The sequence below is a fragment of the Gobio gobio genome (assembly GCF_949357685.1).
Source record: "Gobio gobio genome assembly, chromosome: 17".
Lineage (NCBI taxonomy): Eukaryota > Metazoa > Chordata > Actinopteri > Cypriniformes > Gobionidae > Gobio > Gobio gobio.
In genome coordinates, this window is record NC_137110.1 from 47491542 (window position 1) to 47609136 (window position 117595).

A 117595-nucleotide genomic window follows, 5' to 3' on the forward strand; every position below is an offset into this window, starting at 1 on the left:
GGAATTGCCCTGGTGACAGCTTTTGTGCCTTGTTCTCTGAGAGTAGGGACAGTTTGTGTGTGTTCTCACATGTTGTGCTCTTCACGGCTCATAGTTCCTGAACTTCGCCCTGGTTCCGCCGCTGGTCCGCACAGCGTTCACCGGCTGCTGCGGGTTCATCTGGGCCACGTTCCTCTGCTTCTCCCACCAGAGCGGAGACGGGACCATGACCGCAGCTCTGGACTGGATCCGTGGCGTAGAGCCCGAACCAGAGCAACAGATCTCTGGAAAGAAGAAGGGCGAATGAAGCTCAGGGAGCAAAGAAGGATTTTGAGATGTTTTTGCAGTGTTTAAAACATCAGCAGAAACACTGTCACATTTGGAGATTATCTGTGACCTGTCCAAACTTGCTGCACATCCACTTTCCCTGTTTTTTGAAGTTGCCTTTAAAAAAAAAAAAGTTTTAATAGTAGTAGTTCTTAATATTAAATTCTTCCTGTTATGTTGATTCTGCCGTTCACACACGGTTCCTGGGACATACATTTAGTTATTGAACTAATATTTATTTGTATGTGTGTTTGACGGGGGTTTAATTCGTATTTTGCACAATTTTCTATGTGGAAATTTATTTATTTGAGGATTTATTGAAGGCCTGTTGGATCCGGTTGCAACAGTTATAAATGAATGATCACTGAGGTTTTGTGTTTTGTTGCAACCGGCTGCTGAAATCTGACCGCACAGCACACTTTCATTAGACGTTCTTGATGCTTTAAATATGCCTAAGGTACTGTACGAATATAATCTTTAATCTTATTTTAAAAATGCTTGTATGCCATCATTTCTGTAATAAGCAGCTACACTGTAAAAAATATTGTTGGTTTAACTTTAAAAAGTAAGTAACCTGGTTGCCTTAAAATTCAGTTCATTTAAATAAAAAATTTTAGTTAATACAATGAAGGAAATTGGTTTAATAAATAGAAACTCAAAATATTATTGTATCTGAACCACATAAATAAATAAAAAATGTTGTTATAAATCATGAAAATAGCACAATTTGGCTTGTTTCACTGCATTATTACAAATAAAATACACAATTACGCAATATGCTTACAAAATCTTTTAATAATATTTGAATAAAGGGTGATGTCGATTCTCAAATGTTCATTGTATTAACTCACATTTTTTATTTCAATGAACTCAATTTTAAGGCAACCAGGTAACTTACTTTTTTATTTTTTTATTTCAGTGTAATCCTTTTATTCAAACATACATTTTCTTTATGCTACTTTTAGTTTTTTGATTTCATTCTTTGATTGTTTTGCACACCAGTTGTCAGTCTACAGCAAGTTCAGTGGAAGGAAATTATTCAAATGTATTTTTACATATTGTTGTATGGGATGGGAAACTGTAAATGTCTTGAACATCTTCCTAATCTTATTTTTAATCTTATGAATGGAGAAGTATCACTGTGTGTTCTGTGATTAATGTAAATCATGTTAACAGAATAAAACAACGTGTTCAAAAAATTATGTTATACAATAGATAAATCATTATCATTATATGATTTTATGTTCAACACAATAGGTTGGGCATTTGGGTATAACTTGACAGTAAGGTTTTATATATTAACATTAGTCAAATATTAACAAACAGTAGCCTACCAGATAGCTTATTTATACTTGATTAATAAATGCTGTCCAGAAGTAATCTTTACTGTAATATTCATGATTGATATTCTCTGCATTAATGAATGCTGTCTCATAGAAATGTGGTGTTATCGAGATTTGCAATATTTCCAAATACTGAAGTGCTGAAATGAGTCATTTTCCCAACTTTATTACTATTACAAAATCCATAAACTTTTTCAGATTATGTAAAGGAGCCGTTCACACGTTCAAAGCAACTGCAGAACGGAACCCCAGCTAATGCAATTATTTTTATTATATTTATTTAATAATATCTTAAGAACGTTTTGCTAACATTCCTGTTAAGTTATGATAGCGCTATTTCTGCATGTTCTCTGAACGTTCAAATTGTTTTAAAAAGTTTTTCTTCTTGGTAAAACAAAGGAACATTCCATTTTGTAATTCTTCAAACATTACGGGAACGTTACTTTTGAATGTTCTCATAACGTTCTAAAACAAGTAAACGTTAGCCGAACATCCAACACATTTTTGAAGAAGAAAAAATTATGTTTTAAAAACTTTTTTGCTAAATTTACATGAATAAAAACGAGCTAACTTTGAACGAAAGTTCTAATTATGTTACTGGAAGAACGCTTGTTCAATGTTGCCAGAACGTTAGCTAAAGACAGCTGAGACAGAGTTTTAAAATGTAGCTAGAACTTCTTTTAAGCGCATGTTGAGAAAAAAAAAACAATCAAAACGTGTGGACCGATGAAAAACACCTATTTTAACACTCTTATATAGGCTAGTTTGATTATTTGTTTATAATGCCACTGGTATCGATCTTAATGCAGAGTAACGTTTTTGCAAATTACAAAATGAATCAACAGTGTGTTCAATGTCATCTGAACATACAGGAGGAAAAAAAGTTAACAGCGATTAGCTAAAAAAAGAACAAAGTAAAAATAGGAGAAAAAAAGACCACACTGTAAAAAAATCCCCGATAAAATTTACGGCAACCAAACGGCAGCTGTGGTTGCCAGAACTTTACCATTAAAAATACGGTAGCAACATTTTAGGTTTTACTGTCTTTCTAAGTCTAGTAACTTTGGTTTACTGTCTATTTTGCAGTTCAAAAAGCGTATAATTTAAAGGCTTATATTGTAATAATTATGTGTACACTGTAAAAAATGATGGTAAATTTAGAGTAAAAAAGACATAAATTATTTTGTTAACTAAAATAATGTTAAAATCCCAACCTATTGAAATTCTAATATCTGCAATGTACTTATGATGACAATCGCCAATCACAGTGGTGATGAGAGTCACATGATGAATCAAAGCTTACCACAAGCAGCTTTTAGAAGAACTATACTCATATATTGAAGGTTTCATTCACACAGACACTAAACAGCATCATGGTAACACACATGAAATTAAAAAAATGCGATAAACATTAATTTAACAGCATTAGATGTAACATAAAACCCTAACGTACTAACGTACAAAAAATAAGAAACATCGTTATTTCAATGAAAATGCATCTAATGTGAAGTGTCACGCAGGGAATTCTGGGAATGTCAATTTACGTTTTTTCACTGTAAATTACACGACTGGTGTAATTTAACTGTATTTTACTGTAATATTAATTAAATGTGAGGTTATATTACAGTTATTTACCGTATATAGTCTGGAAACTTTCTGATAATCCAATTCATTGTTTTTCGCTGTAGCCTTTTTACAGTCTTTTACTGTTAAAATCACGATAATTTTTTACAGTGCATGAGGGAAAGATATTATTTTACACATCAGTGAGGTTGATTTACTTACTTTCTTATTTAGTGAGGATGAAATACTGTTAAGGTAAATTTTAAATTCTTAAAAAAAAACAGAAAATTGGTTTATTGTTGGTGAATTTACATTTATGGATGTAAAATTTGCCAAAAAAATAAATAATATTATAATAGATAAATTTATTTTTTGTTTTTAGTGGCGTCAGAATCAAAGTATCCAAAAATAATGTCTTTAAAGGTCATGGATATAACTCGCTGCATAATATCTTCAATAAACGTGTCAATATTTTTCCATAGTTGTTCACTAACATGACCAAATTAAATGATAAACAGTTTATGTGTGAACTTGGCAAAATGAGCATCTTGTGTCAACATTAATTGTATGTATTTAACAGGGTAAAATGTATTTATTATTTTGAAAGACACTTCTTGTACTTTATTAGTGAGAAAATGTTGTTGTAATGGTCAAATCTTTTTCCTATTTAAACGATAAATTATTCCAGTAAAAAATTGCAGGAGATATAATATCTTCAAGAAAAAGAAAGGGATCTCAATTTATTGTTTCTTTCTTTTGTTCTGAAAAACATGTTTTACCTATTGGAGATCCATACGTACAGGTTTTGTGTCAGTCCGTCGTCCCTTGTGCGCATGCGCTCTGCATCCCTCATCAAGGTGACGTCACGGAGCTTCATTCTGTCAAGATGTTGTTCGGTTCCGCGGATGAGCGCAGATCAGCGTGATTACAGCGACGAGCGAGCGACGAAATCAAACGCATCCGAGATCTGTGACACCAACATTTACGATGGAATTAAAGAAAGCCATTTCTGAGAGCGACGGGACGATGAAAACATACGGCACGATGCACGAGACAAACCGGAGCAGAGACAAAGGTGACAGTCACTTCAGATTTACATCTTCTTATTATTATTATTATCAGACATCATATTACTGTCGGATAGGTTTCGCTGACATTACAAGACGTGACATTAGCGTTATGGTCATGTGATGGTAGTCTTATTATTTATTAGCCTATAGAAACATGATTTCAATATTATTATCAAAGATATGATTTCAGTCAGACATGATATCAGTGTTGTTGCCAATGCGATATTTGGTTTAATATCAGATATGATTTCATGTGTTGTTAACAGACGCGATATTGATGTTATCAGTAATAATTTTAGTGTTGAATATCAGTTTGAAAATCAGTTTTCAACATGACCTCTCGTGTTTTTAAGGGTCACCAGTTTGTTTGTCTATAATATGTGACCCTTTCATTTCATAGTCATATATTGTGCCAGTAAATTAAAACTAAATCCATAAAAAAATGTTTACATTAAATAAACGTTAACAAAATATAATATTAAAGACTTTTTTCAGCTAGTTGTCAAAGCAACGTTTTTCATTTTAATTTAGTTTAACTTGATGTATTCAAAAAACTGCAACTGAAATAAAAATAAATAAAAACTGTATGCATAATTATAGAATTCTGTATGGAAATTATATGATAAAAAACTCAATAAAAAATAAAATAACTAATACAAAAAAAAGTATACTTACAGTTGATAAAACATTTACTGGCAAAATTGTTCTCTATGGTGGCAATTTCATTATAGCGCGTTTATTTTGGCCTTCCATATTTTTCCCCCCGCTAAATTAATCATTTTATTTCCACTAACATTGTCATGAAAATAAAAACAATATTAGTTCTACTGTACTGATATTTTTTTGCCAAATTTCCAAATTTTGTTCCACCTCTATATATATATATACATTACATAATATCTGTACATGGATAAATTCAGTACATATGTCTCTGTTGAGCTCATAAAGAAATAAAGTAAAACATTTCATTTAATATTGCTGAATAAACCTAAATAATCTATACCAACAGAATGATTTATTATGGGTTAAAAGAGGGCCTTTTGCTTTCCTCCATGTTCATCTCTCTTTAGTGTGTGATGTTGCTGTCTGAGTGTAACCCCTCCTGTTCAAACCACCCGCTCTAAGCGGGATTCGAACCTGAGTCCGCCGGCATGAGAGTCAGATGCTCTAACAAGGAGACTAAAGGCTGCAAACTCTAGCATCAGTCGCTAGAGCGTCTCTTGAGATCAGAGGAGTGAGGTTTACTTGCACAGCGACTACTAGCTGGCCTCCGTTACACGAGCATGAAAAAGATCTGCAAAGTTTCAAACTCCGTCCAGCGGGAGTTCTTCTCTATATCAGAGTCACTGTTTCTGAACTCCCTGAAACGCCTTCATTGTAGTCTTGAGTTGTCTTCCGGAACGAACACGTCACAATATTCGCCAAGGCATACACAGAATAAAGGGGCGGGGCCTGGTTGAGATAGACAGAACACGGGTATTTTCAAAGCCACTGCTTTTTTTCTGCCGTTCGTCCACACACAAACGCAGTATCCCGACACTGAAACTGAACTTTTTTGAAAACTTCTGCCAGGGTGAACATTTTTAGAAACTCTGCAGTGTTGTCGTGTGGACAATGAAACCAGAGATTTTGGCTTGTTGCGTCAGAACCGGAACCGGTAATTTTTTTCTAGGCTTCTGATAGGCCAACATGGCTTTACGGTTAGGGTTATACAGCATTTCATAGCGTGTTTTGTATTTTCATGTGGACACAATTTTTTTTTTAAACGAAGGAGGAAAAAACTATACCCGTGTATGTGTGGACTAGACCTTACTTAGTCGCGGTTATGGTAAGGGGCGGGACATTTCCCAAACACGCTCAAAGCGCTTGACCAATCACAACACACTGCCCCTGCCGACCAATCAGAGCACATTGTGCTTTTCAGAAGAAGGGGCTTCATAGAGACAGGAACTAAACCGAGCGTTAAGCCAAAAGTATACTTCGTTTTTTTACGTGTATGTGAGTGTATGCACACAGTCGAACACACAACCTTGCAATACTTCTTTTGACTTGTACGTGTACACAGGTGTTCGACGCATGAGCAGTTTTGAGCAATCCTTTGCCACGAGTTACAACCCATGTCAATTCTACAAAAAAAGTAAATGCGCATATGCAACCTGCAAAAAGTATGCGCATACTCTTCTGATGACGAAATTCGCATCATGCGCTCTGTACGCTGACCCTCGAGTACACGTAAAAAGCGAAGTATACTTTGGCCTTACCTGACAGACTGGAAAGAGAGGAGCTGCAACAATGGAGAATATGAGAAAAATAATGAACATTCAAGCATGAAAACCTGTTCTAACAGAAGCCAAAAAAAAAACCCGGACTTTGTAAAAGGGCATAATAGGTTCTCTTTAAATCAAGGAAAAAACTGCTCTTTTTAAAGGGTTAGTTCACCCAAAAATGAAAATTCTGTCATTAATTACTCACCCTCATGTCGTTGGACACCTGTAAGACCTCCGTTCATATTCGGAACACAAATGAAGATATTTTAGTTGAAAGCTGATGGCTGAGAAAGGCTTCAGATAGGCCTCCATTGGCATTCAGTACATTGACACTTCCAAGATCCATGAAAGGCACTTAAAACGTCGTTACAAAGTCCATCTCACCACAGTGGCTCTACAATAATTTTACGATGCGACGACAATAGTTTTTGTGCGACAAAAAAAATCAAAATAACACCTTTATCCAACTTGTTCTCGACTTCCGTGTGTGCCTCCACGACGCATGCGCGAGAATATGACGTAGCGCCGGCGTTCGGGAATCCATGAAATGCACACTTAAGCCCCATTTTGAGCACTACGCCGAGACCTAAAGCACGATCAATGTAGAATCCAACAGCTTAGACACGCGCGTCTTCCTCTGCTCGTAAACAAATCGCTTCTGGGTCATGTGTCCGAATGCCGGATCTACGTCATATTCTCGCGCATGCGTCGTGGAGGCACACACGGAAGACAAGAACAAGTTGGATAAAGGTGTTATTTTGATTTTTTTTTGCGCACAAAAACTATTGTCGTTGCATCGTAAAATTATTGTAGAGTCACTGTGGTGAGATGGACTTTGTAACAACGTTTTAAGTGCCTTTTATTGGTCTTGGAAGTGTGAATGTACTGAATGCCAATGGAGGCCTATCTGAAGCCTTTCTCAGCCATCAGCTTTCAACTAAAATATCTTCATTTGTGTTCCGAAGATGAACGGAGGTCTTACGGGTGTCCAACGACATGAGGGTGAGGAATTAATGACAGAATTTTCATTTTTGGGTGAACTAACCCTTTAAGGTAACAATTGCAGGTTACAATTACAATTCATGAATGCTTTGAAATACAGACCTACAGTTGGGTCTCTTTTCGTCTCTGATTATTGCAGAAGTGAAAGCACTTTTAAAAAAAAGTATAAAAAAAGTTATAGTCGTTTATGTTTACTAGAACAAACCATTTATACAGATGATTTATTTTACAAAATAATTTGGAGTGTAAAATAGCTAGAAATTCAAAGACGTACATCTAACAAGATGTGTGCCACAAAGCAAATGCTTCAGGAATGGTTTGAGGAGCACAAAGAGTTTGAGGTGTTGACTTGGCCTCCAAATTCCCCAGATCTCAATCTAATCGAGCTTCTATGGGATGTGCTGAACAAACAAGTCTGATCCATGGAGGCCCCACCTCACAACTTACAGAACTTAAAGGATCTGCTGCTAACATCTTGGTGCCAGATACCACAGCACACCTTCAGGGGTCTAGTGGAGTCCATGCCTCGACGGGTCAGGGCTATTTTGGCAGCAAAAGGGGGACCGACACAATATTAGATCATAATGTAATGCCTGATCGGCGTGGAAACCCAGCAAATGAAACCCAGCTAACTGGGAAATCAAAAATCAAAGCCGTACATCTAACAAGCTGTGTTCCAAATATGAAGTTGATATCACAAAAATGGAGCTGCTAACATGGAATAGTATATTCATTGTAATGGAAACGGCTTTCACAGGATGAATTTTTGAGTTTAAAGCTTTTGAATGATGCCTAATTTATGATGATCATAAAAAAATGTGATAGGGAAACAGCCATTAAAAAGCCCTACAGGACACTGTGACAACTAACACTAAACACTACACTGTCACACAACGCTTTATAAAAGAAAGAAAGATCAACTGAATTGTGAAACATCTTGATTTTGAGCAGGACTGACTTCATACATCCACTAAAAATCACCAAAACACCAGATTCAAGAGTGAGAGCATGAAGAGGAGTGATGTTAGTGAAGAGAAAAGATTTGCGATATTTGATTGATATTTTGTGTTTAATGCAGTGACATTAAAGTGCCCATATTATGCTATTTTAAAGCTACACTGTAACTTTTTTAGTTTATTCTTAGCTAAAAACACTTAGTTCTTTCAAAAATATATGTGCTCATTAATGTATATTTACTTCTTTCAAGTAATAAAGTATTCTCGTAAATTTATAATATGCCGTTGAAAATACATACGGGTGAGGGGTTCGAATGCGGGTCGCCATGTTGCCCCTCCATCTTGAAAGTACATTAGCCAAAGAGGGACATACCCAAGCTTCGCCTTTTGCGTTTTAACACTCGATGGCACCGTGTCGAATGTGGACGAGGTCGAACTGGAAGCCATGTTAATCTTGAACTAAATCGGCCACCGTAGGAGTTAAAACGAAATCGGAATTGAGAGGAACAGAAACTATTATTCACTGGATGGTCATATACCTTTCCACCGCTAGATGGGGGAAAATATCACACAGTGTAGCTTTAAAGGTTTCTAGTTTTGTTTTGGAGTCTCACAATAGGTTTAAATGCATCAAAGGTAAAAAAAACACTTTAATTTTCTCATAATTCCCATTGCAGCATCAGCTCTTTTCTCTCAGTGTCTGAAACGGTTCAATCAAAGATTCAGTCTCTCTAAACCCCGCCTGTCTGAGAGCTGCTCTGCTCTGATTGGTCAGATGGACTAGTCTGTTGTGATTGGTCATATCTGATTCTCAGCTCTTGATACACAGTGATATGAAGAGTAACAATGGCGGCAGTTTTACCGTATCAACCTCATCAAAGTGGATTTGCAGAAAACAGCGTCTTCTCCACATGAACAACACGAACCAAACTCTTCCAGTCTCAGCTACAACTACAGTGTTTGAGGGCGGGGCAAAGCAGACGCTGTTAGACCATAGGCAGACATTATGCAAATTAGTTACATTATTACATTGGTACGTATGTAACAGGCAGTTTCGCCAGTTCAGAATCAATTCTTTCTATCATAGGAGACAATAACTCAGTTTATCTGCATTTTGATCTTTGAAACTTTGCAGAGCTTTGCACAAACAGCTCTATTACACACTACATGAAAGGGAATATTTGAAAAAGCTTACATAAGTTGTTTTTTGGGAACTACTGTGTAAACGGCACTATAGCAGTGATATATGGCAAAGATTTTTTAATGCAATGGTTCTGAGTGAGCTTGCACACAAACACACACACACACGCTTACTCGCCGTCTGTTTGCACCCAAGGCCAGATGGACGTGTCCATGGCAGAAAGCTCCATGTCTCCAGACGAGATCGAGGCGGAAATGGCTCGGGTTCAGCGCCTGCGGGAGGTGCTGGTGAGACGCGAGTCTGAACTGAGATTCATGTGAGTATCTGCTGCATTTACTGCACGAGTTCAGAACAAAACGCTGAGATTCTCCCCGACTTTCCTCTATGAAGTTCATAGTTCTGGAACGACGGAAACTGAGCAAATGGTTTTCTCTTGTGTTCTTCTCAGGATGGACGATATTCAGCTCTGCAAAGACATTATGAACCTGAAGCAGGAACTGAGGAAGATCGTGACAATGCCAGGTGACTGAAGAGAATGTTTCTGCCAACTACATTATACGAAATATACAGAAAATCCACCTCAGCATAAGCTGTTATGACAGTTTATTCTGATGATTTCTTGTGCACATTTCCATTTTGCAATTGTTAAAGGGTTAGTTCACCCAAAAATGAAAATTCTGTCATTAATTACTCACCCTCATGTCGTTGGACACCTGTAAGACCTCCGTTCATATTCGGAACACAAATGAAGATATTTTAGTTGAAAGCTGATGGCTGAGAAAGGCTTCAGACAGGCCTCCATTGGCATTCAGTACATTCACACTCACAAGACCCATAAAAGGCACTAAAAACGTCGTTACAAAGTCCATCTCACTACAGTGGCTCTACAATAATTTTACGAAGCGACGAGAATAGTTTTTGTGGGCAAAAAAAAATCTAAATAACGACTTTTTTCTCAGCCATCGGATTTCAAATAAAATATCTTCATTTGTGTTCCGAAGATGAACGGAGGTCAACGACATGAGGGTGACACGAACGACATCATTTTCATTTTTGGGTGAACTAACCCTTTAAGCACATATTAAAATTTTGCATATACAGTATATACATCGATCAGGCATTACATTATGACACAGATGAAGTAAATAACACTGATTATCTCTTCATCGCGGCACCTGTTAGTGGGTGGGATAAATTAGGCAGCAAGTGAACATTTTGTCCTTAAAGTTGATGTGCTAGAAGCAGGAAAAATGGGCAAGCGTAAGGATTTGAGCGAGTTTGACAAGGGCCAAATTGTGATGGCTAGATGACTGGGTCAGAGCATTTCCAAAACTGCAGCTCTTGTGGGCTGTTCCCGGTCTGCAGAGGTCAGAATCTATCAAAAGTGTCCAAGGAAGGAACAGTGTTGAACCGGCGACAGGGTCATGGCCAAGGCTCATTGATGCACGTGGGGAGTGAAGGCTGGCCCATGTGGTCCGATCAAACAGACGAGCTACTGGAGCTCAAATTGCTCAAAAAGTTAATGCTGGTTCTGATAGAAAGGTGTCAGAATACATAGAGCATCAGTTTGTTGTGTATGGGGCGGCATAGCCGCAGACCAGTCAGGGTGCCCATGCTGACCCCTGTCCACCGCCAAAAGTGCCAACAGTGGCACATGAACATCAGATCTGGATCACGGAGGTGGCCTGGTCTGATGAATCACAATTTCTTCTACATCACGTGGATGGCCGGGTGCGTTGCTTACCTGGAGAACACATGGCACCAGGATGCACTATGGGAAGAAGACAAGCTGGGAGAGGCAGTGATGCTTTGGGCAATGTTCTGCTGGGAAACCTTGGGTCCTGCCATCCATGTGGATGTTACTCTGACACATACCACCTACCTCAGCATTGTTGAGCCCATGTCCAGCCTTTCATGGAAACGGTATTCCCTGGTGGCTGTGGCTCTTTCAGCAGATAATGCTCCGCCACAAAGCAAAAATTATTCAGGAATGGTTTGAGGAGCACAAAGAGTTTGAGGTGTTGACTTGGCCTCTAAATTCCCCAGATCTCAATCCAATCGAGCATCTGTGGGATGTACTGAACAAACAAGTCCAATCCATGGAGGCCCCACCTCGCAACTTACAGGACTTAAAGGATCTGCTGCTAACATCTGGGTGCCAGATACCACAGCACACCTTCAGGGGTCTAGAGGAGTCCATGCCTCGACGGGTCAGGGCTATTTTGGCAGCAAATACTAGATCATAATGTTATGCCTGATCGGTATATATACTATCCCAGCAAAAACCCAGCAAATTAAACCCAGGTAACAGGGAACGTTCCCAGAACATTCCCATAATGTTTGCAGAATGATGGCATGGAATGTTCCCTTAACGTTTGTATAACCAAGAAAGTTATTTTTTAAATCTGGACTTTTTGAACTTTCAGAGAACATTAAGAAATTATTTATAACTTAAGCAAAACATTCTTAGAACATATTTTCCCTAGTGAAACAGTGAGCAGGTGAATGATGGAGCAGCTGCTATTCAGACACAAACCCGCTGCATCCTTATATTTTCATCTAACACACTCACTCAAACACACAGACGCAGAGAAGACTAAGAAACATCGTCAGAGAGAAGAGAAATTAATCCTGGAGATTCATCAGCTGGTGCAGAAGAGAGATTTCCTGGTGGAAGATGCTGAAGTCGAGCGTCTGAGGTGAGAAAAGTATAGAACCTTTTGAGGGTTCCATCATCGGATCATTTTATGGATTTAGTTTGAATTAATTCTGTTTTAAAGGCACAGTATGTACGTTTCGCCGCTCGAGGTCACTTATTGAAAACAAAGGCGTAGCTTGGTGACGCTGTGAATGAGTGTGGAATCATGTGAGTCTCGACTGTTCACCTCCACAGCCGATGGAAAAGAATCTGATGGACTCGGGCAGAAATCATGTTCATGAATGAGCGAATGTATTAAAGGAACACATCGACTTTTTGGGACTTTAGCTTATTCACTGTATCCCCCAGAGTTCCATACATACCATTCTCATACCATGGGTGCAGCGGCACAATGATATTACACAGCGCCTGAAAATAGTCCCCAGCACTCCCTGTGCAAGCAGGTTGTCACGTTGGTTATGTTGACAGAAGTTAGCCTATTTTCAGCTGCGCTGCACTCATGGCATGACACAAAGTTCCTTGATTACTACGCAGGAATGAGAGAATAGTTCCTAGACATATCGGTCTAGAAAATCACAACTTTTCATTTTCTGTTTGTCTTAGTCAGGGTTGCCAACTTTTAAGATCAGTTGGAGTGAGATTCGGGGGGGGCTGACGGTATACTACCGTATATCGATTTCGATTTCAGTATCAATTCATAGCCTACTGTACATATAAGGAAATAAGGATATGTTCATTATTAACATTTTAAAATTTCACATTTAAAGAAATCTAGTGTTTGATCATATCTAAATATTTATTACAATGCAAAACTGCAATACTTTTTTGAGCAACTAGATTAGATACATGTATATTGATTAAAGAGCCATAAAGGCACCAGTGGGTAATGGCATTACAAATGGAAATTATTATTTTTCGAGCCACAAAATGACTCTAATTTGCCTCTTTGAATAATAATTCTCTAATTTAACCTTATTACTATACTAATTGTAATATAAATAATGCAAATATTAGAAGAAAAATATTTTAAGTGGTCATTAATTGACAATAATTATTGCACAAATAGTATTTAGTACCAAAAGATCTCCTCAAAATATTCAATAAATATTATTGAACTAAAATATAGAACATTTATTTAATTGAAAAATAGTTAAAGGTCCTGTTCTTCGTGATCCCATTTTTCAAACTTTAGTTAGTGTGTAATGTTGCTGTTAGAGCATTTATAATACCTGTAAAATTATAAAGCTCAAAGTTCAATGCCAAGCGAGATATTTTATTTAACAGAAGTTCCCTTTCAAAGCCTACAGCGAACGGCCGGTTTGGACTACATCCTGGTATTTCCTGCTTTAATTACGTCAGTAGAGCAGTTTGTCGACTAAACTCCGCCCACAAGAACACGCGAAAAAGGGGGCGTGGTCTTGTTGCTCCCGCGTGGAGAAGAGGAAGTGTTGCGTTCGTATAGTTTGTTTGTTGCCATGTCGTCGAGACGCTGTTATTTTCATCCCGGAGTCAAGTCACCTTTGTTTGGCCTTCCCAGGGACGCTGTACTTAGAGATCATTGAGCGCATGCATCCCCGTTATGGTGAGAGGCGTGACCTTTCCGGTAACATGCGCTCTGCGTGCGCTAAGCTGCTGTCGAATCACAACACAGGAACCGCTGGCACAATCAGAACTCCTTACGTATTTCTGAAGGAGGGACTTCATAGAACAGGGAAATCTTTCAAGCCGTTTTGAGGACAGTGAAAACAGCAGTATACAGATAAGTAAATTGTGTGAAAAATACTGTGTTTTTTTACACGCGAAACATGAACACATGTTATATTGCACACTGTAAACACAATCACGAAAAACGGGACCTTTAAGGTGTATGGTCACATTTGACCATCAATGAGTATGAGTGTGACCAATTAGTATGGAATACCTGAGGGCTAAATACAATAAAAAACATTAACATTAATGTTAACATTGTTGCATCTCCATTACTCTCCATTATAAAAACGATCCTGTATGGTTGATGTAATAATCAATGCACACTATGCTGTACTGTTTACCAAAACTTGCTGCAAACACCTGTAAAGTGGAACTGTTGTGTATCAAGCCATTCAAATGTATTGGCACAGCGCTAGAAGTATTGAGAGCTCTGTGAAGCTCGTGAAGCTCGTGACCGCACGCCGCCGGGAGATGAGAGAGCATGTCGCAACTCCGTATGGTTTTTCAACACTCTGGCTTTAACTGTTATGCCATATTAGCGCCAAAACGCTATTTATTGTTTGAATTTCGCATTAAAACAAAAAAATTTTTTTAAAGCTTAGACATTTAATATCAAAAGCAGGTTTGGCAATTTGGCGTGAGATTAAGTTGGGCAGTGTGAGAGCGTGAGACTGAGCCTGAAAGCGTGAGAGTCACGCCAAATGCGTGAGAGTTGGCAACCCTGTCTTAGTACACGATGTAACTATACACATCACAACATGCAAATAGTAAAATGTTGGTGTTATTTTGTCACTTATTGAGCAGTAGGCTAGCTGGAGCCATTTACCTCCAGTCTTTGTGCTAAGCTAGGCTAGCGGTGTGTGTGTCAGACAGAGTTATGGCACGCACAGAGATGAGAATGGTATGTATGGACTTATCTAACTCTGGGGGATACGGTGAATAAGTCCCAAAATGTCACCGTGTTCCTTTAAAGTTTTATTAACGTGCTAAATGACATATAAAAATAAACTGTATGATGGAGAAAGCGTTGTCTCTGAGGGATGGTAAAAACGTTACTCGCGGTGAATGAAGAAAACAATCGATTCAAACAATAAGACTAACCGTGTTGCGCTGTATAAGAATGATTTGTTTTCTGTTGATACATGTATATCCAAACAGTTGCTCACCTGTCTAATAAAATACATATTTATTAAAGCGTCTTTGGTGTGTCCATGGTTTCTATAGAAATCAAGGGTAGCGCTGATATGACGTGATGGACAGGCGACGAAAGGTTCATAACGCTGGTTAAAATAGCAGATCTTTCTAGATTTTAACATCGTTGGAAATGTTTGGGATAATGCAAGTACACAGGTCAACAAAATATATAACATTGTACTAGTGGATTTTGGATATTTTAGTAAAAAAATCTTGTATATTGTGCCTTTAAAGGTGCACTATGTAAATTTTTTTCAGTAAAACATCCAAAAACCACTAGCCAAGTGTTATATATTTTGTTCAGTTGAGTACTTACAATATCCCAAATGTTTCCAACTATTTATAAATCATGACAAAATTGCTTTTTTAACCAAGGAACCGGGACGTGTGAGGGAGTCATATCTGCGTTAGCCTCGGTTTCTGGTTTTATTTTGCAGAAACGCTTTACTCTTATTGCAGTGTGAACAAGTGTCATAGCAGCCGCAGAGAGAATGCTCAGAGTAACGTCATAACATCACTAACACACTCAGATGTGTCTAATATGATAAACAGAGCTGCGTTACCTCATACTCATGACCGGATAAGCGGAAGTGGCGCAGATGACTGTGGCATAATAAAAGTCCCGCTGCTCGCGAGGCTTGCGTTGCGCTCTTATTATTATCAATTGCTCCCGCTTCTGCTTCATACTACAGTAACATTAATAATCGCATCCATGAACATGATTTCTGCCCGAGTCCTATCCCGATTCTTTTCCACCGGCTGTGAGGTGGAGACCACATGTCTCAAGATTCTGCGCTCAAACGTGGCGTCATCAAACTACGCCTTTGTATTGAACAGGCCACCTCTAGTGGACGGAAAAGTTACATAGTGCACCTTTAATGCATTTTTAATTTTTTGAATTACACATCTTGTAAACATACTTTAAATAATGTGTTAAATATGAAAGAATGATGCAATCATTAGGACATTTCTCCTTATATATAGAACCTTTTTGGCATAAAGGGTTCTTTAGAATTGAGTTCTACTGTATACAGAACTCCACTGAACCTTTTCTTTCTAAGAGTGTACAAGCGACTAGTGTACATCCAAAAAACTACAATATTTATTAATACATCACAGCTTTTATTGTGGTCAAATTGACTTTTTCCTGAAAGTTTCTGTGAGTTTTCCCCGATCTTTTCCCGGTTTGTCTCTGTCTAACAGGGAGCAGGAGGAAGATAAAGAGATGGCCGAGTTCCTCCGACAGAAGCTCAGCGTAATACAGAGTAAGAGTTCTTTCATGAGACGTGACGTTTTCACAGACACTTTCTTTTGCTTTCATTTCTCACATGAATGTTTATTTCTGTGACCTTTCCTAAAGCATTCCTGAAACCAAAGTCACGCTAGTCTTTTCTTCCCTATTGTATATCCGAGTGAAACACTTCTGGAACTAGAACAAATGTAGGGCGGGGCTTGATTTTGTTTGTGGGGAATTGATTGGATGGTTGTGGTTTGCTATTGGTGGATCTCATGTGAGTGACAGGTTGCCAGGATTATTACACAGATTGTTATACAGAATATTGATTGTTTCAAAGCGGCTTTACAGGGATAACAGGAGGGGGGAGTTATTTTGATTCAAGATCATGAGGAACCATGGTATATAATAAATACGTGTCCATTTTGACTTCATGGTGACAAGGGGCTTTCACATGACTCACACTGATCAACACACACACTGCTCAACTTTAACCATGACATGACAATGTTGCACATAGCGTGATGTAAGGTAGTTGCTAGGTAACATGAAATTATTTGGACAGTTTTCATGGCATCTGTTTGTATGCATTTCATCTGATTATTGATTTGTTCCTTAAATGTTTGAAGAAAAAAGGTCACTATTTTGTTACAATGCAGCAGCAGAGAATAATGGCACGTTCAAGTCATGTCAGAAAAATAGTTTTTGCGATATCAACATATGAATGCTTCCACAAAGTTGTAATTATGAGTTTCCGAGTCACCGTCATCTTGCTCCGACGAAAGTGACTTGAAAGCACCTGATGTCGTAATTACGACTTCCCAACTCGTAAATAGGAACTTCCCAGGAGGACATGAATGCACCACAATGTTCATGCTATGGGATGACAATACGTGACGTTTTACTCTGAGCTGAATCTGCAGCGGTCAGGTGAAACAAGTCAGAGCTCTCAGAAAATGATCAGTTTACAAGTTGTAATTATGAGTTTACGAGGACGTGAACGCTTTTTACAAGTCGTAATCTCGTAATTACGGTAAATCTAACATGGCACGAACACCTACATGCTGTAAAGATCAACACGTGAGTCATGTGACAGCTCTTAAAGGGATAGTTCACCCAAAAATTTTAATTCTGTCATTAAAGGGTCACTTCAGTGATTTAGCATAAAGCTTTGTATCAGTACACTCTAAAAAAAGGTGGTTCTATATGGCACCAAAAATGGTTCTTGGCTCGTAATCATAGGGGAACCTTTTTTAGTACTATAAACTGCTGAAGAACCACTGAAGCACCAAAATTGATGCTATATAGCACTAAAAAAGGTTCCCCTATGATTACGAGCCAAGAACCATATAGAACCTTTTTTTTTTTCGTGTAGAAACCCCATAGTATATTTGAGTTATGGTACTTTCCCCACTCATATGCCCCTCAGACGAGAGAATTAGGCATTTTATTTCTGGAAAAAATCCTTAGATGACGCAAATATCGTGACTCCTGTCCTGTGACTTTCGTTCGGCTCACTCACACTTTATTGAAAACACACGTTCAGTTTTTAAATGTAGTGTTTATTCTCTAACTGAACGAAATTATTGTATTATTATGAAGATCAAAACGACGTTGGGGGCGTTGTAGGGAGTGGCCTCGAAGCAAGTGCATTCTGGGAGTTGTTGTCTTTCATCCAAATGAGACATAAATGCATTTTCTGTCTTTTCTCAGTCTAGAAGGCACCAAATTCAAAAATAATATCACATTTCTACTACATAAATGACACAGTTTAAATACACATTCATCTTCCCAGCGCTGAAGCGCCCCTTTAATTACTCACCCTCATGTCATTCCAAACCCGCAAGACTTTCATTCAGCTCCTGCACACAAGAGCGTTCTGTCCCTGTATTGACAGCAACACAACTAACACTTTTAAGCTCCAGAAAGCTAGTAAACACATTATTAAAATAATCCAGTGAATCCAGTGGTCTAACCTCAATTTTAGGAAGCGACACATGCTTTGCGCAAAAAACCCCCCCTATAATTTACCACTTTATTTATAAAATATTAATATCCATCGCGCATTCACAAGAGCATTTACATCCATATCCAAAGCGAAATGAGGAATGCAGCAAGCGATTCATCGTAAAGAGGCAAATAAACACAAGTGCTCATAATACAACGTTTCAGACATTGCTTAGAGTAGCATAAACTAGAATACAGTACGGAGGCATTTAAGGAAAGTGAAAGCATAGAATAGTTTTTTTTAATGATGATGAGGTTAAGTGCTCACGGAAGAGATGAGGTTTCAGCCATTTTTTGAATATTGTCAATGATTCTGCATTCCGTATGAAAGCAGGGAGATGGTTCCACCAGCCAGGAACAGTGAAGGTATCACATACTCTCTTTGATGGTACCACGAGCCGTTGCTCAAGTATAGATCGTAGTAGGCTTCTGATAGGGATGTAGACTAAGGTGACCAGATTTCTGAAATGGAAACCAGGGACATTTCCTATTTGAGTGGTCAAAATATCACTGAAATATCACTTGATTTTAATCTTTTAATTAAAAACTAGGGACAAAACATTTTTGAATGTTTTTTGTTGTTGTTGCTGTTGTTGTCCTCCCTTTATTATTATTAACATAATGATTATGATTTAGTGTGATTATTGGGATTTTTGGTCTGAATTTAATACAATTCAGCTCACCTGCAAAAAACAACAACAACAACAAAAAAACTATGAAAACAGTTAACCATTGTAAATAAGCAGTTCAAAACAAAATTATAACATGAATCAACAAAAATAAAACAACATAAATATGATAAATAACACTTTAACAAATATAATTGTATTTTATATTCACAAGTTTATACAATATAAATTACTTTTTTATATACTTCAAATGTTTTGTTACGTTTGTGCTTGAAAATAACTCTTACTAGCCTTAATTGGTCTTGTTAATTTGCATTTTAGGCTTTTTTTAAACAGAAAGTATGTGTATTCTGCACATGTATTTGTTGCAAGTGTAACGTTAATTGTTTAGGTTTTTTTATAGTTAAAGCTGCACTATGTAACTTTTCCGTCCACTAGAGGTCGCCTATTCAAAACAAAGGCGTAGTTTGATGACGCCAAGTTTGATTGCAGAATCTTGGGACATGTGGTCTTCACCTCACAGCCGGTGGAAAACAATCGGGATAGGACTCGGGCAGAAATCCTTTTCATGGATGTGATTATTAACGTTACTGTAATATGAAGCTGAGCAGTTGCGAGTGTTGTGGAGCTGAGCAAGGCTGCTGATTGTTAATAAGATGAAGAAATACACACGCCTCGCGAGCAGAGGGACTTTTATTATGGCATAGTCACCGGCGGGACTTCTATTATGCCAGAGTCGCAGGCGCCATCTCCGCTTTTCCGGTCATGAGTATGAGGTAACGCAGCTCTGTTTATCATATTAGACACATCTGAGTGTGTTGATAATGATGTTATGACGTTACTCTGTGCGTTTGCTCGGCAGCTGCTATGACACTTGTTCACACTGCAGTGAGAGTAAGGACACCGAGGGTAACGCAGATCTGACACCATCGACATATAACACTGGCCTAATAATGATATTTGACGATAATGGCGCTTTGCTCTCGGTTACTTTCTTCACAGAGTAGAAGTGGCGCGCGCACGACCAAGTAGAGTCAGCGTATCTCACAGCGCCATCTGCTGGAGAAAATAATCAGTACATGATTGCTCCTATAACCAGCAGCTGCTGTATGTTGGTTGGGCGCTTTTTTTGCAATATATCTGCAGGTTGTTTTGAACGTGCTGTAAAATGGGGACATTTCTGGGGACAGAACACCAAAAACTGGGACTGTCCCCGGAAAACAGGGATGTCTGGTCACCCTAATGTAGACAAAGTGTGCGGCACAAGTCCTGAAAAGTGAAGCCAAAAATGTTTTGATCGCCCCCAGGTGGGTTGGTTCCAGTATAGCTCGTAAACCCCACCCCCTCCATGTAATCGCGTTACACTTCAAATACATTTCTTCCAAAGATAGTTACTGTCATTTTTATCTGTCGTTTTCATCACACTTAAGTATTTCCATGTGTTCGTTTTTAAATATGTTTTTTTTAAGGTTTTAGTTAGTTTTTTGAAGCAATAAAAACGGGGTGTGATGTGATCATAGACCGTAAAAAAATATGGACGACGCGACTCCATTGACTTCCGCTGACCAAAGTTGAAGCTTTCATAGGCCCGCTCACGGCGCTGACATCTTGGGACAGAGTCTGCGCAGTAGCGATCTCGGGACCGGAGTTGCGCAGTAGAGAACAGGAAGTAGAGGCGCGATTATCAAAAGCCCGCCCACACTCTCGCAGATGCAGAACAATTAATTATGTTGGTGTGAAATAAACAGTTATGGAAGTGTAGAAATTAAAGCTAAAGCTCCAATCTCCTCCCAAAAATCCAGAAAAAAGTCCGTTAGTGCCTCAGTGACAAGTTCACTCAGAGAAGCCGTCAATCTCAGCTGTCAATCATGACGTCACACCCCCCGTTTTTATAGCATCAAATAACTCACTAAAACTAAACTTATTTAAAAAACGAACACTTGAAATGAAATTATTGTAATAAAAACTGCCTAAAATGACAGAAACCATCTTTAGGAAACAATTATTTGAAGTGTAATTAAATTGTTTAGTGTGTCTCGCGCCCATTCAAATACATGGAGAGGCGGGGTTTAGGAGCTATACTGGGACCGGCCACCGGGGGGCGATCGAGGCGCGAAAGCTTCAATTTCTGACTGGAGCACTACAGGCTTGGATGTGATTGACAGCTTCTCTGAGTGGAGTAGTCACTGAGGAACAAACAGACTTTTTTCAGGGTTTGTTTCCGGAGGAGATTGGAGCGTTAAACTTTAATTTCGACATTTCATCTGTTTATTTCACACGACATGAGTTGTTCTGCATACCACGGCTCCACTTCACGCTCTCCACTGCGCAGACTCAGGTGCTGAATCAGCACAATATGTCAGCACCATACTGGGCCACTTTTCTACATTGGAAGAGAGTGAAGGTGTGTCATCCATCTTTTTTTTTTTTTTTTTTTACAGTCTATGTCTCATAAGAGCGAGTGGAAGAATGAGGGTGCTGAGCACCTGGTAGATCTGTAAGCAAGCATCAATGCCTTAACTTAAAGGAACACTCCACTTTTTTTGAAAATAGGCTCATTTTACAAGTCCCCTAGAGTTAAATAGTTGAGTTTTACCGTTTTTGAATCCATTCAGCCGATCTTTGTATCTGGCGGTAGCACTTTTAGCATAGCTTAGCATACATCCTTGATTCTGGTCTGTCCATTAGCATCTCATTCAAAAAATGACCAAAGACACTTTCTATATTTTTCCTATTTAAAACTTGACTCTTCTACAGTTAATTCGTGTGCTAAGACCAACTGAAAATAAAAAGTTGCGATTTTCTACACCTATATGGCTAGGAACTACTTTCTCATTCCTGCGTAATAGTCGCGGATCTTCGTGGCCGTACCATGGCTGCAGCGGCACAATGATATTACGCAGCGTCTGAAAGTAGCCCCTAGCTAGGTAACTTTCAATGTGACCGGGCCTAAGTTCATGTAGTTGCAGAGAAAGTTTCAGGCTTGGAGCCGACAAATTGTGTTGTGGATTTACCTGTGTGATTAGCCATGGTTCTGTGTGTTGTAAAGGGCTGTGATAGTAAGTCGAAGGTGTAACTACCACCATGTTTCACAGAATACCAACGAATCATTGCGCCGCTGCAGCCATGGTACGGCCGCGAAGAAAGTAGTTCCTAGCCATATAGGTGTAGAAAATCGCAACTTTTCATTTTCAGTTGGTCTTAGCACACGATGTAACTGTAGAAGAGTCAAGTTTTAAATAGGAAAAATATTGAAAGTGTCTTTAGTCATTTTTTGAATGAGATGCTAATGGACAGACCAGAATCAAGGATGTATGCTAAGCTATGCTAAAAGTGCTACCGCCAGATACAAAGATCGGCTGAATGGATTCAAAAACGGTAAAACTCAACTGTTTAACTCTAGGGGACTTGTAAAATGAGCCTATTTTAAAAAAAAGTGGAGTGTTCCTTTAATGCGAGCAGCGAGTGCACAGAGAGAGAGAGAAGGAGAGAGAGAGAGAGACAGAGAGAGAGATGTTGCACTTTCGTAGCTTCATAAAATTGAGGTTAAACCACTGGAGTCACATGGATTACTTTAATGATGGATTTACTACCTTTCTGGGGTTGCGTACGCTGGTAGTTGGTAAAATGGTAGTTGCCTAGCTGTCAATGGATTTCATCAACAATATATTAATTTGGGTTGAACGTTAGTCTTATGGGTTTGCAACAACATGAGGGTGAATAATTAATGACAGAATTTGTATTTTTGGGTGAACTAACCCTTTAACCCTGACCCATCTTAGGTCAGCTGATTCGCTCTTCTTTCCTCCACAGGAGCTCCAAAGCCAAGAACGACTGAACCTCCTCCCAACAAACCCTCCATCAGCAAGACCAGCGCGGCCATCATTAAAGACTGCTGCGGAGCCACCCAGTGCGTCGTCATGTGAAGATCTCGCACCTTAACTTTCGACAGCTAATTGAGATTTCCCAAAGCAAATCGTATTAAGTGAATTTGATATGTTAATGAGTTTGGATTTGTTCACTGGAGCAGTAAAAAGACTTTCAGTGTGATCCTGCAGCATGTAAAAGTCAACAGTAACTCCATCGCAAGCAGGAACAGAACAGAAGAGGAGCATGTGGATGTCCCATAAAGTCCACCTGAAACACAAAACTATAAAGGTCTGCTCACACCAACAACGAGAACTAGAACGATTACTATATTAGTGTCCACACCAATGCACAATATTGAATATATAAAACTGCGAAAATATGAAACTGTCAAGTTGACCGGAAACATGTTATAAATTCTCACAATGCGATGTGAGAACATGAGCGAAGCTCGGGAGTTAATGGGCCAGCACTGCATCGTCACGAAAGTTTAACCCTTGTCCATTTAAATATTCAAGCGCAAGTAGACACAAAAGGGAACTCAAATTGTTACACCGTGTGGGAAGTTTGGTGTGCTCGCACACATCCGAATCACACACTCAGAAAGCCACGTCGTAGACGGCACCGTTTCTTGCACTTGAACGGACATTAACACACAAATTTTCAAAATATGCCTGTCTCTGCGAGTATATGAGTGAACATACAGTCGAGAAAGACAACGCATGTGCACAGTATCAGTATATTAGATCCATGCTTTAGCTCTTAAAGTGACAGCAGCCTAATATTCCTGCCGCTGTGTGTGTTTTTAATGTTAATCAAATACTCACTGCTCGTGACTGAATAACTTTTAAAACTTTAATACGCATTAATCTACGTTTAATTTATACAATGAAGACTGTTTATTCATAGCCTGGATGCCAGTCGAATTTAGCCCCGCCCACAACATTTGACTTCAGGAAGTTCGGTCTGGACTTGATCAGTTGTGGAGCAAATATGCTCGAACCAGAGCTGTTCGGACCAATCAAATTGTCAGGACAGGCTTTATTAAACAGTAACGCAAACATTCACGTCACCAAAGAGCGCTTGGGTTGAATTAATTTGCTAAACGGAGAACTTGTTCGTATATGCATTCACCTTTACTATTTCTCTCAGAAATGATGATCGTGTTGGTAAGTACTCTGTGTATCCTTAAATTATTTTTTACAATACTGGCAAAAATCGTTTATACTCATCTTCTTCTTCTTCATCTTCCAGCGTGCGTGCAGCCGAGTTCTGTTTGCAACTATGCGTCGCTCCGTTGCTCTGATTGGCTGTAGGTCTATCCAATTGAGGTCTTCCCTGGTTCGGTTGAAACACGCCTCATAATCACAACTCTCTCTCAGTATTCAGTCTAGTCCAAGGGTGTCCAATCCTGATCCTGGAGGGCCACTGTCCTGCAGAGTTTAGCTTCAACCCCAATTAAACACACCTGTACTAGCTAACCAAGGTCTTATTAGGCATACAAGACCATAGATATACATAATAAAGGCTAGATGTCTCGTCCGCGCTGCTGGCCAATGGAGGTCGACGTCCGCACCTGGCGGCCATCTTGTCACAGTCAGCTCGCTCACTCGTAATATTGTGTTTTAATGGTGCATGTACTTTTTAAATAACCATAACTTGCTCAATTTTCTACCGATTTTCAAATTGTTTGGTTGGTTATAAACTTCAGACATGTAGTTATGACACTGTATACTTATGAATAATTATTCATAATTTGTTCAAGCATCCAGAATTATAGCCACGTTAATAACCAAACCATTTGTAAATCCGTCAAGATTTCAGCGAGATAAGAGTATTTGTGTTCGTGCAGATCACTCGCCTTACATCAGGAGCCTGCCAGAAAGCTTGCCTGTGACAAGATGGCCGCCGGTGATGACGTTAGAGACTCCGCCGTAAGACATCTAGCCTTTATTCTGTATATCTATGTACAAGACACTTCCAGACAGGTGTGTCGAGGTAGGTTGGAGCTAAATTCTCCAGGACCGACTTTGGACACCCCTGGTTTAGTCGGTATATTCTGACTAGAATTGAGTATGACAACGTCAGGCTAATTTATTCAGTCTGTACCTAAAAAAGTACTGTTACTTGTCTTTAATAATGTTTTAAATGTGTATTATTTAGGCTAGTAGTTTGAGCTGCTGTATCAAAATTGGGAAAGAGAATTGTGAATTTTCACTGGTATCAATTTTTTTTGCAAAAGCAAAAATATCTATGGCCGGTACATTTGCAGGTGTGGCAAAAAGTGAGTTTTAAGTCCTGATTTGGTTTATTACAAGTGCGCGCTGCAGTTTTGTCGCCGGTCTCTTTAAAAGCCCGAGCTGGTTAAAGCAGGATGGATTCTGATTGGATTCTTGATATTCTTTGATTCTGATCCCAAGAATAGAATTTCTCTGTCATTATCGTTATAGCTGTGGTGTGGACTAGGTATCGTCCTTGGTGTGAACAAACAAAGAGTTAGGAAGAAACGGTCACAAGCACAACAGAATCTCACCACAGCATCACTGTCAACCAATAAGAGAACCACACATGCGTCTTAGGCCAAAATGTATTAGAAAGTTTCCACTAACAGCAGATATTTCTTTTTAGACATTAGCAGCCCCTGTTAAAATCACAAGTGTGACTGAACTCATCATATCCCATTGACAGTTCTCCAAATACTTCCCTAAAAGTTTTGAAGTGAACATTGAACAGGAACACGTTTTCTTGCACACAGAACTGGATCAACACCACCACGTTAGATATGTGCACAAATATGTTTGGAGTTTTAGGCATTTTGTTGCCTTTTGACATGTGTTGAGAGTTAAGCTGAATTAAACAGACAAACTGAATCTGAATCAAGCAGGATATCAGCGGTTCTCTTGTGAATATTCTGCAAATAAAGTATCTGGTATCTTTCAGCAGTCTGTGTTGCTCCTTTATTCAATGCAGCTTCCAAGGGCTTCAGAGGCTCTGCGTGATCCCAGACGAGGAATAGGGTCTTATCTAGCGAAACCATCGGCCATTTAAAAAAATAAAATAAAAATGAATACACCTTTTAACCTAAATTGCTCATCTTGCACTGCTCTGCGACGTGCCAAGGATTGCGCAATCCCATGGAAAAGGTCACAGTAGATCGTGCAGAGCCTCTGAAGCCCTTCCTTTGAAACTGCATTGATTTGAACCTTCAACATTTTGGTTGCCATGGAAGTCTATGATGGGGAGAAAAATCCTGGAGTGTTTTCCTCAAAAAACTTCATTTCTTTTCCACTGAAGAAAAAAAGAAAGAAAGACATTAACATCTTGGATGAGATGGGGTGAGTAAAATATCAGGACATTTTCATTTTGAAGTGAACTAATCCTTTAATAAATTGTATACGTGACCCGAGCACAAAACCAGTTGCACGGGTACATTTGTGGCAATAGCCAACAATACATTCAAAATGATAGATTTTTCCTTTCATTCCAAAAATCATTAGGATATTAAAGTAAAGATCATTTTCCATGAAGATATTTTGTAAATTTCTTATCATGAATATATCAAACGCATTATTAGTAGTAATATGCGCTGCTAAGGACTTCATTTGGACAACTTTAAAAGCAGTTTTTCCTCAATATTTAGATTTTATTTGCACCCTCAGATTCCAGAGTTTCAAATAGCTGTATCTCAGCCACATGTCGTCCGATCCTAACAAACATCAAGAGAAAACTTATTTATTCAGCTTTCAGATGATGCATAAATCTCAATAAGTAAAAAAAAGAAATAAAAAAAAAAAGAGAGAAAAGTGACCCTTATGACTGGGCTTGTGCTCCAGGGTCACATATTGGTTGTAAATTGAAATTAGTTGCTTGTTACTTTAGAAAAAAAACGTAATCTGATTAAACAACTTGCATTACTTGTAATGCATGGACACCAACGCTGCTTATTAAAGGGATAGTTCACCCAAAAATGAAAATTAGCCCATGATTTACTCACCCTCAAGTCATCCTAAGTGTATATGACATTCTTCTTTCAGACGAATACTATCAGAGTTATATTTTAAAAAGTCCAGGCTAATCCAAGCATTATTATAGCAGTGATCATTGCTCTGTTTTTGAAGTCCATAATAAATGCATCTGACCGTCTATTAACGTGCTCCACGCGGCTCTGGGGTGTTGATAAAGGCCTTCTGAAGCAAATTTTTTATTTTATTTTATTGTTATTCTTACTTGTTCGGTCCATTAACCTTTTTGAGTTAATTAAATGTAATGATTTTGTTAAAAATAAAAATGTTACATGATCTCCTACTTCGTCTTTTCCTTATTGCATGGTCAGATTTGTCCAAGTATGTTTTGGCATTTTTGTATAGTCTAAAACAACACAGATGTTTTTTTTTTTAAATTTACAATTTTAACTTGTGATAAAATGTAAAACTTAAGAGGTTAAATTAGTTAAAACATTGGTTTATAGAGTTCAGCCTTTATGCAGCTATTGGGTACTATTGCTATCTAGTGGCTATTGATATTTTATCTTTATTTAAATTTTATACCAACATGAACATAGGTCACCAAAGTCTTCACATTTTAAGTTTTTGGCTGTCTGAACATACTGGAATAATTTTTTTTACTGAAGTTAAATTAATTTTAAATATACATAAATTAAATATATAAAATGGATATATTTTAAATAAAAATATGGTACTTTTAGTGGTAAATAAAAAAAAACATGCATAAATTGATCGTTTTTATATTATTGAAGATATTGATATAACATTTATTTAAAAAAATATTTGGGATCACATCTCAGACCCCCGTGCCCAAATGTGTCCACGAAGGTCCACATAAGGTCTGTAATATGAAGGTCCCTTGAGGGTTAAAGAAATATTCTCAATAAGAACTTGTTTTTCTTGTACAGTGATAGCGGCTCTTAATCCTAAAATATGTCTAGTGTATATTGCGTATTATGCGATTATGCATTCTAAGGGGACGTTTACACTACACCATTTTCAACTGAAAACTGCGTTTTGGGGGCCTGAAAGCCCAAACCTTTGAAAACTACTGTTATTGTCTCGGTGTAAACTACAAAAACATGAATTTGTGAAAACGGTGATGTCATGCGTATTATGTGTCCAGTCTATACGCACATAGCGTTTCTTTACAAAGTGACATCGCCAACTACTGACCTGGCAGCAGAATACAGCGTTTTAAATCGTTTTCATGGATCGCGCAAACAATGATTGTTTTGACAAATGTATTGTCTGTACGCAAAAAACGCAAAGAAAAACGTTTCTGTTTTTAGTACATGGTTGTTGTTTTAACATACCCTAACTAGCTTTTACTGTTGAATGCATCACATGCCAGTGTTATACATCAGGTTCCGCAGGTAATGACTAACCTGTCAAAAGTGTTTGAGGCAGTGATATAACTAAAATAATAGAATTTTCCTCAATTTATTTCCTCTAAATGAAAATGGGAAATGTTTCTTTGGCAAATAGTTTAACATTATGCACTAAAACCCCTAACAAAATTACTAAAACTAGAATTAAAATATTAATAAAAATGATCAATGATACCAAAAGAACACATTTTTGAAGCAAAAGATCTTCCTTACATGAGAAGCACAGTATGCGAGAAACCTCGACTGAAAGCAGGACACCAAATGATGCTTGTGATATTTATTACACATGACAGAAAATATTTGGTCATTACATAAAAATAAAAAAAACAAGACTTTCTGGTGGAGACTAAAATCATACAAGACCTCCAGCGTCTTGAGCCTGAACTTCCATGTTATTTCACACGAAGCGGACGCACGTTCAGCTGACGTCGCAACCTGAGAGGCTTCTGGATTCATTGTGGACGTCTGATGGACGCGAGAGGATAAACACAAATACTAAAACTGCACCTGACGAACGGAGACGTGTGCGCACACACACATATAGAGAGATCCACCGGGACGGACACACCACATTTCTGCTTAAACCAACTATCCATCTATCCAACAGCACGAGAGGCGAACGTTATGCAAACATGCATAAAAACACTTAGAGCTTCTCTTCTGAAGACACACGTCCTTCACTTCAGAGTTTCAGCTGCTGCCATTCAGAAAGGCTTCCGAAAGCATTCTCAATTGAAAGGAGAGACGTCAGGACCAAAGAGAGCCACCCTTTAAAGAAACGAAAAACAGGACGTGCCGTCGAACAGCAACAAACCGATGCATTCAACAGAACACTTGAGCGTTCGGACGTTGGTTTCTCCAGCCGAAAGCCTGCATGACAGTTACACAAATCAACCACACCGTGACCGAAGCGCCGCGCTGGCGTCTCTCACCCTTACAGCGCCATGGCTGATACAAACCATTGTAAAAGCCCGGCTCAGGCCACAGAGCATCCAGAGAGAGTCGGCGTCTCGAATCACGGAGGGCATCTGCAGAGAGCGAAGACACAAACTCAAGGTTCACGAAAACAACCTTGGCATTTGCAGAGGAACAGGTGATCAACATCATCTGATTAGCACGATTTTGCCAAAAACGCATAAAAGAGGAAACTGCAGCTACTCATCATAAACAAGGGTTTATGCACAATGTGCATATAACTTTCAAAGCAACTTCTGGACCAAAATAAACGACAAACTGCAGGATATGATGAGGGTGTTGCTCTTTGGCCCGCTGTAATTCACCTGGACGCCAGTGAAACCGCAAGACGAGTGTGAATATCCTCCGATAAGCAGCTGAGGCGGTTTAAACTAAACATTCCTTTAAGAATTTCAATAAACAGATTTCATTCACAATATGAACTTAAGCTATTCGGCTTCCGTGAGTCATGTGACGAGGGCAGCTTTGACTAATGAATGCGTTAAAAGAGAGGAAGGCCCTTTAATAACGGGCTCCTGCTCTGAAACGGACTTAACAAAAAAAGTGTTCTAGGCAAATCCAGCCTTCCATTTCATTCGACGGAGCCCATGTGCTTCAAACAACACAAATAACGTCTCAAACAAAGGCACGACTGCACGTCTCAGCAGAAGCACGCAGAGGACAGATTCACCGTAATGAAGGTTTGGACAGAAGCATCATGATTTCACAGTTCCAATCAGCCGCTGTTTCAGGCTCAACCGAGCCATTGATCACTAGCAATTGTAGTAAAGAAAAACCAATCCCGCAGGCAGGAGCGGCGTTGGTTGGTTTGGTGCTCATACTGAGAGAAACACGAATGTGGAACATGATGGCCTCCTGCGGTCCGGCCAAATCAAAGTTTCGAAAACAGAAATTCCCCACACAGAACGTCTGTTTCCTCTCACAGAATAACATCTGCGTCGCATGATGTTTCCGTACACACACACACAGTCAGAGGGAAGGACACGCTAACGAACGTTCATCATGACAACGTGTCATGGGACTCATTTAGCTTTAGACTGACAGGGCAGATGTGAAGGAGAAGTTAGCCGCTAGTTTAACCTTGTTACGTGCCGCCCGGCGGCCAGGGCTGTCCGTAATGCATGCTTTTGAGGGCTCACTCGCTTCGTGATCCGTGCCGTTATCTGAAGCTGCGAGGTGACCGTTGGCCGGCCGAGGTTGGCGGTCGAGAACCGGCTCTCGTTCAGATGGATCGAAGCGGATCAGATCTCCGGGCTGCAGCTGCACCGGGTCGGGCCGCAGCTGAGGAGACGGCAGGCAAGACGGGACGGGAGCGCACAAGAGATCCACGGGAGATCCCGAACCCAGACACAGCAGCTCCATCTCACCTGACGGACAGAGACACAGATTCATCAACTCACACGGACTGAGCGAAGCGCAGGTTAACGGGCGCATGTGTTCATCGGGGGCTTTACCGCTGGCGGGGCTGTCGGTGGCCCGGGGCTCTTCATCAGGACGAGGCCCGTCTGCAGTGAGCACAGGACTGCCTCGAGCTACAGAGACAAATACACACATTCAGCTTGACTTAACACCCACCATCCCAAACGGCTGTAATAGGGATGACATAAGACCTATTCGCACGGGATTAGTATTATCTGGGGACCTCTGGTGATTTGTAATAATTGCAGAGAATGTCTGTGATCTTAATCCCTTGCGAATCGGCCATGTCTGTAATTTGTAAAGTAAAAATTCCCCCACTAATAACCTACCATATTTCGCCGAACACGAGGTCCTGTAATAATATTAGTCCCGTGCGAATCGGCATCTCTGTGATTTGGCCGGGATTAGGCGGATCATATATCATTTTTGCAAGGTTGTGGTGTCCGGTGCGCATTTTTATCTTTATCTTTCACGAAGAATGGCGCTAGGCTGCACATAATGTGCACCGTTGTGAATTCTGGTGCGGCCACGCGGATTATATTTTCACTTTAGAATGAGCAATTTGGGAGTAAATTGCTTGAATGGTGTGTTTAATATTATTCTTAATGAAAAACAAAAACATTGTACAATGACAAACTCACTTAAATGGGCGCTTTTACATTTAGCTTTGAAACTGAATCTTCCGCCGTATATTGTTATTATATTGCTCAGTTAAGCTTTTAATTGTAGCGTCTGTTCTCCAACTGAACTAAATTATTTGTATTACTATAAAACAATCAAAATGATATCGATACGACTGTTTATAATTTCATACAGCTATATCTAAAAAACATTTACAAGTCTTGACATCATATCCGGGAGATAGTCAGTAAATTCAAGTAAAATCACAGGCTTGCTTATCCCGTGCGAATGCGCCACGCAAAATTCAGATGTGGTGGGAGTAATTTCTAAATCACACGAGGTCCCCAGATAATACTAATCCCGTGCAAACAGGGCTATAGAAAGAGATAAAGAGGGAGATGAAGCCGGTGTTTTAAATGATTTTAATGCACAACGTTAAGGCAATTCCGATTACTTATGTCAAATAAACTCTGCCTTCTAAATAAATGAGGCCAATCGCTGATTAGTAAAGTCATCGCGTTACTCCATTTGTCGTTAGAAGCTCCGGTTTAGGCCTGTCGTAATTGGTCGATACAATCGACTGCGTCGACACTGTTAATTAGTCGACATCAATATTTAGTCGACTGGGTAAGTTGGGTACGATATGAAATTGTATTAGTGCCGGTACTTTAAAAATGACAGCACTCTAATAAGAGCTACGTTAATTTACGTCGATGTGTGAAAGCAGGAGTGAGGACGTGTGTGTGAGCTCTGCTTCCACCGTTCACTAAACAATGGAAGCAGAACAGTCAAATATATACGTGCAGCTCAGGAAAAAGAAAGCAACAGAAAAGAGCTGCGCGGCCGGACTCTGACCTGAAGATCGCGACGCCAGTTTCACGGATTATTGGGTATGAATGGTAAAACATATGTGAAAATGCACGTCCTGGCGAGAGTCGGATATGTCTTTAGTGAACGTATACAGAGTTGAATGAGCTCTTAAAGGGCCGGACCTAATATTCTGTGTGAAGCAGGGGAGGAACATGCCAGCCAAGTGAGTTTTTAGGGTTTTTTTTTTTTTAACCCTAAAACAATCGATAGTAAGTTCTGTCATATTATTCAATTACTTTTACAGTTTTTTTGCCATGGTATCGATCGGTATTGAGGTATTTTAGTCTGGTATCGTAGTCATAATTTTGGTATTGTGACAACACTATTCTATATAAAACGTATTTGCTGATATTCGCTTTTTTTAATGTTGGTTTACAAATTTGTACCTTTTTAAATTTTTACTCTTTTAGTTTTACATTTTGTCAAGGGCTTGTTTACATTTTTTATAGTACACTACTGAAGGCCAACAAGTTAAATTAAATGTTTTTAAGTACTTTTTTTTTAAATTGTGATAAATTAGTCGATAGATTAATCGATATAAAAATAGTTGTTAGAGGCAGCCCTACTCCGGTTACTATAGAAACAGACAATGTTGTCCAGGCTGAAAAATAAAAAAATGTGTCAGATTTTGTTTCTAAACGCTCAAATCATAAGGCCACCAATAAAATCTGACAACAATGATTTCAAATGTGAAATTGAATCGCAAGCTTGGCCAACAGTTTTGGAAATTTGATGTTTCCCCATTCAAAGAGATAGGAGCTGCACCTTGCATGCCTGAGGCATTTCAAAGATGGCTGCCAAGTTAAATGACTCGTCTTAAAGGGACTTAGGTCAAACTCAGATCCTGCATCTACCAACATGGGAAATGGGAAAATAAAGGATTCTGATACCTCTCATATCGTTCTTCAGGACTATGATCTTTTTGTGACCGTGACCTTTAATCCAGACAACCTGTTGAAGATACAGAAAGGAGAATCGGTTCATCTCGAGGCATTTATTTGAGTATGTTGCATCAAAACAGACATTAATGAGCATTTAAGGAACCTGCGGTATGGCAGCCAGCAGGTCGTCCAGCGTCTTATAGCCGTAAGTCTGCGGCTGAAACTCTCGGCCGGTGTATTTGCCGAAGGCGCCGCAGAACTCAGACAGGAAGATCTGGTTATAATGATAAGTGTGCAGCAGGGCACGGACACTGCGGGCAAACTGGTAGAGTCTTGTCAAACTCACACGCTCCTCAGCATCACCATCATCTTCATCGTCAGAGAGCTGGAGAAAAAAAGATACACACGTCAGGATCACCACAGACTAATGTCGCAAAACTATCCGTCCTAAATTGTATTAGAAATTAGGATTAGTGTGTCCAAAATCAAGGTATGTTGAAATGAGTATCCCAGATGTTCGTCTATTTCCGGTTGCAGATCTGTGCACACATTCTAATGGCAACCCAATCCATGAAAGACCCACGATCCAACACCATAGGAAATTAAATGTTGAGGATATCAACTGTGACAAAACGATTGACAGGGCAGTTTAAATGGTGAAAGCATGTTTAAGTAATTATGGGGATGTAGTATGTCCCAAAGCTAGCCTACTCTTCTGCTACACACTCAAATGTATCTACACAAAAGGAGTACATACTTTTAGGGTCTAGTGCAAGTATGTGAATTCGGACGCAGACTAGGGCTGCACAATCAAATTTCTAAACATGATTATGAATGCCAAGATTAAATAATCGCGCGAGGCCGCGCTTCCAAGAAAAAAAATTACACAATTATTCTGCGTGCTTAAGAGGTGTGTTTAGAGCATTACGTACTTCAGAGAAGGGACTAACCCAGCACAATAGGAACTACCAGTCACACAAGTGTGTGCTGACTGGCAGGGGCGGATTTAGTGATTTGGGGGCCCCAAGCAAAATAGAGGAATGGGGCCCTATACAATTGCACATTTACAACCTTGAGGTTATTTTCACTGTTGTGATTATTGCTGCTGCACGACCCCTCCACCCCCACAAGTTTAAATTAGACTGAAGGAACTTACACACAAGAATTATTTCAACCAAAAATGAAGTGTGTCTATGTGGAAAGTAACTGTGCATGCGTCATCTACTTGGGTCCTTCACAGAAATGAATGAGTGCAATTTCAAACGATAAACATAATATGCACTGTTGCTCCGTATTTAATTATAACTTCAGATGCATATGTTATGTGCATTTGTACAGCCCTATGAAATTAGTTAAAATTTTTCCAAATTCCAGATTCCTTTTTTTTTTCATTCTGGATTCTACACAACAGAGGTTTATAGCCTATACTGTTAAAATTATTACATTAAGGCATAGGCTACGCTACACTGTCCAAACTTTAATTTTGATGGTTTGCCTTGAAGACATTTTTCTGTGTGTATGTGTTATGATGATAGTTTCTCTCAAATGAAATGGTACAATGCTCGTGAAGTGTAGGTCCCTATGATTTCCGTGATGCAGAAAACGCAGACTCGCGGAATCCAGTCATAAAAATTGAATTTACTGTTTAACACGGAATTTGTCAAATTTTGGATGAATAAATCCAATGCAAGTCAGCACATTTCAATCAAATCGCGATATGGACTACTAGTGTATGTGAATATTAAACGGCGAAAATAATATTTAAATATGAATCGCGCATGTTTTATGTCTCTGTGTGAATTAATTTGAAGGCGAGCGTAATGAACACCACAGCAACCGCTTGTGCATCCGCGCTGAACGCGTTTCGTATATAACAAGCATTTTAGGGGGCCCTTGGCTTTTGGGGGCCCCAGGCGGTCGCCTAATGGTAAGTCCGCCCCTGCTGACTGGTCTAATGCATGAGAAACACAAGCAGCCGCCATTTTGAAAAATCAAATATGGCAGTTTGCTTCAAACAAATGGTATAAAAGCTATTCAGAACGTCAATCAATGTAAACTGTGATCATTGTAATTAATAAAAACGCAATTACAATTTCAAGGGAATAAATCAATTATTATGACAATTATTTGTCATAATCGTGCAGCCCTAACGCAACCTTAAGCTCTTGACCCGTGCCGTAGTGGCGCTCATACCTGCAGCAGGTACGGCAGACTCTTGAGGAGCTCGGTGAGAGAGATGAAGCCGTACTCGCAGGGGTTGAGCGGCGCGGAGTAGGCGAGTTCATACTGCTTCCTCAGCTCTTCCACTGCGAGGTGATCACGATCCTCAGGAAGTGACATCATCAGCGCCAGCAGCTGAGATGTCAAGGCACGCAGAGACTTCCTGTTAATAAGCTGTACCTCCTTCCCTTCAGGAGCATCTACCACCTAGAGAGAAAAACAGAAAGATTATTTTCAAGAACTCTGTTAGTCGGTGCTGCTGCGTCTTCTACAAGAGGACATCCGGTTTAGAGCAGCTCATTTACAATCGATAACAGAACGAACGAGTGTGCTGTCATTTAAAATAAAATCAGGACAAACAAAAGAACGTTTCTTGAGTTCGAAACAGCTTGCCAAAGCAAACTTTCTGGAAACGCTTTCTCTGGCTGGTAAATGCCTTCAAACTGTGATGTAATAGGTGGATGTGGCTCTGAAACTCCAAGGGCAATTCACACATAACCGTCAGACGCAGACACCTCATCAGGTTTTGTCAGATCAGTGTGTTACCCTGTCAGTGTCTGACTGATGACGTTGATTGGTGCGGATAGTTTTCGCTGATTGAACATGTTGAATGAGCGTTTCTTAGCTTGTGGAATGTCGGAAGTAAAATACTGTCCGGTGATTGTCCGTTGGTTGGCATCTGTTGGTGTAGCGTAAATTGGTCTTGGAGAAGATTTCCATGTCAAGTCCGTCGAAATCAGATTAGAGGAAAAACTTACACACACTGGAGACGAGCCGCTTTATAGTAGAAACTGAAATTGTAATTCTATATGAGAGAGACATTGTTACCATTTATGTTGAATACTGTAAAGCTTCTGCTTTAAAGCAATTTATTGTATAAAGTGGAGTGGGGGGCTGAATCGCAGAGCTGCTACAAACAGACCCACATCGCTATGTTCAGAGGCTTTCTTAAAGGGTAACTAAACTAACTAAACTTTTAATTAATGACCTGCAAGACTGGGGCTTTATTGATGCTGGTCATTGATTCGAGTAAATGTTTTCACATTTGGGTATAAAGTGTTTTAATTCTATAATATATGGTGTAAAACCATCCAAGTGCTGCCCTCTTGAGGTTGAACGGTGGCTACTGCAGTTGAATTTTCCTATTGGAAGTTGTAGGTCATCGTGACGTGTGACGGTTCTTCCAACTGCTCACTATCCGCGCCCCTGGCACGAGCTCACCACGCCCTCAGAAATGTTTCCCCCAATCACATGATGAGAACGGCTTCACTCCAGTATGAACTCTCATGTTACATGAAGTAGAAACATAATGAATGAAACTGACTTGACACTTGCTTTAACATTGTAATGAAGAAAATACGGTTAAATAATGCAGTCGTCAGCACACGTCAGGCTTTTCTTGCGATATTATTGCTGCCAGTCATGTGTACAGAAGATCATTTTCATACATGAGACGCACTTTCAAACCCTGACACGCAAGTGGTTGCCGTGGTAACGACCAACAATACCGTAACGTGCTGGCATATAAAGTCTAACTTTTATTTGAGGAAATCTGTTTATAATAGGCTATTAGGTTTGAACTTTTGGTCCTGTGCTGCTTATCGATTCAGTTAATTTGAATGAAAATAAAATCGCATGTATCTGATCTATCAGTGGCATTCAGTGTAAGGATTTGACTGTTTATAGATTAGGTCAGTTCTCTTGCGCTGCTGCTTCGCTAGCATTGTCGGCATCGTGAGTTAACACAGTTTGAGCCAGCGGCTCGCATTGATAAGGCTCCGGGTCTGTGTCTACAGACAATTCACCCTCCTCCACTTCAGGTGAAGGTGAGGGAGAATGACCGCTCTGTTGCAAAGCTACTGGCGTCACTCCAGTCATTCTCCATCTTTGCGACTCGCGAGTCAGACAGCTGTCAATCAATCCGTCACTGCGGGTCTCAGGTGCACACCCTCCGCTCAGTCCCGCCCTCAGTTCATCCCCTCTGTCTCCGCTAGACTCTGCCCACTTTTCCAGCATTTTTCAAATATTGCCAGTGGGTGGAGTTAAGCGCTGAGCTGGGGTTTAGTTACCCTTTAACAGCCGTTTTCTCACCGCTGTCATTTATGTTGCATTTTTTTGTTATGGAGAGGAAAGCGTGTAGCACATTTACATACTCATCGAAACGTCGCTCTCATCAGTGTGGGTGCTGTCGGGATGTTCACTAACAGTATAACGCTGAAAAAATTCTTTCCAACTTTTATCTCTACACAAATAACTTCTGTGTGAGTATATAGAGGCCTTGCCATTATACCTTCACAACATGGCAGAGTTTGTTGAGCAGGGCGGGCAGTGTGCTGGCGTCATAGTCCTGCAGACGGAGACTGTAGCCAAATGTCTTGCTGTATTCGCCAAGCAGCTGACTGATAGGAAGTCCTGAATCTCTCTGGGCTCGAAGCAGCTTCACCAGCTGAGCCGCTAACGCTTTCACACGCTCCACCTCCGTCAGTGCCAGCAGCCTCTCCTCGCCACACTCCAACACCTGAGAGAAAGAGAGAAACAAAGCACGTCAAAGACTCCCACCGACTGTTCTGGCACCTTCACATCTGCGGCTGTATACCGACCAGAAGAACGTCTGGAATGGCCTCAAAAAGCTCCATGAGTTTGGTGAAGCCGTAGTAGGAGAGTTTGCACTGGCGTCCGAAGTGGTGGTGATACGTGGGGATGAATTTGCTAAAGGGCATCCGGAAGTGAGGCTGATGTCTTAGAAGGTCTACAACCTCCTTCCCAAACTGCCGAGTGCGTTCCATTTCCTCTGTCGTACGTTCTGAAGAGAGACCAGATGACACCACTACAGTTACATGCATTTAATTACATTAAAACAGTGTCCAGTAACACCTACTTTATGCGAGTTCATCATTTGTGAATAATTCTTAGAGAAATATCAGAATAATAGTTTGCTAGTGTCATGTAAACATCTTACAGCAATTAATTCCTCACTCTGATTAGTGGAAATAATCACATTATTGGTGCACATGCAAACAGTCATTGGTGTTGTTGTGCCGTCTAGTCCCTCCCACACTGAAGTCCCATTGGACCAAAGCAGTGAGTTGACAGATTTCACAGAAAATTGCATAGTGTATGATGGACACTTTTTTTAAGCTTCAGATTGTGATTCCAGCCGGTCGGATGATATTAGACGTTTGATATTTTGCGTCAATTTTATAACGCATTTTGTTTTCATTTGTCATGCGTCTGAAATTCTGACATGACAGTTTATGGTGTTTCGTCTGCTGCTCTAAGACACAACTCATTTATGACGGAGGGAAAAAAAGAGCCAGTTTCTTCCCCGATTGCAGCAACATCCATTTTTATTATCGATAATTTGTGCCATTTTCCCAGGAAGTGCCGCTTTTGTTCTCTTGAAAATAAGGGATGGAAACAGCGTTTTAGTCTCCAACTTTTTATGCGATATTTCAATTTTGTGCTCAAGTTAAATTTGCAACTTTGGAACGTTGGAAACATAGCTACTGTAGTCTTGCATGATTGAGCCAGTGGTTCAGCCATGGTGCAGTGGCTTTCACCTCTTTTGGGAACAGAGATGAGCGTGTCACAGTCCTGCTGAATGACTGTGATGGTTGTATCCGGAATCTCGGCCAACAGGTCCATCAGATCACACATCCCATAATCCACCACCTGCCAGTTCCTGGAGAAACACCTGACACACACACAGATCAGGAGGAAGAGGTTACACCTAACGCTTCAGAAGCAGAGACAGACGGATATACTGAGATTCTCACCAGTGATATGCCTGCGCGAAGTCCCTGATCACCACCTGTTTACTGGCCTGAAACTTCAGCAGCTTCAGCAGGTCTTGAGTGAAGCGTTTGATCTGAGCGCGATGAGTCAACGTCAGCAAACGCTTGGAGCCTAAACCCAGGATCTACACACAAAAAAAAAAAAAAACACCATTAAAATCGAAATGGACAATTTCTTTATGGAATATTGCTGTGCTTATTCTAAAGGATTTATCTGTGCACATCATTAGTTTTAAATGCATGCGTCTCGTAATCTTGCTGCAGGAGGGAGGGAAAGTTATTCTGATTCAGCTCTTCTCTGATGACAAGTCACTCGCATGAGATCCCCCAATAGCAAACAACCATCCAATCAATTCCCCACAGACAAAAATCAAGCTCCGCCCTACATTTGTTCTTGTTACCTATATCTGAATGAAACGCTTCTGGAACAACGAAGAAGAAAAGACTAGCGCAAGTTCAGTTTCATGCTGACAATTTGACATTCTCCATATTTCCTAGCAGTTTTAATGAAAATCTGAGCTTGTGTTCACAGGTGCATCCTGACCTGCAGCACATGAGGAACAGCCTCCAGCAGCTCCAGCAGTTTGGAGTATCCGTAGTCAGACACACGGCACTGCTTGGCAAAATGGTGGTGATACGCTGGAATGAACTTTGTGATGGGCATCAAACAGGACGGCTGGCTCTTCATGAGATCCACCATCTCTCGGCTGAACTGGATCAGCTGTGGGTTCCCAACTGGACTCTTACTGCGCTGCAGCCACGGATCTAAGCACAAACACAGAGAAAAAAGAAACAAGGGCTTTTTCACTTATGTACTTCATTAGCTGCAGAGGAGCATGTGACTAATGCTATGACAAGACATGAGCACTGTGCAATTAATTAGAATTGACCAGTAGGTGGATTGCCTCAACTAGCGGTTCTTAAAATCAAATCAAAATTGCAATCTTCCATTTAAAAAACAAGTGTCAATGTTTATTATAAATGTCTTAAATTCTGTGAGTGAGATCCCACCCCTATGGGCGGGTTGAAAACGTGCAGAACTTTGGCCGCTGGCCAAAAAAGCCTCAGATGACGCTTTTTTCCAGACATAAATACATAAATCACTCATCAGGGGGACATGAGGGGGGAAAGTACGATCATTTGAATATACTACCCGGTTTCTACTGATACAAAGCTTAATGCTAAATCGCTGAAGTAACTCTTTAAGGCTTTAAAAATAAAATTAAAAACCAACCATACAGCATACATATAAAAAACCAAACATAGCACCAATGTTCTACTGGCTTTTATGCAGGTTCTCTCACACATACACACCTGCATTGGGTGGTGGGGGTTTGTTATGAATCCACTTGATGATTTTGAAGCCATTCTGCGCCGTTACTATAGTGACTCCAGGGATGCAGGTGATGAGGTGCTCTAACGGGACACTTCCCTCCAGCTTCCCCTCCTCTGCAACAGTTAAAGGACTGAACTCTGCTGCATAGCATTCTGGGAAGCTGTACAGAAAGGAAACAGTCACGCATGCAATAGAGATCAACAGACCAATGACATAACAGCAAGAGTGTGTGTTACCTGAGCAGCGGTACCGTTCCCTCGTGAGTCTGCAGTAAACTGTGGACATGAGCAGCCAGAACTTTCAGAGACACCAGAACAAACGGGATCATGTAAGAATCCGGATCAAAGTCAGATTCACTGAAACCAGAAGAGAACCCGTGAAGTTCATCACTGCTTAAACTTGATGAATACGTGAGTACACGTCTGTCCACATTTACCTGAAGTCCTGCTGAGTGCAGTGCCGTTTGCAGACGGGCTCGTGGTACTCCAGCTCCTCGAACAGAACCGGACTGGCCGTATTGGAGCTGTCGTGAGAGTGTGCGGATCCTAATGGACTCTGCCGGGCCTGAGTGCTGGACAGCAGACACACGAGCCGCCCGCTGCCCTGTTCACGCACGCACACCACCTCCGGCAAGCGGTATAAGTCACTCACCACCAGCTTATGACCAAACCTGCAGTACAGACACGGCGATCAAGACACTAGTCAAACACACGGGAATGTGTCCGACTGTGCACGTCACTCACTTCCTCTCGTAGGTCTCGGTGAACTTGTAGAGAGGCAGGCAGTTGGCTGGTGCGTCCTGCAGGATGCTGATGATCTCAGAGCTGAGAAATCAAGATCACATCCACAACAAGAAGAGACTGAGCAGTGAGCACTGAGGCTAGACATGTGCCGATATAAGGCTGTACAATACATCATGATAATGAACATGCACGGAATTGTTATTGTGGGCACTTAAAATTTTTAATGCATTTTTAAAACACTTTTCCATTAAGCAGATAAAACTTCCAACACTGTGTCAAAGAGGCTTGCACACATTGCAACCCCAAAACAGATAAGCATGATGGAGCGAGTGAAAGATTTCTGACAGTAGACGGTGATAATAGAACGGCAGAAATGTAGCCGTTACCCCGTTAAACAAAGCAGGCGACACTACTTGTTTCTGAACAATATTTAAACGTTTCAAACACCATTTAAATGTCTGTATTCGCTATGGTTTTCACAAGAACGTCTTCGTTCTCCATGCGTTTGCGGGCACGCTCTGCTGCATTGGCACTGGTGAACCTGAGAATGCCAGCCATCAATGCAGCCGGTTTGCCACAGCACCAAATACTTAAAGGGTTACTTCAGTGATTTAGCATTAAGCTTTGTATTTAAACTGGGTCATTTATGCAGTAGAAATGTGAAATTATTTTTGAATTTGGTGCCTTCTAGACTGAGAAAAGACAGAAAATGTATTTGTCTCATGTGGATGAAAGACAACAACTCCCAGAATGCACTTGCTTCGCTGCCCTACGAGGCCACTCCGTACACCGTCATTTTGATCTTCATAGTAATACAATCATTTCGTTCAGTTAGAGAATAAACACTAAAATTAAAAACTGAACGTGTCTTTTCAATAAAGTGTGAGTGAGCCGAACGAAAGTCATGGCACAGACGCAGCAGGAGTCAGATTTCATTCATCACGAGAGCGAAGAGCTGAGCAGAGCTGAGATAACGTTAAGCGCCAGTCTGGCACGTATTCAGATCGCATATGGAAGCTAAACTATCACAGGAATTCATTGAAAAGTTGAAACACTCACTTTACTCTGCACCGCGCTCCGTTATATGTCTTACATTCTGTGTGAGATCTCTCCCCTATCGGGTTGATAACATGCGGAACAGCTTCATCTAGTGAATGTAGTCTTTTTGCATCATCAGAACATTTTTTGGCCAGATGCTAATGACGATATTTGCATCATCGGAGGATTTTTTCCAGAAATAAAATGCATAATTCTCTCGTCTCAGAGGGACATGGGGGGGGGGGGGGTGAATATACTACCGGGTTTCTACTGATACAAAGCCTAATGCCAAATCACTGAAGTTACCCTTTAAAAGGTTTTTTTTTTTATTGTTTTTACATTTGTTTATTCAAACATTTTTACATATTCTGGACTAAACATGTCCTAGATATTGATTCAATATTTTCACTTATCTGTTTGAAACACTTGTTTAATTAAATTATTTTTGTTTTAAGAAAAATGTTAAGTAAAGAGTCCCTATTATACCTTTTTACAAAGCCTTGATGTTGTTTCTGGGCTCTACTAGAACAGGTTATGCTTGAATGTTCATTATTTTTGAGCACTGTTGTGATTGGTCAAGCGTTTCGAGCGTGTTTGGGAAATGTCCCACCCCTTACCACAACGCGAGTTTCAACACACAACCAACCAACCAACTCAAGTGGCCCGCCCCTTTATTCTGCGTAAATAATTTAAATGAGGAATATTGTGACGTGTTTGTTCCCGGAAGAAAACTCAAGACTACAATGGAGGCGTTTCAGGGAGTTCAGAAACAGTGACACTGATATAGAGAATAACTCCCGCTGGAGGGACTTTGCAGAGCTTTTTCATGCTCAAACAGAAACACTCTAAAGAAAGATAAACATGAAAAAAAAAGAAAATGAAAAGCAGAATAGGACCCCTTTAAACCTGTTGAACTTTAAATTCAATGCCATGATAAAAGCTTCAGCAATTATCGTGATATGAAAATTTGATAGTCACATGCCTACCTGAGGCAGGTGAGAGATTTGTTATTGGCTCCAGTGACGAGCGACACGTGAATCCTCTTGCTGCCGATTTTATATCGATGCAGCAGACTGACGGCGCCGATGGCCTGCTGGAGTGAACTCATGTGTACCCGCGCCTTCAGCTGATAGTCAGTATGAGGACTCAGATCAACGCTCTTCACCTACACACACACACACACACACAATAATGAAGCACGCTTTCAACACACTCCGGTTTTGAATTTCTGAGAGATGCGACTCACTCTGCCGTGTTTAGCAAAAGCGTCTCGCAGTATTTGCTGCAGGTCCTTGCGTGACATTCTGTAGTCCAGATTAGTGACCTGGACGTCGGCTCCGTCAGAGAAGGGCTCGGACTGGCCTTCGGTGCAGATGCTGGGGGACGGTGCGCTCAGCGGAGACGAGCGGTTCGACAGGCAGGGGGACCCACTTCTGAAGAGACCAGAGACCAACCAACACGTGACGAGAACGCAAGAGTTTTATGAAGCCTTTAATGATCATGCAATTCACTTACCGTGACGACCATGAACTCTGGGAGAGCATCATGGGACTGAAGCTTCGCTGTAAACTTAGTTTACTGAATGCTGAAGGAGTGCTGACCTGAAACGGCTGCCCAGGAGAGTCTCGCCTACACACACACACACAAAAAATCAAATATCATCTTTCCAAACTCATAAGACTGGTTCAATCTTTGAAACATAAATAGAGCCTCCTTTTCGCACATGAGACAGAAGCATGTTTATACAGGAAAAGTAAGATACTTTGTTGCTTTTTTATTTTTCCTCTTTACTTTTTCTTTTAAAATGTTTTAACATGATTGTATTTTATTTTAAATATTCTTCTCTCATGTTCGAAATAAAGATATCAATCAATCAGATATTTTTAATGAAATTGAGAAATTTCGGCCCCTCCGGTGAAAGTTTATAAAGCCAAAACTCATAAAGAGATGGTAAAAGACATCCATATGAAGAGATTGGTTTAATCCAAGTCTTCTGAAACGCCATATATGATGAACCGATTTAATTTGCCCTTTTATTGACATAAACATTGATCAATGAACAGTGTTCACAGGATTCAAATTTGGTAAACTAAAGCTCAAGCATGAGAACCAACGAGGTTCATTCTCATGTAATGCGGCACGTTTGAGCTTCTGCAAGAACCAATGAGGTTTCGTCAATCAAGTATGGCTGAGCTTCTGTTTATATTCACAGACTTTCAATGGAGAGACAGAAATCGCTAAGAATTCAGTATGAGGGTGTGCGTGATAGTGAGTGTGTGTGTGTGTGTGTGCGTATGAGGGTATGTAAGAAAGTGAGTGTGTTCGGTACCTCCGGCTGCGCTGCTGCGGCAGCTCCGCAGGTTTTCCAACTGCAGGCAGGAGGGTGTGACTCTGAGGCGAGGCACTCACAGGTCGGGTTGCAACGCACACAGCCTGCAGAAAACAAACAAAGACACACAGCGATAACTTCACAACATACGAGCGCGCGGCCAATTCCCAATGAGGCGAAAGACAGGAATGTGACGGGGAGGACAGATGAAGACAGAGGAAGATGGAGTCTCAGCAGCGGCACGTAAAGCATCCCTGGGCACAGCCACACGTCACAGAGTGTCAGCGGGACACGAGCAGCGCAAGCAGGGTCAAGCGGCAGCACACAGGCACAATGAGAATGGCATTAGAAGAGGAAGCGTGCGATTGGAGGATGATGGGGAGGAGGCGGGCAGAGGCGGGTACACAGCTGACCTGGGGGAGGGGTTTCATCACAGGGCTGCACGAGGAGGCGTGGCCTGCTTTCCTGGGGCTATATGGGCGCTCGGGGGCGTGGCTCCCAGCCTGGCACGACCGAGATGCCCGGCGCAGGCGACGGGGTGAGCGTGGCTTCTCTAAGGGCAGGAAGACCGAAGAGGAGGCGGCGGGCAGCCGGCGCTCCTCTTCCTCCTCCGGGCCATCGGGAGAGAAGGACACCACGATGCGGTGGCCTAGGACGTCTTCGTTCTCCATGCGTTTGCGTGCGCGCTCGGCCGCATTGGCACTGGCGAACCGGAGCACGGCGCAGCCGCCGGATACACCCAACACTTTCCCTCCACAGTTATTGGAGAGGCGCTGCAGCCGGTTCGCCACAGCTTTGGCATCACGGTGCGTGGGAAGGTGGTGCACAAACAGAAGGTTGAAACTGGGCTGAGGAGCAGACACACAAACAGCACTCTGGGAGATCTGAGATGAGGCTGGAGTTCAGCTTCTGCCACTGGGAGCTTTAAATAACGGGACTAACTCTACGAATCTCAGAGCATGGAGTCACACACACTGAACAGCTTTATGATCACATGATTACAACAGCAGCCTGACTATGCAGCGTCTGTCTCGAAACAGAAACACCAGCCAGCCAGCCACTGCCAAATCAGTGCTCAAATGCAGAACCCAATGCAGTCAGGAATATAGAGAAGTGAGGTGTGGCGGCTGACCTGCGATTTGACCACCATCCCAGGCGGAAGGTCCGAGACGAACTCCTCGAAAGGGACGCGCAGGTGTGCGTGTTGCAGCAGAGCAGACGAGGCCTGGCTCTTGTGCACCAGAATCACCTGGAAACCGTGACGATGCCTCAGGTCACTCAGCTCACTGGCGAAGTTCACATCCGCTGTGGAAAGGACAGACAGAAATTCAAATTCGCTTTTGTATGTGACGGCCACTTATAGAGCTGCACGATTCATTGTTTAAAGATCGGAGTCTCGATTCAAACACCCACACAATCTTATTCCTGAATGACAATGATTTGGCTGTCTATTAAATGAAAGTATGATCACGGCAAACATTCAGATCTGCGTTCTGACCTCTCATTATTTGTCTTACAATAATTAATGGTAACAGAAGTACTGGGATAAAAGTTTATAGTTCAGAAATAAACACTGATGTCTACGGTACTGATCAAAATGGAGTAAATCACCTTTTGAAAGTAACTTGTCACTTCAAATAAACATTTGTATCGATTACATTGTTACGCCAGTAGGTGGTGACAAAACTTAAAATTGAATCATTCATTCAAGAGTTTCGTTTAAAAACTCTGATTCATCCAGTAATGAAACAAGTAAATTATTTCCCTGCATCCCAATGTGCATACCATCCACCCTACATAGTATTAAGTATTACTAATTTCACATACTATTTAGGATGGATAGTATGCACATTGAGGTGTAGGCATGTGCGAGTCATTGAATCGTTCATTCAAACTGATATTTTTTATAAAAATGAACGTTTTCAAATGGACTGCAGCAATTTACGTTTAACCACTAGTAAATTAAATATAATTTTGTTCAGTTGTACATTCAAAATCTCTATTTTAAACAAAATTGTGATTCAATTCATCCAGAATTACGCAGCTCTAGCCACAACTTGTGTCCAAAACTCTTTAATGCATATTAGATGGGCCATTTTGCTGCTCTGTGTCTTCTATGTGAATGCCTGTTCACATGCGAAGTGAGGGGTGTCTGATTTTTTTACAAATATTGGTAAGATTTTCTGTAATTTTGTCGATAACGAGAACTAGACGATATTTAGCGGAGCGTGTCATTTTGCTGGTACCATGGCAAGTTTAGGACTTCATGAATTTGTCATTGAATTCATAGCTAGCGATTCAATAACTTGTGCGCAAAATTCGCAAATAAAGCAGCATTTCCATCCCTTGTGTTCAAGAGAACAAAATCACCACTTCCAGGGATATTGGTCCAAATTATCTATAATAAATGGAAGTTGCTGCAATCAGGGAAGAAACCGTTTCTCTTTTTTTCATCCATCATAAATGAGTTGCATCTCAGAGCATCAGACGAAACAGAATAAGCGTTTTCATGTTCTCTTGCGTTCGGATGCTGGTGTTTGTGAACGCAATCGTGTGAGACGAAACCAAATCATTCTGATGACAGACTTTGACTCGGGTGTTTCATCTGAGATGCAGCATCTGCTGAGGCAAAGTCACACATGGGATTATTGTGCATTGAGGGATTTACTCAGTAAAATGTGTTTCCAACGTAGTTTACGTTAATGTCTTCATATTGGATAAAAAAAAAATAATTATATATGCCTCAATTGAGCGCATGTTTTATGCATATTTTTAGGATTTATTTGCATCTTGGTTTTTCCAGCCAGTGTTTATTAATGCAATAAACCAAAATTCACATTAAAATTGGTGGATGAAAGCAGTTACGGACTCACTCGAGTCGTTCCAAAAATAAAAAGATTCATTCAGTAACAAAACACTGCTGCGTGTTTTGCAGTGGATTGGAACTATTTTAGTAAGCGAAAAAGAAGAAAAACAGGCAATATTGTGTGTAAATTGTTACTCAACTTCTTGTTTGTTGAGCTGTTGTATAAAAATCAATACATTTGCAATTGTGCTGATATTCAGGAAAAATACCAATCTTGCTTATGTGATAATGTTTAACTATATCATACAATATAAATATAATAAATTCAAAATACAGGGGCATTTTTTGCCCTCAATTCAAGACATGGGGCAAAAACCCTGCATTTTAAACTACTACAAGCAGTGTATGCGTAGACTCTAGAGGAGTGTTTTTTTGTCAGATCACACATCGTTAAAACAACAATTACATATACAACACATATCGAACAATCCCTAGCATTCACCCATGTGTTTTCTGCCAGTTCAGGCTAGTTGACACTTTTCCACATTTATCGTTGGTTCTTGTGCCGTCTAGGAATAATAGTATGTGTTCTATTATATCAAGCACTTATCTAAAGAAATCAATCTGATTTGTCATGAATGTGAAATTTTGAACAGATGTGTGTGTGTTGGCACGTACAGGAAACAACGATGACCGTTGCGGGTGCAGCGTGCGTGTCTGCGAATCGCCGGAGGCTCTGACGCAGTTTGTCATCGGCTGCATTTTTGGCTGTAGCGTTAATGTGGGCCACCGTCACCTGAGCATGAAGAAATCAAGCCATCAATAAACAAATGCATATGTAACAATCTAATGGCAATGAAGAGCTCTGGATGAGCCGTGATGTTCGCACAACGCACCTGGCAGTTGTTGAGCTCCTGGATGACGGCTTTGTTCTCTTTGTTGATGTCACACACGCAGATGAACTCGGCTTCGCGATGTCCCTGAAAGAAGCGCTCTCTGAGTCTCTGCACCACCGTGGCAGCCGAGCGTCCGCTGGGAACCGCACAGTTCTCGATGTCCCAGAAAACCCCGATGGGGGGCAGAGTTTCCTCTGAAGAACCTGCAGACAGATGTAGTGAGTGACACTTGTCCACTTCCTCCAGGGTTGCACCAGCCATTTGTAAGTTTGCGCTACAAAGTCTGCCCTAGAGGCTTAGTAACTACTAGCTAGTTTGAAACTAACTCTGTACTTTATTCGGTTGTACTATTTGTTCAGAACGTAAGCGAGTGTAAATCTAACAGGACTAAGGCCTTTTTGAGCCCAAATAAAATAAATATTAGGAATAAATTGAAGGGAATGCAATTTCTAATTGTACATGTCTAGGGAGAAAATGTATTAGCAACCCTTTAGAGTTTTGAAACTTCAAAAGAAATCCAATACTTTATTCATTTTGTTCAATTTTTCAAGACTATTTTACATTTGAATCTCAAGTAAATGCATCAAAGAGGTTAGGATATTTGTATTGGAAAATAGAACAATAGAGAAGATGATTTTTTTTTTGCAATGCATGTAACATTTCAGTCTTTCAGTGGTCTTTCTGCTCTGATTTAAGACCTTAATTTGTGTAAAAGTGAATTAAGACATTTTAAGCCCCGCAGAACCATGTATAAAGGATTCAAGTCTGTTGGGTAAGATTGATGCAAATCAGTGAGTGCTATTTTATTCAAACCATCACTCCTGGATGGAGGCTTCTGAAAATATTGTTTACACAGAGTTGTTTCAACTAACTTCAATAATGCAACTAGGGATGAAACGGTAGGAAAATTTCATATCACGATAACAGTGACCCAAATTATCACGATTATCAATATTATCACGGTTTTGTTCAAATGAGACGAAAGTGTTCAAAAAGAACAGATGCACACACACTGAAAACATTTCAACAAGTTTTATATTTGAGAAGAGAGAAAAAAAAAAAAGCAAAAAAAAATTCAAGCAGCTCAATGCATTAAGCAATATTGTATTGTGGCATTTCCTTCCTTATAATGACCGTTGTCAATAGCAACGCATTATAAGAGCACACAGTCACATATCACAACGGACTCGCACGTCTCTGTTTTTAATTGCATTTAAATTGAAATCAGAGGACTTTACTATTAACACTACTATAATTATTACTATAACTCCTTGTGATCATCTGGACGATTGCTTTGTACACTGTACAAAATGGATTTATAAAGAGGTATTTTAGGGTGCGTTCACACTTGTCATGTTTAGTTCGATTAAAACGAACCCTGGTGCGATTGCTCGGTTAGTGCGGTTCATTTGAACATATGTGAACTAGGGATGGCGAAAACTAAACATTTTCTTGACCGACCACCGAGCCTCATTAGCCGGTTGAAACCGGTTAACCGATTAGTTTAAAATATGCTGCGCTATTTGAAATAACAGCAGCGAGCCGCGCCTGCAATTTCGCAACTCTGTCGCATCTCTCTGCCGCTCTGCCTCCCGCTCATACACACTGTCCCGGCGCCGGCGCCGCCGCCTCCCTTCCACTCACGTCACTTTTTTTAAATCCCCTACAGCGCGAAACATGTGTCCCGCAAACGCGCCGCCGAGGAGCTTGTTTGTATTCGGAGGACAAATGGCTCCTTAGTTTCAAAATGGTTTGGGTACAAGGTGATCGCGTTGAAAATAAAGGCATTTGTCTAGCGTTTGAAGCTCATTTGAAACATTGCCGCGGCTCATTTAAGAAAATGACAGCTCCGAAGAGACGCCGCTTTAGTTCGAGGTAGTGCTAACAATAATAAAGAAAGATGATGATCAACACCTTATGTGTTACCACTGAAATGTAGATGTAATATATTTCCAAATGTAAGCCCATCTTATGCGGAATGTTGTATACAATAACCTTGAGTGTTTTAGCCTGTTTACTTTTTGCAAACCTTGTGAGCGCGCAAACCCAAAACGCTGTGACCTCACGCCAAATATTTTTATTGGTTTATTAAGTACAAATAGGCGAGTTATGAAAAATTGTGTGAGGGATTTGTTCACTTCACACAAAAAGATTTTGGAATGAGATGGCTAACTGTAGTAGCGTTTAGTCCACTGTCTATAATAGCCTAATTTAGAGATCACTTTTTTTTGTTACCGACAACTTTGATCGGTTAACGTTGATACGGTCAAACATCGGTCAAACAGTCATCGTTAACATCCCTAATGTGAACGCTGCCATCCGAACCCTGGTGCGCACCAAACAAGCGGACAGAGACGCTAAAAAGAAGGGAAGACATGTTCCAAATGAACTCTGGAGCGGTTCCATTGGTATATCAACGCAACATGGACAAAGACATATAAACGAACCAAAAACAGGACGTGATGTCACAAGATGAGACGCTACAAGTCAGCTGATTTGACGACGCGGAAAGATTGGTGTATCCAAAATGAGTAGAGGGAAAACGTGGAGCAATGAGGCGGGTAAAGTGTCTCATCAATTTATCTGTTTTGGTGCTGTTTTGAACATTTTATGAGCTCTCCTTGAGTTCTCAGCTGGTAAAAATAAAACCATATTTACACGCATAAAATGATTGCGTTAAATCCAGCACACAGCATTGTTTTGAATGTTCGGTAAGCAGCTCCGTCGCAAAATATACGTCATAAAAGCCAACCAATCAGATTGTGACCGTATTCCTATGCCTTTGGTTCGGTAACTTTAAGTTTGCTGTTAAAAATGCCAGTGTGAACCCTAAGCGGACCAGGACTAGATGTTTTATTTTTTGGTCCGGACCAAACGAACTACAAGTGTAAACGCACCCTAAAACATTAATCTCAGTTCAATATGTCCCCGTAATTATTTATGTGGTAAAGAAAATCTGTGTAATAAGTGTCCCTTAAATGTCACCCTAGTCTTGTCTGAACGTGTTAATTCGTCTTTGGCTCAAGCTTCACGTTATTATTTCCCAGACGTAGTTTTAGTATTGGGGTCAAAGTCCACTTGTCTTGCAAGATTTGAAGCGTTTCCCCTATTACAGCGACTTTCTTCTTGCAGACAGGGGGACCATCACGATTAAGGGCGTTTTCACACCTGAAAGTCCGCACCAAGGTCCGAACCGAAGGTCATGTTTTGATACATTCGGTTAGTTTTGGTTTGGTTTCACATTGCAATTATGCGAGCGGACTAAAGAACTTTACATGACACACTTGCGTCCTCTCATCATCATCATCATCTATGTGGGCTGCATCTGGACATTGATTGGTTTGTAAACGGACGTGCGTCTGACATCAGCGTCTTTGACAAGAATGAATGAACGGACGTATATCGTTGCCACTATTGAACAGTGCGCATTGCTTGACTATTTTCTTTTCGTTACGTTTAAAAGTGGACATTTCAAGCTTTATATACACATATTTCTCTTGTCTGTGAGGAAGTAGCTGCTGAGTTTCGGTTTATTTGAGACGCGCTCCAGTACATGCAGAGCATGTGATCGCTCCCGCGATTGTTATCTGCTATAGACTATTTGCTTCTTATTTATTAAATTCAGGCAATTATCTGATTAAACGTTGATTAAAATTAAGATACAATTTATACAAACGAAATTCCCTTTAAAGAAAGGCTTTCTAAGCAAAATCATACAAAATTTCTTTCTAAATTATTTGACCTTCGGTCTTCTGACAGATTGCGCATCTTTTCACTTTTCATAATCAATGTAGTCTAGAAGAAATTTAAAAATAACATTATAATATTAAAAATAAACAGGAACTTCCTGTAAATGGTCTGAAAGTACGAACCATACAGAAAGTACTTTCACACTAGAAACGAACCAAACTTTTGACTACCCCTTTTCGTCTGACCAAATTTCGTCTGTTTGGTCCAGACCGTGGTACGGGGAGGTTTCACATCTGTAATTTTGATTAGGATCAAACTGAAAAGTCAGAAAATCCGGACCAAACAAGGTAGGTGTGAAAGCGCCCTAAGTTTCCCTCAGGACTTTTGTAAAAGCCAAAAATGACTACATCTCAGATTTGGTCCTTTTTTGGTCCCCTCACTGCCTTCTGCTATCTCTTCTCATTCAAAAAAACAGCGTTGCCTGTGCCAGACTGACACTGGCTGGACAGGATTTTCAAAATTTGTTTTCAAATTTTTCTTTGTAAAATTACATTTTAAACGATATTACTAACCGTCAGTACATTTTATCATGAAACCGGTAATCGTTCCATCCCTAGGTGCAACGCAAAAAATAAAATCGCATGTTGTAACTTAGTGTCGTCAAAACTAGGTTGTAACTTAATCACTAGCACCAAGTAAAACAATGTGTGTTTGGTGTGTGTACAGACCATATTTCTGTGGGGTTTTGTTGAGGTGGACACCCAGCAGACCTTCGGACGAAACCCCCGTCACGCCGCAGCCGTTGCACACAGGGACGGGTGGAGGAATGTTCGGCCAAACCTTCTCCGAGTCGACATGTAAACTCTGAAAGCAGAAGAGACTGATGTCAGACTTCACCGCAGACTCCACACGAGTTCCGCTCACCACATTCCTGCCTCGCCTTCTCGCCTATATTCTTCTCTAGAATATAGGATGTGCTCGGATCAACGGTGAGAGTGCAATCCACCAACCTTTCTCCAGCAGTCCTGCAAACAGTGAGCGCCCTTCACACACAGCGGCGTGTGCTCGACACTGAGGTGGAGTGAGTTAGAGCAGAGGTGAGGGGGTGATGACGGGTCACCGTGTGAAAGAGGGTGCGACTGCACCTTACGACATTGACAGAGTTTACACAGAGAGGAACAGGCGTGCAGCTGCCTCAGACTAGCGCAGCAGGACGCGTGGCAGTGGCTCGCCGCGGCAGAGGCCGTCCCGAAGCCTCCAGGGGTCTGCGGCGGCGCTCCAGGGCCACCGTGAGTGAGTGTGGAGGGGTGAGGTGGAGTGCGAGTGTGTGTCTGTGAGCGAGAGAGATACAGAGGAAAGCCTCCACCGGTGACGCCGCTGGCCTCACTAGAGCTCTGCTGCAGGCGGACGCTCGCTTCACAGCAGGAACACACGCTTACGTTGAGGCCGCCCGGCTGCGTCGGGCCGTGGCACGCATGCGCCTGCAGGCTGGAGCTGTGGAGGGGAGGTGGCGGCACATCTTTCAGCTCCAGGACCGGCTTACGGACCTCCATAGAATCGCTCTGGAGAAACACAGGAGCCTTGTGAACTTCACTAGAAGATAAATACTCAAATATAATCCGGCAATGAGAACATTAAAGGGATAGTTCACCCAAAAATGAAGATTATTTCATCAATTGCTCATCCTCATGTCTTTCCAAACCCATTCAACTTCAGAACACAAATTAAGATTTTTTTTATGAAATCTGCTACACAACTGACACTTCAAAAACTGAAAACTAATCCATATGAGTGGTTTAGTCCAAAATTTCTGAAGAGACATGATCCCTTTATATGAAAAAAAGATTAGGCTTTAGGCTTTTAATCACATAAACATTCATCAACTCACATTTGTTGTGGTAAACAGAAGCTCAAGCATGTTCGCTTTGACATGTGAGAACCAATGAGGTTCATTCTCGCGTTACGCAGCATGGTTGAGCTTCCGCAAGAACCAATGAGGTTCACTCTCGCGTTTGTAAGATTACAAATGTATACATTGTTATATCTAGGTTCCAATGTAATAGAATATAACTGAAAACAGAAAACATTATATTTTAAAGTAAACTTGAGGACGTCAGGCCGTGTAAGTGTTTGAGACATTAACCCCCGGTTTCACAGACAATGCTTAAGCTAATCCTAGACTAAAATGCATGTTTGAGCTATTTTAACTGAAAGAATCTTGCACTGACAAATCTTAAAATATGTCAGTGGCATTGTTTTGTCTCAAGATGCACACTAGTAATGTTTTTTTCTTGGGCACGTTTATAAAAGTTACTTAAATGTCCTAATTGAACTAAGGCCTAATCCTGGCTTAGTCTAAACCCTGTCTGTGAAACCGGGCCTAAATCTTTTGTCTTTATGCACTTCACGACTATTTACCATGACAAGTTTAGAGCAATACTGCTTGAGTGATTGGATTAGCATCTATGCATTTGAATGACATTGTTATGCTGATTGAATTACGGCTGATGAGACAGGAATGTAGGGTGTGTCCTTTTTACCTATACAACATTTGCATTGTATTGCTTAGAGTGTCTCCTCCCCTGCTGTATAATCTCTCCCCCTTTGGAATGTATATAACCCATCAGGTATGCTGTTTAAATTAGACTGTTTTCGGGCAACCTGCAGCACAGTTCTCGTTAAAGGGTTAGTTCACCCAAAAATGAAAATTCTGTCATTAATTACTTACCCTCATGTCGTTCGACACCCGTCAGACCTCCGTTCATCTTCGGAACAGAAATTAAGATATTTTAGTTGAAATCTGATGGCTCTTAAAGGCCTCCATTGGCTCTATGGCACGGTTCACTCTCAAGACCCTTAAAAGGTACTAAAGACGTCCTTACAAAGTCCATCTCACTACAGTGGTTCTAAAATAACTTTATGAATCGGCGACAAAAGTTTTTGTGCGGAAAAAAACCCTAAATAACGACTTACATAGTGATGACGATTTCAAAACACGGCCTCATGAAGCTTAGAAGCGTTATGAATCACATAAACACAGAGGAAATAAAAAAACGTAACTTCACTCAATGTGAAGTAGAAATTATCGTTGGCGAGGTTGAAAAGAGGAGAAATCTTGTTTTGGAGGGCACAGTGTAGACATTACTAATGCCAAAAAGGCACTTGAATGGGAAAAGGTGGCAGACGCCGTAAATGCTGTAGCCTCACAACCTCGGGCCGTGGCCGAAATAAAAAAGAAATGGTCGGACATCAAAGTCGAGGCAAAAAAGCGTCTAGCGCTCCATCGCCAGTGTGTGTCCTCGTTTGCCAGCAAGTCTTCTTGCTGTCTGAAGATGCGTTCACTCCGAATCCTTCCATTTGCCACATCTTCTAAGAGTGCAAGATCAGCTATTGTGCGTCATTACGCATTGTGATGGGGCATTTTATTTCCATCCATTTAATTGCATCTGACAAGCTATAGATGTCGATTATAATCTACATGGAAATGGGAAATAGTTCAGTGCAAATGTAATGTATTGCAGCTTTCTGAATGGTTGAGACATGTCATACGTTATTTTATCAAAAATAAAACTAAAAGGTATATGCATGAATACCATGATTCCGTAGCTGATGAAGAAATTTTACTATGAAAACAACTTTCCCCAGTGAACAATTAATACATCTATCTATCTATTTATCTATACATCTCCCTAATTATCTATCTATCTGTCTATCTATCTAATTGCATCTATATCTGCTCCGCCAGACGGACACATTGACGAGAATATCAGTTTTATACATGAGCTATTTCGTTCTGTATATCATATTTATGAGGATGAATTGCATAACATGCCAATATTATTGCAGAACATATTTCTCTTTTCTTTTTGCAAATATGTGTTAATTTGCATTTCTGTTGTAATTTTCGTTTGATTTTGTTTGTTTTATACTGCAGATCGATCAAACGGGTGTTCGTGTAGGCTGTTAATTGTAAGACTTGCTTTGTGAAGTCTTCATGTTATTTATGAGAGGCAGTATTGCCATTTCTTTTACACAACGGTCTACAGTTTCACACACTTTCACGTGTTTCTTCCATCTGCCGACGGTGTCGCCATTTCTCATTTCACCCGTTTTTGTGCGTACGCCTGGGTCAGAGCTTGCGTGAAGGACCGCACATTTTCCTGTCAAGTTTGCTTTTTATAAATACCAATTATTGCGTAGAGAGCGGTGTACGCCTTCTTTTGTGCGTACGCAACGTTTATAAATGAGGCCCCAGGTCTCTACTTTAAGAAACAACTGAAGTTCACAACACGCTGCACAGCACGTTTGAGCTTCCGCGAGAACCAATGAGGTTCATTCTCGTGTTACACAGCACGTTTGAGCTTCCGCAAGAACCAATGAGGTTCATTCTCGTGTTACACAGCACGTTTGAGCTTCCGCGAGAACCAATGAGGTTCATTCTCGTGTTACACAGCACGTTTGAGCTTCCGCAAGAACCAATGAGGTTCATTCTCGCGCTACACAGCACGTTTGAGCTTCCGCGAGAACCAATGAGGTTCATTCTCGCGTTACACAGCACGTTTGAGCTTCCGCGAGAACCAATGAGGTTCATTCTCGCGTTACACAGCACGTTTGAGCTTCCGCGAGAACCAATGAGGTTCATTCTCGCGTTACACAGCACGTTTGAGCTTCCGCGAGAACCAATGAGGTTCATTCTCGCGTTACACAGCACGTTTGAGCTTCCGCGAGAACCAATGAGGTTCATTCTCGCGTTACACAGCACGTTTGAGCTTCCGCGAGAACCAATGAGGTTCATTCTCGCGTTACACAGCACTTTTGAGCTTCCGCGAGAACCAATGAGGTTCATTCTCGCGTTACACAGCACGTTTGAGCTTCAGCGAGAACCAATGAGGTTCATTCTCGCGTTACGCAGCACTTTTGAGCTTCCGCGAGAACCAATGAGGTTCATTCTCGCGTTACACAGCACGTTTGAGCTTCCGCGAGAACCAATGAGGTTCATTCTCGTGCTACACAGCACGTTTGAGCTTCCGCGAGAACCAATGAGGTTCATTCTCGCGTTACACAGCACGTTTGAGCTTCCGCGAGAACCAATGAGGTTCATTCTCGTGCTACACAGCACGTTTGAGCTTCCGCAAGAACCAATGAGGTTCATTCTCGCGTTACACAGCACGTTTGAGCTTCCGCAAGAACCAATGAGGTTCATTCTCGCGCTACACAGCACGTTTGAGCTTCCGCGAGAACCAATGAGGTTCATTCTCGCGTTACACAGCACGTTTGAGCTTCCGCAAGAACCAATGAGGTTCATTCTCGTGTTACACAGCACGTTTGAGCTTCCGCGAGAACCAATGAGGTTCATTCTCGCGTTACACAGCACGTTTGAGCTTCCGCGAGAACCAATGAGGTTCATTCTCGCGTTACACAGCACGTTTGAGCTTCCGCAAGAACCAATGAGGTTCATTCTCGCGCTACACAGCACGTTTGAGCTTCCGCAAGAACCAATGAGGTTCATTCTCGCGCTACACAGCACGTTTGAGCTTCCGCAAGAACCAATGAGGTTCATTCTCGCGTTACACAGCACGTTTGAGCTTCCGCGAGAACCAATGAGGTTCATTCTCGCGCTACACAGCACGTTTGAGCTTCCGCGAGAACCAGTGAGGTTCATTCTCGCGTTACACAGCACGTTTGAGCTTCCGCAAGAACCAATGAGGTTCATTCTCGCGTTACACAGCACGTTTGAGCTTCCGCGAGAACCAATGAGGTTCATTCTCGCGCTACACAGCACGTTTGAGCTTCCGCAAGAACCAATGAGGTTCATTCTCGCGCTACACAGCACGTTTGAGCTTCCGCAAGAACCAATGAGGTTCATTCTCACGTTACACAGCACGTTTGAGCTTCCGCAAGAACCAATGAGGTTCATTCTCGCGCTACACAGCACGTTTGAGCTTCCGCGAGAACCAATGAGGTTCATTCTCGCGCTACACAGCACGTTTGAGCTTCCGCGAGAACCAATGAGGTTCATTCTCGCGCTACACAGCACGTTTGAGCTTCCGCGAGAACCAATGAGGTTCATTCTCGCGTTACACAGCACGTTTGAGCTTCCGCGAGAACCAATGAGGTTCATTCTCGCGTTACACAGCACGTTTGAGCTTCCGCAAGAACCAATGAGGTTCATTCTCGTGTTACACAGCACGTTTGAGCTTCCGCGAGAACCAATGAGGTTCATTCTCGCGTTACACAGCACGTTTGAGCTTCCGCAAGAACCAATGAGGTTCATTCTCGCGTTACACAGCACGTTTGAGCTTCCGCGAGAACCAATGAGGTTCATTCTCGCGCTACACAGCACGTTTGAGCTTCCGCAAGAACCAATGAGGTTCATTCTCGCGTTACACAGCACGTTTGAGCTTCCGCAAGAACCAATGAGGTTCATTCTCGCGCTACACAGCACGTTTGAGCTTCCGCGAGAACCAATGAGGTTCATTCTCGCGTTACACAGCACGTTTGAGCTTCCGCGAGAACCAATGAGGTTCATTCTCGTGTTACACAGCACGTTTGAGCTTCCGCAAGAACCAATGAGGTTCATTCTCGCGTTACACAGCACGTTTGAGCTTCCGCAAGAACCAATGAGGTTCATTCTCGCGCTACACAGCACGTTTGAGCTTCCGCGAGAACCAATGAGGTTCATTCTCGCGTTACACAGCACGTTTGAGCTTCCGCAAGAACCAATGAGGTTCATTCTCGTGTTACACAGCACGTTTGAGCTTCCGCGAGAACCAATGAGGTTCATTCTCGTGTTACACAGCACGTTTGAGCTTCCGCAAGAACCAATGAGGTTCATTCTCGCGTTACACAGCACGTTTGAGCTTCCGCGAGAACCAATGAGGTTCATTCTCGCGCTACACAGCACGTTTGAGCTTCCGCAAGAACCAATGAGGTTCATTCTCGTGTTACGCAGCACGTTTGAGCTTCCGCGAGAACCAATGAGGTTCATTCTCGTGTTACACAGCACGTTTGAGCTTCCGCGAGAACCAATGAGGTTCAGTCTCGTGTTACACAGCACGTTTGAGCTTCCGCAAGAACCAATGAGGTTCATTCTCTACGTCTCTAAAGAAAGTGTCAAAGTGGTAGTTGCACATACTGTCAACGGTAGGGTGACCATAATTTGATTACCGAAAACCGGTAATGAGATACTCAAATGATACTTGAAGTTTACTCAAAGATTCCTAATTAATTTCAATACATTTAAAGTATGCCCCCTCTGTATGGATAGAACATTGTTTTATCAGGGCCAGGACAGGACAAGTTCTAGGAAAACAGGACGTTTGGTCACCCTAGTCAACAGAGGAACAGAAAGCTCTCAGATTTAATCAAAAAGATTTTCATTTTTGTTACGAAGAACAAAAATTCATTAAGGTTTGGATCAACATGAGAGTGTATAATTCTAATTAAATGACAATTTTCATTTTGGGTGAACTGGCCATTTAAGGCTCTACACAAGGTGCTTGCAACTCAAGCCGAGGTTACAGGTCACTTTAGTGCTGCATCACAGCTCTGATGAGCGTTTCGAAACATCAACAGCGCGTAGAAACCCTTATAAACATCTCACCTGTGAGTGCAAGTGGTCGGTGAGTTTGCATAAGCGTCACAACAGCTGAACATCCCGCCTGTCTGGCATCACCACCTGCAGAAGAAAACAGCACACCTGACCTCTGATCAATGTTGAACTACAACAACAATCGCTAACTGACTAGAAAACATTAGTAAAAGCCTTTTAAATGAGCGAAAACAAACGCAACCGGCCGCCAATCAGTCAAATTAAAGCTAATGACGGTCACATGAGACTCGGATTCTTACACGCGCCGCTAGTTTTCACGAGTTTCTGTGTTTGTTTTGTTTGCACATCAATCGTGTTTCGCTCCTACCCTGTCAATTACTGTTTCCAGTTTCGTGGAAGCATTACAAGACACATTATATTATTCTTTCTAAATTATCAAACTGACTGTTTAATGCATTTAATGAGAGATTTTCGATTAATTGGAGCTCACCGTCTCGCGCTGACCGCAGTGCCGCCAGCCGTCTCCCTGGTTACCAGACTTCCGACTGCAGTAAAGCCAACGCAGATGTCGTAAAATGAACATCGCTTCCAGAAGAAAGCGGAAGTGATTTGCACTTTTGCAGTGTTTACTTATATGAAATCATTCAAATTAAACATTTCTAAAAAGGCTACGTGCGAATAATTTACTGACATAGATGAAAATATCGGTTCAGCACCATACAAACATTAAACAACCCCTAATCACTCGATTAATCTGAAATTATGAGTTTTTTTAATAAGTAGGTATATGTAAAATGTTACACAAGACCAATAAATGAATCTTCATGTGTGCGGGCGTTAGTACAGGTGAAGTGTTTATTAAGAGACGATGACACACATTATGAAGAAAACATTCATGCACATGAATAAGCAAAACAGTTATAACTATAATTCAACCCTCAACACAGCTCTCATTACTGTAAAAGCCTTTCTGATCGCATTGAAGCCTTCCAAACTGAACACACAGGCTACAAATGGTTAAATACAGACTTATAAAGTAAAAGTTAGCCAATTTGAAACAATAATGTTAATATCTCTTAAAGTAAAAAACTTAAACGCTAAATCTAATGTGATTTATAAGAAGATTGCTATACAATTCACCTGGTGCTCAAATCAAATTAGTCAGACCACATCTATACTTATAGACTTATTTCATGATTATAGATAGACTTATTTCATGATGATAGATGTGACAAAGTGTTATAGTTCACAAACAATAACTGTTGGGTGTAGCACACGTGATAAACAGCAGCTAGTAAAACACTGCCACCATTGAGAGACTGATACAAACCATACGGTCACATCAAAATGAGAGGATTCAGAGGCCTCATCTCATGTCGACGGTTTCTGCACTATGACAATAAAACAGTATTCATGTTTATATTTAAAAAAGAAAAAAAAATAGAGAGGAATTCATAAAATACAGGGAATGCAAGCATACACAATCATAATAATAATAATATCCTCCTGTACAATATACAGTTCTATTGAGTCACTTGACTATATATCTCGCAACAACATACAGACAGTGTGATGAACGACCACATGATCAGCGCCACGCTGAAGGGTGAAATCTGGGTGTGCAGAGGTAGCGGTTCATAACGGCAATGAACAACTGGTGCACGTGTTTATAACAATGCTAGAGTACAGCATATGCGGATTTCTAATGGAGAAATAGTGGAAAAGTCAGTGAGAATCAGTCCTCTACGGTATTACAGGTACAGTAGAGTCATGTGAACGGCCAACTCGGCCTTCACACACACACACCCTCTTCAACGAAGAGGCTCACGCTCGCTCCCCGTTGTGAATCCTCTGATGCCGCTTCAGTTCTCCGGAGCGGAAGAAATTCTTCCCGCACTGCGTGCAGTGGAACGGCCTCTCGCCCGTGTGGATGCTCTGGTGACCCTTCAGGCGCTCCAGCCTGGAGAAGCTCTTGTCGCACTGGTTGCAGTGGTACGGCTTCTCTCCGGTGTGGATCCTCCGGTGCTCCTTCAGGTGTCCCGACTCGGAGAAGCTCTTCCCGCACTGGAAGCACTGGTAGGGCCTCTCGCCTGTGTGGGTTCTGTGATGGCGCTTCAGGTCACCTGATCGGAAGAAGCTCTTCTCGCACAGGGTGCACCGGTGGGGCCGCTCTCCGGTGTGAATGCGCTGGTGGCCCCTCAAGTGTCCGGAGTCCGAGAAGGTCTTCCCGCACTGGAGGCATTTGTACGGCCGCTCGCCGCTGTGGATCCTCAGGTGGCGTTTAAGGTCTCCCGATCTGTAGAAGCGCTTGGCGCACTGCGAACACTGGTACGGCCTCTCGCCCGTGTGCATCCTTTCGTGCTGCTTAAGGTGCCCCGAATCGGAGAAATTCTTGCCGCACTGCAGACAGTGGTAGGGCCGCTCTCCCGTGTGGATCCTCTCGTGCCTCTTCAAGTCCCCGGACGTGGGGAAATTCTTCCCGCACTGGAAGCAGGGGAACGGCCGCTCCCCACTGTGTATTCTCTGATGCCTCTTGATGTCGTTAATTCTGAAGTACTTGCCGCAGTCCTGGCAGTGGTACGGCCGGTCCGCCGAGGGGCGATTGTTCGGCTTGGGTGAATCGGAGGGAGACAGGCTTTTAGAGTTGGTGCTGCCGCCACAACAAGCCGTGAGACACTCTCCGGTCTGCTGCTGCAGATGCTGAGCTGGTCAGGAAAGAACAACACGATTTCACACAATTACCCACAATTCGTTGCAATTTCAGACATGCATGTACATAATACGCAAAAGCATTTTCAATCTCAAAATATTGCATTCGTTCACCATGAAAAACCATCATCAGGTGTTTGTGTGTGGGTGTTTCGCAGCCCTGGCAGTGGAGTGTGTTCTTTATTCAATTAAAGGGATAGTTCACCCAAAAATTAAACACCCTCATGGCATTCCAAACCCGTAAGACTTTCGTTCATCGTTCATAAACATTGACCAGCGAACATAAAAGCTCAAACAGGGCATGTGAGCCACGAGAACAAACCTCATTGGTTCTCATGCTTGAGCTTTCATTTGCCAAAATTGAATGCTGTAAACATTGTCTGCTGATATTGTTTATGTGATGAAAGCGGTGGATTTTGAAATCCACTGGTGCTTATATATATACACACTAATTAAATTAATAATCAAGATTTTTCCTCATACATTATTAAACTGATTTTAATGATTCTTTCCAATTATGATTTCACTTAAACGGATAGTTCACCCGAAAATGAAAATTAGCCCATAATTTACTCACCCTCAAGTCATCCGAGGTGTATATGACATTCTTCTTTCAGACGAATAAAATCTGAGTTATATTACAAAAGTCCTGGCTAATCCAAGCATTAGAATTGGATTCATAGTTGCTCTGTTTCTGAAGTCCATAAAAAAATGCATATGTCCGTCTATTAATGTTCTCCACGTGGCTCTGGGGTGTTAATAAAGGCCTTCTGAAGCAAATCGATGCGTTTGTGTAAGAAAAATATCCATATTTAAAACTTTATCAAGTAAACTTTCGGCCTACGCCTTCCCTGTTCAATTTATGGAAAAATTGTTGAAAGTTCCTCTGCCGATTGGAAGACTAACGCGACCAGGTTCGCTCGTCGTGACGTCACATACGCATCTTGAGTTTCACTTTCAACATTCAACACTTTAAGGAAATCCATTGGCTGGAACTCTACTTGATAAAGTTTTAAATATATTTTTCTTACACAAACGCATCGATTCGCTCCAGAAGGCTTTTATTAACCCCCCCGGAGCCGCGTGGAGCAGTTATTTGACGGACAGATGCATTTTTTATGGACTTCAAAAACAGAGCAACTATGAATCAAAATCTAATGCTTGGATTAGCCTGGACTTTTGTAATATAACTTCGTTTTTTTTCGTCTGAAAGAAGAATGTCATATACACCTAGGATGACTTGAGGGTGAGTAAATTATGGGCTAATTTTAATTTTTGGGTGAACTATCCCTTTAAATCAATAGAACCACTGATTGTTTCTTTATATATGTTTTTTTAAAAGTTCGTATGCAGTAACAGTGCTTATTAATTTATACCCGTTCCTTTTTACTGAAACAAAGAATTAAATAAATATTGCCTGTTCTTCTCTCTGATGAGAAGAACATGTTATCTGTATGTTTTGGAGAACTATGTTGTTTTCAGTTGAAGCTTAACCAACTCTAACCTTGAGGAAGCCGTGTATCTGTGCCAGTTTTCTTTGCTACAGATCGGTATTGAAGGTGGACAACAGGCATCCTGGGGAGATTTGTTGTTCCGGACAAGCTGGCACCTATTCCAGACCTGGAAGGTCACAACGGGCCTAATTCCAGGGTGAAAGCGTCAACAGTTGATCTATGGAGACGTGTATCTGATTAACTGACCGTGTGTGAAAACTTTCTATGACTAACTATTTTCTCTAAGCCAATCAGAATCATTCAACCTGCAGTATTGACGTAGCTAGACCTTGAAAGGAGTATAATTGTGTTGAGAAACTGTATATGTGGGAAGCGCGGCCTACAAACTCAAACTTGTGAGACTTGAAGATGGCTTCTGTTGATGAAACTACATTTTTCTTTAACTGCACTCCTGACTCTTCTTCACAACTGGTCTTGGGTCTTAAACTGTTGTATCCCTAACAGTGAATACAAGACTAAAATAAATCTTTTAAGTCTCTTCAGAAGACATGATTACACTGCTTGGTAAAATATTAAATCTAGTGATGCACCGAAACGAAAATTCTGGGTCGAAACCAAAAATTTAGGATGCTCTTGGATGCTCCGAAACTGGCTTCTTTTAAAAACGACTTTGATGTCCTCATCTGAAACTTTAAAATACTTCCATACCGCTGACACGCTTAATCTTTGATAGGCAGACATGTGATAACAGCTCGACCGTGAGTGAAACCTAAGTGGGTGACATTCATTTTCGGTTTACATTTTCGGCTGTTTTTTTTATTTTGGCCGAAACCGATAATGTCATTTTTGACGGCCGAAATTTCGGTGCACCCCTAATTAAATCCATATGAATCATCTCTTTCTGAACGTTTTGGGGAATAGGCTTTCAATTGAGGGACAGAAATCTCTCAGATTTCATTAAAAATATCTTAATTTGTGTTTTAAAGATGAATGATAGTCTAATGGATTTGTAACGACATGAAAATGAGCAATTGATGACAAATTTTGGGTGAACTAACGCTTTAATAGTAAGTCTAAATAAATGCACCTGGGCTAGGAGCGACGAGATACAAGGAGATTATAACCACATTTTATAGATACATTTAAAGGGCTAGTTCACCTAAACAACATTGACTTAGTTTCACTGAAGAAAGACCACCAGTAAATGTTTACAGAATGATAATGTTTGGGTGAACAACATCTTTACCCATTCACTGCAGCTTATGTATTCTGGCCAATTATGACCTAATAAATAACATCCCCCCCCCCCCATTTTAATTAATAAACAACTGAAATGGTGCGTGTGTTAGTGAATAAAATGCATAATACATCTTTAACTCACACACACACACACACAATCAGGGTTGGTTTCATATCATGAGTGCGACATTCGCAACAAAAACAAGCTTTGAGATTGAAAATGACGCATTACCACAATTACTACGCATTAGTTCACATGTATTTACAATATACAATTTCATTCGCATTTACATATTCAGTATCTTCTAGAAAAGTTCAGAGAAATTACACACACACACACACACCTTTAGCTCTGCTGATATTAACGTGGAAATGACGTGAGCAGGGTCAAGAGAATAACACATTAATATGCGAACGTGAAGTGCGTGTGTAACGACACTCACCGAAATGAAAGAAATCTTCCACACTCTCGTCTTCCTCTTTGACTTTGACTCCCACCGGCCGCCCGTAGTGCTCAAACGGGCCTGAGGGCAGACATTTAGCGCTAGAGGAGAGAGACTGGGGCAGTTTAGTGTTTGTCGACAGAGCCTGGGGCAGTTTGTTCCCGAAGTCCTAAAACAGAGTGAATAACATCACACACACCGCGAGCCGCATCAACCGGGACTGACAAGAGGACAATAAGCCACACAATAAACATGTCTGAAGGCAAATCAATACGAATATACTCCGAGATCGAGACACGTTCTTCACATCAGATTAAATTCATTCTGCAAACGCAGCGGCGCGTGAGAGCGCTCGACACAAACAACACATCGAACAGCCTTTAGACCGTCTTTATTTCCCGTTAATCGAGCAGGATGTACTATTAGAACAACTGAACACTCACCAGATCCATCCTACTCGTCCATTTGTGTAAATTATCAACGAAATTCATCGGTGAGCAGAAACACTAGCAGAAATTCGATATTCACCGGAACTCGCTCCTGCATCTGATTATCATGAACGGTCAAACCGCAGCGCCTCCTAGAGGAGCGGAGGACAATCACTCGCGCACAGACACGCATACAACATACGCCGATCAGGCATAACATTATGACCTAATATTGTTTTGGTCCCCCTTTGGTTGCCAAAACAGCCCTGACCCGTCGAGGCATGGACTATACTAGACCCCTGAAGGTGTGGTATTTGGCACCAAGATGTTAGCAGCAGATCCTTTAAGTCCTGTAGGTTGCGAGGTGGGGCCTCCATGGATCGGACTTGTTTGTTCAGCACATCCCACAGATGCCATTTTGGAGGCCAAGTCAACACCTCAAATTCGTTGTTGTGCTCATCAAACCCTTCCTGAACCACTTTTGCTTTGTGGGCGGCACATTATCTGCTGAAAGAGCCACAGCCACCAGGGAATACCGTTTCGATTATAAGGGTGTACATGGTCTGCAACAATGCTTAGGTAGGTGGTATGTGTCAAAGTAACATCCACATGGAGGGCACATGATCCACACAATCAAGCCCCGCCCTACATTTGTCTTTCGAGAAGCCTTTCACTCCGATATAGGCCTACGTCACCAGGGGCATCAGTAAGCCCATTTTAGGAGGGCTTTAGACCCCCCCCCCCCCCCCCCCCAGATTTCCACATAGCACCACTAAAAAGTTGCAATTAACTCTGCAATATGTTGGTCAATGACAAATAAGAAAAATAATACTTTTTTTAAGATAAAAAAAAAAATTAAGAAAAAGAGTTTTAAAATGCATTTTTATGTCCAAAAAATGTATGGTGTTGATTCATATTGGTTTTACAGCTTTTAAGACAGCATTAATTCATTATTAAAAAAGATTTATGATTTTGCCTCCCAGAAAATGTCAGGTGGTGCGACCATATATTAATTTAAAATAATATACATATACAATATACATATGAATCATTGTAAAATGCATATCACATGGTAAAATTCCCTTTCCCTTTTCTATGTATTGCCCTTTTAGTCCAATTCATATAAACAAACACTATGTGTTCAGAACACAATTTTCCATAAGGAGTGTTTATGTTTGTTTGGTTTTATTTATTTATTATTATTTGTATACATTATATAATGGTTTACATTTATATTTCTTACTTCATTTGCAATTGCAGTAGGAATTGATACTTTTAAATGTAAATTTGCTGGTTGCACCACCTGACATTTTAGGTCTTTGAAACACCACTACTCAAAAAGTCAATTGAATTTCAAAAAAATTAAAAGAGTATCTTATAAGATAAATATTGTAGATCAATTTGATATGTGACATGTATTGTTTTGTTTGTTTTTTAGGAAAATAAATTCGGACACAAAAAAATATATGTCATGTTGACCCATGTACACTGTGGGTGGTGTATCACGGTTCGTACAGTGGGTGGTGTATCACGGTTCGTACAGTGGGTGGTGTATCACGGTTCGTACAGTGGGTGGTGTATCGCGGTTCGTACAGTGGGTGGTGTATCGCGGTTCGTACAGTGGGTGGTGTATCACGGTTCGTACAGTGGGTGGTGTATCGCGGTTCGTACAGTGGGTGGTGTATCACGGTTCGTACAGTGGGTGGTGTATCGCGGTTCGTACAGTGGGTGGTGTATCACGGTTCGTACAGTGGGTGGTGTATCGTGGCTCGTACAGTGGGTGGTGTATCGCGGTTCGTACAGTGGGTGGTGTATCGCAGTTCGTACAGTGGGTGGTGTATCGCGGTTCGTACAGTGGGTGGTGTATCACGGTTCGTACAGTGGGTGGTGTATCGCGGTTCGTACAGTGGGTGGTGTATCACGGTTCGTACAGTGGGTGGTGTATCGCGGCTCGTACAGTGGGTGGTATATCGCAGTTTGTACAGTGGGTGGTGTATCGCAGTTTTTACAGTGGGTGGTGTATCGCAGTTTGTACAGTGGGTGGTGTATCGCAGTTTGTACGGTGGGTGGTGTATCGCGGCTCGTACAGTGGGTGGTATATCGCAGTTTGTACGGTGGGTGGTGTATCGCTGTTCGTACAGTGGGTGGTATATCGCGGTTCGTACAGTGGGTGGTGTATCGCAGTTTGTACAGTGGGTGGTGTATCGCTGTTCGTACAGTGGGTGGTATATCGCGGTTCGTACAGTGGGTGGTGTATCGCAGTTTGTACAGTGGGTGGTGTATCACAGTTTGTACGGTGGGTGGTGTATCGCGGCTCGTACAGTGGGTGGTATATCGCAGTTTGTACAGTGGGTGGTGTATCGCAGTTTTTACAGTGGGTGGTGTATCGCTGTTCGTACAGTGGGTGGTATATCGCGGTTCGTACAGTGGGTGGTGTATCGCAGTTTGTACAGTGGGTGGTGTATCGCGGTTCGTACAGTGGGTGGTGTATCGCAGTTTGTACAGTGGGTGGTGTATTTGGTTCGTACAGTGGGTGGTATATCGCAGTTTGTACAGTGGGTGGTGTATAGCGGTTCGTACAGTGGGTGGTGTATCGCAGTTTGTACAGTGGGTGGTGTATCGCGGTTCGTACAGTGTGTGGTGTATCGCAGTTCGTACAGTGGGTGGTGTATCGCGGTTCGTACAGTGGGTGGTGTATCGAGGTTCGTACAGTGGGTGGTGTATCGAGGTTCGTACAGTGGGTGGTGTATCGCGGTTCGTACAGTGGGTGGTGTATCGCGGTTCGTACAGTGGGTGGTGTATCGTACAGTGGGTGGTGTATCGCGGTTCGTACAGTGGGTGGTGTATCGCGGTTCGTACAGTGGGTGGTGTATCGCGGTTCGTACAGTGGGTGGTGTATCGCAGTTCGTACAGTGGGTGGTGCATCGCAGTTCGTACAGTGGGTGGTGTATCGTGGTTCATACAGTGGGTGGTGTAACGCGGTTCGTACAGTGGGTGGTGTATCGCATTTCGAACCTTGGGTGGTGTATCGCGATTCGAACCTTGGGTGGTGTATCGCGGTTCGTACAGTAGGTGGTGCATCGCAGTTCGTACAGTGGGTGGTGCATCGCGGTTCGAACCTTGGGTGGTGTATCGCGGTTCGTACAGTAGGTGGTGCATCGCAGTTCGTACAGTGGGTGGTGCATCGCGGTTCGAACCTTGGGTGGTGTATCGCGGTTCGTACAGTAGGTGGTGCATCGCAGTTCGTACAGTGGGTGGTGCATCGCGGTTCGAACCTTGGGTGATGTATCGCGGTTCGTACAGTAGGTGGTGCATCGCAGTTCGTACAGTGGGTGGTGCATCGCAGTTCGTACAGTGGGTGGTGTATCGTGGTTCGTACAGTGGGTGGTGTATCGCTGTTCGTACAGTGGGTGGTGTATCGCTGTTTGTACAGTGGGTGGTGTATCTCTGTTCGTACAGTGGGTGATGTATCGCGGTTCGTACAGTGGGTGGTGTATCGCAGTTTGTACAGTGGGTGGTGTATCGCGGTTCGAACCTTGGGTGGTGTATCGCTGTTCGTACAGTGGGTGGTGTATCGCGGTTCGAACCTTGGGTGGTGTATCGCTGTTCGTACAGTGGGTGGTGTATCGCGGCTCGTACAGTGGGTGGTGTATCGTGGTTCGTACAGTGGGTGGTGTATCGCAGTTCGTACAGTGGGTGGTGTATCGTGGTTCGTACAGTGGATGGTGTATCGCGGTTCGTACAGTGGGTGGTGTATCGCGTTTCGAACCTTGGGTGGTGTATCGCGATTCGAACCTTGGGTGGTGTATCGCGGTTCGTACAGTAGGTGGTGCATCGCAGTTCGTACAGTGGGTGGTGCATCGCGGTTCGAACCTTGGGTGGTGTATCGCCGTTCGTACAGTAGGTGGTGCATCGCAGTTCGTACAGTGGGTGGTGTATCGCGGTTCGAACCTTGGGTGGTGTATCGCAGTTCGTACAGTGACTACTGAACTAGGGAAGGCTTCGGCTGTGAGTTAATGAGTGATCCTCTGCTGCCATCTGCCTGTTATAGTGACAATTTCATGTCATTTTCATGTTAAATGAGTTTGTTTTCCACCAGGTAACAGAAATTCTCCACTAAACCATGACACATTTTGTCATGTTATCTGCATGAATGAAAATTATAAATGTAAATATTCTTTAAAGTTAATTTTACTCCAAAAATGTAGTTAAAAAATATTTAAAACATTGCAGCATAGTATTTAAAACATTACATGTATGTTGAAAAAAATATATACAAAAATATTTTACACACGTATTGTCAATCTAGACAATTACAGTAATACAAAGTTTGTCTTATTCTTATATCCTTAATGAATATTAGCTGGTTATTTAAAATGATTAGAAATTAATTCAATATTCTGGGACTGACTTGATAGTGTAGAAAGTTACTGTATTGTTCATGCCTACCCTATACAATAGTTTACACCGGTCAGGCATAACTTTATGACACCGGTGAAGTGAATAGCACTGATCATCTCTTCATCAGCTGTTAGTGGGTGGGATATATTAGGCAGCAAGTGAACATTTTGTCCTCAAAGTTGATGTGTTAGAAGCAGGAAAATTGGGCAAGCGTAAGGATTTGAGCGAGTTTGACAAGGGCCAAATTATGACTGATTATTAGGTATTATTTTATGTTATTATTGATTATTTTGTTGTTGCTTTATTTAGTTCTATTATATTATCTCTACACATGCTTTACTCAGATGTTCAGTTGTTATAAATCATTTTCTATGTTGTTTTAATGCTTTGGTAATACAAAATGTATTTTTTTGCAATGCCAATAAAGCTTCCTGAATTGAATGTTACATATGCAATACAATACTATTAGTTAGGCTATCTATAGGTTTTTGACATTTATTTTGTTGGTGGACATATAAAGGCATCTTCTTGAGGAAAAAAAAACGAGAACAAGGTTCAGTGAAGTTCTATATAGAGCCCTTTTTTTCTCTAAACATTTCATTCAACACTCAATTTTAAAGAAGCTTTATGCCAAAAAAAAGTTCTATATGAGGACAAATGTCTTAATGATTGCATAATACTTTTTTTAATTTCTTCTAGTGATATGTTTACGAGCGGTTTAATTCATAAAATGTAATTAGAGTTAAAAACAAAAGTATTTAATTACTAAATCCATATTGTGATCCCATGTGTGTGAAGCAGAACCCTTTCTTTTAGTGTGGTCAGAATTTGTAAAGAATGCAAAACGCAAATAAGGAAAACAGACAAAATATAACTTATAAATGATATAAAAATATAAATTTTACACATATAATCTCTCTCCTATCATCTCTCTCCTCTCTCTCTCTCTCTCTCTGTCTCTCTCCTCGAGCGTTTGATGCTCCGTGTCCGCAGCGGCGCTCCGTACATGAACATCAACCGAATGAACGGAACGGAGGTCGGGCGGCGCTGCTCGGTTAATTAAACACACCGTGGGCTCCGTCATCTGCTCGAGCGCGTCCGCCTCATTTATTGTACCAAGGGTAAGTCTAATTAAATAGGCAAGGAATTATCCTCGTACTAATCTCAGTAGTGTAAACGCGACCACATCAGCCTGTCTGGCCACTTGACGTCATTATTTCTTTCGCAGTGTTTCAAAATGACTCAGTATTTCATGAGAGTTTGATCGGCGGATGTGCAGATGTTCGGCGGAGGATCATCCAGCAGCACGAGCTGGACGACATTTTATTTCCATGTCAGATGCTCATGCTTGGCTTATTTTCCTATAACGAGCCGCTGTTTGATGTTTGCAGATGCAGGGATGAGTTCATCCTGCAGAATCACCTGGCCATGTCTGATCATCTGACACTAATAAAGCCTCATCATTATTAGTGTCATCAGAGAAGACCTGTCCTGGACATTACAGTGCATTTAGAAAATTGAGGTTTCCAGGCCCGGGAAAGTCATGAGGAATTTCCATAATATATATATTTTTTCCTAGTGTAAAATAAATCTCAACTTCATTGGATGTAAATAATTCTTTGTGTGGACAATCTGTTTAAAATGATATGGAAATGCATTGGTCAAAAGTGCAGAAACTGGTATTATAGTGTGGTTTTGGTAACACTTTATTTTACATTGACACATGTTAAATGTAGTAACTATAATAATAACACAGTAAATTATGCATAATTACATGCAACAAACCCTAATCATATAGTAACACCCTAACCCACATTGCAACACGTACACCTTAAAATAAAGTGTAACTGTGGTTTTTCTTAGCGATGCACGATATATCGCCCATTATATCGTTATCAGCCGATATATCTTTTAACGTTATCATTATCACCCCGATAAGAACATTTTGCCGATATATTAAAGCCGATTAATAATGTATTCCTTCAGCTGAGACGATTCCGATGCGCACTGTTCGCCATGATGGTTTTAAATTGCTTGAAATATGAAATCCCTTCAAAAAGGAAAATACAGTGCAACATGTTCAACGCAAGTCTGTCAATGGCTACATAAAATTATAATAAGAACATTATAATTGTATGTTTTGGACATGGATTTTAATGGTGTGACCTTTTTTTTGTAATTAGGCCCTCAAAAATTATATAAAAATGGATTTAGATTTATCGGCCAATATATCAGTTATTGGCTTTCAAATAAGAATTATCGGTATTGGCCAAAATTTTTGTACTGGTGCATCCCTAATTTTTCTTGCCAGTATGACTTTACTATCACTTAAATTTAGAAAGTGTTCAGATCATGTTATGAAGCATTGTTGAGCTATATTACAAAAAAAAAGTCTCTTAAAGGGATAATTCACCCAAAAATAAAAATCGTCATTTCTTACTCACCCTCAAGTTGTTCCAAACCTGTATGAGTTTCTTTCTTCTGTTGAACACAAAGGATGATATTTTAAAGAATGTTGGTAACCAGACAGTTGAAAGGACCCATTGACTTCCATAGTATTTTTATATATATATTTTTTCCCCCCTACTATTGAAGTCAATTGGTGCGGTCAACATTCTTCAAAATATCTTCTTTTGTGTTCAACAGTAGAAAGAAACTCATACAGGTTTGGAACAACTTGAGGGTGAGTAAGAAATTTAAAAAAAAATCATTTTTAGGTGAACTGTTCCTTTAAGAACAAGAAAAGTCATGTAAATAAATTGTGCTTGAATGAGTATATTTTATTTGAGCATTTAGAAATCATCACAGTTAGCTCTAGATCTTAGAAAAACACAAAGCATACAAGTAAACTGACAGAGCAGCTGTCATGTAAAATATGATGTTTTTTCCTTATGCCAAATGCAGGGTGAGTCTGAGGCATGTCCACCCCAGAGCCCCCGTTAGGAGGGACGCCCTGTCCGGGGCCTTCGCCCGGTCCGGGCCCGTCTCCAGGGGCCGTTCTGGGTTCAGGACTGTCCCCTGGATCCTCACACAGCCTCATGGGCCCCAGTCCTGGACCAGCCACTTCCACAGGACACTCCTTTCCTCAGCAAACATCTGCGGGATACAGTCAGGAGAGTTTGCACCAGATGCACAAGGTGAAAATCTCAATAAATCGAAATGGTTTTTTTTTAATGGTAAACAGGTCAGAGGGTTAATGTTTCTGTTTGTCCTAAAGCCTGTGGAGGAGAGCCTTTCGGAAGATGCTCGCTTCAGTCAGATGAAGGTCGTTCCGATGAGGGCCGGTCACAGCGGGATGACGCGTCCAGGGAGCCCGATGGACCAGCACTCTCAAGGTTCCCGTATCGCATTCATGAACCGCAGACGAAGGGCAGTTTGACTAGTAGAGTCTGATTGACACCAATGAGTAATGTTTTCACCTCCCTTCTATGAAACTGAAACCATAAAAAACTTGAAATATAATAAACGTAAAATAAAATATAAAAAACTTACATTTATTTCTCATTTTAATTTAGTTAAACTAAACTTTTTATCGATTTAGTTATGTACTAAAATAACTCTAACTTAAAATATAAAAACTATATACACATTTGATGGGGGCATTTGTGGCCTAATGGTTAGAGAGTCGGACTTGTAACCCGAAAGTTGCGGGTTCGAGTCTCAGGTCCGGCAGGAATTGATGGTGGGGGGAGTGAATAACCAGCGCTCTCCTCCACCCTCAATACCACGATTGAGGTGAGACCCTTGAGCAAGGCACCGAACCCCCAACTGCTACCCGGGCACCCGCAGCAATATGGCTGCCCACTGCTCCGGGTGTGTGTTCACAGTGTGTGTTCATTACTGTGTGTGTGCACTTGGATGGGTTAAATGCACCATACTTGGCCACACGTCACTTCACTAATAAAAATAGCAAAAAAGCACACAATTATGACAACTTTAACTAAAATAAAAATAATAATGGAAAATATAAAAATAAAACTGATTAAAATATTAAAGGGGTCATTACATTTTTATTATTTATTATGATAAATCAATATATGCTGGGTCAGCGCATGCTGAGGCGCACTGTATGCAGAAGTCGCCAACTTTCTGCAGAGTCAATAGCTACAGACCTACAAACTTCGTGTGGCCTTCAGATTAGCTCAAGAACAGTGTGTAGAGCTTCATGGAATGGGTTTCCATGACCGAGCAGCTCATCCAAGCCTTACATCACCAAGTGCAATGCAAAGCATTGGATGCAGTGGGGTAAAGCACGCCGCCACTGGACTCTAGAGCAGTGGTTCCCAACCACGTTCCTGGAGGACCCCCAACAGTGCACATTTTGCATGTCTCCTCAATCAAACACACCTGATTCAGGTTATCAGCTCATTAGTAGCTACTCCAAGACCTGATGTGGGTGTGTCAGACAAAGGACACATCCAAAATGTGCACTGTTGGGGGTCCTCCAGGAACGTGGTTGGGAACCACTGCTCTAGAGCAGTGAGACGTGTTCTCTGGAGTGACCAATCACACTTCTCTGTCTGGCAATCCAATGGACGAGTCTGGGTTTGGCGGGTCCCAGGAGATCGGGACTTACTAGGGCTGTCAAAATGTCTGAAAAGCTAAATTCAAAATTCTTTCATAAATATTAGCAAAATTCGAATTATATTCGAATTCTAAAGGCAATATTTAAATGTTAGATGGAAAATGCACTGTATTGTCTCCTATGGCCACAAGAGGGCGCAAGCGAGCGCAACAAGCTAATTTAAACCAAATCAAGCATCGCATATTTTATTGAAATGAAATGACATTCACTTTTTACAGTGCATTAACTTTTTTTAAACAATTGTTATTAAATAAAATATAATTTCATTAATGAGCATGTAAGGAAAGTTAGGTAACAAAAGTGTATAAAACTGCAAGTGCATCAGTAACCTGAGAAGACACGCTTCAACAGAACGTAATGTGGACACAAAATAGCAAACGGACATTCAGAAACAATCCATTTCCACTCACTAAACATCTACATATTGTTGGTGAAAAACACCAAACAGTCAACTTGACCTGCAGCGAGTGCTGAGCGTTTTTTGTTGAGGTATGATCAAGTATGCCAGCTGCGCAATATATGGATACATATGACGTTATACCGCATGATTTTTGCCACCAACTGAGAGGATTTTCGTCAGCGGGTAGCGAATCTTCTCTTTCATTTATATCCATCTCATGCTCCAAAGCCCTGATTGCCTTCTTCTGCACTGCTCTGTGTCTGACTGAATACGCCGTTGAACAGATTGCCCATTTTTAACGCCTTTTTACAGCCGCACTGCTGTACTGGATAAACAAACCGCGTCAGTTACGTCATCATCATGTCTCGCGTGCCTCTACCAAAAATTCGAATGCAGTTTTTGCATTCGAATGTGCTTTTTTTTGGTAAATTCGATGAATATTCGAAATTAAAAAAAAAAATTGACAGCCCTAGTACTTACTTGACTGCAAGTGTAAAGTTTGGTGGAGGGGGGATTGTAGTGTGGGGGTTGTTCTTCAGGGGTTGGGCTTGGTCCCTTAGTTCCAGTGAAAGGAACTCTTAATGCTTCAGCATACGAAGACATTTTGGACAATTTCATGCTCCTAACTTTGTGGGAACAGTTTGGGGATTGTGCACAAAGCGTTGGCCCATAAAGACATGGATGAGCGAGTTTGGTGTGGAGGAACTTGACTGGCCTGACCTCAACCCGATAGAACACCTTTGGGATGAATCAGAGCGGAGACTGAGAGCCAGGCCTTCTCGTCCAACATCAGTGCCTGACTTCACAAATGCACTCCTAGAAGAATTGTCAGAAATTCCCATAAACACACTCCTAAACCTTGTGGAAAGCATTCCCAGAAAAGTTGAAGCTGTTAGAGCTGCAAAGGGTGGGCCAACTCCATATTAAACCCTAAGGATTAAGAATAGGATGTCATTAAAGTTCATGTGCATGTAAAGGCAGGCATCCGAAAAACTTTTGGCAATATAGTGTATGTGGAAAAAAATGTTTTCTGTCTGAAATGATCCGTTTTTAAGGCGCGGCTCATTGAAGGCTTGTCAGAAAAGGGCCACTGTTATGATTGGCTAACGTCACTGCATAGGAAACAATATCAACAGTTCGCTATTGAAAACATCATCCATACATATAAAACCTGCTTTTTTCATTTACCGACAAAGCATTATGAAATAATTTACTTACAGTTGGTGATGCAGCTGCTGTCAGATCCAATACAGTCGGCTGCTTCATCTGCCAACAAAAGTTTATTTGCAAACTCTGTTACACTGTGCCTCGTTTACAAACAAAACAATCTGCTGTCAAATGCTCAGAACAAACATATAATAATGCATAGACATATAAACAGGCATATAATAATAATGTTATCTGAGCCAAGAAGAGGAGCCAGAAAAGGAAACTTCCTGTTTGACTCGTCCCTGCTCTACCTACAACCCTGTGCTTAATCCCGCCTCACCGTAATACCTCGACTATCATCCCTCAGGAGAGAGTCAAGCCTGGGTGGAACCAATTACTGCGACTGCATCTTGAAAAGCGTGCAATTAACCCCCTCGGGAGTCAAGCGGACTAGCGGTTTCGAAGATATCAGGTAACGGTTTTTAAGCACTAAATTACCGCACTGCACAAACCATACACCGAAACCTGGCAAGTCTGGTATCGTTGGACTCGGCAAGGATTCAGGAGACTAAAAAAGTTAGTCCCACGAAAATAAGTCAACCCCACCCAAAGTTAAAAGCGTTTGGAAAAAAAAAATATCCACTAGGTGGCGCTGTTTCGAAACTTCTCAGGCTACTTTAGGGCATCGTGCTGATGACCCATACCGAGTTTCGTAACAATCTGTTCATGTGTTCATAAAAAACAGCATTTTAGCACAATTCAAAATGGCCGACAGTCAAAATGGCCGATATGGTAAAATTGGATATCAGACTCGGCATGCCGTCCTGAATATAACGAGACCACTTTTATGATATTTGGACAAATGGTTAAGAAGTTATAAGCAAAAATAGCCATTTTTTGTATCTCCGGACCAGTAGGTGGCGCTGCGCCGAAACGCTACATGTTACCTCAGGTAATGCTTGCGATGACTTGTACCAAGTTTGGTTTGAATACAATAAAGTGTTGCGGAGATATTGCCTTAAGTGTGTTTTTGCTAGCGTTACATAACATTTGTTTGTGTGTTAATCAAAAACATTTTGACGAATCAACTTGAATTCCATGTTTTTTTGTCATCACTGTCTGGAGAGGATCTGGTAAAATTTTCATGCAAATCGGACCAACGGCCTAGGAGGAGTTCGAAAAAGTTGGGTTTCGGTTAATTAAAAATGGCGGGAACATTTTCATGACGGTAATGACATCATAGGGTGCAATCGAATCAGCTTGAGCCAAAGAATCAGAGGAAAAAATGTTGTTTCTAGCCCTTAGGGTTCAAAAGTCATTAGCAAAAATATGAGTCAAACTTTGGACAGGTGGTGGCGCTAGAGGGATTGAGTTAGAGACTCCAAAATGGGTGTGTTTACTATTGGTAATGACCTCTATCAGTGTACCAAATTTCATAATTTTCCCGCAAATGGTTCTATGGGCTGCCATAGACTTCCATGGCGGAATAATAATAAGAAATCTAACGGTTTCAAGAGGGGCTCCGCACCTTCGGTGCTTGGCCCCTAATAATAGAGCCTTATTGTAAAGTGTGTGACTGAACAACAAAGAATCAGAACATGTTCAAACAATATCAATCTAGGGCATGTAATTTAGTCCAGGTTAAAATATTAAATGTTCAAGTTTGAAAATGAATAGCCTTAAGTTTTTAATTATTAAGTATTTGGTTATGTGATGAGCACCGTAGCGAATACAGAAATCTGAATGACTGTACAGAGGAAACTGCATTTCTGCTGTTCCGTCAGCGCCCTCTGCTGTCAGAGTGTGAATGTGCATTTTCATTCAGCGCGTCTCCTTCACTCGTCCCGCCATGCGCTGCTCATGCATGTCGGCTTTGTTTACATCAATGCGCGTTCCTCTTTGTTCATTTTAAACGGTTGATGGGTAAAGTATTCTTAAAATGCATTCTAAAAATCGGAATAATTCGTAATAAATAATTATTCACGGTATTTTGAAGTGCCCACGATAACAATATCGTGCATGTTCATCGTGCATTGTGATATATCGTATTACCGTAGACCGGCACATGTCTAATCATACCAAGCGCATCTAGCTTCTTTGAAGAGTCGACAGCTTCCACCCAAATGCATGTCCCACATCCCTCGAGAATAGGGACGGCGCAAACTGAGCTTTTCATAGAGAAATTCTCACAATGCATGCATTTAGTTCCCTCGAGATCTAAACGTGCATGCTCAAACAACTCAAACAGTCTTCTGAAGACAAGATATATACAGGTGCTGGTCATATAATTAGAATATCATCAAAAAGTTGATTTGTTTCACTAATTCCATTCAAAAAGTGAAACTTGTATATTATATTCATTCATTACACACAGACTGATATATTTCAAACATTTATTTATTTTAATTTTGATGATTATAACAGACAACTAAGGAAAATCCCAAATTCAGTATCTCAGAAAATAAAGAAAAGATTTTTAGAAATCTTGGCCTGTTGGCCAACTGAAAAGTATGAACATGAAAAGTATGAGCATGTACAGCACTCAATACTTAGTTGGGGCTCCTTTTGCCTGATTTACTGCTGCAATGCAGCGTGGCATTAATCGATTAGTCTGTGGCACTGCTCAGGTGTTATGAGAGCCCAGGTTGCTCTGATAGTGGCCTTCAGCTCTTCTGCATTGTTTGGTCTGGCATATCGCATCTTCCTCTTCACAATACCCCATAGATTTTCAATGGGGTTAAGGTCAGGCGAGTTTGCTGGCCAATTAAGAACAGGGATACCACGGTCCTTAAACCAGGTACTGGTTGCTTTGGCACTGTGTGCAGGTGCCAAGTCCTGTTGGAAAATGAAATCTGCATCTCCATAAAGTTGGTCAGCAGCAGGAAGCATGAAGTGCTCTAAAACTTCCAGGTATACGGCTGCGTTGACCTTGGACCTCAGAAAACACAGCGGACCAACACCAGCAGATGACATGGCACCCCAAACCATCACTGACTGTGGAAACTTTACACTGGACCTCAAGCAACTAGATTGTGTGCCTCTCCTCTCTTCCTCCAGACTCTGGGGCCCTGATTTCCAAAGGAAATGCAAAATGTACTTTCATCAGAGAACATAACTTTGGACCACTTTTTTTCCTTTTTGTCTTAAGCCTAGGCGAGACGCATCTGACGCTGTTTGTTGAATGCGACAGCTGAAACCCATGTCTTGCATGCGTCTGTGAGTAGTGGTTCTTGAAGCACTGACTCCAGCTCCAGTCCACTCTTTGTGAATCTCCCCAACATTTTTGAATGGGTTTTGTTTCACAATCCTCTCCAGGGTGTCGTTATCCCTATTGCTTGTACACTTGTTTTCTACCACATCTTTTCCTTCCCTTCGCCTCTCTATTAATGTGCTTGGACACAGAGCTCTGTGAACAGCCAGCCTCTTTTGCAATGACCTTTTGTGTCTTGCCCTCCTTGTGCAAGGTGTCAATTGTCGTCTTTTGGACAACTGTCAAGTCAGCAGTCTTCCCCATGACTGTGTAGCCTACAGAAATAGACTGAGAGACCATTTAAAGGACCATTTTGAGTTAATTAGCTGATTAGAGTGTGGCACCAGGTGTCTTCAATATTGAACCTTTTCACAATATTCTAATTTTCTGAGATACTGAATTTGGGATTTTCCTTAGTTGTCTGTTATAATCATCAAAATTAAAATAAATAAATGTTTGAAATATATCAGCCTGTGTGTAATGAATGAATATAATATACAAGTTTCACTTTTTGAATGGAATTAGAGAAATAAATCAACTTTTTGATGATATTCTAATTATATGACCAGCACCTGTATATAGTGCCCTCTAGGGGACGCAGCTCAAGTTCCCTTTCAAAGCGAGCTTGAATTCTTTTGATTTGTATGATGATACCGCTGCTTTATAGCTGATTCAGCTTTGATGAATTTCGCAACATCGACACAGTTATTGAACTGCACTTAATCAACACTGAACAGCTAAATAATGACACTGTTGTGTTTTTGAGCTGCTTTTACAGCCGAATTGAATTCTGTTTGCACCATTGATCACTATTTCCTGTTTATTACTCTGAAGTTGCTTTGAAACAATCTGTATTGTATAAAGCACTTTAGAAATAAAGGTGACATGACTTCACAAACAGGACAGTGTTTTGCTGTTTGATTGACTTGTGTCCATTCTGTCTCCTCCCGCAGGATACCCGTCACCGCTGGGTGCTTCAGAGCATGTGTCCAGTCCCGTGTCTGCCAGCGGGCCTCCGTCCGGTCCTCTCCTGTCCAACTCCGGCTCTAGTTCGGCCTCGTTGGAGGGCGTGGATGGCCAATCGCTGCCACAGCAGAACCGCCCGGGAAGCCAAAGCACCGCCTCTGTCTCGGGCAGCAGCGCCTCAGGCTCCTCCGCCACCCCAACACCTTTCAACCAGAGCCAGCTGCACCAGCTGCGCGCTCAGATCATGGCCTATAAGATGCTGGCGCGCGGGCAGCCTCTACCAGACCACCTGCAGATGGCAGTGCAGGGCAAGCGGCCCATGCCAGGCATGCCGCAGGGACCGTCCTTGACCAATTTGCCAGTGGGTGGTGGAGGAAGCGCCGGCTTCAGCCGAGGACATGGTGAGCAGAGATTTGACATGATTAAACTACCACACATGTATCGGACGGCACAAGTTATTTGGGTTGTTCTGCTCTGTCACTGATGATTGGATTCATTATTTGGCCAGATTTACTAACAGCTTGTGCCAGCGCAAAACCTTAGGGTTAGTTCACCTAAAAATGCCAATCCTAAGTGTTTATGTCTTTCTTCTTTCAGCCAAACACAATCAGAGTTATGTTAAAAAATATCCTGGCTCTTCCCAGCTTTATAGTGGGAGTGAATGGTAATTTGGATTTTGAAGCCACAAAAAGTGCATCCATCCATCATAAAAGTGATCCATAGGGCTCCAGGGGGTTAATAAAGGCCTTCTGAAGCAAAGCAATGCGTTTTTGCTATAATCACTGACTTCCGGAAATGGCCGTACGCGAGTTCCTGCAGAAGAGTGACCTCTGACCTGACGCATGACGTAGGATGTAGGAGTAGAGTAAGCTCAGGTGAGAGTAGACGCCTCTCGTGGTTCAAACAAATCAGAGGTGGACAGTAACTAAGTACATTTACTTGAGTACTTTACTTAAGTACACTTTACTTTTATCTGTACTTTACTTTAGTATTATTTTTTCGGGAAACTTTGACTTTAACTTCACCACATTTGAAAGACAAATATCGTACTTTTTACTCCACTACATTTCTATCAAGGTCCTCAAAGTCGAAAGTCGTTTCTGTAGCAACTTTGAAATTCAGTCGAGGATTTTTTTCTTCTTTAAAAGGTTTTTTTTTTTTTGCAAACAGCCTATCAGTAATCACTCTTGTATAGGGTCAGGTGAAGTTTCCCAAAATTTTTTGGGAAAATGGATGAAGACGGTTCCTCTGCGCAGTGTGTGCACCCATGGCCATACTTAAAAAGTATGTTTCAGTTTTCTGAAAAGATTAAAGATTAGTTTAGTTGGCATATACTTGATGCATGTCTCATAAAATTTTCACAAATGTAAACGTCTGGGAGAAAGAGAAGAGTAAACAGTGGGAGAACATTGGATGTGTATCAGTGTATTGGATCCGTGCATTTGGCCTTAAAGTGACAGCAGTTTTGTAAAGAGCTTTGTAACTTTTATATACAAGTATTTAAATTAGTTTAAGGTAGTCGTATGCTAGCATGTCGGATGGAGCATCACTGACTGGCTTAAACCACCATGGTGGCATAATGTGTATTTATACAATGCAACAATAATAAAATAATGCATTGACATAAAAAAGGGGAAATTTACTTTTGATACTGAAGTACTTTTAAAAACAAATACTTCTGTACTTTTACTTAAGTAAAAACCTGTTTTTAGAACTTTCACTTGTAACGGAGTAATATTTGACTAGTAGTACTTTTACTTTAACTCAAGTACTAGAGTTGTGTACTTTGTCCACCTCTGAAACAAATAGGGCGTTGGGTCAGAGATCACTCTTTGACCTGGAACTCGACTCCCACACGACTGTTACTTGAAGCCAGTGATTATAGTTTATAAAGTTATAAATATGGATATTTTTCTAACAAAAACTCATGGCTTTGCTTCATAATATAAGGTACCATTCGCTCCTGTTATAAAGCTTGGAAGAGCCAGGATATTTTTGATATAACTCCGATTATGTTTGGCTGAGAAAAAAAAATCATATACACCTAGGAGGGCTTGAGGGTGAGTAAATTATAGGATAATTTTAATTTTTAGATGAACTAACCCTTTAAATTTAAAATTGTGTTCTGTGTGCTACCTCATTTCTAATTCAGTTCAAATTTGGGAGCTGTATTTTTCTCAGGTTCTCTTCTGAATGAGGGAGTGGTTCTTAAGAAAGTTCAGTTGTTTGTGGTGACTTTAGTAAAGGGTTAGTTTGTGCCGGTTGCTCCGCAGGGATGGTTGGACCCAACATGCCTCCTCCTGGACCTTCTGGAGTCCCGGCTGGTGTTCAGGGCCAGAACCTCAACGGACCTCCCAAACCATGGCCTGAAGGTGAGAACGCATCCGTGCAGCATGTGATGACTGAGCTTCTTAAATGGAAAAGCAGTCTGTGATGATGTATGTCCTGTGCTACAGGTCCTATGGTCAATGCTGCAACCCCCTCCAACGCTCCTCAGAAACTGATGCCGCCGCAGCCCACCGGACGTCCCTCACCTGCTCCGCCGTCGGTGCCACCGGCCGCCTCGCCAGTCATGCCGCCACAAACCCAATCGCCAGGACACCTGGCCCACCCGTCTCAGCCCACCACCATGGTGCCGCTGCACCAGAAGCAGAACCGCATCACGCCCATTCAGAAGCCCTGCGGTCTGGACCCGGTTGAGATACTGCAGGAGAGAGAGTACAGGTGAGACGCAGCTGAACCGCAGCCAGAGCGACTCTCTGACGGCCTTCACACAGGTCAAAAAGGTCATGGGTTCGAATCCCGGGAAAAAATGTGAACCTTGAATGCAATGTAACTCGCTTGAGATAAAAGTGCCAAATGCATAAATGCAAAATGTTCGGTTACTTGTTGTTACTTTGTACTTTGAAGCAAGTATTCAGGATTGTGGGTAACAGTTCAAAAATCAGCCTTAGCTATGTTTCCATCCAGTGTTGCGAAGTTAACTTGTGCGCAAAATTTGGACTATTGCATAAAAAATCTGCGAACAAAGCACCGATTCCATCCCATGTCTTCAAATCAGCACTTCCTGGGAAATTCCAATATGAAACACAATAGACGCTGTCATGTTCTCTTGCGTTCGGATGCTGGTGTTTGTGAACGCAATCGTGTGAGGCGCTTCTGGAGGGAATTAGTTCAACCAAAAAGGAAAATTAGCCCATGATTTACTCACCCTCAAGCCATCCTAGGTGTATATGACTTTCTTCTTTCAGACGAACACAATCGGAGATATATAAATAAATGTCCTGGCTCTTCCAAGCATTAAAATGGCAGCCCAAAATTTGAAGCCCAAAAAGGTGCATCCATCGATCCATCACAAAGTGAACTAACCATTTAAACCAAATCATTCTGATGACAGACTTTTCAGACAGCGTTTCAGAACCACCAAACCAACATTTGAGATCATGTGATGCGATTGGTCCGTCTCGTGTGACTCAATTGTACCAAGGCTAGTCCAGTTAGCCAATCACGTCCTCTGCGGTGGCAAAGTCATGTGAGTTTTTCGTTGCCCTTCGAGGGATTTATTCAGTAAACATATTTCCATAGTAAAATGATCCACCCCAATTGAGCGTATATGTTCTTTATGCACATTTTTAGAATTTATGCACATCTTGGCGTCTCCATCCAGTGTTTTTTTTTTAATGTGATATCCCAAACTTTTCAAAAAATAGGTGGATGGAAAAAACGTGATTGATCACTAGTTTGAATATTGTTAGTTATGTACGTGTCCGTCTACGATGGTTCTGGCTCTAATACTTTGAGCCTGAGGTTCAGCAGTTCAGCCTTTAAAAATCACCCAACAAACCTTTTTTTCGTCGGATGTGATGCGTCTCTCGTGTGACTCTATTGTACCAAGGACCAGCTGAGACTGGAGCTCTTCTGATGGTTTGTGTTATGATGTCTCTGCAGGCTTGAAGCTCGTATCGCTCACCGTATTCAGGAGCTGGAGAATCTTCCGGGGTCTCTGGCTGGAGATCTGCGCACCAAAGCTACTATTGAGCTCAAAGCTCTCAGACTGCTCAACTTCCAGAGACAGGTGACGGCCGTTTGGACCTCACAAACATTCACTCAGATGCAGTGATCCATGTCAGGCTGTTGGCATATTCCTAGTGGCCACTGCATCAGTTCATCTTGTTTTTGCCCTGACAGTTTGTGTGTTTGCTTCCACAGCTGCGTCAGGAGGTGGTGGTTTGCATGAGACGTGACACGGCCTTAGAAACATCACTGGACGCCAAGGCCTATAAACGCAGCAAGAGACAGTCGTTACGTGAGGCGCGAATCACAGAGAAACTAGAGAAACAGCAGAAGATTGAGCAGGAACGCAAACGCAGACAGAAACACCAGGCAAGCATCTATACCTCATTCACACTGGCTCATTGTTTCCCTGACACCTCCAAACATCTGAGAACACGCTGGATATCTGGGATTGGAAATTTGATTAAACCTACAAATAAACAGACTATTTTAGGACTTGAAGGAAAAGTTATGATGTAAAACAAATAATTTCTTTATGTGACAGATGGATGGATGGATGGATAGATAGATGTAGATAGACAAACAATGGACAGATAGACAGATGGATGTAGATAGATAGATAGATGGGCGGCTGGATGGACAGATTTACATTTACATTTACATTTGGCAGACGCTTTTTATCCAAAGCGACTTACAGTGCCCTTATTACAGGGACAATCCCCCTGGAGCAACATGGAGTAAGGTGCCTTGCTCAAGGACATACTGGTGGTGACCGCTGGGATTGAACCAGCAACCTTCTGCGTATCAGTTCCATGATTTAACCCACTGGACCACCATCTCACTGTCCATCCATCCACAGTCCATCCATCCATCCATCCATCCATGCATGGATGGACAGACGAGTGGATGGATGGATAGACAGATGGATGGACGGACGGGTGGATAGATAGATAGATAGATAGATAGATAGATAGATAGATAGATAGATAGATAGATAGATAGATAGATAGATAGATAGATAGATAGATAGATAGATAGATAGATAGATAGATAGATAGATAGATAGATAGATAGATAGATAGATAGATAGATAGATAGATAGATAGATAGATGGGTGGCTGGATGGACAGATGGATGGATGGATGATTGATAGGCAGATGGATGGATGGACGGACGGATGAACGGACGGGTGGATAGATGGATAGGTAGATAGATAGATGGATGGGCAGGCGGGCGGCCGGATAGATAGATAGATAGATAGATAGATAGATAGATAGATAGATAGATAGATAGATAGATAGATAGATAGATAGATAGATAGATAGATAGATAGATAGATAGATAGATAGATAGATAGATAGATAGATAGATAGATAGATAGATAGATAGAGGGGCGGCTGTATGGCCAGATGGATGGATGGATGGATAGACAGATGGATGGACGGACGGGTGGATAGATAGATAGATAGATAGATATATAGATAGATAGATAGATAGATAGATAGATAGATAGATAGATAGATAGATAGATAGATAGATAGATAGATAGATAGATAGATAGATAGATAGATAGATAGATAGATAGATAGATAGATAGATAGATAGATAGATAGATAGATAGATAGATAGATAGATAGATAGATAGATAGATAGATGGGCGGCTGGATGGACAGATGGACGGATGGATGATGGATAGACAGATGGATGTAGATAGATAGATAGATGGGCGGCTGGATGGACAGATGGACGGATGGATGATGGATAGACAGATGGATGTAGATAGATAGATAGATGGGCGGCTGGATGGACAGATGGACGGATGGATGATGGATAGACAGATGGATGTAGATAGATAGACAGACAGTCAGGACAGTCTTCAGACAAAAACATAGTTCCAAAAATATACAATACACAAATAAATATATGTATATTGTATATACAAATAGAGTATACAAATTCATATGTAGTACAGATGTATTACAGTAAATATAAGATGTTCAAATAGTCAAATATTATTAAATATGTAATAAATACACTTACAGACGTAAAAAAAAGTAATGTCAAGTTAGATTATTAGAAGTATATGTCAAATGTCGTTGGTCATGTGACTCTCACCTCATCTCATGATCATCAGGTTTAGTTTGTGTAGCTCTGAGAGGGCAGTTGGTCACTCATACTGTGATGCTGATCGGATGATTAGTAATGAAATGCTTGATATTAAATTAGCGTCTCTTCTAATTTCACTGTTCTCGAATTTTGGAGCCCACTTCAGTCATTGCAGTAATTCCCATGATTCTTTGTGCTCTGGCGCAGGAGTATCTCAACAGCATCCTGCAGCATGCCAAAGACTTCAAGGAATATCATCGCTCCATCACGGCAAAGATCCAGAAACTGACCAAAGCTGTGGCCACGTACCACGCCAACACTGAGCGCGAGCAGAAGAAGGAGAACGAGCGCATCGAGAAAGAGCGAATGAGACGTCTGATGGTGCGTCTCACACACACACACTCTCACACACACACACACACACACACAGAGGTGAGAGTTCAGAGCTCGTGTGTGTTTGCGCGTTTTCCGATAACACTTTACAATTGTTAACATTAGTTTATGCAAATGTTGAGATTAGCATTCAGTAAGATGAATAAATGCTGTAGAAGAATTGTTCATTGTTAGTTTAACCCCTAGGAGTCTGAGCTGTTTTGGGGCCCTTTAGAAGTTTTGACATGCTCTGACATTTGTGCATTTTTCAGTTGCTTATAAACACACTAATGGCAAAAGTGTGTATTCAGCACAAACTGGGCTACCATAATATCTGAGCAACATGTATGTACATGGTTATACATGGGTATTTTTGAGAGAATAATGTTTATGCAAAATTTTTGAAAAAACTAAAAAAAAAAATTAAAATTAAGGCTTCAAAACACACAATAGATATGTGTTCACAAGCCCTTTGATTATTGGGTGTTTTTGTTTAGAGTTTTTGCTTTAAACTGATGAGAGAATCATTTAGCCTACTCATTCACATAAAACAATATATTCATTTACATTTTGTAAAACACTTTTTCTTTACTCAGGCCTTATGCGAGTAGGCGTGAACGAACCATGAATAATAATGTGATACAGTAATATTAAATAAATAGTAATAATAATAAATAAACAGTAATATTGTGACAATTGGTAATGATGAATGTTATAATTAAAATATTTGGGATTTAAAACAACATAATGCAATGCAATTATGATTTCAAATATTATCTGGTGAATTTAGGTTGATTGGGACACTTTTTCCCAGTCATTTCAATGGCAAATATTTTCTGAATCATTTGTAAACCATCAAATACACACAATACTCAAATATCATTTACAGCTTCAGTCAGAAACACATGAAATGCATGAGCCAGCGCTAAGGCTATTTTCTGCTATATTGGTATCAAATATACTAATATATTTATTATACCAGTCTGTTATATTATATCAAATATATTAAAAACATTGATTAAAATTAAGATAAAATGTATACAAAATGAAATTCAGTTTAAAGAAAGCAATTAACTTTCTAAATAACAAACAAAAAAACAACAACATAGGGTATAATATTTTAAACATTAATATGAAGCAAAATTCGTTTTAAAAACATTGATTAATATTAAGATACAATTTATACAAAACGAAATTCAGTTTAAAGAAAGCAATTAACTTTCTAAATAACAAACAAAAAAACAACAACATAGGGTATAATATTTAAACATCAATATGAAGCAAAATTCGTTTTAAAAACATTGATTAAAATTAATATACAATTTATACAAAACGAAATTCACTGTAAAAAAGGCCATTAATACTCAAATATAATTTCCATCTTAAGTTCATTTATGAGACGCGTGCAATGCAGCGCTAAGGCTATTGTCTGTTATATTGACTTCTTATAAAATAAGCTATAACTATATTAAAAACATTGATTAAAATTAAGATACAATTTATACAAAACGAAAACAGGCCAAATAAATCTTATTTATTTTTTTTAATCAATATTTATTATTTTCCCATGAACAATTTACAGAATCCATTTAGTATACAAGTAGACAATCTAGACAACCTTTCCGTGTGGAGAATTATTCCAGGATTATTACTCAAAGCGATGTATCTGACCCATAGCTTCACTAGTTGTTTGCATGAGTTGAGGTGTGTGTGGGCGTCGACGCATGGATTGCCTGTATTTGAAAGAGCACGCGGTCTGTGGGCGTGGCCGCATTAGCGGGTAATGAGGCAGTAATGAGTTGACTGATATCTCCCACTTTTCACACAGATTACATAAACACAGAATATTTGTTTTCGTTTGGATTTACATGATTTAAAACCTGACATTTCAACGTTTCTTTAGACAGTTGTCTCATGTTTGTGTGTCAAGTTCTCACTAAGCTAGAGGTGATTTTCTGAAGAGAATCAGATTAGACATCATTGAGAGAGAGGCTGAAGATCGCGAATCATGTTTGTTTCCCTTATTTTGCAAAAAGCACAACAATTTGTTTTTATTGTGACTGTACACAAAAAAAAGAAACTTAACAGAATACAATGATGTATAACACTTGCCTGAATGATAAAAAACAACTTTTTTTATAAGAGATTATTAGCTAATCTGTTTTTAGAGATAAAAATATTTACATTCGATTTTCATGAAAACGCATCCCAGAGAACGATCTACTCGGTAACCATGTGTTAATTACCCCTAGGTTCATTTTTCACCGGAGTTGTCCTTCAAGTTAACTAATGTACTTAACTAATGTTAACAAGTGAAACCTTGTTGTAAAGTGCTACCCGTTCTTCTTCAGGCTGAGGATGAGGAGGGTTACAGGAAGCTCATCGACCAGAAGAAGGACAAGCGTCTGGCGTATCTGCTCCAGCAGACGGACGAGTACGTGGCCAATCTGACAGAGCTCGTCCGCGCTCATAAAGCTGTCCAGGCTCTGAAAGAGAAGAAGAAGAAAAAGAAGAAGAAAAAGAAGCTGGAGAACGCGGAGGGACAGACGGGATCTCTGGGACCAGACGGAGAGGTGGGTTGTGATCAAAAGTGATCATTACGTTGTTCGATCGTGTATTTCTTCTGTTTTGAAAAGTACTGGGTTTGTGAGCCACTGATCTTAAGGTGGTGTTGATGATGATGTTTAAAGCCCCTGGATGAGACGAGTCAGATGAGTGATCTCCCAGTGAAGGTGATCCACGTGGACAGCGGGAACATTCTGACCGGATTGGACGCTCCTAAAGCTGGACAGCTGGACACGTGGTTGGAGATGAACCCTGGGTAAGATCACAATATGGAACATCCTACATGGTGAATGGAGCGTCTCCACTGATGCTCTCTCTCTCTCTTCAGTTACGAGGTCGCGCCGCGCTCGGACAGCGAGGATTCTGGGTCGGAGGAGGACGAGGTGCCTTCAGCTGCTTTCTGACTGTACACAATTGATTAAACTGACAGCACAAGATTTATTTAAGATGTTCTCCCTGACAGGAAGAGGAAGAGGAGCCTCCTCAGCTTCTGCCTTCTCAAACTCCTGGGGGGGAGGAGAAGAAAAAGATTCCCGACCCGGACAGTGAGGACGTGTCAGAGGTGGACGTGCGTCACATCATAGAGTAGGACAAACACACACACCTGACGCAGCTTGAGTGTTACTGTTAGGGATGCACAGTGTATCGACGGCCATATCGGCTCAGAAAAATGTATATAAAGATATAGATTTATCTGCCAATATATTGGTTATCGGCTACCGAATATAAATAATTATTGGTTTCGGCTGAAAATGTTTCATATTTAATGTTATCATTTTGGTCCAATGAGAAAATTAGGTTGATATATTAAAGCTTATAAATTGTAGTTGTTTTCTGCAGTTAATCAGATTATCAGATATGTACATATATATATATATAACATTATGACCTAATATTGTGTTGGTCCCCCTTTTGCTGCCAAAACAGCCCTGACCCATCGAGGCATGGACTCCTCTAGACCCCTGAAGGTGTGCTGTGGTATCTGGCACCAAGATGTTAGCAGCAGATCCTTTAAGTCCTGTAAGTTGAGAGGTGGGGCCTCCATGGATCGGACTTGTTTGTTCAGCACATCCCACAGATGCTCGATTGGATTGAGATCTGGTGAATTTGGAGGCCAAGTCAACACCTCAAACTCGTTGTGCTCCTCAAACCATTCCTGAACCACTGCTTTGTGGCGGAGCATTATCTGCTGAAAGAGCCACAGCCACCAGGGAATACCGTTTCCATGAAAGGCTGTACATGGTCTGCAACAATGCTGAGGTAGGTGGTACGTGTCAAAGTAACATCCACATGGAGGGCAAGACCCAAGGTTTCCCAGCAGAACATTGCCCAAAGCATCACTGCCTCTCCTGGCTTGTCTTCTTCCCATAGTGCATCCTGGTGTCATGTGTTCCCCAGGTAAGTGACACACACGCACCCGGCCATCGACGTGATGTAGAAGAAAACGTGATTCATCAGACCAGTCCACCTTCTTCCATTGCTCCGTGGTCTAGTTCTGATGCTCACATGCCCACTGTTGGCACTTTTGGCGGTGGACAGGGGTCAGCATGGGCACCCTGACTGGTCTGCGGCTATGCCGCCCCATACACAACAAACTGATGCTCTGTGTATTCTGACACCTTTTTATCAGAACCAGCATTAACTTCTTGAGCAATTTGATCTACAGTAGCTCGTCTGTTTGATCGGACCACATGGGCCAGCCTTCACTCCCCACGTGCATCAATGAGCCTTGGCCATGACCCTGTCGCCGGTTGACCACTGTTCCTTCCTTGGGCCACTTTTGATAGAGACTGACCACTGCAGACCGGGAACACCCTACAAGAGCTGCAGTTTTGGAGATGCTCTGACCCAGTCTTATAGCCATCACAATTTGGCCCTTGTCAAACTCGCTCAAATCCTTACGCTTGCCCATTTTTCCTGCTTCTAACACATCAAATTTGAGGACAAAATGTTCACTTGCTGCTTAATTTATCCAAACCACTAACAGGTGCCGCGATGAAGAGATAATCAGTGTTATTCACTTCATCTGTCATAATGTTATGCCTGACCGGTGTATATGTATATCAAGATTTAGATTTATCGGCCAATTTGTTGGTTATCGGCTTCCAATAGTTATCGTATTGGTACCGATAACGACAACATTAAAATGAACATTTATCAGCATATCAGTTTTCGCTCTGGTGAGAAAATTAGGGTGATATATTAAAGTCAACAAATGATGGATTATTTGCTCCTGTCGAACCACTTCAGATAGACGCCACTGCCCATGAGCACGTCAAAAAAGTGGACATCAGCATTGCAATTTGCCATAGGAATGTAAAATGAATTGTAAAACTTAAGGAGTCTTTAATTGGCATAAATTATGATACTTTTAGTAAATAATTGTGCAAAAATAAAGATCTAGTTTCCTTGCAGTTTCTTTGTTTTCTGCAGTTAAGTATTTAAAATTGAAAAACAGTTGTCCACTGTATTTGTTTGCCTTTTGTTTTTGTAATCAGGCTCACAAAAATGTACATCAAGATATAGATTTATCGGGCAATGAATTTAATTATCGGTTATCGGTATCGGCCGAAATATAGGTGCATCCCTAATTACTGTGATCTTCAGTGTTTACAGGCCATTTATATGCCCTCAATGCTGCAGTCTCAACCTGTGTGTTTGTGTGTGTGTGTTTTTCTCAGACATGCTAAACAGGACGTGGATGATGAGTACGGTAGCGCTGTGTTTGCGCGCGGGTTGCAGTCATATTACGCTGTGGCTCACGCCGTTACTGAACGGGTAGACAAACAGTCGTCTCTGCTGATCAACGGACAACTCAAGCAATACCAGGTCATTCAGCACTATTACCAGACATTGAACTTTAAATATTAGTGGTCGACTGATGTGGGTCATGCAGTCGCCGACATCTTAGAGCAGACGATCGATACACACACAAATGATGTTATTAATGCTTTGACTGTTTGTGTGCAGATCAAGGGTTTGGAGTGGCTGGTGTCTCTGTATAACAATAATCTGAACGGGATCCTGGCGGATGAGATGGGTTTGGGCAAGACCATCCAAACCATCGCGCTCATCACATACCTCATGGAGTACAAGCGTCTGAACGGACCCTACCTCATCATCGTGCCGCTCTCGTCAGTCACTATTCAGATCAGCTTTCATACTTGTATTTGTTCACACAGAGTGTCTGTTTTCATGAACACTGTGTTTCTCTGACAGAACTCTGTCTAATTGGGTCTATGAGTTTGATAAATGGGCGCCATCTGTTGTCAAAGTCTCGTACAAGGTAAGTGACTCTTTCCATCTGGACAAAGAACATTTGTGATGAATGCTGCTGGGTGACAGATGTCCTAAGATACTGTAAAAAACAGAGTTACAATGAATCAGTGGAGTAACTAAACTACAACTGCTTTTGCGACTTGGCTGCATTTCATATCCGCTCTAGCTTATCAAATCGAGTCACATTTATTTAAATAGCACTTGATACAATAGAGATACTGTTACACAGTAATAAACATTCAACAGTGTGAATGTTGTGAAATAAATAAATTATAAAATTAATTTGAGCTGAGCAATGACACTACTGTCTTCTGTCGAGCTGCTTTACAGCTGATTTCATGTGTTAAATCATGTTAGTAACATGCAAACAACATGGCAAAACATGTTAGTAATGTGTTAAATCATGTTAACATGCTAAAACGTGAACAAAAAATTTAAATCCTGCTAGAAACATCTTAGAAATGTTCGATAATGTTAGCAACATGTTACAATATGCTAGCAATTTGCTAAATCATGCTAGCATTGTGTTAAATACACTACATTTTCAACTAAATATCCAAATAAATTGAATTACTAAACTAAATTAAATACATCAACTATATTACTGATCTGCCCACATTGTCACTGTATGATAATTGAACTGAGCTGATGACATCACCGTTTTCTCCAGAGCGGCTGTACAGCCTATTCATATTCTGTTGCATTATTTTCCTGTTTAACATTGTGAAGCTGCTTAAACAATCTGCGTTGTAAAAAGCGCTATATAAATAAAGTTGACTTGACTTGACTTAAATCATGTGAGCAACATGTAAAAACATGCTAGCAACTTGCTAAAACATGTTAGCAATGTGTTAAATCATGTTAAATCATGTTAACATGCTAAAACATAAAACATTTGTTAAATCTTGCTAGAAACATATTAAAAATGTCCGATGATGTTAGCAACATGTTAAAATATGCTAGCAATTTGCTAAATCATGCTAGCATTGTGTTAAATAGTGCTAGCAAAATGCTAAACATGCAAGCAATGTGTTAAATCATGTTAGCAAAATGCAAAAACATGCTAGAAACGTGCTAAAATATGCAAACAACATGACAAAACATGTTAGCAATGTGTTAAATCATGTTAACATGCTAAAACAAAATAATTGTTAAATCTTGCTAGAAACATCTTAAAAATGTTCGATAATGTTAGCAACATGTTAAAATATGCTAGCAATTTGATAAATCATGCTAGCATTGTGTTAAATAGTGCTAGCAAAATGCTAAACATGCAAGCAATGTGTTAAATCATGTTAGCAACATACAAAAATATGCTAGAAACGTGCTAAAACATGCAAACAACATGACAAAACATTTTAGCAATGTGTTAAATAATGTTCACATGCTAAAACATAAAAAATTTGTTAAATCTAGCTAGAAACATCTTAAAAATGTTTGATAATGTTAGCAAAATTTTAAAATATGCTAGCAATTTTGCTAAATCATGGTAGCATTGTGTTAAATAGTGCTAGCAAAATGTTAAACATGCAAGCAATGTGTTAAATCATGTTAGCAACATGCAAAAACATGCTAGAAACGTGCTAAAACATGCAAACAACATGACAAAGCATGTTAGCAGTGTGTTAAATCATGTTAACAACATGAAAAAACATGCTAGCAATGTGATAAAACATGCAAACAACATAGTAAAACATGTTAGCAATGTGTTAAATCATGTTAACTGCATGTTAAAGCTAAAAATGTGTTATTGTGCTAGAAACATTGTAGAAATGTTAAATAATGTTAGCAACATGTTAAAGTCCCAGTGAGCCGGAAGTTGCAACTGATTTTATTTCAGTGCTGTGACGTATTTCCAAGTGAAATTGATTATTGAAAAGAGGGCAGGGTTTTACTGCAGCGCTCCTCCTCTCCATCTGAGGGGTTAATGATATTCAAACCCAAGCCGTCAAACTGCCGTCATCAGAAAGGGAACAACATTCCAGACCGGAAGTTACTTTTCAGATTTTGATTAAAGATTACTACGGCAAACAAATTTTGTGTATTAACTTGCACAGATTAATTGTTCACCCTAAGACCTGTAATGTGTGCTAACAAAGTAAATAAGATCAAGTAAATAAGATTTTGATTTCATGAGGACTTTAAAATATGCCAGCAATTTGTTAAATCATGCTAGCATTGTGTTAAAAAGTGCTAGCATCACGCTTAAATATGCTAGCAATGTGTTAAACTATGCTAGAAACAAAGTGCTTCGAATTTTTAGCTTTAAAAGTACTAAACTAAAATAAAACTATTCAATTCTTTAAACGTAACCTTCAAACTTCAAGATTTTAAAACTACTTCAAACTTTCAGGTCAGGCTTTCTCAAGCCAACATAAAGTTTGTCTTGACATTTTATCTAGTTTGAAGTTGAAATCACAAAAACTGAGTTTCAATTTTCAATTTCAATGGTTTCCACAGGAGGAATTTTGAGTGTTTCAAATTAGACCTAATTTATGATGATTACTAAAATATGTGACCTGGATAAAAAGGCAATAAAAAAGACACTGACAGTTAACAGTCTGCCGCTTTGAATAAATGTTATTGTATTAAGGAAGTAAATAATTTCATGATTACTTTCAGCAGCTTCAATTTAGTGAGCCACTGTTTGTTAGTAGCTTGTAGTGTTAACCGCTTTATGAAACGGGTAGCTCCTCTGATGTGGCTCAACACTGATGAGTTTCTTGTGGCTCATTGATGGCCTTGTGATCATGTGACATGTGTTCAGGGATCTCCTGCTGCTAGAAGAGCCTTTGTACCACAGCTGCGCAGCGGCAAGTTCAACGTGCTGCTCACTACTTACGAATACATCATCAAAGACAAGCAGGTGCTGGCCAAGGTAAAGCCCGTGAGGTTGGTGTGTGTTCAGACGGATGTGTGTTTGACCCCCTCTCAGCTCTCAGCCCTCTCTTGTAGGTGGGAATAATGTGAGCCATGCTTATGCGCTGCGGTTCATGTGACCTTTGGCCTCGATCAGAGACGCGCTGATGAGCTCATGTCACCTGATACAGATTCGCTGGAAGTACATGATAGTGGACGAAGGTCATCGCATGAAGAACCATCACTGTAAGCTGACGCAGGTGTTGAACACACACTATCTGGCGCCGCGGCGCGTGCTGCTGACGGGGACGCCGCTGCAGAACAAGCTCCCGGAGCTCTGGGCGCTGCTCAACTTCCTGCTGCCCACCATCTTCAAGAGCTGCAGCACGTTCGAGCAGTGGTTCAACGCTCCCTTCGCCATGACCGGAGAGAAGGTACGCCACTCTGTCTGTTTAAAGTGCCCATATTATGCCATTTTAAAAGTTGCTAATTTGAGTTTCCTAAAATAGGTTTAAATTCATACATGCCCAAAAAGGTAAAAAAAAAAAACCTTTCATTTTCTCATAATACACATTGCAGCATCAGCTCTTTTCTCTCAGTGTCTGAAACAGTTGAATAAAGGATTCAGTCTCTCTAAACCCCTCCTTTCCGAGAGCTGCTCTGCTCTGATTGGTCAGATGCCCAGTCTGTTGTGATTGGTCCACCACGGAAACCAAATGACCATTAGCATATCTGAATTTCAGCATATCTGAGTTCTAACCTATCAATTTCAGCGTGATTCAAAGCAAAGTCGTGAAATTAATTTAAGGCCCTGTTTACACCTGGTATTAAAATCTCTTTTGTCCACTTTCAACCACTTCTGTCCTAATTTGTATGTCAATGTATGTACTTTTTCAAATCTTTCGATCTAGTGGACAAAATAAGCTCGCGCAATTTACATATGAACGCGACCAGAGACGACGGAAAAATATATGGAGAGCATCAGCTTTCGTTTTTGTTCTGACAGCCGCAAGACCAGCCGAACACTGAGTGTGTGTTAGATATCAGGAATGATAGAACATTGTGTCTGGTACTTTTTTCATCTACAAACCAAATTTGGGTCTTCAGCCGATAAAGTTTAAATCCCGTCTGGCTAGTGCGCTTCCCATAGTGTTCATGCATTAGGTCAGTCGGGCGGAGAGTATAGGGTCTTTTGTGGCTGTTCGAACACATTCGACCACATAAACATTTACACTACGACAGCAATCCGGTCGAATGTGTTTCCGACTACCTCTGGAAGTGGTCGAAAGTGGACCAGCTCAAAACGTTTTAGGGCCCTTTCACACCTACCTTGTTTGGTCCAGATTTTCTGACTTTTCAGTTTGGTTAGACGAAATTTGGTCAGATGAAAAGAGGTAGTCTCAGTCTGGATCAAACTGAACAAAGGTTCGGTTCGTTTCTAGTGTGAAAGCATTTTCTGTATGGGTCGGACTTTCAGACCATTTACAGGAAGTTCCTGTTTGTGTTTAAATATTATAATGTTATTTTAAAATTTCATCTAGGCTATATTGATTATGAAAAGATGCGCAATATGTTAGAAGACAGAAGGTCAGAAATGATTTTGACCACTTCATTAAGTTTTGTTTTGTTGAAAGCCTTTCTTTAAAGTGAATTTGTATGAGTTTTGTATAAATTGTATCTTAATTTTAATCAACGTTTAATCAGATAATTGCCTGGATTTAATAAATAAGAAGCAAATAGTCTATAGCAGATAACAATCGCGGGAGCGATCACATGCTCTGCACATGAACTGGAGCGTGTCTCAAATAAACCCAAACTCAGCAGCTACTTCCTCACAGACAAGAGAAATATGTGTATATAAAGCTTGAAATGTCCACTTTTAAACGAAACAATTCGAAACAAAAAGAAATAGTCAAGCAATGCGCACCATTCAATAGTGGCAATGATATGCGTCTGTTCATTCATTCTTGTCAAAGACGCTGACGTCAGACGCACGTCCGTTTACAAACCAATCAATGTCCAGATACAGCCCACATAGATGATGATGAGAGGACGCAAGTGTGTCATATAAAGTTCTTTAGTGGGCTCGCATAATTGCAATGTGAAAAACTAACCAAATGTATAAAATGTATCAAAACATGACCTTCGGTTCAGATCTTGGTGCAGACTTTCGGGTGTGAAAACACCTGTATTTAGCGTCGTCCACTTGCTCCGATTGACCAAAACGCATCTTAATACCTGATGTAAAGAGCAATAAATGTAGCACAATGATGTGATAAAGGAAACTAATATGATTCCTATCTTTAAAAAATGTATATTCTTTTCTACATGTGAAGGGATATGAAGGAGTAGTAGACATGACTCACAATAGTGATGATGTCTCTCTCAGGTGGACCTGAATGAGGAGGAGACCATCCTGATCATTCGCCGCCTGCATAAAGTGCTCCGCCCCTTCCTGTTGCGCAGGCTGAAGAAGGAAGTCGAGGCGCAGCTGCCGGAGAAGGTGAGTTTGACTTCAGTCAATATGTGTGTGTCAAGATGTTTCCATCCACCTATTACAAATTTTGGGTTATCACATAGAAAAAAAACGCTGGATGGAAGATGCGCATAAAAAACGTATGCACTCAATTGAGGTGCATAATATTTGATCCGATAAGAAGACGTACGATGGAAACACATTTACTGAATAAATCCCTCCCAATAAAAAACTCAAGAGAACATGGCATTGGTGATTGTTTTTCGCCTGCCGCTCTGAGACGCAACTCATTTATGATGGAGGGAAATTTTTGATTGCAGCAAATTCCAATTTTATTACTGATATTTCACTCCAATTTCACAGGAAGTGACAATTTGGGATGGGATGGAAGCGGTGCTTTATTTACAAATGTTTTATGCAATATATTCCAATTTTGTGCATAAGTTAGATTTGCAACTTTGGATGGAAACATAGCTGGAGTCTCAGACCGATGACGCGTTTGTGCTGTTTTATGTCCATGTGCAGGTGGAATACGTGATAAAGTGTGACATGTCGGCCCTTCAGAGGGTTCTGTACCGACACATGCAGGCCAAAGGAGTGCTGCTAACCGACGGCTCCGAGAAGGACAAGAAGGTGAGGTGTCTCTGCGTTTGTAACCTCTTGCCTGGCAGAAACGCCTCACATCTTCAGTGCAGGAAATCATGAGATCGTTCTGCATCCCGGCAGCTCTTGATCCTCATCTAGATGTAATAAAGCAGACCAGTTGTGTGTTGCTGAACACTGTGTGTGTTTCAGGGTAAAGGCGGCACTAAGACTCTAATGAACACCATCATGCAGCTGAGGAAGATCTGTAATCATCCCTACATGTTCCAGCAAATCGAGGTGCGTGAAAGTGTCTGTCGTAGTGTGTTGATCATCTGGTGAGGCTGTTCTTGCAGTGCTGAATGTGCCGCTTTTGCAGGAGTCGTTTTCTGAGCATCTGGGTTTCTCGGGCGGTATAGTTCAAGGGTGAGTGCCAGGTCAGACCCATTAGATGGCACCAGGAGTAAGACTTTATATGACCTTTATTTAACGTCTGACCTGCAGGGCTGACCTGTACCGAGCCTCAGGGAAGTTTGAGGTGCTGGATCGTATTTTGCCCAAATTACGGGCGTCCAATCACAAAGTGCTGCTCTTCTGCCAAATGACGTCACTGATGACTATAATGGAGGATTATTTTGCTTACCGCAGCTTTAAATATCTTCGTCTGGATGGTGAGTTTGTGTTTCTCTTTTTCTTTAGTTTGTAGTAGAAGTAGAGCATGATGATTATTAGGGGCCAAGCACCGAAGGTGCGAAGGCACCTATTGAAACCGTTAGATTTCTTATTATTATTATTCTTCCGTTTCTTCTTCTTCTTCTTCTTCTTCTTCTTCTTCTTCTTCTTCTTCTTCTTCTTCTTCTTCTTCTTCTTCTTCTTCTTCTTCTTCTTCTTCTTCTTCTTCTTCTTCTTCTTCTTCTTCTTCTTCTTCTTCTTCTTCTTCTTCTTCTTCTTCTTCTTCTTCTTCTTCTTCTTCTTCTTCTTCTTCTTCTTCTTCTTCTTCTTCTTCTTCTTCTTCTTCTTCTTCTTCTTCCGCTCTTGAGTCTATGGCAGCCCATAGAACCGTATGGTAAAAAGTTGTGAAATTTGGCACACTGACAGAGGACAGTCGGAAATGTCACCATACACTGCAAAAAATGCTTTTCTTACTTAGTATTTTTGTCTTGTTTTCAGTCCAAATATCTAAAAAATCTTACATTAAGAAGCATTTACTAGACAAGCAAAAGTTTGTGTCTTGTTTTGGGGGAAAATAACTCAAAATTAAGGGAGTTTTTGCTTAAAATAAGTAAAATATGAATGAAGTACATTGCCAATGGGGTAAGCAAAAAAATCTTGTTTTCTGTTTGAATTAAGATTATTTTGCTTACCCCATTGGCAGATTATTTTGCTTATTTATATACAAAAACTTTTGCTTGTCTAGTAAATGCTTCTTAATGTAAGATTTTTTAGATATTTGGACTGAAAACAAGACAAAAATACTAAGTAAGAAAAGCATTTTTTGCAGTTTAGCAAATTTGGAGTCTCTAACTCAATCTCTCTAGCGCCACCACCAGTCCAAAGTTTGACTCATGTTTATGCTAATAACTTTTGAACGATAAGAGCTAGAAACATAGAAATTACCTATGACGTCATTTTCCGTCATGAGAATGTTCCTGCCATTTTGAATTTCCCAAAACACCTACTTTTGCGAACGCGTCCTAGACAGTTCGTATTTGCACGAAAATTTAACCAGATCATCTTCAGACTATGCTGACAAAAAAACAAAATCAAGTTGATTCGTGAAATCGTTTTCGAAAAACACACAAACAAATTTTACGTAACGCTTGCGAAAACACACTTAAGGCAATATCTCCGCAACGCTTTATCGTATTCAAACCAAACTTGGTACATGTCATCACAAGCATGACCTGAGGCAGCATGCAGCGTTTCGGCACAGTGCCACCTACTGGTCCGGAGATACAAAAAATATAACTTCTGAACCGTGTCTAAAAATCATAAAAGTGATTCAGGGCGGCATGCCGAGTCGTCTGGCCATTTTGAATTATGTGCTAAAATGCTGTATTTTATGAACACATGAACGGATTGTTACGAAACTCGATATGGGTCATCAGCACGATGCCCTGAAGGAGCCTGACCTAGTGGATAATTTGTTTTTCAAACGCTTATAACTTTGGGTGTGATTAACTTATCTTCATGGGAGTAACTTTTTTTGTCTCCTGAATCCTTGCCGAGTCCAACGATACCAGATTTGTCAGGTTTCGGTGTATGGTTTGTGCAGCGTTGAAATTTAGCACTATAAAATTTAGCGTTTATTAGCTGATATCGCGGAAACCGCTAGTCCGATCGAGACGAAACCAGCGTCAGAAGTTCGGAAACATAGGTCGATAGTTAAATGCTAATACCCAAATGTCAAAATATTGATATTAAGGGGGAGTAAAATCCAATCAAAGTCAAGTGTCAGTAATTTTTTACGTGTTTTTTCATATAAACGTCTATAACTCCAAAACGAAATTAGATATTTTCACCAAAATTGACACACACATGTATGGGCTCACTCCGATGACAAAAAAATGGTAGGATTGTGCCTCTTGGTGGCGCTATAATAGAACAAAACATGAAATTCTCATAGACTACAATGCTTTTTTCAGCCTTTTTGCCTAAAATCATCTCATTGCTGCCGTTTATCTGACTCTCCCAGCCATTTTGGCATGTCTTGTCTTCTTATTTGCGCATGGCCCCGGTATTGCTGCTGCTTGCAGCTATATTTATTATTATTATTAATGATGCTGATCTGGACAAATCCAACCGTACCTCATTTTTTTACCTGCTGAAGGGCCATTTGGACTCCAGATGTATCCTGACACCAGGATATCATGATATGATTTCCATGATGCAGAAAACGTGGATAGAATTGTGGAATCCAGTCATAAAAATGGAATTTACCATATAACGCGGGATGTCATGAATAAGTTAAATGTAATGCTGTACATTTAATCAAATCATGATGCCGTTTCACTATGTGAGGACATGAACTTCATCTCCAGAGCCGCTCTGAGAGTCACTTCACCAAGATTTCACCATTTTATTTAAGAAAAACTATTACCATTTCACACCACGCCTGCTGCACTCCTCTCAGAAACTGAAGCCTACGCGCTTCGATCGCCCCCCCGGTGGCTGGTCCCAGTATAGCTCATAAACCCCACCCCTCCATGTATTACAATGGACGTGAGACGAACTAAACAATTCAATTCCACTTTAAATAATTTTTTCCCAAAGTTGGTTTCTGTCATTTTAGGCAGTTTTTATCACGATGATTTCATTTCAAGTGTTTGTTTTTTAAATAAGTTTAGTTTTAGTTAGTTATTTGATGCTATAAAAACGGGGGGTGTGACGTCATGATTGACAGCTGAGATTGACGGCTTCTCTGAGTGAACTTGTCACTGAGGCACTAACAGACTTTTTTCTGTATTTTTGGGAGGAGATTGGAGCTTTAGCTTTAATTTCTACATTTTCGTAACTGTTTATTTCACACCAATATAATGAATTGTTCTGCATCTGTGAGAGTGTGGGCGGGCTTTTGATAATCACGCCTCTACTTCCTGCTCTCTACTGTGCAGACTCGGTCCCAAATCTGCGCAAGATGTCAGCGCCGTGTGCGGCCTCCGAAAGCTTCAACTCTCGTCAGCGGAAGTCAATGAAGTCGTGTCGTCCATATTTTTTCACGGTCTATGTTTCACACATAAACACAGAAACTCAAAGGTCTTCACGACAACCCGCCAAAATAAAAGTTTGGTTTAACTTGAAGAAATTGTGACAGAAGTATATTACTGCTGTAATACTGTACATGTACCTCCATTAATAATAAAATAAAACTTTTTTTTTTTTTTTAAGGAGGAATCACAATTTTTTCTTCAATATAAATAAAACATAAGGGCACTATTATTGTAACAATATATATATATATTAAGTTTTATGAATTCAATTGATTAGACATGCTTTATGATTACCAAAATAGACTTTTAGATGATTTAAAAATGGAATTAACCCTTTAAAATGGAATTCAGAAAAATGTAAACGGAAAATTTGGGAATAATAAAACGGAATTTGAGAAAAAATAAAATGTAGTTCATAGGGCTCTAAAAATGTCATTTTTGTAAACCCTCTAGCGCTGTTCAGAAATTTTTGACCGAATTTTTTTTTAACGTTTTGCTTTTGTTATACATTTTTTACTTTATTGGAATGGTACGAAACCTGGTAAAGATTTTGGCCCTTGCTGTTTGAACACACACAAAAAAAATCGTGGACATGATATGAAAAGGTCAAATGGTCCTGAAAAAAATGGTCACACTTGTATTGTTCGCGGTAAAAGATGAGCGCATTGGAAATGAACGTGAGACGAATTTCATCTAGTGGAAACTATTGGAACTGCGGCCAAACAAAATCACACTGAAAGCTCATTTTTTGAGATATCAACCTCAAAATTGGAACAGCTCGTTTAGATTTATGGCTTTGATTTTCTCACAGTTTTAGAGTAAAACGTGTTTTGGAAAATATTTCATATAAAAATTGAAAATGGTATTTTAAAAAACAATAAATATAAAATTTCAGTTCAAAAGTTTACTTTTTAAAACGTTTCACTTCAGCAGTTATCTGCCATGTGTCATCTAAATAAAGAGACCAAACTTAAATCTGTGATCCAAAACATTCAAGATTTATGTTGGAAATTTTCTTTTTTTAGGTCCATGCTGAAAAAGAGAATAAATGGAGTATAACTACTGCATAAATATAATTTGGTACCATAATATCTCCTAAAAATAAATATAATTATTGAAAAATAAAATATTATTGAACTAAAATATAGTACCAGAGAAGTAGTCCAGAAAAATTATAACAGAATAAATAAAGCGGATTTCTCATGGCCCTAACAACATTAAACATGCAGAATCATGAGAAATGGTTAAGCCAACTCTGCTATTGTGTCAAGCATCGCTTACATTTTCTTCAGAATATGAGTTTCAGTCTGGTCCACTTAAGTCAAAAACACCATAGACAAACTTTTAGTCAACTTTTTATTGGCATATTTAGCAAAAATGTTCATTTGGCGATACGGCTCTGCTCTAAATTCCCCATCCTTTTCATGAGCTCCATAAAAAGCCAAGACAGGGAACAGCAGCAGATCCTGGGGACAACCTCCCATTTTTTAAACTGGGAGAGCAGCGAAATCCCCCATTTAGAACAGAGTATGCGTCAATGACAACAGAATGACATTGATTTAGTTAAACACAGTTTTAGGAGGAGCTGGGGAGGAGGTGGGTCGCAAAGCAGCTTGACTACATGTCCTGCCTGAACTAACGCAGAATGCTTGATTGGTGTGTTTCAGGCACGACTAAAGCAGAGGATCGCGGGATGCTGCTTAAGACCTTCAATGATCCGGCCTCTCAGTACTTTATATTCCTGTTGAGCACCAGGGCAGGAGGACTGGGCCTCAATCTCCAGAGCGCCGATACCGTCATCATATTCGACAGCGACTGGAACCCTCATCAGGTAGCACTTTCACAAGGCATTATCATCAGTTGGGATTTGTGCCGTTCAGAACTCATGCTCGTTCCGTGTGCAGGACCTCCAGGCGCAGGATCGAGCCCACCGGATCGGGCAGCAGAACGAGGTGCGGGTTCTGCGTCTCTGTACCGTGAACAGTGTAGAAGAGAAAATCCTGGCGGCCGCTAAATACAAGCTGAATGTCGACCAGAAGGTGATCCAGGCTGGCATGTTCGACCAGAAGTCGTCGAGTCATGAGCGCCGAGCGTTTCTGCAGGCCATTCTGGAGCACGAGGAGCAGGACGAGGTCAGGAGTATCACTCTCCCTGCGTATAGTAGGCAACAAACAGTATGTAAGCTGAGTATTATATCCAAATTCATAGTATTTATAAACCAGTAGGCGAAATATATCCGGATGACCTAATACTTCTGAAGTGCGCATATGATGGATACTTTTCAATGGCAGTGAATTGATGCAACTGAGGCCGTAGATCACATGACAGTGACAACATGGCAGATTTAAAAGACTTGATCGGCGTTGTGTCATAGCTGGGGGCGGAGTCAACGTGGGGGAAAACAGTCCATTCCCCCACAATGTAAATGCATGGGGTTAACCCAGTTTAGCCGGTGTAGAATCCCTTCTGCCGCTCGACAGAGCAAGATGTACTGATATATAGAAAAACTGAGCCATATCGGGTCAGATTGTCCGTACAATATCTGTGACTGATAAACGACCCAAAAGAATCAATGGCCAGAGGTGTCATTTTCTCATCAAAATACATGCTGCTCCCCGACCCCTATATGGGTATGACATGCCAACTTCATAAATCACCCAGTCTTTCGATGAAGATTTTTGAGTTTTTGAATTTAATGGTTTAAAAGTATGTTTTAATGTTTTAAAATGATCATAAAACGTGTCTTGTGCTATGAAATTGACATGTCAGTGTCACAATATTATTAGAATTACTGACAATAGCAAAGTTTTTTATTAACTTTTTTATAGCAACCGTCTTCATCAAAAGCCTGGGTGATTTATGAAGTTGCCTAGCAATTATGTTGTGTAACATTTGTGGGAGCAGCATGAATTTTAACGAGTACATATAATGTTATCAGCTTGAAGCACAAGCATGAGCCCAGCCCTTCCCATCATGAAATAATGTTTTGTACATTAATAACCTCATGCATTATGTGGGTATGTGATGACTCGTTGTGAAAAACTGCTTTAACGATAAATTGAGTCCCGTGACAAGTATGACTTTATTGGCGTTTTGTTCAACAAACTTTTGCCATTGCAATTAATGAAATCTCTTTTTTTTAATCTTTACAATAATACCAGCATCATGTAGTGGACATGTTTAATTGTAATGGACGTATTCAGGCTTTCGGAATTGACGAACGGTTCTGTCTGTTTATTTAGCAGTATAAAACTTCAGATCAGGGTTTTTTTAACTTGCTAGAAGTGCAGAACGCCACATGGCAACTTTTCGGGACTGCACCTAGCAAAAATAAATCGTAATCATTACAAAGAGTAAAGATAAAGTGTCTAACATGGTCAACGTGCATTCATTCTAATGGCTTGTTTTCCCCCACGGCATATGGCGGATATGACGTTTTGAGGGCGTTCCCAGTAATGCCGACCAAGTCTATACGTCCAAATTGAAAGATACTATATAGAATATTCTTTTAACAGTTGCAATGCAAGTTTCAAATCAAATATATTACCTACTATACAGTATGTGATTTCGGACGTCCTGGAATATTCCAATATTTAACGGAATGTTTCAGTAATGAATGATTCATGAAAACTCTACTGCCATAAACTGCTTAAGTCAATAATCCGAATAAATCTGCCTGTATTAACCTGAATATTGGGTCATGCAAACACCTTATTCTGAATATCAGCTGTAACTGAGTGTTTTGACATCTGCATGATTCTAAACAGAGTTTTTATGGGAGATTTATCTTACAAACATGAGAAGTGAGCGTGGATCACTGTAAAGATGTGCAAATGTTTAAAGGGTTTGTGATGAATTCAAAGAGACTGGTTGTGTGCATACACACAATAACAGATTTTTATAAAGCTAAAGTGCCCATATTATGCTATTTTACAGATTCCTAGTATTGTTTTGGCGTCTCCTACAATAGGTTTACATGAATCAAGGTCAGAAAACACTTTCATTTTCTCACAATACACATTACAGCATCAGCTCTTTTCTCACAGTGTCTGAAACGATTTGATCAAAGATTCAGTCTCTCTAAACTCTGCCTTTCTGATTGGTCAGATGACCCAGTCTGTTGTGATTGGTCAGAAACCAAACACTCATTATCATATCTGAATCTCAGCTCTTCCTCAGCACTTGATGCACAGTGATGCGAACAGTAACGATCTTTGAAATTTTGCAGACCTTTTACAATCACGAACAGCTCTGTTACACACTACATGAAAGGTCATATCTGAAAAAGCATAATAAGGGCATTTGAATGTGATCTGATAATAAGAGCGAGCATCTACAGGATTCAGTGAGAGAATGTTGTTTATTCAGAATATGCAGATTAATATGAATATCCTGGTAGCTGTGATGCATCGAAACCGTATATTCTGTGTCTATGTAAATCATTGTCATGGATCTTTTCTTTATTTTCTGTACTTTCTGTAATTTCTGAAGCTCTGTCCCTTGGTGTTTTCTGTTTCTGTCAGGAAGAAGATGAAGTGCCGGACGACGAGACTGTAAATCAGATGATCGCCCGCAGTGAAGACGAGTTTGACCAGTTCATGGTCTTTTTTCCTTTTTCTCTCACTTACACTTACAGAGTCGATTTCGATCACCAAACCCTGATTGAATCCAAATGAACTTCCATTGTCTGTTTCTGTGTAGCGCATGGATCTGGATCGCCGCCGCGAGGAAGCTCGCAATCCGAAGCGAAAGCCTCGTCTCATGGAGGAGGACGAGCTGCCCACGTGGATCATGAAAGATGATGCCGAGGTGGAAAGGCTCACCTGTGAGGAAGAAGAGGAGAAGATGTTCGGCCGCGGCTCCCGTCAGAGAAAAGAGGTCGATTATAGCGATTCGCTCACAGAGAAACAGTGGCTAAAGGTCAGATATATACAGTTCGTTTTCTTCTCTTCCTCTGTCAGACATTTCTGATCTCTGGCTCTTTCCTCAGGCTATTGAGGATGGGACTCTGGAGGAGATCGAGGAAGAGGTGCGACACAAGAAAACGGCTCGGAAGAGGAGGCGCGATCGGGATCCGGATGCCATTCCGTCCACTTCAGGTGCTCGTGGAGGGAGAGACCGAGACGACGACAGCAAAAGACAGAAAAAACGAGGTCGCCCGCCCTCCGAGAAGCTGTCGCCGAACCCTCCGTCACTCACCAAGAAGATGAAGAAGATCGTGGATGCTGTTATTAAATATAAGGAGAAGTGAGTGGCAATGGCGTTTCCAAAAAGGATGAGTTGGTGAGAGAGTCCAGTATGCGTTCAGTATGTGTGTTGTTAGTTATGGATCTCTGGGATGGGTTTTTGTGTCTTCAGATGTTTCTTGTGATGTGGAAATGTTGCGCCTTGTAGATTTTCCTAGGTCTTGTCACAGAAGTGAAGATGTCTCCATTATATTATACTTTTCTGCATGACCTGCACATCGACAACAGCAGAACAGATTACCAGAAATTACATTTGAATAGGATTTTAAACCACATGTGATCCGATCAGGATGTGCACATAATCGGATTTGGACTGTCAGTCTGAACAAGTCTTCGGAGACATCAAGTGTATGAATTATTCCTCGCTAAGCATGCATGACTGATGTGCGTTTGTTCTGAATGTTGCAGTAACGGCCGTCAGTTGAGCGAGGTGTTCATCCAGCTGCCGTCACGGAAGGAACTGCCCGAGTATTACGAGCTGATCCGCAAACCTGTGGACTTCAGGAAGATCAAGGTCAGTGTGTCAGCAGTAAGGGATTTCAGGGTTTATTCAGGTGTTATTTGGTTACACAGATGTTTGTGTCTGTGCAGGAGCGCATTCGGAGTCATCGGTACCGCAGCCTCAATGATCTGGAGAGAGACGTGATGCTGCTGTGTCAAAACGCTCAAACCTTCAACCTCGAGGGCTCACTGGTTAGATACACACACACACACACACACACACACTCACATACATACACACACACACAGACACACACTCTCACAGACACACGTCTGGTTTGCTATCTTTGTGTGGACTCTCCTTAGTCTTAAATGTTTTTTATCCTGTACAAACTGTATATTTTCTCCCCTTACACTAACCCTACCCCTAAACCTACCCATCACACAAAACTTTCTGCATTTTTACATTTAATAAAAAAAACATTCTGTGTAATTTACAAGCTTGTTTTCTCATGGGGACCTCAATTTAGGGGCCCACTGTGACACGAGTCCCCATGATTCTGTGTGCATTCAGGTTAAAGTTTCCACCAGGATAGAAAAACATGAACACACACTCACATAGACAATTACACACACACACTCAGACACACAGACACACAAACTCACACACACACAGACACACACATGTTGGGTTTTCATGTTTTATGGGAACTTTCCATAGGCGTAATGGTTTTTATACCGTACATACTGTATATTCTATCCCCCTACACTGCCCCTGCCCCTAAACCTACCCATCACACACACACACACACACACTGCCCCTGCCCCTAAACCTACCCATCACAGGAGACACTCTGCATTTTTACATTTTCAAAAAACATCACTTAGTCTGATTTTTAAGATGTTTTCCTCGTGGGGACCTAAAAATGTCCCCACAAGGACGAGGATTTCGGATATTGCCATCTTTGTGGGGACATTTTGTCCCCGTAACGTAGGGATTACCAGTCCACACTCACACAGACACACACACACTCACATACAGACACACACACACACTCAGACACACACTCACACAGACACACACACACTCACATACAGACAGACACACAGACACAAACACAAAAACTCACTCACACACACACTTCAGCTCAACTCTCAGCTGCAGACGATCTTTAGAAAACTCACACTGAATACACGTACATACATTTATAAATGTATTCTCTCTCTTTGTTTGTGTGTGTGTCAGATCTACGAGGACTCTATCGTACTGCAGTCGGTCTTCACCAGCCTGTGTCAGAAGATCGAGAGAGAGGAAGAGAGTGATGGAGAGGAGAGTGAGGAAGATGAAGAGGATGAAGGCTCAGATTCAGAGAGTCAGTCAAACTAAAAAGTTATTTATTTAAGGCGCCATCTTACTACCCAGCTGGCAGGAAACATTCTCAGAACTTCGGCTAAGCCAACTAGGTGTTGGTCTGTAATGGTTGGGTAATTTAAATTTTTGGGTGAACTATCCCTTTAAACCAAAAGTACACTTCGGTTTCTATGTGTTTTTTTACATGCGATGTGAATTTCATCATCAGCAGAAACACAAATGCATAGTTGGATGCGGCCTGTAGAGAGGGACACTACTGACCATGTGTGTTTATCTAACGTGTGTGTTTGTAGCTCGGTCCGTGAAGGTGAAGATTAAGCTGAGCCGTAAGGACAGAAGTGCAGAGCGTGGCAAAGGACGCAGGAGAACCGCGAGAACCCGTGCGAAACCCGTCGTTAGTGACGATGACACCGATGAGGAGCAGGAGGAGGTGACACACACACACGGCACGCAAAACATCTAGTTGCGTCAAACTACATGAATGATGGCGCGTGTATGTGACTCTCTCGTGTTTGTTCAGGATCGATCCAACAGCCCCAGCGAGGAGGAGCAGGGATGAAGATCCACAGCAAACCAATAAAGAAACAAACCCTTCATACAGTAGATGAACACCATCGCCCCAGTCACCTCACAATGCTTTACGCCCAGAATAATCGTACGTTTACACATTCATTATGCGTTTGTGAAGAAAGAAGGAATCTCTGTGCCTGTATTGAGATGTTGTGGCTGTAGATGCGTTTGCTTTTTAAAATCTCACAGTGATGCGGAGACTTCAGACCGGGACGATCGTCATGTTTCTGTGACGCTGAGTATTAGACATTGCGGTTTTAGAAGAGCAACATTTGTGATCGTCTGTCAGATGATTTAGTATGAAACAGTAACCTGTCAATTATTTGCACTAGTGTGTTATTTGCATGTACAATGTGGTAGTATAGAAGTTATTATATGATGATATGATGATTATTTTGCTGTAATGTGATGAGTTTTAGGGCCGTTCACACTGACCCTCTGAAACCTCATGTAAATGTGAAGCGTTTTAAGGGGCTGTTCGCACAGAACGCGTTTTTTCATTGTTTTTCTATGTAAGTGTGTTTGACCTCTGCACTCATGTCTCACATCTCGTACATGACACAGCGTTCTAGGAACGATAAGTGTTTTCCCATCAAAACTGATTAGGTTTGGCTTAATGTACTTATTGATAGCCTACTATATACAGGCACACTAATGGGCACAGAATTTGAACACAGCATGCCAAATTGCACATTAATTGCTCTCTTTATAATGTTTTTATGGGAGGAAACATTTAACGTAAAACACATTGTGTTCATATTCTGGGCTCTCACCTGATTGCCTGTACAAAGTATGTTTTATTAATAAGCTATATACCGAATTTAGTCTTTTAATATAATTGTTATGAGGCATCAAGCCACCCTTAACAGGCTATTTAGCGTGTTGCGTTAATATTCTGTGCTTGTCTGTTTGATTCTGTGTATATATGCATCATAAATAAGGTGTACTGTATACTGAGGGTATGTTTACATGACAATAGAAATAGTTTTTCCTTTGCGTTTTTCGTGTACAGACAACAGTGTTGTCAAAACAATCCCAGTTCGCAGGGATCCATGAAAACGACTAAAAACGCTGTATTCTGCTGCCAGGCCAGTGTTTGGTGATGTCACTTTGTAATGAAACACTACACGCCTATAGACTGAACACGTAATACGCATGACGTCACAAATTCACGTTTTATAGTTTACACAGAGACCGGTATCGTTGCATTTGTGCATTTTCAGGCCCCTAAATTTACACGTTGACGTGTAAATGAACAGCCAAAAGCGCATTAGTTGTTTTTTAGTTGAAAATGGGGTTGTGTAAACGGTCTGTTTATATCACTGTATATGTCCATTGAGCCACGTTAAGCGGTTTTCATGTTAAGTGTTTAAGGACTGTTCACACAGAACACATTCTTCCATTCCACTGCCATGCTTTTCCATAGTTTTTTCCAATATAAACGTGCACTAGATGGACGTGTTTGATCAACGGATGTGTTTGACTAGACCTTGCATTTTTTCCCATTCCGCTGGGTTAGGTATTGCATTCTTAAACGGGCAATTCACACAGAACACACTTTTTGCTTTGAAAAACACGGGACGCAGGCAGTAAAATGGGGGAAAACGCGTTTTTTTAAAAGTTCGACTTCTTTTAACTTGAGCGCCGCGTTTTTGGAATGCCTCGTCATGTGCGTCGCGCTGCAAAAACGCAACAGTCACGGTGCATTCACACAGGGCGTCGGCATTAACGCTTCTCATTTACTTTGAATGGGTGACGTCACGCGTTGCCAAACTGAATTGTGGGTCGCGTTACGTTACTGGCGTTGCTTGCGGCCAATCAGATCATCTTCCGCTTATCCGGGGCCGGGTCGTGGGGCCAACAGCCTAAGCAGAGATGCCCAGACTTCCCTCTCCCGAGCCACTTCCTCCAGCTCTTCCGGGGGAACCCCGAGGCGTTCCCAAGCCAGCCGGGATTCCTCCAGCGTGTCCTAGGTCTTCCCCGGGGTCTCCTCCCAGTGGGACGTGCCCAGAAAACCTCCCCAGGAGGCATCCGAAATAGATCCCTGAGCCACCTCAGCTGGCTTCTCTCGATGTGGAGGAGCAACGGCTCTACTCTGAGCTCCTCCCGAGTGACCGAGCTTCTCACCCTATCTCATATGTGAGATGGTGGTCCAGTGGGTTAAACCATCTCCTTCTTCACCACGACAGACCGGTACATCGACTGCATTACTGCAGAAGCTGCACCAATCCGTCTGTCAATCTCCCTCATCCTTCCCTCACTCGTGAACAAGACCCCGAGATACCTGAACTCCTCCACTTGAGGCAGGAACTCTCCACCCACATGAAGTGGGCAATCCACCCTTTTCCGACTGAGAACCATGGCCTCGGACTTGGAGGAGCTGATTCTATGAGCCAATCAGAGCCAATCAGATCGCCTATGCAAATACCATAGCGCAGACGCTAGCCAATTGTGTTCATGCAACGGCGGAAAAGTAATGTGATTGGCTGTTGTCAGTCACTATGATAGTTGCATCAACACCAAGCTTCAGACACGCCCACCGCCAAGAGATGGCCCGTGTGAATGCAACAGTCAAACACATCCGTCTAGCGCGTGTTTACATAGAAAAACATTGAAAAAGTAGCATAGTGGAATGAAATAACGTGTTTTGTGTGAACTGGCCCTTAAACACAAAAGCGCATTCTTTATGAATGGCCCCTTTTATTAGTATGTCCCCGTGGGATCCACCTGTATGAAGAAGTGTTTGTCACTGAATCGCTGCTCATTTATGTAACGGTGACTAACTCTGCCACATCGCTGGCATAGAATAATGATGTCCGTTATTTGTCACTCCTGAAAGCTTTAAATGTGGACTGTCCTTGACAGCGGCCATCAGCGATGAGACAGATCAGTGATCGAGAGATTGAATCGAATCGTTGTCCGTGTGAACTGCCCTTCAATCAGATGTTTGTCGAGAACGAGTTTATTCATGTTTTAGACTGTCCGTTGCTGCCCGCCGATCTTTAACTCTGTATCTGGTGTTTTGATGGCTGATTTGCTCTCCGTGACTGTAGATGAATCATATTATTCCTGATGTTTCTAGCAGCTCTTTAAAGGCATGTGCACTTACTGTAGTGAATGTATGTTTGTGCGTGTAGATTTTCATTCACTAGATGATACCCAATAAATATTAAAACCTTATGTCTGTGTTTGTACTGTAGTTTTCCATTGTAGATGCTGATGTTGGGTGATTCTTGTCGGGGGTTTCTCTCTAGAGAAAATAGAGAAGAAACAAACTGTGATGCTCTGTGTATTCTGACACCTTTCTATCAGAACCAGCATTCATTTCTTGAGCAATTTGATCTACAGTAGCTCGTCTGTTTGATCGGACCACACGGGCCAGCCTTCGCTCCCCATGTGCATCAATGAGCCTTGGCCATGACCCTGTCGCCGGTTGACCACTGTTCCTTCCTTGGGCCACTTTTGATAGAGACTGACCCCTGCAGACCGGGAACAGAGCTGCAGTTTTGGAGATGCTCTGACCCAGTCGTCTAGCCATCACAATTTGGCCCTTGTCAAACTCGCTCAAATCCTTACGCTTGCCCATTTTTCCTGCTTTTAACACATCAACTTTGAGGACAAAATGTCCACTTGCTGCCTAATATATCCCACCCACTAACAGCTGATGAAGAGATAATCAGTGCTATTCACTTCACCTGTCGTAATGTTATGCCTGATCGGTGTATATATGGCGGCTGCTATATTGTGATGCTGGAACATAGAACAAACTCTCCACAAACGACTGTATTAAACTCTGAAGCACAGAATCCTCTAATATGTCATTGTATGCTTAGAAATTAATGTTGTCCTCACAGGAATGACAGAAACAAACGCTCATCAGAAGGAGGGGGCACATACTTCTGAATGCATCTGGCTGGCAAATGTTGATTTTGTGTGTAGTAAGACACTATAACCACTAGGTGGCGTCAATGATCATGAACAGCTTCAGTTGTGGTTGTAGTTTTATCGTGTTGGCTGCAGAATTCAATGAACAGTGGGGATGTTTTGGATTTGTTTGGACTATTTATATCTAATCATGTTGGTCTCAAGAACACTAAAGAGGAAAACTTCAAGAACTTTTTGTCATGTCACTAATGTTCTGATGATAATGATGAAGGAGAACAGAATGTGTGGGTGAGGGTAGATGCGTAATGTGTTGGGTAATGTCTTAGTTGTAGTGTAATATTAGAATTGTGAAATGACTGATGCATGCCGTTTGGAAATGTTATGTTTTGTGTTGTATGGATGAAGTGTGACTGTATGGCTGTCTCTCGATTCCCCAAGAAAAATGTCTCCTATGAGAGACAATAAAGGATAAACTAACTATCTACTAATCTCTCGTTCATTCAGCAGCACACACACACTGAGTGTGATTGAACTGATTCACACTGTTTAGAGCAGCTGATATATCAGGATCTTCCTCTGCAAAGACAATCATGAATCTCATTTGTGTAAAAGACGGATGTCATAGAGGTCAAGCTGAAACATGAGTTCCTGCTGAACTACGTTTCTCCTGAAATCATTGACAGAGTCGTTGGGCGAGTCAGAGGTCCATTCACAAGCGCTCTTTGTGAGTGCCGGTCTTCCGAGGCGAGGTTTGAGCTCATTCCTGATGTCATCCGACTGATATTTCAACATTCCACTCATTGCTCGTCTCTCACTCATACACCTGCCAGTCTGACCCTCGCGAGACTCTCCCCAGATAGCATACACATCCAGGCACTGTTATGGCTCGGTTCTGGCAGCTATAAGGGTCATATGGGCCACACACATCAAGCCGGTTTTAGTGTGAGTTGTGGCTTGCTGTGTGTGGCCCAGATGTGGCTTTGCCACTGCCAGAAGTTCCAGAACTGGCCCAGATGAGGCCCGGATATGTATGTCATTACCAGCCGCACTCGGGTTGAGTCATCGCTGTCAATCCATGTGGTATGTGGGCCAGAAGAACGTAGGAAATGTGGGCCGTAACTGTCATTTGCTATCTGGGTCTGCTTCACAAATATCATTCTTCATAATTTTGATCACACCACTTAGATCGAATGAATGATATCCTGCTTTTTTTAACTTTCAGGTCATCAATATCAATTGCAAGCTGGTTTTCTGGGCTGAAGAGTGACTTTAAACATGTAAAATAATAATAATAATAAACCTTATTTTTTAAAGCGCCTTTTAAAGCAGCTTCTCAAAGCGCTGTACACAAAATGAACAATGTACAAATGTACGAACGCACACCAAACATCAACAAGCAAATGCTAGTCTAAAAAAATGTCTTAAAGGGACAGTTCACCCAAAAATGAAAATTAGCCCATGATTTACTCACCCTCAAGTCATCCGAGGTGTATATGACATTCTTCTTTCAGACTAATAAAATCTGAGTTATATTAAAAATGTTCTGGCTAATCCAAGCATTATAATGGAAGTAATAGTTGCTCGGTTTTTGAGATCCATAAAAAATGCATCTGTCCGTCAAATAACGTGCTCCACGCGGCTCCGGGGTGTTAATAAAGGCCTTCTGAAGCGAATCGATGCGTTTGTGTAAGAAAAATATCCATCCTATGGCTCTGCATCAGCCGTCCCCGCGCCATCACTTCCGGCGAATAAGGTCAAAATACATGTAAAATACCAGCGCGATCATAGATATATACATAGATTCCTCATTAGTACCTGCGCGGATCTGTCGAATGAGGCATCTACGTACACTTACCTGAAGGATTATTAGGAACACATGTTCCAATTTCTCATTAATGCAATTATCTAATCAACCAATCACATGGCAGTTGCTTCAATGCATTTAGGGGTGTGGTCCTGGTCAAGACAATCTCCTGAACTCCAAACTGAATGTCAGAATGGGAAAGAAAGGTGATTTAAGCAATTTTGAGCGTGGCATGGTTGTTGGTGCCAGACGAGCTGGTCTGAGTATTTCACAATCTGCTCAGTCACTGGGATTTTCACGCACAACCATTTCTAGGGTTTACAAAGAATGGTGTGAAAAGGGAAAAACATCCAGTATGCGGCAGTCCTGTGGGCGAAAATGCCTTGTTGATGCTAGAGGTCAGAGGAGAATGGGCCGACTGATTCAAGCTGATAGAAGAGCAACTTTGACTGAAATAACCACTCGTTACAACCGAGGTATGCAGCAAAGCATTTGTGAAGCCACAACACGCACAACCTTGAGGCGGATGGGCTACAACAGCAGAAGACCCCACCGGGTACCACTCATCTCCACTACAAATAGGAAAAAGAGGCTACAATTTGCACGAGCTCACCAAAATTGGACAGTTGAAGACTGGAAAAATGTTGCCTGGTCTGATGAGTCTTGATTTCTGTTGAGACATTCAGATGGTAGAGTCAGAATTTGGCGTAAACAGAATGAGAACATGGATCCATTATGTCTTGTTACCACTTGCAGGCTGGTGGTGGTGGTGTAATGGTGTGGGGGATGTTTTTTTGGCACACTTTAGGCCCCTTAGTATTGGGCATCGTTTAAATGCCACGGCCTACCTGAGCATTGTTTCTGACCATGTCCATCCCTTTATGACCACCATGTACCCATCCTCTGATGGCTACTTCCAGCAGGATAATGCACCATGTCACAAAGCTCGAATCATTTCAAATTGGTTTCTTGAACATGACAATGAGTTCACTGAACTAAAATGGCCCCCACAGTCACCAGATCTCAACCCAATAGAGCATCTTTGGGATGTGGTGGAACGGGAGCTTCGTGCCCTGGATGTGCATCCCACAAATCTCCATCAACTTCAAGATGCTATCCTATTAATATGGGCCAACATTTCCAACTTTCAGCACCTTGTTGAATCAATGCCACGTAGAATTATGGCAGTTCTGAAGGCGAAAGGGGGTCAAACACAGTATTAGTATGGTGTAATGGTGTATAATCCTTTAGGTGAGTGTATATAGCTTTGATCGCGCCAGTATTTTGACCTTATTAGCCGGAAGTTATGGCGCTGGGAATACTAGATGACATTAGTCTGATAAGAGGTAAAAAAATAACATAAACACTGTGGGGTTTCTCGCAGAAACCGATCGTTTCGTGTCTTAAGACATCAATGTGTCGCCACTAGCGCATGGTTTAATAAGGATTCGTATGTCTATGTGTTTTTACTCTCATTGCTCTCATACTCTAAAATATCCCCATTGACATGCATTATACGACTATCACACTGCAACGGTTGGAGTTAAAAATCTTCATTTGTGTTCTACTGAAGAAACAAAGACACCTACATCTTGGATGCCCTGGGGGTAAGCAGATCTGCGAATAGGAGTATAAGGATGTAACAGTTCTATAGTGCAATAGGGCCAAATGATTTGTATGTGAGCATCATAATCTTGAAATCCACTTGGAACCTGACTGGGAGCCAATGCAAGGATTCCAAAACCGGAGTAATATGATTGCATATCCTGGATCCAGT

At 41.1% G+C, this 117595-nt stretch overlaps 5 protein-coding genes across 12 annotated transcripts in view; 3 read left to right on the forward strand and 2 right to left on the reverse strand.

Moving 5' to 3' along the window:
* LOC307140584 (mpv17-like protein) overlaps positions 1 to 1684 on the forward strand; it is an 8117-nt gene extending 6433 nt beyond the window's left edge. Inside the window, exons 4-5 of one of the 2 annotated variants that reach the window (XR_013818258.1) lie at positions 95 to 856; positions 1196 to 1499. Coding sequence is in view for 1 of the 2 variants with exons in the window: in XM_079840191.1 (XP_079696317.1) it covers positions 95 to 286 (192 nt within the window). In the remaining variant the exon portion in view is untranslated. Of the gene's footprint in view, positions 1 to 94 lie in introns of both variants that reach the window. The other variant, XM_079840191.1, reaches the window with a different exon arrangement.
* A 2390-nt stretch (positions 1685 to 4074) lies between these two features.
* On the forward strand, positions 4075 to 25994 carry bmerb1 (bMERB domain containing 1). Its single transcript, XM_079840634.1, has 6 exons — positions 4075 to 4287; positions 9844 to 9964; positions 10097 to 10170; positions 12233 to 12347; positions 16415 to 16476; positions 22895 to 25994. The coding sequence occupies exons 1-6, from the start codon at positions 4200 to 4202 to the stop codon at positions 23005 to 23007; spliced, it is 573 nt and encodes a 190-aa protein (XP_079696760.1). The 5' UTR covers positions 4075 to 4199; the 3' UTR covers positions 23008 to 25994.
* A 2611-nt stretch (positions 25995 to 28605) lies between these two features.
* marf1 (meiosis regulator and mRNA stability factor 1) lies at positions 28606 to 60062 on the reverse strand. Of its 3 annotated transcripts, none has more exons than XM_079841753.1 (26): positions 60004 to 60062; positions 59565 to 59639; positions 53401 to 53523; positions 52690 to 52825; positions 48272 to 48474; positions 48054 to 48171; positions 45702 to 45874; positions 44983 to 45417; positions 44570 to 44673; positions 43756 to 43869; positions 43487 to 43673; positions 43227 to 43405; positions 41203 to 41283; positions 40896 to 41129; positions 40696 to 40815; positions 40438 to 40619; positions 39668 to 39888; positions 39106 to 39248; positions 38890 to 39023; positions 37930 to 38132; positions 37620 to 37847; positions 35303 to 35536; positions 33273 to 33494; positions 33119 to 33179; positions 30773 to 30850; positions 28606 to 30685 (listed from the first exon to the last, which is right to left on the reverse strand). In XM_079841753.1, exons 3-26 carry the CDS (start codon positions 53512 to 53514, stop codon positions 30351 to 30353), a joined length of 4239 nt encoding a protein of 1412 aa, XP_079697879.1. In that variant the 5' UTR covers positions 53515 to 53523; positions 59565 to 59639; positions 60004 to 60062; the 3' UTR covers positions 28606 to 30350. The 3 variants fall into 3 exon arrangements, with proteins under 3 accessions (XP_079697879.1, XP_079697878.1, XP_079697880.1); XM_079841752.1 differs by having other exon boundaries at positions 52972 to 53523; positions 60004 to 60060; XM_079841754.1 differs by lacking the exon at positions 44983 to 45417 and having other exon boundaries at positions 52972 to 53523; positions 60004 to 60060.
* Positions 60063 to 60264: 202 nt separating this feature from the next.
* LOC307141031 (uncharacterized protein) lies at positions 60265 to 65916 on the reverse strand. Of its 5 annotated transcripts, none has more exons than XM_079840930.1 (4): positions 65802 to 65913; positions 65359 to 65459; positions 63727 to 63861; positions 60271 to 62218 (listed from the first exon to the last, which is right to left on the reverse strand). In XM_079840930.1, the coding sequence occupies exons 3-4, from the start codon at positions 63794 to 63796 to the stop codon at positions 61338 to 61340; spliced, it is 951 nt and encodes a 316-aa protein (XP_079697056.1). In that variant the 5' UTR covers positions 63797 to 63861; positions 65359 to 65459; positions 65802 to 65913; the 3' UTR covers positions 60271 to 61337. The 5 variants fall into 5 exon arrangements, with proteins under 5 accessions (XP_079697053.1, XP_079697056.1, XP_079697054.1 ...); XM_079840928.1 differs by having other exon boundaries at positions 65359 to 65527; XM_079840929.1 differs by having other exon boundaries at positions 63727 to 63893; positions 65359 to 65527.
* Positions 65917 to 71170: 5254 nt separating this feature from the next.
* smarca4b (SWI/SNF related BAF chromatin remodeling complex subunit ATPase 4b) lies at positions 71171 to 113303 on the forward strand. Its single transcript, XM_079841795.1, has 33 exons — positions 71171 to 71308; positions 73092 to 73324; positions 73405 to 73522; positions 80525 to 80938; positions 82811 to 82909; positions 82994 to 83261; positions 84486 to 84612; positions 84747 to 84920; positions 86865 to 87038; positions 89381 to 89602; positions 89720 to 89850; positions 89923 to 89977; positions 90058 to 90179; positions 92276 to 92423; positions 92565 to 92728; positions 92814 to 92880; positions 95641 to 95751; positions 95924 to 96166; positions 98122 to 98235; positions 98734 to 98841; positions 99004 to 99090; positions 99170 to 99216; positions 99295 to 99461; positions 104168 to 104331; positions 104405 to 104674; positions 107024 to 107101; positions 107202 to 107420; positions 107491 to 107747; positions 108155 to 108260; positions 108338 to 108439; positions 109434 to 109560; positions 109853 to 109989; positions 110080 to 113303. The coding sequence occupies exons 2-33, from the start codon at positions 73106 to 73108 to the stop codon at positions 110116 to 110118; spliced, it is 4878 nt and encodes a 1625-aa protein (XP_079697921.1). The 5' UTR covers positions 71171 to 71308; positions 73092 to 73105; the 3' UTR covers positions 110119 to 113303.
* The last annotated feature ends 4292 nt before the right edge of the window (positions 113304 to 117595 follow it).

What these genes read in the sequence shown, in the direction of transcription:
- bmerb1 (XM_079840634.1), top strand. Translation starts at nt 4,200, where the DNA reads ATGGAATTAAAGAAAGCCATTTCTGAGAGCGACGGGACGATGAAAACA. An exon ending in GCTGAAGTCGAGCGTCTGAG is followed by an intron (nt 12,348 to 16,414) that starts GTGAGAAAAGTA and finishes TCTGTCTAACAG; the next exon opens with GGAGCAGGAGGAAGATAAAG. An exon ending in GAAGCTCAGCGTAATACAGA is followed by an intron (nt 16,477 to 22,894) that starts GTAAGAGTTCTT and finishes TTTCCTCCACAG; the next exon opens with GAGCTCCAAAGCCAAGAACG.
- marf1 (XM_079841752.1), bottom strand. Translation starts at nt 53,514, where the DNA reads ATGGAGGTCCGTAAGCCGGTCCTGGAGCTGAAAGATGTGCCGCCACCT. An exon ending in AACGGTCATCGTTGTTTCCT is followed by an intron (nt 45,875 to 48,053) that starts GTACGTGCCAAC and finishes TCCTTTCCACAG; the next exon opens with CGGATGTGAACTTCGCCAGT. An exon ending in CTGTTCCTCATGTGCTGCAG is followed by an intron (nt 39,249 to 39,667) that starts GTCAGGATGCAC and finishes TTTTGTGTGTAG; the next exon opens with ATCCTGGGTTTAGGCTCCAA.
- LOC307141031 (XM_079840927.1), bottom strand. Translation starts at nt 65,849, where the DNA reads ATGAATTTCGTTGATAATTTACACAAATGGACGAGTAGGATGGATCTG. An exon ending in GGACGAGTAGGATGGATCTG is followed by an intron (nt 65,528 to 65,801) that starts GTGAGTGTTCAG and finishes ACTCTGTTTTAG; the next exon opens with GACTTCGGGAACAAACTGCC. An exon ending in GGAAGATTTCTTTCATTTCG is followed by an intron (nt 62,219 to 65,358) that starts GTGAGTGTCGTT and finishes TTTCCTGACCAG; the next exon opens with CTCAGCATCTGCAGCAGCAG.
- smarca4b (XM_079841795.1), top strand. Translation starts at nt 73,106, where the DNA reads ATGTCCACCCCAGAGCCCCCGTTAGGAGGGACGCCCTGTCCGGGGCCT. An exon ending in TTGTCAAAGTCTCGTACAAG is followed by an intron (nt 92,881 to 95,640) that starts GTAAGTGACTCT and finishes ACATGTGTTCAG; the next exon opens with GGATCTCCTGCTGCTAGAAG. An exon ending in ACAAGCAGGTGCTGGCCAAG is followed by an intron (nt 95,752 to 95,923) that starts GTAAAGCCCGTG and finishes CACCTGATACAG; the next exon opens with ATTCGCTGGAAGTACATGAT.